This window comes from Pezoporus occidentalis, unplaced genomic scaffold, assembly GCF_034315485.1.
Source record: "Pezoporus occidentalis ecotype Australia unplaced genomic scaffold, CSIRO_AGI_Poc_V1 ctg3, whole genome shotgun sequence".
Taxonomy (NCBI): domain Eukaryota; kingdom Metazoa; phylum Chordata; class Aves; order Psittaciformes; family Psittacidae; genus Pezoporus; species Pezoporus occidentalis.
Window position 1 is genome coordinate 18,852,240 of NW_026914940.1, and position 144,179 is coordinate 18,996,418.

A 144,179-nucleotide genomic window follows, 5' to 3' on the forward strand; every position below is an offset into this window, starting at 1 on the left:
ATCATTACAGACACTAACTTACACTGCGCTTAACTAATGGCAGCTGTATTCACCAAAATCATACACTTGGTCCTGTCCTCCCACATGCTATAACAGCTAACCAACAAAAGGTCTCAGGGGTTTAAAAATAATCTTACTGAGCTGAGGGCAAAAGAGGCTTTTACAATGATTCTGTGCTACAGGCTTTTTGTAAATCAGTTTATCAAACCCAAGATAAAGCTGAAAAGGTAGAGATAATTTTTTAACTCTAATTATGCATATGGTAATTATGAACAAACTGATGGACAGCAATTGAGTGTTCATTAGGTCATAAGTATTACTTCTGCAGATATCTCATGTTGCTTTTAACATTCAGATATCAAAATAAATTATTGACCTCTGGCATTTTTAATTAGTGAGAAATCTTTATTATTTTGATGTAGCACTAATTTTCTGGAGAACTGATATTTCTCATCATCACTGATGATAACTGACTGGGACTAGTGAGAAGTTTCATTGACCACAGTTTTATTTACACAATTAAGTTTAAGTAGCCTTGTTAGAAAACAAGATGCTTAATTTAAGCACAAATTTTGACAGCGTCATGTCTAGGGCAACATACTGCTCAAAAGACAGACGTTTTAAAAAATGTTGTTAACGGTACACATGATCATAACAAAGGGAGAAGAATAAATCACCCTTTTTTCCAGAGGAAGCATTTACGTAGGAATTATATTTATCAGCAGTACTTACTATGTAAGGACATGTGTATTGGCACATGCTGCTGTACAGTCATGATACTAAAAATTCCAAGAAACTAGCTTGCAATGCAACCAGAAAAAATATGCTGATAGCTATAAAAGTAAATACCAAAGTTCATGTATTTTGCTGGATATATTTTAGGTTTTTCAAGGGTTTCCCTCCATGCTGAAGCATGGCACAGTCTGCAGCTTTGTAGCAGGCTCTTGTCTCTGTGTGACACCTCTACACGTGTAAAGGCATGATGCAGAACTAACTGCAGTTTCAAGTCGTTTTGAGCCTTACTGAGTCTGTAATTTTAACCACTGTAAATATGGGAGCTCAATTCCCTTCCCCACCTGTGTTGCCATTCTAGCATCAGGCTAATGAAATGCTGCTGAAATCAGGAGTTGCATTTAAAAATAAGAGTAGTCAGTGGTGAATCTAACATGGTTTTTAACTGCAGGCGATCACTAGAACTGAGCTGGTGAAATGGGAAGTGGGACTAAACAAGGGAACAGGGGAAAGTAAAAATAAATTAATGGCAGAAAGAGGCAGAAAGAAGATGAAAACAGAAGAATCATTGCTGGAATAGAAGGATGCATTAAAAGTGAACTCACAGACACAGCACAGTGGGAAAAAAAGAGCACTACAGAAGAGGAGGGAAATTAATAATGTACTGCTCCATTGCACTTCAGTTCTGAAGTGGATTTTGGAGTTTTTAGTGCAATCTTAAAGTTTTCAAATTGTATTAGAATCAAGCCCTCACTTCACCCTTCACACCCTATAAGGCATTTCTTAGATCATAGCTTAGTTATTAGGTGCTCATAATCTCCCTACAGACTGGTAGCCTTGCTACAGCTTGACCTTCTTGAGCCTTAAATGTCTTCCCTCTGGCACAGACTAAATGCAACCACCTCTGCATTCATCCAAAGCTGGCCTCCCTTTTAATCCTATCACTCTGAATTTCCTTTTCCCTTCAAGAGGCTGACAATTTCTCTGTTTATCTTACCTCTTTTTGCATCATCCCACTGATTGTGTTTATGAGTTAGGCTTCCATGTACAATGCCTGCCACATTGCTTCTCAATACTCTCTTCTTCTATGAAGTCAAGAAAAACACATTGAAGTGAGTCTGATGGAGCAGAAGCTATGTTTTAACAGAAGAAGAAAATTTTTCTGCCAAGTTCAGTCACCAAGTTGCAGCCTATTGTAACCTGCATCCTTTCAAGTGCTGTTTATGAATTTTATGCTCTTTGGGACAAGCTTTGCATTTTCTCCTGGAAAATATCTACTGCATGGGTATAGGAAAACCATTTTAGAAAGTACTGCAAGTCTTCATGAGTAATGGCCATGATAAAAAAGCCTTGACTTGCAACCTCGCTTGCTAAGCTTTTGCTTTAGGCTACTGGAGTTTCTGAATCTCTCCAAGAAAAGGAAATTGAAAAGTAGTACAAAGGTCATTTGACTTACAACTGAATGTGTTTTGAGACTGAGAAGAGAGAGCTTGACTGCCCATCTCTCATGCATCTCTTGCCCACCTTTTGCCTTTCCACTACTTTACCTCTCCCTTCAGCATAAAGGTTGCATAGTGAATTATTTTACAGGTTGAGGAAAAGGAAAGACTTTAATGCCTTCATCTACATGTGTTATATAATGAGGGGAATTAGCAATAGATGGTAACACTGATATCCCCTCTCTAATGCTGCAGAAAGGACCACCAGTGCAACAATTCACTGGTTTTGTAAATAGCAGATCAGTGTGTCCTAGTATCTTTGGTGAGCCAAAGCAGTCAACACCAGAAACAATTTGCCCTATCAGACCTACATTTGTTCACAGAACAAAAGGCAGGTCCTGTGCAATGCACTCCTTGCCAAGAGAGGAACAGCTGACCATGCTCAGTGAGAAATTGAATGACAGGCACAGCAGAAGCTCTGCTGTAATTTCATTTGGTTTTCATTGTTGTTTGCTTTGAAGTTGTTGTTCAGCTTCAGTGAACTAGCAGTCCAGGCACAGCTACAGGCTCAGCAAAGAAGAGATTCAGAGCAGCCCTGCAGGGAAGGACTTGGGGGTGTTGGCTGATGAGAAAATGAACATGAGCCGCCTGCAGTGTGCACTCACAGCCCAGAAAGCCAACAGCATCCTGGGCTGCATCAAAAGGAGCGTGACCAGCAGCTTGAAGGAGGTGATCCTGCCCCTCTACTCTGCTCTCGTGAGACCTCACCTGAAGTATTGTGTGCAGTTCTGGTGTCCTCAACATAAAAAGGACATGGAACTGTTGGAACAAGTCCAGAGAAGGGCCACGAAGATGATCAGGGGACAGGAGCACCTCCCATATGAAGACAGGCTGAGAAAGCTGGGGCTGTTCAGCCTGGAGAAGAGAAGGCTGCGTGGAGACCTCATAGCAGCCTTGCAGTATCTGAAGGGGGGCTACAGGGATGCTGGGGAGGGGCTCTTCATTAGGGACTGTAGTGATAGGACAAGGGGTAAGGGGTTAAAACTTAAACAGGGGAACTTCAGATTGGATATAAGGAGGAAATTCTTTCCTGTTAGGGTGGTGAGGCACTGGAATGGGTTGCCCAGGGAGGTTGTGAATGCTTCATCCCTGAGAGTGTTCAAGACCAGGTTGGATGAAGCCTTGGGTGATATGGTTTAGTGTGAGGTGTCCCTGCCCATGGCAGGGGGGTTGGAACTTGATGATTTTAAGGTCCTTTGTTGTGGTTTAGACAAGTCAGCCACAAATCAAGCAGTCGCTCTCTCCCCCCCCGCCCTATTTTTGGTCTCCCCCTGCTCCTGGAGGGATGGGAAGGAGAATCAAAAAGAATGCAACTCCCACGGGTTGAGATAAGAACAGTTTAGTAACTAAGGTATAACATAAATCACTACTGCTACCACCAATAATAGTAATGATAAAGGAAATAACAAGGGAAGAGAATACAACACCTCAGCGCCATCCAACCGATAACTCACCCCCCCAGCCCGACCAAGCACTGACCGATACCTCCTCCAACCCCAGAGTCCCAACCCTTCCAGGTAACTCTCCGTTACATCCTGGGCATGAAGTGCTGTGGTATGGAATACCTCTTTGGTCAGTTTGGGTCAGGTGTCCTGTCTCTGCTTCCTCCCGGCTTCCCCTCATCCCTGGCAGAGCATGAGGTTCACAAAGTCCTTGGCCAAACCAAAACATCAGCATTATCAGCTCTGTTCCCAGGCCGAAAGTCAAAACACTTCACTGCACCAGCTACCAAGAAGGAGAAAAATGACTGCTACTTCTGAACCCAGGACATCCTTTCCAACCCTAACTATTCTATGATTCTATGATTTTAAGTAGGTACTTTAATAATAAGATAAAGATGATAACATGGGAAATATGATTGACATATGATTTCAGACTTCAATACAGGAAAATATAGAATCAAAATATGGGCATTGACAAGATGTCTGTAAGTCATTAAATTAAGTTTCATTGTTTTAAATATAATTATTATTTTTAAGGTCACTAAAATAGTCTTGTAAACTGGTGCAGTTTGAGATTATCAGAAAATCGAAAACTTCCATTTGTGCTTTAGAAAATTGTCTTTGAACATTTTAATGACTAGCAACTCATGAAATTATTTTGCATGTCTTTATGGCATTCTGATATTAATGGAGTTGCCAGTTACAAACATTCATTAAAATAAATGTGAACAATTAAATGTTTCCTTTGCATAAGGAAAGTCTGAATCCCAGTGAAATTACCTATTGTATCTGAGGAAATGTGATGTTATAAATGAAGCTGTTAAAGCCTGCTAAGATATTTAGCCTATATTTCTTTTATGTGTAAGAGGAAGCAAATGTGTGTGTGTGTGTATTTAGATATGTTATTTATTTGTCCACGATCTAGAAGCCTTACTGAGTCTGTATGCAGGCATTACTCAAATTAAATATCCACTGGCTTTTGGAGACATTAGGACCACTGTGTATACACCGTGGAACTCAAAGAGCAAGAGTGTAGGCTATGTCTTTGGTGGTAATACTAATTTTCTAGTCTTGTCTTTCGTCTTTGTACTGCATTTAATTCTGCTACTTCAGCTTTCTATGCTGGTCACATCAATTTGGACAGACTGAGATGCTCCTGTGGGTCCCACAGACCTTGAAGCCTTGGAGGCCCACCTAGCACACAATTTCTCAGCTTTACCTGCATCCCAGTCTTATCCACAGCCCACAGGTATCACACATCACACCACCTAGCCCTTCACCATACTGTTGAGCAACTGCATGACCATGCTGCCTATGGATCCCACAGCTGACAGCAAGTTACATGAGACCTGGGACTGGAAGGCCATTTGACGTGTATTCCTAACTTACCTAGACTTACCTTTTCCTCAGTATCAAAGGGAATTAATGCAGGTTGTGCCACCTGGTAATCTGTGTCTATCTATCTCCCCTACACAGCAACTCTGGAGAGCCATCCTTCAGTGCAACTGCCACTGGGTAATGAGACACCACCAGTTGCTGATGGGACCATGTACATGACTACACACACCACTACATCAGGGACAACCATCATTATATATTATGCATATATGCTTTTGTTTCTGACTACACAGACAGCAGAACCAAATGCATTCCATTAGACTCCTAAAGAATGTTTTCCACTCTGCATATTAATGTCAGCATCTGTGTCCTTTTTTTTTTTTTTTTTTTTTGCTATTGCTACAATTTTACTGGCCAATTAACTCATGCAATGAATGGACAAGTATGTGTAGACTGACTTATTTTGGTACCTTTTATTGAAGTTATTTGACTTTGGAACAGTCCTAAGGTATTTTATAGTTCTGCAAACACAGCTCAAGAAGGAGTTGGCCAAAGTCTCAAGGATGGTCCCATCTACTCTTAGCAATTTCAGAACAGGGAAACCAAGTTGCACAAGTGAGACCACTTGTCCTGCTAAAACTTGACACAGCCCACAGCATGCAAAAAACCTCAAGAAGGGGCAAGCGTCCTCTCCTTCTGCCAGGAGCTGACTCCCATACAAAACCAAAGAGCAGACACTTTCAACAGAACAGGGCAACTCTGCCTAATTAGCACCAAAGAAAAACCTGTCTTCTACATCACAGAGATGCATCTGTCCCTCTTAGGAGAACAACCCTATTCACAGGGACGTGTGCTTTTTAACTGTTCTTTTTGAGGTACCTGTACCCAAAAAGCAAAAATCTCATTATCCTTCCCTCTCCTTCTTGCCCTGGAAATCTTTTCAAATATTCCCTCTGGAAATGAGGTCTGTGATTTCCAGAAGATTTGCTTAGTGTGTCCTGTTACTCTTTCAGGTCTTTAAAGGCCCAGATGCTCTCTTCCTCCTGAGCCTCTGGGTTTGAGTGCTCTCCCTGACAAAGGCTGCTGCAGGGGCATAGTGGCTGTGCCACTACAAAAGCCATAAACATGCTGTAATGCATCTTATCTGATTACAGGCACTTTAATAGGAATGAGCAAAAATCAGGCACAGAAACTTGGTGCTGATGTTTATATTTTTCATGTCCCACATTTCATGGCATTATCCTGCCAGTCTGAGCCTGTACTTGGACCCACAAAGAAGTCTATCAGGAGCAAATCTTCACTCTCCTCTGTCTCCCAATTTGGTGGAGAAGAAGAGAAGGCAGGTTCTGCATTAGAAGTCAGGCTCCTGCCACATCACTACTCATATTATTTTGCCAAGTCTGAGCTCGTCACTTTCCAGACTTTGTCAAAGGAGAATTGCCTGGAGATGATCTTTGGCCTCAGGTGGCAACACCTGACTGCCTGGCAGAGACAGCTGTCTCTTGATGGCACCATGCTAATGGTACTACCCTGCTGTCTGTCTTAGATGCTTGACCTACATCTATGTGGACAGAGAACCCATGGTTCCTTCATATGTCCTTGGAAAGTAAAATGGGCATTTGAGATGAGTGCAGTGATGGTGTGCTATGGTTACAGTATATCTGCTTAGTGACACACTGACCTACATTAGACCAAAACCATGGTCTAGCCTGGAATGTTATAACTACCACAGATTGTTGACCATAACCTGCAACTAACAGGGCTTGAAATATGCCTAATTACATGCCTGATAGGTGTGGACTAGATTTATAACCCCCTTACTGTGACAGATTTACTGCTGGCCAGATGAGGGGGAACAGCAAAGATGCATATGCAGAGGAAACTGGGAAATAGGGGAGTCTTTCGAAGAGCCTTCCTAGCCCCAGGCACTCAGGTCTGCCCACTGGATGCCAGTATGCTCTCCATAGACAGGGGTGGGCAGAATATGACCCTTGTCTAAAGATGACATTGTCTTTCCTTCAGCCTTGCTCCCCTCCCTGGCATCATGCATACCTGCACCAGCACACTCGCAGAGCAGAGCCACAGGGCTGGCTGCACTGGGCAGCTTAGTTTTGACTTGCCCTGGAGGTGAAAAAAGTGTTGCTGCCATGGCCACAGACAGGGCTTGCCAAGCAATAGTCTGTATCCTTTGTCTATTCTGAACCTTGTGACTCAAGAGGAGGGTCTCCCTTACCCTTTGTGCCTTTGGTCTCTGAATCAATCTGTTATAGCTCAATTTTACCTCAATTTTCCTTTGTATGTTTCATCCATGTAATAAGTAATAGCATTAACCTTGCCACTGAATTCTGTTAAGCCGTGCCTTTATAAATCATAGTAAAACTGCTCTTGCTAATACCTCTGATGGTCATTTTTTGAGCAACCCTAAACCACTCATTTCATGACAAAAGTGTTTTGTCGACCTGTGTGTACCAGGCCTGGGACAAATACACTGCAACCAAACCACTGCGGGAAACTACTGCTTGTCTTCACTACCTTTACTGCTGTTACAGCAGATGTGAGAAGGTGTGAGCTCTCCATCCAGCAGCACGTGTTACAACACTGGACAGTCACAGTGCCTATGCCTGGTGGCACAGAGTGAGAAAGGGGCAGGATACCTCAGGGGGCGACAGGCAGGCAAACTGGAATCCATGACTGTCTGCAGATGCTGAGAAATGATCTGCCTACTCCAAATTCTTCCTCAGAGACATATCGACTTGTAGGCACTAGGAGTCCTGAACTAGGACTCCTGTGAGAAATTCAGTCCAACAGTATAAACACACCCTCTCAGTACATATTGCCACTGTCAGTTTTAAAAGAACTAGTCATGATTTGTTTTGTTTTTCAAGAATCACATGACAGATATCTGCAGTTACGAACTTAGCAACAAAGCATCAGGACATCATCAAGAAGATCATGTAAGAAAGCATTCCAATACATGGAGTTTATGCCCTAAATATTGCAAGCTTTCTCCCTCTCTTGGATGCAGTTTTGTGAGCAGAATCTTTGCTGAAAGGAATTCTAACTGCTTTTCCATCAGTGATACACAGTGCCAGCACATACGTTCCTGTCTGAATTGTGAAATGGAGAAAATGGAATGTGAGACAGCTGTGATGAGGTTAATAGTAAATTAGCATTTTCCCATTGGAGTGTGAAGAGGGAGGTGAAAAGCATTGTTAATGCTCAGTCTCCCACAGGGAATGGGGGCTGTGGTCAGTTGATCACATGCTGTGTCTTCCACTCCTTCCTCAGGGGAGGACTCCTCACAGTCTTCCCCTGATCCAGAGTGAGGTCCTTCCATGGGGTACATCATTCGGGAACAGACTGCTCCAGTGCGCATCCCCCGCAGGGTCACAGTTCCTGCCAGCAGACCCGCTCCAGCCTGGGCTCCTCTCCCCATGGGGCCATAGGTCCTGCCAGGAAACCTGCTCCAGTGCAGGCTTCCCATGTGGACACAGCCTCCTTTGGGTATACCCCTGCTTTGGCTGCAGCTGTGTAGTTTTTTTCTCACTTCTTAGACACGTTATCTCAGTGGTGCTACCATCATCACTGATGGGAGCAGCCTTGGCCAGTGGTGGGTCTGTCTTGGAGCTAGCTGCCATTGGCTCTGTGGGACATGGGGGTAGCTTCTAGCAGCTTGCAACAGAAGCCACCCTTGTAGCCCCCGTGCCACCAAAGCCTTGCCACAGAAACTCAATACAAAGTCTTAAGAAAACTGCTTGATATCTTGCTACTCAACATTTTGCAATATTGCTTAACATTCAACTACTGTAAGTGAAAGCCAGCACTGGCTACTGTGCTGCACTTATTAAAGCTAACAGAGCATTACAGAAAAAGACTGCTGGTTACTAGCAGGGTGAGATGGAATGTTTCCAATGAGAGGGAAAAGAAAATAATTCACAGGACAAATGTTACTTTTATTTAGTTTCCATATACTATCTATTATTTACCTAGTGCCCCAAACTTAAAATATAAGTGTTCCTAAAGAAAAGGAACTTTTTCATTAATGAAAAGTACTTTCATGTCAGCAAATGAAAAACAGTACAAATAAATGTCTAAAGATTGAAGACACATCCACAGATTTAAACACTTAAGAATATAAACTGCCCTAAGTTCCAGGGAGTAATTTCACTACAGTTACTAAAGTTTCTTAGTGCTCACATCTGTGTGAGGAAGATATTTTGTTCCAATTAAATCCCTATGCATTCATGGGGCTATCACAGGTGATACTGTATTCTTTTGACTGTTGCATGATAATCTGTTTAATCTCAGAATAAAGCACAAGGAAATATGAGTCGCATTGAATAATTGTGTATCTTTAGTGATGTATCCTGAGTATAGGGATTTATCAGAAGGGCACATACACATATATGTATGCAGCATCTTCTAAATTGCCGATGCTAACTGTGTATTGGGGTGTTACAGAAGACAAAATATTATGATTTTGCATAATGACATTAGAAATAGAGGGACAACTTCCATGGTTTGTGAGCTGGAGGAAGCAAGCTGATAATGAGTCCAGCCACTGCTTAGATGGAATCTCTCCTGATTCTTCACCCTTCTGTGCTGAAACAGGCATTTGAATACCTCTCTTTAAAAACAGTCAGGACTGGTGTATGCCTTCCACACTGATGCAGAAATAAACTTGGTAAGAGATAAGTGTTCCTCTTATGCCTCCATCCATTTGTTTGCCACCAATTTCCTGTTTGTTAGGGGTGATTTTCCCACATCATCTGTAGTTGGACCTTGCTTTGGAACCTGAACAGGCATGAAAGAGATCCGCTGTAGGAAGACAGGCTATCTCTAGTGTTTATGCTTTTCACATACTGCCAGTAAGAAAGGAACCTCTGAGAATGGTGGCAGTGAGCATTGTGGATAAGGCTGGAGAAAAAGTAAGTTATGTAACGTTCCAGATTAGGCTTGAAAAGATTCTTTTAGCAACCTTTCTACCAGGCTCAAAGCTTTACCTTGTGGCTTTTTGACTCAAGTGCTTAGCCAGTATTCAGAGCTGCACCCAATTACTCTGCTGGTAGGGGAAATTGATTTTTACAATGTCTTTCTTTAGTGAAATTCAGTTTATTTACAAAGAAGTCTATACAGCCTTTTGCTTGTGTGGACATACTGAGACCAAATAGCAACAGCCAGTTCACCTCCTCACATTTTCCAAGCTGTCCCTTCCACTGAGTTTCACCTCAGGACCTGAGTACTCCTTCCACACACAACTGCAAACACAACTCTGCCCTCCCTTCCTTGTTCCTTTTGCCTTGGATCAACAGACACACTTATTTGCTGTCAGTACATCTCCTGATCTGTACAGCTGAGCCATGCTCTGGCCCTGTCACCCTGCCTTCTGACCCTTAGCTTCAGGTTCAACTGCTCTTTCATTTAGCAGGAAAAAAGGCTGCCCTGTCCATGGATTCCATCCGGGTGTTCTGTGCATGACAGTCACTGTCTTCTCCCAGCACACCAGAACAAATGGCTTCCCCATAAAATGCTGTAGCTTAAGTATTCAGAATATTGGTCTATGTATGTTATGGCTAGACCTGCAGAAAGAAAAGTATACTAATGCCTGTTCCAGGTTTGTGTTTGTTGGATTTCTTAATATGTATTTATATCCACATTACACAACATATGCCCTCAAAATGAAAAGGGAGACCCTTTGCAGACATGGATTATGAAAGGAATATGAACACCAAGTTGGGGAAGAAATGTGCATGCTCAAACACCTGAGCCACAGTTTTGGTATTGATCACCACTACTAACACCTCTGAATTCCAGGATGTGAAAAATAGCACAGAGAGCTATTTTAATTTATGCAAAACACTTATAGATCCAGATTTTCAAAAAGCACAATTGTATCACTTCAGAGAAAATACTGTGAAGTTTAAAGCAAGTGTGAATCTTAAGTTTCCTTAGGGAAAAAAGAGACTTCTGCTGATCAGAATATAGGAAAACTTCAACAGGATAAATTAATTAAATGTCTTACTTGGTATCAATATCCATAACCTATACTTATAAACATTTGTTTTTCAATATTATTTTTAAGTTGGTAGCATTTAACCTATTAGTGTTTACAGAAGGAAGTTAAAGAGTTAAAATCCTAGCTGTGGTGTTGATAGATTTTTCGCCTTGAAGACTGTTGCCATCATGTGTATTTATAATGAACAGAAATTTTTGTAATTGGAAGAGGTACCCAAAGAAAACCAGACTTATATTTCAGGATTAAAATATAAATATTTGGTAGTAGTCAACAGACTGAGTTACATCTCTGATACTGCAGATATTTATTAATACAGTAGGTCAGATTTCACTGTAGCTGCCAGTATGAAAGTTGTTGATTTTTAAAATACAGTGTATGAATGGAGTGGACAACCTCACCACCTCCTTTACACTGAAAATTTTCATGGTGTGACTTTCCCTAGACCTCCCACTGCTTTGCAGAGCTAGCAATATAATCTCTAAGTACACCATTTAAAGTGAATACTTCCTAGGAAGACATAGTTTCAGAGTGTTTCATTTTGATACTTTTAAAATCTACTGAAGAAACTGGCTTTTTCTTTGTTTATTTCTATCATTTTATATGACCTGATTGCTGACATTTTCTGTATTTGTATTTTTTTAAGAATTATGACAACAGATCAAATGGTAAATGGGTTATCTAACAGATTTTCTACATTTTTCAATTTACCAGTCTTTGAGGATGTCTTGTTTCAAACAGTATTTTTCTGATTAAGATACTGTGCTATCCCTTTGTATTTCTGCAACAGTTAACTTGATTTTTTAATTTGTCGGTAATTTCTCTTAAAAGTTTGTTTGCTGAGCTAAATAAATGTAGGTAGTCATTCTACCTGTGGTAAAACTCAGAGGTCCTGTAGTATAATCAGTACAAGCTATTCTTCTGAATTAATGTACAGAGGAAGATTCTTACAAGTTAAGCTACTTTGGAGAGCATGAAGTATGGTCCAGATAACCTGGCAGATGAATGACTGGCAGCATAATGATATGAAAGTGAAATGTGACTGTAAATTCCCTTCTTGCAGCTGCTCATTGCTAGCACTGCTTAGACCTTGGTATAAGTACATGTAGTCAAGAGGTATGGGTGTGGGCTCAGACCTTTGTCCTGGCAACCTCTGCACTGGCATCATTATAAAGCTCCTTACAGTGGCCAAATCTATGCTGTAGCCACCTGGCATATGTGTCTCATTCCAGATGTACTTCACCTCCTGCATCCACTTACATTTTTTTTTGTAAGGAAGCACTGGAGTTACCTGGCGGGGTCTTTCTATTTCACCTCTGAAGCAAAGCTCACCACCCAGCACACATTCACTTCTGCCCCAAGGAATATCTGAGTGACCACGTGTGACGGATGGCAGTCATCTCCATAATCACCTGCAAAATATTCAGAGATTGCAGCAATAAATGAAGTGTAAAAATGGATGTTGAACAAAATAACACAAAGCATTGTCTGCTCCCACAGGAGTTCATGGGTATTTTGTTGTTGACTTCAAATTCATGCAAAATTCCACCAGTGCTATTTCAAGGTAATTGGAAAGTTTTCTTGAAAATTTCTATCAGATTTGGAATAATTTTTTTTTCCTATGATGAAGACTTTCTCTGTATTTAACTAGGCAAGTTTGGATTTTGCTGTTTATCACTGTATTGTCTCACTAGAGAGGGATCTCAAATCCATGCTGCTACTGACTACGGAATTGCTGCTCTCTCTATGACTCCTAACGTCCTAAAAGATTTTATAGTTGCATCTAATACCTATCATCTGATCTAATTCTGAACTAAAAGATTAAGGTGTCATATGCCTTTGCATCTGCATCCTTTGACTTGCTATTATTCGTCCTTACTGGTGTAGATACATATAGATTTTCTTATTTATTACCTTAATTAAGGTTACTATAATTCAGGATATGTTTAGCAAATTGTAATTACTAGCATTTCTTTATATATAACAAAAAAAAATTAATCAATCCATCTTTTTATTTCCAATTCTTTAGCTATGATTCTGGCTCTCCCTTAGCTTACAAAATGTAATTACAAGTCATTCAGTAATTTTATTAGTGAATACCCTGAGGACTGTGGGATGTGTATCTTCTAGACTGACTCATTTTTATATATACTGTTTCTTCATGTATTCCCTTACCTGCCAAATCACCAGATATAATGACATAATCTTCATTACTTAATTATAATTATTAGTCAAGGGGCTTCTACCCCAGACATACAGATTCCATGCAGACTGTTGAACAGATTATCAACTGGTTTAAAAAATAAACCATTTGACACTGGGAGTATTATCTGCTAGTCACCTAAGAACAGTAGGAGAATAAGGACCCCTTTATTATTTGGAGAATACTATGTAATGAACAAGCACAAAGGCAAGAATGAAGGCTGTATGCACATCCATTGCTAAAATTTATTCACTTTTGAATGCACTGAAGTTTAAAGTACTTTTTCTCATTAAATTATGTATTTATATATACATACATCAAAAAAGCCTGTATGTTCTTTATGTGGGCTGGAGGCAGGAGGGAAGATCTTGAAATGAAACCTGATTTACAAGCAATTTGCTCTAGCAGGTATAAATTTCACTCAAGAGATTTCCAGGTGTTTGGTGCACACCAATACATGGGGAGCATTTCCTAAGACATGAAAGTTAACGGCTGCAGTAAAATGAATCAGAGGCCTTATCTTGATATTTGCATTTCTACTGTCTGTGAATCTTTACTTCATGGATGAGTCTTCTGCTTTTGCACTGTCCTTGTATTTTGAAAAGAAAGTAGATGAATAGGCTTTCCACTAATGAGTTACACTAACAGCCTTCTGAATTTCCAGACATAAATTTAACAAATGTACTTGTCTTTTACAGCGTCAGTTCTTTGATTCCGTTTACTATACACATAGCATACTCGAAATCAGAGTCCTTGAACTCGAATGCGCACTGCATTCATGCAATGAGATATCCACCATCAAAATCTTCCCAGTTTAAATGGAAACTGTGGGCAAAAGGGCATTGCCTCATTCTTTACCTTGGAAACAGAGATTCAGAAGGGCATTGTTTTTTCTCAAAGTCAATGAGGATAACTGTAGCAGAGCCAGAAAGTTATCTTTTGATTTTGTGCCAGTTTGTGATAGCTCCCATGGAAGTCCTGTCAGCAGCACTCCAATCTCGTATTATTCTTAACCTTCCTTTATTTTCTTTTCTGGCAAAGCCTAAATGTCACAAATTTCCACAAAGCGAAGAAGATCTTACAAGCTAGGCTTTAGTATCCTATGCAGAACTGTCAGTACTGAAAGTGAGACTTTAGTCTGGGTCTGTTTAATGGGTAGTTCAAGGAGGCAGCAAATTGAAATATATGGGATATGTTCCACCTCTCCGTGCTATTGGTTGGAAGAGCAAGAAATAAGTAACTAATGAGCAGAGCTTTAGAGTCCACAGAAAAGTTGCAGCAATATGTGGAACTTTCAGTGCCCTTTCCTTTGTCAAGGAAACTTTAATACTTAGAGCAACAAGCACCACGTCTGTACCGAGTCTACCCAGGAGAAGCCAGTGTTTTCACTGCAAACAGCAGCTGACTTGGGGTTTGTCTTGATAAGGGTTCTTGATGTCCCAGATTGCTGGAATGAAGTTAGATAGTTCTGTCCCTATTTTCACCAGGTTTTATCTCTTCCTACAAGAAGAAATTGCCAGACCGAGACAAAGATTTGGTCCTGCGTTTTATGTCCACATTCAGGCTAGGAAGTTGAAGTCTTCCAAGGAAGCAACCAAGTGAGTTTTATCTTCTGCTCAGTGTCTACAGCAGCTTTTCTAGAAAGCTTTGTCTGTTTAGGGGATTTAGAGATTAACAGCATGGCCAAAGTGTATACTGCCTCTGGACACACAGATTAAGTGCAAGGAAATATTGGCTTCCTCTCAGTTTTTATCCTTCCAGCTCTAGATCTGTGATGAATAAGGAGGGGGAAGAAGGCACACAGAGGAGTAAAATGAGCGATGGGTGCTGCAGCATCAGCTAGCTGGGTTTCAGTGATACAGACCTGTCATCAGGGACAGAATTGCAGATAGTGACACACTGTTTATTACTGACACAGCCTTTGTCTTTACCCTTTTGCTCTGGACAGTCATGAATAAACAAGTAAAATTTGAACACTGTGAAAAAGAACAAAATGCCCTTCTGAATTTTAAGAGCTTCACGTGCTAGTTCAAAAGAAAATGGTCCCAGCTGCCAGAATTTCCAGGAGTCCCAGATATCTCCTGCAATGCAATTATGCAGGCTCAACAGAAAACTATTCTGCACATTTGGAACTAAAGGACAATATAACAAATGACTGCAGTGAACGACATTGCTGTTGCATCAGATTGCATCTGAATCCACTACTTGTGGGTTTTCTGGTGCTGGAAATCTGCCCTTCAGGATCTCACTGTCCTCTTGTTTGTTTACTTACATCCTCCTTGATACCGCAATACCAGTGCAAGTCCAAGGCAGATTAGCAGCAGCTGTTTGGTAGCAAAAAAACAAAAGCCTTTGTCCATTAGCTGTTATCACTTTTTTTCCAGTGGGGAAAAAAAAACACTAGTTGTCCCTTTGCAGACAAGTGAAACTCCATCAAATGGTGGAACTTTTTACAAACGGAAAATCTGGGGCTTGATCCAAAAATATTTTCAAGAAAACCTGGTATGAGTGGACCTTTGTTTACTTTGAGATATGCTAATGCGTGTAGTTCATGGTACAGACTGTAGTTCTAAAATCTCTGAATACTGACATGAAAATATTTCAGTGTTATTGTGCTACTGCTCACCTGGAGTGCATCAAAGACGTCTACAAACCTGACAGAATATATTGAAAACATCAATAAATAAGCAGCATAATATATATCTAATATATAGGACTAAATATATATATTATATATATAATATATAGGACTAAAGCTTGAAAGGGAAAAATAAAGCGCAACTGTTGGGCACAGTGGAGAACTAAATATAAAATATAAAGCAACTAAGTCTAGTCTAGCAGTATATTTGAATGCTCCTTCAAATGATCATGCTCACTGTAATCCACTGATCTCTATGGCTACAGGGGAACAGGGAATATGTAGTGGTCTCTTCTGCTATTGATCTCCCACTCTCACTCACAGCAGATGCACTGAAAAAATGCAAATGGGATTTAGACACTCAGGTCTTAATTTACTCCTATAGCTCTAAATGACTAGATGTAAAATGTACTGTTGGCATGTTCCCTGAAGAATAGGTGACAGAACGTGAATGTCATAATCTTCCTTTCACATTGTCTTGTCTTTTAACTGAAAGATGGCAAAATGCTAAAAAAAAAAAATAATAATGTAGGACACCTTTCTATACTACAGGATATCACTGTACCGCAAGGTCCAATTAAAATATTGAATTATTAAACTGAGGGAATTTTATTTTCATTTATATTGCTGAACATTGTTCTTGAATATACATCTTGAATATGTACATCTTCAGGAATATGCATGAAGTCTTGAAATGCACTTACTCTGTCTTCTGTGCAGTTTAATATGAGTTTGCTTTTACAAATGAAAGTAAGTTTGTATACTGAATTTCACGTAAAGGCAGTTTTGTCAGAGTAGACTAGAATGGGCTATGAAATACCTTTGCAAATGGAAATAATCTAAAAAAAAAGAATTGAGTTCTGATTTACATGTTTATTTTACACACACTTCAGAACTAAAAAGTTCATGTTCATCTTGGGGACCTCCAGAGCTTTGAAAATCTGTGGCATTCTTAATGCAGCACTGCATGGTTTTTGACTTGGCTTGAATGGGTGAGCATATGATTGTATTGCCAAGTTTTATGAGTCAAGTCATATGCAAAGTCTTACTGAGAGTCTTACAATTTTCTAATAACCATGTGATTTGGAGCAAGGGAAGGCGAGACCCAGAATGACTCCTAGGCTGCTCAGAATAGGCATTATTAAGATCAAGGTACTTAAATATGAGTGGAAGGTATACAGTGTATATTAATGTAAAATATATACACACACACATATATATACACACATGTGTGTGTTTGTGTGTGCCTACTATCATTTTGACAAAATTACTGTCTTGTTCAGAAGTTTAGGAAGAAAATTGTAGCACTCTTTGGAACAATTTTCCTCAAACCAGTAATTGTCAGTTTCTGTATCTGTATTTAGCAGCCTGAGACAAGCTCTTAGAAGTTCTCTCCTCTAGCCATGGCTAACCTGTGGGTTATATGAAGGTCTTACTACAGCTAGTTGTACGATCTGACTCACAGTTCTCATGAACCTTCACCTAAGAGATACCTTTGGATTTAAGACTGGAGTTTCTCTTGCCAAATTTAGTTCAGACAGGTATTAAGAGCCAAATTATGACATAAAAGGATAATGTATACTGGATGGAACAATGGAAAGAAGGAGTAACTCTGAAGTAATGTGACCCCTTTTTGAAGATCTAGCTTCTGTAGGGGTTCTTCTTTTTCAAGCTAGCAGCTATCCAACAGAGTGCTCATGCTCACATCTACAAGTTGACACCCCAAGGTTTTCTCCAAATTGCAGCTCACATCTAGGAAATGGTACCAGGCATGGCTAAGCCAAACAAAACCTGTTGAGAATTTTAAAACAGCAACATCAAACTGCTTACTGTGTAAGAAAAACTAAGCGCTTTAGTCTTGGTCCAGGGGAATTGTAGCCATTGTTTTTAGCATGTATCAGGGAAAGAGACTGGCTTAAGTTCCTCAGTGCACTAAAGGACTGCAAAACTCCTCTGACTGAGATCCTGCCCTCCAAATCAAAGTCCTCCACTTGGATATTATAGGTACTCAGTACAAACAGATGATCTGGAACGGTGGCTAAAAATTAGCTGTGCTCAATAAGATTAAAAAAATATAACTGGGCAAAATATTAACACGCCATATTGGTTGCATTTTTTTCCAGTCATGTCAACATGCAGAACATGATTACCACTATAAAACTAGAGCTCATTCTGCTTCTTTAAACATTGGGCTTAATCTAGAAGTAGTTAGTTCACTACTTTGGACTTTATGTTCTTTCTGCCTTAATGACGAGTGGGCACATGATGTCTCACCTCTGTGCCTGACAAAATCTTGGAGGAGATTCTCCTGGAAGGCATGCTAAGGCATGTGAAAATCAACAAGGTGCTTGGTGACAGCCAGCATGGCTTCACTAAGGTGAAATCCTGCCTGACCAATCTGGTGGCCTTCTATGATGGGGCTACGGAACTGATGGACAGGGGTAGAGCAGTTGATGTCAGCTACCTGGACTTGTGCAAAGCGTTCGACACTGTCCCACACAACATCCTTGTCTCTGAATTGGAGAGACATCAATTTGAATGGATGGACCACTTGGTGGATAAAGAACTGTCTGGATGGCCGCACACAAAGAGCTGTGGCCAATGGCTCAATGTCCAGCTGGAGACCAGTAACGAGTGGTGTCCCTCAAGGATTGGTGTTGGGACCGGTCTTGTTCAACATCTTTGTCGCTGACATGGACAGTGGGATTGAGTGCGCCCTCAGCAAGTTTGCCGATGACACCAAGCTGTGTGGTTCGGTTGATACGCTGGAGGGAAGGAATGCCATCCAGAGGGACCTCGACATGCTTGTGAGGTGGGCTGATGCCAACCTCATGAAGTTTAACCATGCCAAGTGCAAGGTCCTACACCTGGGTCAGAGCAATCCCAGGCACAGCTACAGGCTCGGCAAAGAAGAGATTCAGAGCAGCCCTGCAGAGAAGGACTTGGGGGTGTTGGTCGATGAGAAAATGAACATGAGCCAGCTGTGTGTGCTCACAGCCCAGAAAGCCAACCATATCCTGGGCTGCATCAAAAGGAGGGTGGCCAACAAGTCGAAGGAGGTGATCCTGCCCCTCTACTCTGCTCTCATGAGACCTCACTTGGAGTATTGTGTGCAGTTCTGGTGTCCTCAACATAAAAAGGACATGGAACTGTTGGAACAAGTCCAGAGGAGGGCCACGAGGATGATCAGGGGACTGGAGCACCTCCTGTATGAAGACAGGCTGAGAAAGCTGGGGCTGTTCAGCCTGGAGAAGAGAAGGCTGCGTGGAGACCTCATAGCAGCCTTCCAGTATCTGAAGGGGGCCAACAAGGATGATGGGGAGGGACTTTTCATTAGGGACTGTAGTGATAGGACAAGGGGTAACGGGTTAAACTTAAACAGGGGAAGTTTAGATTGGATATAAGGAAGAAGTTCTTTACTGTGAGAGTGGTGAGGCACTGGAATGGGTTGCCCACGGAGGTTGTGAGTGCTCCATCCCTGGCAGTGTTCAAGTCCAGGCTGGACAGAGCCTTGGGTGACATGGTTTAGTGTGAGGTGTCCCTGCTCATGGCAAGGGGGTTGGAACTTTGTGATCTGAAGGTCCTTTACAACCCTAACTATTCTATGGTAGTATTCTGTGATGTGTATGCACAGCCCTGATGAAGGAGATTCTAATTTAACCTAGCTAAAAATCAAGAATATTACCAGTATCAGTATAAAGCTTGAAATGATAACTGTTTCAGAAATTGTGTATAAAAAAAATAAATTGAATTTAAAAAATGAAAAATTCCACAAAAAATTGCAGGCTTTTTAATAGTTCCTTCCACACTAGCTAATTAGCCTCTTTCTTAGGTTTTGAAAACTGCTCATGAAATGTTCTGTTAACATTTTTTTGTTTTCTTTGCAATCATGAAGTCTTTTTTTTTTTTCTTGGCTTTTTATTTCCTTTGACATATTCTGGTTTTTTGTCTTTCTTTTCCTCTTGGTGTTCGGGTTTGTCTGGTCTAAAATTTAAATAGTATTAACAGTTTAGTTCTTCATTCTATCCATAAATCAGCTGAACAGATATGCTCTTTCTCTGACTGGATAATTACTAAGTATTATTTGAAAGTTTTACAGAAATATTTTTGCCTATAAATTAGTTGTTTTGCCTAACCTTTAAACTCAGACTTTCCTTGTTGGTTTATTATGCTTTATACAGTAATGTGTATACATGTGTAAAAATCATACAGAGATAGAAGTTTCTTCCAGATTATCAATGAGCAGATCCTGTTTCTTAGTCCTGAGAAGCTAAATCCAAAGGTAAGAGAATGCCTAAGTGATTTCTAATGACTGGAATGAAACACCAGCTTTTCTTCTGAGATGTGATGTGACTATGGTCTCAGATTCTTTCTTCTGAGATGTGATGTTACTATTGTCTCAGATTCTCTCCTATCTTCTGATGCTATTCAACCATGTTAGAGAACCACTGATGCTTATCTAGTGCACTGGAAATCCTGTAGTAAAATAATGCTAATATAGTGGTTCTTAAGCCACTTCTGGGGCTCTTATTAAGGATTCAAGCAGAAGAATGAAGGTATCACCATACTTGTTGATCTCTGCCGGCCATCTAGGTCCACATCACCACAGTTAAGAGTTAAGCTGCTTTAGTTAAGAGTAAGGAAAGAATAAAAGCCATTTTAACACCAGTGGTGTTAAAGTACATGCTGTATGTACTCATCTAAGCATTATGTTACACAGTGTAATTGCAGGCTGAATTATATCACACTTTGTCACATGCCTTACTCCAAATTGAAGCTACTTCTGTTTGATTGTCCTTGCAGCAGCAGCAATGTACTTTAATAAATGAACAAGCTTGGGCAACATTTCCAGAAATGTCTAAAACTACAAAATTAGTTAATAGCAATTCATGCAGTATATGACAGAAGTGCTATTATTGTCAGGGAAACTACAGAGCCTGTGACTATAACTCACAATTTAATCTGAACAATCAGTTGAACATAAAACTTGTAATAATATTTAAAGCATAATATCCGATACATGTAAGAGAGACGGTCCAGATTCAGAAGACTAACAGGAAAAAACAACTGCTACTACATTAGGCACATGAATTGCTTTTAACTGAATTAACAAATTTTGTGGGCAGTTCTCAAATGTTGCTTATACACAAATCCTTTTCTCCTGCAGACCCAGTTACTCTGTTTAGATTCTAGGCAAAAAGCCTACAAACTGTCTACAAAGAGGTCTCCTCAGCATGGAAAAAAATAAAGCATGTAAAAAGAGCAGGGCCTGACTCTAAGTGATCTGCAGGGGTTTGAAGAAACAAATTTGAATCCCAGAAGCAGACAGTGGAGCATGGTGCTTAAACTTAACATGCCCTACAAAATTAGTTGGGGTGCAAGCTACAAGGCGGTAGCTACGCTGTGAATGGCTCCAGACATCATTTGCAGTTAACCAAGCTATATTTGGACTGTTTTCCACTGCACAACATACAGCATGTCCTATGTCTGTGCAATCTGTAGCTTAATGTGACCTTACTCGATTGGCCTCTAGACCACACAACGATACTACTCATAAATACCAGGGAAATAAATGATCACTAAACACTCTTGATATATTTGCTTAGCATGGAACAGCAATACTAATACATACAGCAGCACAATACAAGCAGATTCTGACGTACGCTATATAGTTTTAACACAACGGCCTTGATCCAGACATTTCTGGCTCCATCTTCTACTGTCTTTCTTCATTCTGCAGTTACGTTATATGGGGTACTTTAGATTTGAGGTAGCTTTGGTCTAATATTAAAATAAACTTAGAAAAAAAGTCTAGTTTATTAGCAACCTTTAGAAAACTGCTGTGTAAACAATGATTTCATTAAAAATAAATAAATCACTGAATAGATGGAACAAACCATTTTTGTTCCAGTCTTCATATTCTGTACTGCAAAACAAATACAAATCTCTGAAATTCCTCCTCGTAATTCCTCAGCTGCCTACTTTTTTATGCTTTAAGTTTATAAACAACTGATTTTGAAAAACTAGCATCACAAAATAGGAAACTTTAGAATTCTGTGGATGTCCTTCTTATGATAAAGTACTTGAGTTCTTTGGCAGAAACAGGTGAAGTAAATTCAGATGTGACAGAGGTCTCACCAAAAATTAAATGCTGGTACCGAATATAGCAACACTTCTTATGACCTCACCTGAAGGGAGGTTACAGGACAGAAAATAATGGCAAAGGAAAACTACTGTTACTTCATTTAGCTGAGATCTAGTGAACATCACAAACTGTCCCCATTCTTATTGTGTATTAGAACGGAGCTGAGAGGTTGCGACCAGGACTTGGTGTTAGAAAGACACTGTAAGATTTTCTCCCACAATTTTACAGTTAGAGTAGGAAGAGAAAAGGGAATGAACTGGGAAGAACTTTTACAATGGGTCATAAAACTGCTGTTAAATCTGTGGGTGGTATTTGTTAACAGTATAGTCTGAAGTGGCAAAAGAGAGAACTGATGAGGAAGGGGTATGAAGAGAAAAAAAAGAAGAGCAAGAATGTCAAGAAGGAAGCGCATGTGGCAGGCACTGAAGTGAAGCTGAAGGGCCTGTAAAAAACAATTCTTAAAAAGAAAACAATGTTGAAGGTAAAACTGTGAGGGGAGGAGGAGGCATCATGGGATGATATTGTCAGATAATTCTTGCTGAACTGCTTCAGTAGCTGCATGTGCCAACCTTGAACTTCAGACAGCAGAATGACTGCCTGTTAGAACAGTTTAGTTTGGTTCAAGGTGAATCCTGTGTGCATTTTCAGGATGTTTATCTTCACCTGTCTTCAAATACAAAAGAAAGGCAGTGTCAGCTTCTGTTCCAGCTTTAAAATGTTCGTTATTGATAAACTTTTGTTAGTCATCTTTGGATAAGACTAAAGAAAAAAAAACAGATAAAAGAAAAAAAATGCAGTCATTATTAGAATTTCATGTATATAAAGTTATGTCTATGATTTACTACATAATTTTCAGGAATAGGAAAAATTATATTCTTCTCCTCAAACATCAAAGAGATTAAGACACACAGCTTGCAGCAGAAGCCAACAGAAAGAGGAAAAAAAAAAAAAGGAGTAAGAGTTTATAGCTTTGCTAGGAAAGAAGTGTTTTGAAATACTTTAAAGTTCTTAGACAGTGTGAACTTGGGAAGATGTTGTTTGATATCCTGAGTGTCTTATCTGGACTAGTAACCTGTTCTCTTCCCTGGACTTACAAGACCCAGATCAGCTCAATGTGCAGGCACTGGCTCCTGCAGGGCTTTTTTCTCTAGATCATTACTCAGTATCTCACCTTTTCCTTGCCAAACTCATTTAGTACTGAGGCAGGACTCTTTTGCATATCATCCTTGGCTTTGAGTCTTTGATAACGGTGACACTTGAAATTAAGCCCATGATGCCAGGGCTTGATGCTTTGCTGTCTGCTGTCATTAATGATCAATCTGGGTACATGTTAAACAATAGCCACTGTGCAAGCGATCGAAAGCAGTTTTGCTAATGGAGATATTTTGGTTGTTTAGAATAGCATTTAATCTAAAAGATAATTACTGTTGTCTTCTTCATTATGTAACTAGAATCTATGGAAAGAGAATTGTGTCACATCTATCAGTAACATACAACTGGGTGGTAGAAACTGGGTTGACCTAGACAGACAAAAATAACTTTGGGAGGAGAGGAGGAAGGCTATGGATCATGCGCTGGTTTGTTTAATGTTGACCTAACTCTATGGCAAAGAGTTTAACAGGTTCCAGTAAGGACTTGCTCCCAGCATGTACAGCTGTAATTACTGTGGGAGGGTTAGAAGTCCCTATGTCTTCATAGGCTTTGTGCAGTGTCTGTTCATCAAAGACTTCCCGAGCATCCTTCCAGAGCCTGTTGTTAATAATTAAAAACAAAAAGAGTGATGTGTTACACTGGGTAGAAAATAGGGCATCTGAGGTTTCACTGAAGAAGCTAGTGCAGCTTGCAAGTAGAAAGAAACCAAAAACCTGTGGCCCACAATGCTCTAAATGATTTCGTTATTTGTATACTCCTATAAATGAAGGTTGTGGGATTTTCTTCTTTTACGTGCTAATTTTGTATGCTTACTCGTGGCTTTTGAGAGGTGGTCACATCCCTCAGAGGTTCAAACTGTCAGAGGACAAATTTACTGAAGACTATTCCATTGAGTATTATTAAACTCAATGATACCATCTCGAGTACAGGGTGTTCCTCGGCCACAACTTCTCAGAGAGTTACAGAGCATTCATGCTTGTCTTGTTTACCTTCCTTCTTTGGCAACTATTATTAGTGTTGCATTTTCACCCAAATGCTCACCTTTAAATAAACCTCTCCTCCCTCCCATTAGAGACATTCCCCCAACACACTTCCTTCCCAGATAGATGGGGATTGGGAAATAGATTTAGGAGTAATCAGAGAATAACGAATGAAAAGAAATGGCCTCAAGGTGCACCAGGGGAGGTTTAGGTTTGATATTAGGAAAAACTTAAGATGTGTAGATGTGGTGCTTAGGGACACTGTTTAGTAGCGGGCCTGCAGAGTTAGGTTTACAGCTGGATTTGATGATCTTAAGGGTCGTTTCCAACTTAAATGATTCTATGACAAAAGAGAGGAATGAGGACAAATAGCATAGAGCACTCCGCCTAGCAATCACCATTCGTGGAGCAAGAACCCTGTCTGATCCATCACATCTGTTCTCACGTGTACCTGCACAGCCCTACCAAGGTAAGTTAGATTTTGTTTTTCTCAGGAATGGTAATATTTTGTTTTTCCAAGCAGATCAGTTGATTTAGTAGCACAGGGGCAGTAAACGCTTCCCCCAGCCTGCAGCAGGCACTGCAAAACAGGCAAAATATGAAAGCAGCACTGTGAATCTCCATTGCTTTTGACACTCGATTAAACAGCTGAGAGCAATAGTAACTGTGCAACAGGAAAATGGTGTCATTAAAGGGTGAAAGACAAGCAATCGTAACTGCAAGCAAAGCGTCACAAGGAATCTCTCTGAAGTCCGTAATTTTGGACACTATGCATCTACAGCAGCTTGCTCCCACGGTAGTTTTGCGGTCTCGCAGGTGAATCGCAGACTTAAAGAGGTCAGAAACACAGCGGACCCAGTCTGCCGCGGGTCTCTGTGCTCTACAGATGGAGTCTGATGTCACACGCAGGTTTTTTCAGGGCAGAGCGCCAGGGCCCCATACCACCAGTCTGTTTATTGCGCGTGTAAGCCGCGAATCCAAGCTGCCCTGCCGCCGGAGTGACGGGAGAGTTCCTTCCCTCGTCCGAACCTTTCTCCTCCTGTCAGCGACACGACGGCGCGGTAAGCGGGGACCCGACGGACGCGGCCTCTGCTAAGGGGAAAGCGGCAGCGGCGGCTAACGGGACGGGGTCGGCAGAGAACTGTCAAGAGCTGCCCGAAACCTGGCGGCGGTGGCGGAGGAGGAGGAGACGGAGAGGGAGAAGAGAGGCGGAGTCGGCAGCAGCTGCATCGCTGCTCGGGACCTCCCCTGCCGTCTGGGGGCCGCTGCTCCGCCCCGTTCGCCCGCCCGGCCCGCGGCTGCCGGGAGCGGCTCCATGCGCTTGGGCTGCCAGTGCGCAGCCGCGGCAGAGCTCAGCCGGGGAGGAGGAAGCGGCGCGGAGTGAGGGGAAGGAGGCCGAGGCCGACGGAGGTGGCGGTGGCTCATGGCTACGCGAACGGGCGGACGGATGAGGCGCGGCTGTGGGGGTCGCTAGCGCTTCCCGAGGCGGCAGCTCCGGTGGGCGAGGGGACGAGGCGCAGCCGGGCCCTCTTGCGGCGGCAGCTCCGGCTCTGAGTCGGGGCCGCGGCGGTGGCAGGTCCTGCTCCTCGTCGCCTCCCTGTGGGCTGGTGTTATGGCCCCTTGGGGGAGCGCAGAAGGCTCCCCGGCTTGGAGGTCAGCGCAGCTCCTGCTCCTTGTCGTCTCTTGCTGCGGTAGGTACCGTGGGGGTGACGCCACTCGTCCGCCTCCGTCTCCTGGGCCAGAAGGTGGCCGCCCGCCGCGGGGGAGGGCGAACAAAGCGGCCTTTCTCCCTGCCGGGCTCCGCCGGCGCGGCTGTCCCGGCCGGCCGTGGGGTCCCTCATCTCGGCCCGGCGCGTCCCGGGACTGCAGCTTTCCCCGCGGCTGCCCTGACAGTGTCCCCATCGTCCCCCGTGCATGGCGGCCGCTCCGAACTCGGCGGCTCCACGTCTCGCTCCTGTTTTGTTTTTGTTTTTTTTTTTTGTTTAATATCTGTGGGGGGTGGGCGGAAATCTCAGGGAAGTCCTTAAAACTGGGGCTGGGATTTGGCCCAGCAGCCCTCGGCTTTCTTACTCGCAGATGTACGTTGCCGGGAACTCCGGACTTGGCGTGGGGCCGCGCAAACAAACCAGCCCCAAATCCTCTGAGTCACGAATAATCGCAGGCTGTGGATAATGGGGATGCCTGGGAGATGTTCCACGTCCGGCCTTGTGTCTGGGGGCAGGGCGCGCCCCTCAGGGGGCACCGGGCTGGCGCTGTGTGATGAGTTTGTGACACATCAGCACAGGCCTTGGAGCTCTTCCAGGGACCTTTGCTTCTGCTGAGCCTGCTCTCTGTTCAGACCCGAATGGCATTTCATTTATGATTATAAACCCACCTTTGCAGTGACCTGCTAACAAAAAATGTTTGTGCAGATGTGTTGGGGAATGTGCTTGCGTTGGTTTTACACTACATAAGTATATAGACACGACAGACCAAAACACAGACAATGAGAATCCTTGAGTGTTTCTCAGCGTTGTGTTTGTTTTATGAAACTATGAGTATAGGTTGTGCCCGTTGGCCCCCAGTGCCAGAAGCAGCGTTTGGCACAGAGCTGGGCATATCCCTTGCTCTGAGGAGGACAGCAACAGGGCCCTGGTTTAGCAGTTTCTGAAGTAGTTGCTTTAAAACACATTATTGAGCATATGAAATTGGAATCTCTTCTACTGTTTTGGAAAACAAACTCGAGTCTGGAACATCAAGGTATTTCTGCTTTGTGCACGCAAAGGGCTTTGTCCAGCACATGCCAGTGCTGCAAAGATCAATGCCAACTCAAAGCCAAATGTACCACGTAAATTTGTAAGAATGTTTCCTGTCTCATTTACATGAGAAGAAGTAAGGTAAGCTTCTTCAGAGCTACAGTTGCACCAGTATCTGTAACTGAATAGCTGTGCTGGTGTAGTTTAATTTTTGAGGGGACCTACTTGCATGAACAGTGGGGTACTGACCAATCTTTAAAATGCACACAAAGTCAAGGAAAAGAGTTTAAATATCTATAAAGACTGTTAAAAGTTTGGGTATGTTAAAAGCTAAGTTGAAAACACAACTGGAAAGGAGCTGGCTAGTGCAAGAACTGGTAGAGAAAATCTCAGGTCTGGATAGATTAAGTTATCCTCATGTTTGCATACTTAATGTACTTGAGAAATTTGATTTCTGTGCAGAGGTTTTTAATGAACTCCATGTATTTATCATACTCATCACAGAATTGAAGTAAAAAGACAAAATGATAATTGTGATATACCTCATCAGCCTCATTGGTAGTTGGATTCAGATCATGATGTACTTAAACAGTACTGTCAGCATTTACACTATCAAAATTAAAACCACAGCACAATCTTTAGTTAGAGAATAAAACAATCAAGTAAAATTCTTGCTGAATAACACTTTTTGTAGACTTTTAATCAAGGCTGTCCAGAGTTAAACCAAGAATGAAGTTTCCATAAGTTTCTCTGCCTTGCTGAGAAACATATCATCATCCGTTATCGCCACTGCTGGGAAGCAGAAACTGCTTCTGATTCCGATCAGTGTGCTGCCTCATCCTCATGAGGGATTACTTTCTCCTAACACTTTTTGTTGCAAACGTCTGAAGTCCTGACCAGTTGCACTGCTTGCAGGAAGGGAACTTTCTCCTGCCCAGGCTAGAGCATCCAAAATGAAAGCAAGCATTGGCTGTGTAGCATAGCCCTGTCTCTAGCTGTTATTTGGTTTGTTTGTTTCTTTTGGGAGAAGGAAGTGGGAACTATGCTATACTAAAGCATTTTATCTCCTTGTAAAACTGCTTTTAGCTCTTCTAAAATAAACTAATATGGGCATGAATTTGATCAAGGCAGTGCTGACAGCAAAGCTCTGGTCTGTGATTTTGATCCTGAGCAGAGCCTTGTATATATCATGATATTGTGTGTTAAGGCTTTGAATACAGTAGGCAGCACTCAAGGTAAATGCATAGTTGGAAAAGCAGTGGTTGCTTTCCATTATGGAAAGCATCACTGGTTGCTTTCCATTATGCAGTTGAACAGCTAAAATGTCTAGAATTTTCCGCTAATTAAAATACTAAATTCACCAAGGCTGATATGTGGGCATTGAGCTCTCAAGAGAGTGTTTCTGTTTCCCTGTACTTAGTGAATTCTTCAAACCTTCCTTCTGATGATGACTATAATTATAAAAATTTGAGAAGGAGGAATACTGATGAGTGAAATATTGGAATAGCACTGACTAAGAGAATTATAGCTCAGTAGCGTGTTGGGCAATGGGCTTTTAATATGTCTGGCCTTACTGTTGACTTGGGAGTTTCATATCCAAGAAATAATTGATTGTATGTGTCTATATAATCCTGGCATGGCTTTTACTGGGACAAATGTTAAGACATTTCTGTATATCTCAAAGGTCCTAACAGTTCTCTGATTTCAGAACAACCATGTGGTGCAAAGTTTTTTTTTTTTGGGGGGGGGGGGGGGGGATGGGATGGAAATGCCTTTTGAGAAATTGGTCCTATTCTTCGGAGCAATGTTTTTGAGCCAAAGTTTGATGACTTATCAACTGGAAATCAATCTTAGAATTAGAGTCATTCAGATTGGAAACGACCCTCAAGGTCATCAAGTTCAGCCATTAACCTAACATTGCCACTTCCACCACTGTCCCAGGTCCCTAAAATGCCACATCTACAGGTCTTTTAAATATCTCCATGGATGGTGATTTTAATTATTTTCTTGTTAAAACATGAGCTTAGATTAGAGAACTGAGTTCTTAATGTTATATTCTATTTGATTTTTATTTCACCCTTGTCACGATGGTGGTTCATATCTTGCTGGTACTGTGATAGAGCATTATCAGGAGCAGTTGGAGAGTGATTGGTGTTCCAGAGCAGAGGTTGAGTTATGAAAAGTGTCTGAGGTGTCACAGTGCAAAGCTAGGACTTGCCTGACTTTGGAATGGAATCCATAAGCATGGGTATTTGGCTTCTTCAGATTTCTGGAAAGTCTTATTTTTGTTAGTCTTAACTATACCTGTCACCCTGATACATTAATTTGAATTTCCGTCCCACTTGAATGGAGGAATACAGAAAAAATTTATAATGTTCTGTACAGTTGGTAGTAGTCAATGCAGTAGCACAGTAAGTAAAATTCTTGCGTTACCAGGTGTAGGACAGCAAGACTGAAACAGTTCAGAGACAGAAAAGGGGGCAGATAGATATCAGTCTTGATCTCCAGGGTGGTGAGTGAGTACTCACTGGCTTTAATAAGTACTTGAAGCACTAATGACTGAGAAACATTAGCAGAGCTCAAAAAATTATTATTCCACAAAACTGTAGATGAAACAATGTTTTGTGTAACTACTGAGATTACAGTGCTATTGATGTTATTCTGTCCCATTAAAGAAAGACATATTATACTTACCTAAACTTTAAAACACTTAGCTTTGGGTTAGAACCATCCCAGGTTTCTGTGGTACAAATGTTGGTTGAAATTACAATGAGACTATATATGTGTGTATGTATATAAATCCTTGTTCATTTCGTTTGAAGGCAAGTAAAATTGTTATGGAAGTTCACTGATCAGGACCTGAATTTTACTTACCTGTCACTTTGCTAATGATGGTATGAGGAAGAATAAATAATTCTTCAGGATCATTCACCTTGTTTGAAAGAATAGCCTGAATCATGTAAGCAAATAAAGTCTGTCAGCCAGTTTATTTGATTTTCTAAAGAAGTTGAACTATAAAGCCAGAACAGATTGTCCTAAAGGAATGGCTTGGCTTAATAAATTGTGGTACTTTAAACTCTTGAATGTCACTCTTCTGTGATACTTTTGTGATATACTGAATAGATATATCTTGCTAAGCCAGAAATCGTTTTATTGGCAAAACTGCTGCATTTAATTTATTAGAAGGGTTTGTAGTGCTTGAAGTGAAAATGCCCTAATTTTAATGCGATAGGAATTTGTATTGTCTAACAAGTTGATCATATGTCAAGTTGTGCAAGTCCATGCACGCTCACCTCTCTGTTCAGAGCCATAGTTAGGTCTGTAGTCAAAGTGAAGTCAAATGGACAACATTTAAAGCAGTGTTCATGTGACGGGAGAAGAAAAAAACCCACATCCTCAACAATCTCATAGCAAAAAGAGTTTAATCTAAGGTAGTTGACGTGATTGTTATTATGCACTAAATGAGAAAGTCGTCTGCCAGAGGAAGAGCAGAGAGGTACTTGTAGCCAGAATCAGGACAGAAGCCATCTGACTTCATTCCTGTCATCAGAGCAAAGAACATAATTAGCATGGCTTTTTTGGCTGTTTCTGTCATTGCTAGGAGAGAAAGCTCTGCTGGGTGAGTGTTGGAAGGGCCCTGCAGGTTTGTTTGATTCCTTTGCCTTAGTCACTCCTATTTTAGTATCAAATAGATGTAAACTGCATGGGTATTATTTCAGCTAAGCGCTAAGTATATTGATTTGTATTTGTCCTGACTAAAACTTGCACTTATGGTCAGTCTTGTGGTTCATTAACAGATCTCAAATTTTTAAACTCAGTGTCCTTGATATGTTAAGGGCATTCCTCCACAAATCACTTATCTTTTGCCATAAGCCTCGGTTTCCCAAGCTGTAGACTTAATTTTCATACTTGTTAAATAAAATCCAGTAATTTGCTTACAATTTTTTAAAAAATTCATGAGTACTGTTTGAATTGTGTAAACAGTGTGGTTTTGCTTTCCTAGATGTCTCTGCATTTTCTAGTTTCAGTGTTCCATTTATATTGTCCCAGTTAATGATTATGTTAAATATTGGAACAGCTGAGCTATTTAGCTGGGTATTAATTGAGTGTGGTTTGTCAACAACCTGGATTTTTTTTGGTTTGTATGCAGTTCAGAATTGCTAGCTGTAACATTTTGTGGTATTCATTACTACAGAGGTGTCAGTTGATCAGCAAGATTCAGCCTACTTGGTTTATATGGTTGTAAGAAAACACTGGGTACCAATGCATTTGATGCCATGGAAGTTGGTTGTAGATCCAAGTTCCTGTGTTTGTCCCCTAAGTAGAAGTAGTGGTTTATAGCAGGCTATATGAAACTGTACTCTAAAGAATTGTGCTCTTCTCATTACTTTTTTGTTTCTACACTTGATTTTTTGCTGCAGTTGTTATTTTACTAATGTTTTATTGCACAGAGGTTTACAGTTGCATTGAAATATGTAGTATTGATTTTTGTATGCATGTTTTAAACTACTAAATTTGGCATAATTGACAGATCAGTGCAAATTCTGTCAAAAGCACTATTGTAAATTGTGGTTCAGACTTGTTTCTCTGAACAGATGCTTTAAATTTGGATATACTATAACTTTTGCTACATTGTTAATGTGCTGATGTTTTTTTGTGTGTGTTTTTTGTTTTGTTTTTAGCAAGGTAGGCATATTTAGTAAGTATCTGCTAGATTTCTTTTATTCTGTTTGACAGTCTGAGTTTTAGGTTATGAGGGAATTCCTGTTTAGTTTTTAATCTGTTTTACGAGGAACACTTTTAGAATGTTCCCACCCTGACTTGTTACTGGATCAAAAGTAAGTTAGCAAGCAAGAATTAAAAAACCCCTCCCCCCAATGAAGAAAGCTTAAGTAGAGCATGTTTTAAAGGGGAGGGGAGGAAGTCATATGAAAACAGTTGGTTTAGTAGCTCAGATTGTCGTAAAATGGTCTGTCTTTTCATTTAAGCCCTTGTGACTTGCCAGTACTTTCCCAGATACCTTTAGTTGGTAGCGGAATTCTTTGACGTGCAAGAAAGCTGAACTTGCTTGCTCTTAGTGAACTATAAACTTTCCACAAAGCAGTGAAAGTGAACTGGTCATGTTTCTCTGTAAGTGGAAATACACTTGAGCTATGTATTAGAATGTGAACTGCATGTTTTCACCTGTCTGATTCTGTGTCTGTAACTCATTACTACCTTTCCCTTAACATCTAAGGAGTTTCCTTTGCTAAGTGGAAGCCCCCGGGACTGACTGAGTAACTGATTGCAGCCAGAAAACAGTAAAGTGATCCTCTAGCAAGCAGTGTAAGTACACTGGCATGTGGTGGAAATCTATAATGAAGTTGCATGTGTTTAAAAGTTAGGAAGAAGTGACTCTTCTAGAGGTTTCTGTAACTTGGTTTTATTATTCCAGCTTTGTGTGAACCTGTTGAGAGATGTAGATAGGTCTCTGAGAGTGCAGGTTGTGAGAATAGTTCTTTCATGGAACTCCTGGTCATTTAAGGAACTGCTCCTTCAGAAAGAACTTTTGAGTAACTGAAGATAAGCAGTTTAGAACAGAAAATGGAAGTTTTGCTCATGCATCTTGTAGAGGGAAGGCATGCACTTATGTTCATGTCCTCTGGATTCTGGAATTTAGCTGTATATGAATTTTTGTAAGACTTTAGTATCTTTTTTTCTCACACTTTACAAAGTATATTAGAATCCAGTAAATTGGTATACCCTGGTAGGGTGTTTTCCTTCTATGAAGTTGTATTTTGAGTAACAGACATTAAAGCTTCAATTATGGATATTGTAGTAACTGGGGCTGAGGCAGATTAAGACACGGGTCGCATGCAGTAGAAAAATCCACATATACATGTTCCTCTTATCACATAAAGTAGAGGCTTTAACCCACCCCTCCTGTTCTGTACGTCATACTCCACAGAGTCGCTTCAAACATAGAATTATTCTAGAGTCCTGATTAATGTTCTATTTTATTCATAATACTGTTGCATTTACTCCAGCCTGCTGTTCAGCGTGGGGAGGGAACACAGGTCAGCAGGAGAGCACCTGAAGAGCAGCACAAAGGAATTCCAGCCACTCCAGCCAGTAAGTTGGCTTCATCAGGAGCCCAACTCAAATGCCTGTATGCAAACATGCATAGCATGGAGAATAAGTAAGAGTTAGAGGCATGTGCATGCCTGCAGGGCTGTGATCTTACTGTCATCACATAGACCTGATGAGATGGCTCCTATGACTGCAGTGTTGGAAGGATAGAGGTTTTTTAGGAAGGTCAGGCAGGGGAGACGAGGAGGTGCTGTGGTCTTCTATGTCAGTGACCAGCTGGAGTGCATGGAGCTTTATTTGGGGGTCGATGAGGAATTGACTGAGATCTTACAAGTCAGGATTAAAGGGAGGACAGGGAATATAATGCTGAGGGTCTGCTACAGGCCATCAGACCAGGAAGACTGAGTGGATGAGGGCTTCTATAGACAGATGGGAGCAGCGTCATGTTCACAAGTCCTGGTCTTCAACCAGCCTATTATGTGTTGGAGGGACAGCACAGCAAGGTCTGAGCAATCCAAGAGATTCCTGCAATGCATTGATAGTCGTTTCTTCCTCCCAGGTGATGGAGGAGTCAGCAAGGAAAGGTGTTGTGCTGGATTGTTCTTGCCAACAAGAAAGGTCTGGTGTGGAATGTCAAACTCCAGGGCAGCCTTGGCAGCATGTGGCTGTTAAGGAGTTTGAGAACCTTAGGGCTGCAAGGACGGTAGACAGCAAGCTTGCAACCCTGGACTTCAGGAGAGCAGACTTTGTTTTCTTCAAGGATCTGTTTGGTAGAGTACCATGCAATAAAGTCCTGGAGGGCAAGAGGGGCCAAGAAAGCTGACAGAGCTGGGCTTGTTCAGCCTGGAGATGAGAGGGCTCCAGGGGGAATTTACAGCAGCCTTCCAGAAACTAAAGGGGCATATAAGAAAGTTGGGGAGATTTTTACAAGGGCATATAGTGATAAGACAAAGGGTAATGGCTTTAAACTGAAAGAGTGTAGATATAGATAAGATATAGAGAAGTTCATTACTGTGAGGCCAGTGGGGCACAGGAATGGGTTGTCCTGAAAAGTTGTGGATGCTGTGTTTAAGGCCAGGTTGGATGGGGCTTTGAGCAACCTGCTTTAGTGGAAGGTGTCCCTGCCCAGGGATTTAACTCAAAATGTGTGTCAAAACCATATGGAAATAATTTGTGACTGGTCTTAGGAGAGTACATAATTATTTTTTTCTACAGCTGATAATAAAAGTATGGAGACAGAACATTTCTTCTTTCAATAACATAAACATCAGTTTAAATTTTCTGAAAGAGGTGCCTGTTGATGATGAAGGAAGATGAATGATAAAATCATCAATCATGTTTCTTGATGACAGTGTCATGCAGCTGGAAGTACTGACTGGGATGTATTTGGGTAGTTTTGTACCTAAAGTACCTAAAGGTACTGAAAGGGCAACCAGTTCTGTGGCAGAAGTTCAGCTAGTGTTTGTGGTTAGAGATACTCGTGAAGGCTGGAGAGCTGGGATGGCAAGGGAGGGAAAGACTGGGATGTCTTGGGAAGGCATATTCACTGCAAAAGACAGCAGGAACATTCTTTGTTGTGGAAGAGCAAGCCATGCCATCTGGAAGGGCAGCTATTGTTTAAGAGGCTGTGCAAGTGAAAGGGAGGAAGGGAACCAATACTCTTATTTTAAGGGTTGTTATGGTTGCTGACTGAGCATCTAATCAATCTTAAATCTAGCTTAATCTAACTTAAAGAGTTACTCTTTAAGAGTTACCAGGAAGCAATAGAAGGGGGATGAGTGCAGTGGGAGCTCAGAAATCACAAGGTCTCTCTCAGGCTTTCTAAGTATTCTTAGGCAGGGAGATGTTACAGAAACATTAGATTCTTGCATTTTACCTGTACTTTAAAAAATAAGTGGATGAACAAACAACCATTTTTGAACATTTTGTAGCTTGGTCTATGGCTTTTGTCAGTGTTTTGAAACATCTTTTTTTGGGATGCTGTTGTGTGTTCCTCTTCCTGGCTGAGCCTGGCATTTGGCAATTGTGCACTCTCAAGCAGCTCTACTGCTGGATGTGCCTGAGGGCTGTTGGCTTCTTGAGTCCAGCTACTACTGACCTCCCTGTTGCTGCTGATCCAGCTAATGCTGTTTCTAGTGCCTGTTGCCTAGGTGTTGTCTAGCTTGTCTCATCCAGTCCCTGATTTTGGATTATCTGTTGTCTGTCATCTGTGCACACTGTAACAGAACTTCAGTGGTGTCACAGTTCTCACGTAAATAATAATCTAATGTACTAAAGCTAAGTAGTAATGTTACTAATCCCTCGTAAAGTCCACAATACTTTTTAGTTTTCTTCATCCATTGTGGAAATTTGGGACAGTACTGCCTGTGCAGTCCTTTTGCCTTTACACAGTAGATGAATAAGGCTTGGGAGAAAGACTATACCTCTGTCCTCTTGCCTCAGTGAGGAACACAGTCTGCTTTCTCCACTGTCTGTTGGAACCACACAGCTTGCGTGTGGTGCCTTTGGAGTCCATGATGGACTTCCTTGGAATAAGAGGTCCTGTGTTCTAAATGTGCAGACTAGGAGGAGCAGCAGTGCTGCAAACTGTCCTATGCAGTGACATCCCCCAGGGATGACTCCTTTGCAAGTCAGGTCTGCCCAGAATGAAAGTTAGGGTCATGGCTGGGGAGCTGAGAAACACACCCCACACCCCCCCGCATTCCTGAGAGAAAGTTCTAGGACTGCTTAATAATGACTTTTTGGAATGAGTATTATGAAATACTGAATTGTACATCTGTCTTAAAATGTTAATTAAAAGCATGGAGGGCAGGAAGGTGTATGTGGGAACTGAGTGAGTCTATATTTGAATCTCTTTCACCAGTTTTCTGGAACTGTCTGTAGTTTGTGGCTTTACAAAGGATGTGGATGTGAACTCTGAATATAGCCAGTTGAAGCATGGGACATGAAGGAATTAAACATAAAATGCAATAGCTTTCAGAAATGATTAATGACCAAAATAAAGCTGAATTTAAATTTTTAATCTGAGATCAGGCTTGCTGACCATACTGCACATTTGGGAGCCAGTAAAGTGCTCAAAGCACTTAATTTGAAATAAGTGTGCACGGTTTATCAAGTGTGTGTGTTATTCAAGTAAAATGATCACATCAAACAGTTTTTTTCAAGGCAGATGAGTTGCTGTGATGAGAAGAAGGTCTGAACTAGCTTTAAAATTGTGAGCTGTTGAACATGGTTCATAAATTATTTCTGTGAACTTAAGGATCATGCCGTCATAGTCTCACTAAGCAAATCTCTCATGCCTGTACTGAAATGCTGTGTAGTTTGATAAATTTTTGAAGTGTCTGCAGATAATTTATGTAGACATGTAAACGGAGCCTGTGTTCTGCTTATGGGGTTCTGTTGTTTTGGGTCTACTTTTCTCCCTATTTCTCCCTAGATCTGGAATATTGCTGTTAAACAGGAAGGACATGTACTTAAATGAGTGATATACTTCATTATATAAAGGCACATAAATAGAAATTTGAGTATGTAGGCATTATGTCTGACATTGATCTTGTACTTGTCACCATACTATGTCACATTTTTTGCTATTTTAGAATTCATTGCCTCCATTTAAAAAGGGTGTAGGAGCAAGCACTGAATTTTGTTAGCAGGTTGGCTTTTAATAGAGTAGAATGTCTGCCTGTAGATGTAATTTTTTACCCTGTATTTTACAGCTCAATTAGTGCATTGAAGCCTAATGTAACCATTTTTCTCTTCAAGCTACATTCCTTAAAAAGGAAACCCACAGCTATTTGAGCCTTGGAACCTTTCTGTAGCAGCACAGAGTAAAGCATTCCCTGTTCTACCATAGTCATTATTATTTAAAAAAATAAATATTATCAAGTACTATATTATTCAGTTAAACCTATCAAGAGATAGGATTTGTGTAGTTCTGTCATTAATCCACAACTTTGTTTCCTAAGCCAAGACTAACTTTCTGTGTACTTAACTAGGGTTGTCTCCTGTTAGATTTGCAGACTTGCCTTAGCCATTCCGAAGTGAAGTTAATCATTGACTTCATCCATAATTCTGTGTCAGCAGAAGTTGACAAAATCAAGGTAATCTTAGGTTTTCCAATGTGCATATGATTTAGTGTATGTACTACTAAGTTTTGTGGATGCTAGGTATGTGTATATATATATTTGAAAGGGGGAGTGTGGAATTTTAATCATGCCCAGCCTTGACTTTGCTGTGCTTTGTTGTGATTGGTTTAAATTTTACTGGTGGCATCAGTAAGATTAAAGTCAGACTTTAGTGATAGGATGAGGGGTAATGGGTTAAAACTTAATTTTACTGTTCAGCCTGGGGAAGAGAAGGCTGTGTGGAGACCATAGCAGCCTTCCAGTATCTGAAGGGGGCCTATAGGGATGCTGGGGAGGGACTATTCATTAGGGACTGTAGTGATAGGACAATAGGTAACGGGTTAAACTTAAACAGGAGAAGTTTAGATTGGATATAAGGAAGAAGTTCTTTACTGTGAGGGTGGTGAGGCACTGAATGGGCTGCCCAAGGAAGTTGTGAATGCTCCATCCCTGGTGGTATTCAAGGCCAGGTTGGACAGAGCCTTGGGTGACATAGTTTAGTATGAGGTGTCCCTGCCTATGGCAGGGGGGTTGGAAGTAGATGATTTTAAGGTTCTTTCCAACCTTAACTATTCTATGATACTATGAAAATTAATTGCTTTTAAAAATGTATAAAAATTATCTGCAGTTTGATAATCAGAATCCATGAAATTAACTTTAGACCTCAGAAACTCTCAGTGGTGTATTTAATAATTCAAAATTATCTTTATAAAAAGGTGCATTTGAAAGTTTTACCCACCCAGAATTATGGTACAGCATGTATCTCCTTTGTAGGAGGTCCACATTAGAAACCTATACAGTCTGTTTTGCTTTGAGAGGACAAAAGCCAGCAGGCATGCCATATGTACCATCACTTTTAGCTGCAGCAAGTCTAGCAGTTACCTTCCAGGGACTGAGCTGGCTAAAATACTTCTAGTGAATACACATCTCTTGAGAAATCACATTATCTTGGTGCCCCCACACTGGTAATGACAGAATCCATGTAAAAATTGTCTTGTAATGTCAATGCTATGTTTCTTAGTACTTCTGCAGATGATCCAGAAAGCAAAATCAAGTAAATAGTCAAGTGGGTAACAAATCAGTGGTGAAGTATAAACATTTGAATGAATGAATGAATAAGAATTTGCAAGTATTCTGTCTTCACAGTATCTAATTTATCACAAATGAACCTTGCTCTTCAGTTTTGCAGTCTATAGCAACTTGAAAGTACTTAATTTTAGAAGATAATATGTGTATGCCATCAATAAAAGATGAGGAATGGAAAACTCTGATACCATGAAATACTCCAGATTTGTTTTATACTTCTTTCCCAGAACTGTACCTCTTGTAATGATACCCTCTTCCTTTTTGAATAGCCAACACACAGCGAAACCAACGTCCTCAAACTGTGGCTTATTATTATTATTCATTAGGTAGAGTTGCCAGTAAGGAATAGTAAGGGATGTAATCTGCTTTCATCAATACACAAGTGTAATAATGCTTTTCATGCAAATTGAAAAGAAGCTGCATCCAGAAGAATACGACTGCCTGTCAAGTTTGGTAAATGGTATTAACATAAAAACTAGTATCTTTTTCACAAAGCTATTTTTCAAAGCATTCTTCACCCCTTTCTTCAGAAAGTCATTTTGTTTTATTTCATACGCAGGTTGAATCTAAATGTCCAAACAAACAGCTGCTGTTTGAGTTTTTTTCCCAAGTTGGCTATTACTTTGTATGTGGCATCTCTTTGTAAAAGAATACTTGCACATCAAGCAGTGACTTGCTGGTCCCGAGCTTACTTCTTAAAAATAGGCTTATACCAAAAGAATACTATAAAGCTAACTCCCACCTAAGCTTGGTGCGCTTTACTGCTATGGCATATTTGAAAAAAATGTTCAACTAATTTTTTTCTTTCTAAATAGTTATTGCGTAGTTGCCTGAAAACAGCTGTTTATCACCTGAGGTTGAAGTATTAAGGTAGACTAATAACCTCTCACACTGACAAGTGTTTCTATCAAGTATTGTTGTTTGCAGGGGAGAAACTGAAGCACAGAAAATAAACAGCTGTCCTACGGTTGTGCATGAATAGTTTGTTACTTCACATTTCTGGTCCTATGTTGGTTTTGTGTGAGTGTGAAGTGGTAGATATTGATTTGTCTTAAGGCAGAGTCAGTGTGGGAAAAGGCAGGTTTATTAGAGGGATGAGGCAACAAGAATGTGATTTAGTGATCTGTACTGCTTTTCAGGGAAGCCGTGGTTCTCGGTGCAGGCAGACTAGTCTGTCCATCAGAGGAAAGATGAAACGATGAAGAGTGGTCCTAGAGTATTTAAATGCAAACCCTTTTGGGAATGACACAGTTGCTGAGTTTTCATTGTGGAAATGGAAATATGCTACTTTGAGAGAATTGTGTCTTTTCTACTTCACTTAAAACTCCAACTCCTACCCGTGTCTGTTTGTACAAATATGGCTGCCAACTATTTCCTCTCATCTGCAAATACCAGTCCTCTTCTGCTCATAAGAAACACAGTCCATTGTATATTTCAGCTATTGTTTCTTAAGCTAATGATTTTAAAGGTTTAGTGATGATCATCTGACACTTAGAGAGCTCCTTAAAGCTGTCTTTTATTTGAAGCAGGCAGGTAAAATATTTTTTTCATCCTGGATTATTGTATTCTATGTGGAAGCTCTTACATTTAGGAACAAGAAATTTTGCAGTGAAGCCTTTATGTTGGAACACAAGTAGAAATGTATTTTTGTTTCTACATTTCTTATTAACTGGATTTTTGGGACTGTTACTCGTCTGCCAAATATGGTAGAAACAGCACAAATTATTTGGAAGTTGGGAATGTACAGATGTGTACCACTGCTGTTATGCTGTGTGATCCATGGGAAACTAGGCTCAAGTTAATATTCAGATTGCCAGATAACAGTGAATATGTGCAAACTAAACAACTGAAGCATCTTTTGGAGTGTCGGATTGTGAACTGGATGGACAAAGGGGTGAGCAATAATGATGTAACTTGACCTTCAGTCATCTGGTGTTTTACTTGAATGATTTCTCTCAGAGGAAAAGTTGAAACATGTCTTGGTATGGTGTCCCTTGTAAATAAGATTTTTTTAGGAAACTGGAGTGCAGAAAAGTAAGTTGTTGGAACTGTTCTGAAGAAGAACGTTAATAACTTGTGTAAATGTGTACCAAGAATGTTTTTTGGTCAAGGAATATATGAGATGAAGAGCTGTAAGAGCTTGTGTCAAGGCAGAAGTGGAGGTAAGGTGTACTGGGTGTAGGGATAGAATACTGGAAGGTAATTATGAATGCTGGGGTAAATGGTGATAAGATTTTGGAAATATCTGTTAGATCACATTCTCTTCTCTGATGTGTTCATTCCTCTTATTATATTTAAGCCTTTCTTCCTGTTTGTGCTTTCGTCATAGGAACTCTGTCATAGCGAGAGAGCATGCGTGTGTTTGTACACATTCACTTGTGGCTACCTGCTTTTCCCTTCCTGAGGGAGCTGGTGGTTTGGTAAGGTTTTCCAGCATACTTCAGTGTCAGGCTCTCTGTGTCTTCTTGAATATCCTAAGACCTGGTGGGGCTGGGAGCATGTGCACATGTGAATCCCCTTTCCTAGTTCTGCTGGTGGGATTGGTATGTGGGTAAGCCTGAGAACAGGGGTATTGCAAATTGGCAGCCTTGTGATGGCCGTGTTGAAACTGAGAGCAGTGATACAGTACCAAGCATGACTATGTTTTGGTGAAAGGAGGCAGCTTATTTCTTTGTCAGTCACCTCTGTAGGGCTTTTTCATTAAGATGGTGCTAGGTGAAAGTGAACGGGCCAATTCACACCTCTGTAAATTTCAGCTAACTTCTTAAAATTTGTTTGCTCTTTTGAATTACTCTGAACCATAATGTTTTAGCTGTAAATTTATAACACAATGAAACATCAAATTTGGGGTTATTTGACCCCGAGATAACCAAATAAAGCATGTATTATGAATTTTTATTGACGTTACCAATTTCTTGCAACGTAAAACATGATGATTCTGCTGTACTGGGGTGCATGCATGTGGTTGACAGGGTCTGGACAGGAATGCTTCCCGCTCAACACTTTTCAGGCCACACCTGGAATACTGTGTTCAGTTTTAGTCTCCACTCTGCAAAAAAGATGTGGACAGGCTGGAGAGGATCCAGAGAAGGGCCACAGAGATGATCAGAGGCCTGAGAACCCTGCTGTATGAGGAAAGGTTGAGAGAGCTGGGTTTGTACAGTCTAGAGAAAAGAAGGCTCAAGGGAGGCCTTATCACAGTGTTCCAGTATTTCAAAGGTGGCTACAAAGAAGACAAGAGACTCCCTTTTGGTGAGGAGTCACATGGAAAAGATAAGGAGTAATAGGGACAAGTTACTCTTGGTGAAATTCTGACTACACAAGAGGAAATTTTTCCTCAGTGAGAACAATCAACAACTGGAATAATCTCTCCAGGGAAGTGGTGGATTCTCCAACACCAGATGCTTTTAAGATTCAGCTGGACAGGGTATTGAGACATCTACTCTCGGTCATGCTTTGCCTAGAAAGGTTGGAGCAGGTGATCCTTGAGGTCCCTTCCAACCTGGTATTCTATGGTCTGTGCCTGTTTGAGAAGGAAGGCAGGATACAGTTCAAATTCCATATTACGAAAAGAGTGAGATAAATCTGAGGGATGCGGGACTTTTGTGGCATGCTTAGAGCTACTGTAATGTAATAAAACCTGGGACTTTGACCCATACAGTGTGAGACTTTTTCTTACTGACTTTATTGAGAGTAGGCACAGAAAGTGCATTTAAGGTCATACAGGCAGCCTTTATTGTATATCATGGTATCTACCAGTCATTGTCATCTTCTAATTTTTATAACAAATACTTCCCTTGCAAAAAAGCCAAAATCAGAATCCATATAGTAAATTAGCTGTATATCTACTTTAATACATTTAAAGTTTTCCAGTGATAATTTGTGTGTCAGGGATGTAGTTTGACAGCATGGAAGTGATAATGCTGAAGTGTTTTGAAACAAACTTTGTCTGCTCTCTTTGACTCACGTTACATAACTATGGCTGTCTTGAAAGCATGCTGTACTCTGCTAAACTGCCTAAACTGGCTGTCAAGTCAAATGCTTATTCAACTCTACAGAAAGGATTTCTTCGCTCCATTTTGCAATTGTAGATCATAGTACTATCCAACACTCCTGTTTCTAGTTCCTGATAGTAGACGATTGTGTTTATCTTTTCTAACAAGAGGCTGCAGTACCCTGCAGTACAGTGCAATATGAAAAGAAGTATTCTGGCTGTCAGATGTGCGCTACTTTTCATCGCATATAAAGATGGCAGTGTTAACTGTCTTTATATGGCATGTACTGTTTTACAACTGTTTTCTCAAATTCTCCTGCCTCTATAGCTACTTCTTGCACAACTAATGTAATTCAGATTTTCCCAAATGTTTCCCAAAGTTCCCACATTTGGAAAGGGACAAGCCTTCACTTTTAGCGTTCAGACTTTTGAACTTTGCTCTGAGTGACTGGGGGAGAGGGGGAAGGTGAGGCACAGTGATGAGCTGTTAGCACAGGGTAACTGCAAGTCAAAGTTCTGTTTCACTAGAGTTTACTATCCTGTTAATCTTCAGTGGTTCTTTAGTTCTGATGGTTTTACCACTTATGTTAGTAAGTTTAGTCATTCTTTCCTTTGTTCTTCCTACCACCTTGGTAGATCTGTTCATGAGAAACATAAAGCCATAATGTTTTGCTTTCTTCAAACCCTCTTGACTGTGCTCTGGTTCCTGTAAAGCATTGCCATTTGAGTATGTTTTTTGGCACCTGGTGGGCTGGGGTTTCCAGTTGTTTTATATATTGTGCTTTCTTATTGTCCTTCCCTTTACCTGATAAAAATGTAACATATACAGTTTTCACAAAGCAGTAAGGTCTGTGGAGCAAGAGCTGTTTTTCTTGTTTGTACAGTTCCTGACATAATAAAGCTATAATCACGATAAAAGCTTATTTGTGGTGTTATGAGAAAATGCAGCAGTATGCTACTGTGTTCTATGGATAGCATAAGCCAAATAAAGAAGACTCTAAAATTTTTTTTTAATGTATTTTTCAGACACTGTGTAGAGTTTGAAATAAAAGGTGTTAAACTTTTCCAGGTGTATTCATGCTAATGTGTGAGACACAGCACCAGTAGCATTCTTGCAGGGCAGGAATCAAAGGATTAATAGCAGATAATGTGGAAGGGAGAGAGAGAAAAAAAAGAAAATACCTGCTTTCCAAAGAAAGGGAAAGAAGTACCAGTTTGGGTCTTAAGAGATTTACAACTGTTTGCCTATTGCATTTTAATTCTATAGATATATACAGAGTACTTCTAGGCTTCTTAAAATATCCGTGGGGCTTCCTGAAGTTTCCTGTTTTAAAATCAACATCTTGAATCAATGCAGTAGCTGTAGCAGAGTGTTCGTGAAGTGCACACAGGTCTTGCATAAAACACTGGAGAGAAGATAAGTTTCAGTAGGTTATAAATTTTACTGGGTATTTCCCTTATCATTAGCTTGCTTTGATGAAGCTGATTTGTTTGAAGAAAAGAATGTAAAAGTAGGAAGGCTGCCACACACAGAATTTATATGGCTGCTGAGTGTACCCATGCAAGTATGTGTGCACATGTTTGTACCAGAAGTATGCTTTGGCTATTTTAAGATCTGACTCTTAATTAAAAAAATTATGATTCTATGATTAATCTCAGTAAAATCATTTCTTGCTGGCAGTCTGTCTTCTATTAATGTCTGTCTTTTTTGAATAGAAGCAATTCACAGTGCATTTTTAGGAATGCGGCTATATTACAACTGGCAAGTTAAAGCAAGTTCATCTCTTACTCTTCCTAAGTCCTGAGGATATTTAACAAACAGCATAGTTTAGGCAAGTCTAGAAAATTAGTGTAGCTAATTGATAGCCTTTGCTATCATAGTGATTGAAATTGTGAAGCTGTTAAATAAGTAGAGAAAGAGCTGTGTGGATTGAACATTTTTTTTTTAATAGTGAGAATGAAAGTGTCTACATGTTGTATTTCACTCAGTGACATCTCCAATTCTGTCTGCTGTAACTAGAGCAGATCAAATTATTCATAATAAATAATGAAATTAATTTTGCACGTAGGTGTTTGCATGAGATTAACAAAAAGCGTTGTTTTACAGATGTCGAGGGCACAGGCAATAAGGGCATTGGTTTAGGAGCTCTTCCCTCCTTTGGTTGGGCCTGTTACTGTGTTGTTGCAGTCCATATGAATGCTGGTGTACTGAGTTACTTCTACACTTTTAATTAGGTCAGCATTAATAAGGGACAGCGACTGTGTCCTGTGTTACTGGAAGATAACTGGGCGGACTCTATGACCTTTGTGTAAGTTCAGTTTTAGTCTGAATAGGTGCTAGGGGTCTAAAAACTGTGGTTGCCAGACTTTGCATAAACAAGTCTGCACAAGTATTTGCAAGGTCTGTGGTTTCTGTGAACTTTTTTTGTAAATTAAAGAAAAGAAGCTTTCTTGGAACTCTTCAGTGTGTCTTAATTCTATTAGAAACCAGAACACATTAAAGACTATAAAAGGTTGTCAGATCAAAGTTTTATTTCTAGTAATAAGTAGCAAGAAAGGAAGAAAACAGTTTTATCTTTCAAATGAGGATATTTTTCCTAGATGCAATAAACATGCTGTGCTTTTACAATTTTTATATTTGATATATGTGTGCAAAATGTGCATGTAAATATACTGCTGCTTCACCACCCTTTCCTGTAAACTGCTTGCATGCAGTTCAGTTGTCATTACAGTGAATGCAGCTGGGATGCTTTGCAGTTAATGCTAATTTATTGTTGTTACATTTATGAAGGCAGAATTGAAGCTCAGCAGGTATGAACTCTTGACTCCAGTATTCCCTGGTTTGCTCAGGCCAATGTTCCAGAAAGAATCTAGCAAATCTAGAGGGGATATTTAGATTTTTCAATCCCCTGCTTTTGCTCTGGTCAGATTATGACTTTCCTCTTTGATTTCTGCCTGAATTGTAACATCTTCACCCTTCTGTTGAATAGACTTAAATAGAAGGTTTTAATATCATCTTATGAATCCAACAAGCTTTCTGGATTTTGAAACTATTATTTTCTGGATGTATGTTAGTTGGTGATTTATTTTTTTCCTTTTTTTTTTTCTTTTTGTGTGTGTGTTTGGTTTTTGTTTTTTCTTTCGAACGTGACTACTGTTTTTTCTTTTTGTCTTCTGTTTTGACTTGTTGATCACATGAGGTGTAGGCTTCATAATAAAGAGGCAGCAGTTTAGCAGTGTTTTCCTTCTTTTCAGAAAGCCTCGTGATTCTCCTCCACACCCCAATATCAAGTACTCCTACACTATTTAAGTCTTTTCTGGAAAAATATCAGTTGTAAGTCTGAGTCATGCTGTCATCTGGAACTAGAAGCTTGGATGTTTTGAGGGTTCCTGGTAGGGATTCTTGGGGTAATAGCAAATAACATTTTAATTTCTGCAAGTTTATAATAGATTAATGATGGCTGCAATTATTAGTTTATGAATAATGGTTTTGTCTCTTCTGTTAGCACTTTTTTCAAGATGGAATGGAATCGAGCCGTTTGAAAAAAACATGATAACTAGAATATATGACCTGAAGCCCTGCTTTCACCATCTAATTTACAATAGAGGCATGAAATCTGGGTGACTGTAGATGGGGTGGTTTTGTTTGTTTGGTGGGGTGTTGTATTTTTTTTTGTTGTTGGTTGGCTGGTTGGTTTTTTGGGGGGTAAGTATAACATAACAGCTGTATACAGATTGTTGCATACTGCCTTTTGTTCCTGTAATTTTAAGGAATTAAGAAGGGAAATCAGTCTAAACCTACATGAAGCAAAACCAAAACCAGGATGTTTACTACAACAGCAATTTAAAGAAACTGTAGTAGGTAAAAGTACAAAGCATGTGAAGAGTATGAATCAAATCTGCAATGCTCTTCCCCCTCCTGTATAAGCACCATACAGCCCACACACTGAAATTTTCTACTAGTCTGGCACTTCTCAAATGTGACATACTTCTAGTATCTGAAATGGAATTTTGGAAGAAAAGAATTGTTACTGCAGTTGCACATGTACAAAGGCTCTGAACAGTCCTTTGTTAAAATTATTATTCTAAACATAGCTGTTTAATATAGCTAGCAACTGTTTCTCTCTAAGTTTGTAATTAATACAGCAGGGGAATGTTTTGAAATAGGAGGCAAATTGTTTGGTTTGCATTCATGATCGGGTCTAGTAAGTTAAGAATAGGCACCGAAGTCTTATAAAGGAGATAGTTGATTTAATTATAGGTAGGTGGTATAAGCTCTCTTATTCTCCTCTCTCTCCCCCAGTTTACTTCCTTTAACTCTGGTGTTCTTACCTTCTTTTCTTTCTTTAAGTTACTTGAGAGGTAGCTGTAATTTAGAAGACTGTATTCACTCTTTGAACTGTTTAATTGGTGTTAATAACCTGTTGGTTTTTTTCTACCCTGGCCAATCCAAAATGCTGTGCTAAAGTATCACCCAAGAATATGTACAATTTGCAGGCAATGATCAGTCAAGTAACTTCCTTTATACCTGGCTGTGCAGAAGTATAGGGTTTGACATGAATAGAACTCTTATGTGCTAAAAACAGGAATCTTGTTGAAGCTGAGCCAGTGTCTCTGCTAGATTTCTAATTTCCACTGCTTGCTGCCAAGTATATTAGAGCTGTCTATAAATAGTTTGTGGAATTTTTGAGTGAGAATAAAAAAAAAACCCTCAGGTTCTTTTCTTTCCCCACTGTTTCAAACTACAACTGAGAAGCTAACTGTTTTTTGGGTTTGTGTGTTGTTTATTTTTGTTTGGGGGTTTTTTATTTGTTTGTTTGTTTGGGGGGTGTTTGTTTGTTTTGGTTGGGTTTTTGTTGTTTTTTTTTGTTGTTGTTTTTTTTTCCCCCTGAAACTTTCACACACAAGTTGTTCTTTCAGGTTAGTTATAAATTTAAAATTTTGTATTTTAAATATATCAAGTAATTTTGTATTTTAAATATACTCAAGTGAAATTTTTCCTGTGGGATTTACAGGCGTGATCAAATGTTTGTGGGTTGTTTTTTTGTTTCCTACCTGCAGCATTAAGTCCAAGTTTCTACAGTTACTACTCTAGCTTCCTTTTGCAACCTAGGATAAAGGAGCCTCAGATTATCTTGCTATTTAGCTGTGCAAAGTTCTCCTGAAAGTGTTTTATGTTCCTCTCTTGTGAGTCTTTCCTGCTGGTACACCCTGAGAAAATGTTTGTGCGGCATTAAACACAGCCAGGTACAGAGCTGCTGGTAGCTTTGTATGTTTAATTGGCAACAAGGGAGAGCTGTCGTTCCCTGTAGAAGTGAGCAAGTAACTGAGAAGCCACTTCTATAGAGCAGGAGTGGGAGAGCTCACACTGTAGATAGCAGCATCTTCCAAATGTTGTCTTGATGATTCCCAGTGGTGCTGGGGGTTCTGTTTCAAGACTCCAGTATCATCTGGCTGGCAGTGTCTATGTCAAATTTGCATTATGCTAACATCCCATTATTACAAAATATGGAATTTTGTAAATTTTCTTTTGTGCATTGCAACAGCATTCACAATTGGTGTAATATTAGTGAATAATGTATGCAGTGCTTAATGAATCCAGAAAGAGAACTTATGTTGCTCACACTAAATGACTGCAGAGGCCCTGGAGCTTATGCCTGAAGTTGAGGTGGAGTCCCCTTCGCAGCACCAGAGCTGTGGGGATCAGAGAGCACACTTGGGATGTTGGATAGTTGCGGGTGTCTGTTGACACATCTCACAGCCTGCAGGAGCAGATTTGTGGAGCAGAGCAAGTTATGCTGAAAATGCAATGTTTGTGCTATATACAGTTCTGAAGGATGTTACTTTGACTAGCTCTAGTGTGACCCAGAGGGCTGAGTGCCCATTACCAGTAGGAGTATGTCATCTAAAAGGAATCCAGTTTGATGGTTCTAAGGCCACAGTGTAATGTGAAGCAAAGCAGAGAGTAGAGTGGAACAGGAGATTCAGATGCATGCTCCTCATCTGAAATAAAATAATGCAGATTTGTGCAAAATCTGCCAGGTTGGTGCACAGATCCCTGGATAACACCATAAAATTATCAGGAACGAAGGGTGTGTTTTGGTAGAAATGCTAATAGGTGGGTTATGACCTAATCATTGTATATTCTTCAAATTCAGAACATGCACTTATGTAGTGAACTTTTGTTTTTAGAGTACCTGTTTTAATAGTCAATTACTGAAGAATGAGCACAGACTTCTTTTTGGTGGAGGGAATAGTGTTACAATGCTAAAGAATTTAAAAGTAGTAGAATATTTTTCTTGGGTTTTTAAAGTCAGTGTTATCAAGACTATAGGAATAAAGGTATGCACTTTTGCTCACTCGAGTACTGATTAACTTTGGGTTTAGGTTCTTGTCATGGTTTAAGCCCAGCTCGCAACCCAGAACCACGCAGCCGCTTGCTCACTCCCCCCCGTTGCACCCCCTGCTCCCAAAGGAATGGAGAGGAGAATCAAAAGAATGTAACTCCCACAGGTTGCGATAAGAACAGTCCAGTAACTAAGCTATAACACAAACCGCTACTGCTACCATCAATAATAATAATGATAAGGGAAGTAACAAGGGAAGAGGATACAACCGCTCACCACCCGCCAACTGATACCCAGCCCAACCTGAGCAGTGATCTAGCCCTTCTGTGTAACTGCCCCCAGTTTACGTCTTGGGCATGATGTGCTGTGGTATGGAATACCTCTGGCTAGTCTGCTTCATCCCAGCTTCCCCTCTTCCCTGGCAGAGCATGAGACTCAGAAAGTCCTTGGTCAGAGTAAACATTACTGAGCAACAACTAAAAACGTCGGTGTTATCAGCATTGTTCCAGGCTGAAAGTCAAAAACACAGCACTGCACCAGGTACTAAGAAGGAGAAAGATGGCTGCTACTGCATCTGTATCTTCTCTGTAGCAGATGTTCTTGTGTTACAGGGATTTGGAATAAATCTTGTCACTGTTGCTCAGCTTGCCTTTAGTAGAGAATTCAGACTGATATCCGCAGAGGAGTAAGGCTTACTCTCAGTGTTTCTGTCTATTGCATGTGTAATTTTATATTAAAGTTATTTAATCCCTTCCTTACATTAAAGATAATTTACATCTTGCTGCACAGTTTAACGCTGTTTTACAATTGACCTGAAATTCGTATGACTTCAGTATTTAACCCTAAGGAAATATGGAAAAGAACTGCACCTAAGTAGTTAACACCAAACTGTAGATTTAAAAATAAATAATACAAAATTTTTCAATAAATCCTGCAAAGATTCTTCATCTAAACTGGAAATTATTGATTGGTTAATGCCTAAAAGTCAATACTACCCCTTCTCATGATGCTTTTTTTATGGACTTTTGTCATGAATTATATGAACTAATGCAAAAGTGTGTGTTGTCCTTTGTCAAGGAAACAAGCAACAGCTGGGTGTAGGATGGAAGCTTCTGGTTGAAGATGCAATGCACTATATTAAAAAACAAAACAACAGTAAAAACATGAAAATGATATGACTATGTATCCTGAGTTTTATGTCGAGTAGCTAATCCAGACACATACTGGTACACAAATGAGTTAATTTGATTGCATGCATGTCTCTAATCAGAAGGATGCGGTGATTGCAAACTAAGCCATCAGAAGACAAGAAATGATAAAATGGTGACACCTGTAAAGGCTGTGACTGGTTTCTGTAGGAATCCGGGAATGACACTGATGCTTCGCTTTGTTTCTGAACATAGAAAAATAACACATGTTGCTTGTCTTCGGTGGACTCTTGAGCTCTGCCACACCTTAATTTGAAGTATTCTTCGTAGCAATAATACTGTCTGTTTCATGAACTGTTCAGGGAGGGTAAGTTTCAAATGCTTAGACTGCTTGCTTGTGGTTTTGTTTTTTTGTTTTTTTTTTTTCTCTTTGCTACACTTTCAGTTCCTTGTCTCTTGAAATTGCATGTGTGGCTCTGTGCCTCCATTCTGAGGAAGGGAAAGTCTGAATTTCTGTAGTGCAGTTAGCAGTGGTAGGAGAACATGTTTGCGCAGGTAGAGGAAGATGCAGGAGAAACCATATACTCAGAGTCTTTCCAGGTTTATAAAAGATGAAAGACCAAGCCTAGTCCCTTTTGTACCCCTGTGTTCATTTGGGATTATAGAAAGTGGGATTTTTCTTCTCAGTTGCATAATCTCAATTTGCTGTGTACTGCTCCTTCTGCAGTACAGGAATGTTAGGCAGCAGTATGGCCATATACCTATGGATATGTAGCTCTTTGCTGTTGCTACAGCATGAAATCCCCATGGCCAGATGCATTTAATTCTAAATGCACAGTAGTTTAACAAATGTAGGTGCAAAGTGTTCAGGAGATGAGGATGTAGTAAACAATGTTCCAAAAGACTGAGGAGGATCCTACCTAAATTTTTTGGCTCATTAGCTTCATATGACCTACATGTACATAATTGAGTATAGTATTTTGAACACTGAACAAATGTTTTGGTCATAGGATGGTTTGAGTTGGAAGGGACCTTTAAAGATCATCTAGTCATCTGGAGGAGGATGGTAGTACTTGTTTTTCTTTTAGTTTCCCCCACGCCCTGCTCTGAGCTGTAACGTCCTAGCTGTAGGTTAACCATAGGCACTTTTCTCCCACGGGCTTGGCAGACAAGTGTGACTATGGTTCAGCCTGACAGGGTGTCTGTAGGTGGAGCTTGTTTGTGCTCAGTTGTGCTTAGATATTTGCCGGAAGTGGCAGGGGTGGGATGGCCACTGACTGGGACTGACACAAAATGTGCCATCAAAAGGGGTCATTTTCAAGAAGGGAGCTGGAATATAACAGGACTCGTGGATGTTTATTTCCAACTGCAATATCTAGATTAAAAAGAATATTGCTAGTTTTGGACTAGGGCATCATAGGACTGGCGTGAAGTGGGGTTTTTAGTGGGGTGATATGTAGTAAGGCAGCACCAGTTTATTAATGGAATTTTACAGTGAAATTCTTATTTTGTTGGCTTCATCCACACTTGGTCAGTTAGAAGCAAAATTTGATGAAGACTAATGCAATGTAACTTCAGCTGACAAGAGGCAGTGCAAGCAAGTCAGGTTTAGTCTTGTAAGGTGCAGGGTGAACAGGAACTTTGCGATGAAAAAAGGAAGTTTGGTCATGAAGTATGTTGTCTAAAGTAAAGCAAGTTAAACATGTTCTGTGATAAAGGGTGTTTGGAAGCACATTAAATACAGGAAGTGTTGTTGATCTCTTGTTCCTGATAATTGTGGTTCAAGAGAAATGCCCTGTCCAGTCTGCTATGCACCACAGTACCTTTTAACTCAAAGTAGTTTAGAAAAGGCTTTCTCTTCATAGCCATTCAGTTACAGCAGTTCTTCAATTTACAGAATTGCAAGGGTTTTGCTAATGGCAAAGGCTTAATCTTGATATTGAAGAATTTAGCTTCAGTTGAGATATGAGCGCATGATTTTTTTCTGTAGAGAGTGACTGGTCTAGCAGCGAAAATAAAGGTAATTTATATGTGGGGTTTATCACTAAGGCTTTTTCATTTATCATTTCAACAGTCGAGTTAATTTCTTTGTAAAACACAATCTGGATGTAACGGAGTCCCAAGATACATGGTGTTCTTCCAAAATGAAGTTACAAAATTTGATTTTAAAATCATGGTAGACAATGTCACGCATACCAATTTTTTGAGTGCATTTAACAATATTAATTGCTTCGCTGTACGTTCATATTAGTTTTGCTCAAATTGAAATTAAAGCAGGGGTTTCATTTGAGTCTTCATGCTATTTCAGATATATCAGTATTTAAATAAACTTCTTGTTCTTTGTCTGAAACCTCCAAGGTCATGTACTTGGAGTGCAAAAGCTTGTCTTTAGTCTGAATGTTTTGACTAAGAGGGACGTTAATTATTGGGGTGGAGGTGTTGGTGTCTGGCTATGCTTTTTGAAAACTGAATCTGAGTGAAAATTAAAGGAGAAGCTCATTTCAGGACTGTAGGCTTAGGTTTATGTTCTGAAGTTATATGCAGGTAATCCTTTGAGTCTGATGCTAATCTCACTTTGAGAGTGAGATGTGCTACATAGGCATGGGGGAAAGAGATGTAGGGTAACATCCTAGAATGCTGCACTGTGGTTAGCCTCCATTAGTCTGAGCATCACTGCTACTGTTTGGGTTACAAATATATAGAACTTGGCAGCTATTTTTTCCCAAACATACAATGTTTTTGAAGTGTGAAAGCATTGGGTTTTTTTTCCATACTTTCCTCTTACAGTTTTCCTCTGCATTTTTTTTTTTGCTGCAACATTTTCCTTGTAGCTAGCCCCACTCCCCTGGCTATTTTCATATCTGTGATGAAACTGAGAAGATGTTAGTGAGCCAAATACCTTCCAAGGCTATGGTTTTTTATCTTTCACATAGTTTTGTTTTCCTTTTCAGGCTTCATACAGGAGTGTAGGGCTCATGGCTCTTGGACCAGGATGTTTGGAAGTGACATTGTGAGGTTGTGGGTTTTCCAGGGTGGGGTAGGTGGTATTTAATGTATTTCTATACGGACCAATAGGGGACAAATGTCACAACTGCTGGGAAACCTGAAGGTAAACCTAGTGTCACCTTGCTTCTGTGGTCAGTCAGCTGTGAGACACAAATCAAAAGGAATGAGTTTGTTTATTTCTGCCTGCTCCTAAAATAAGACAGCATCCTAACCTGCAGGACTTGAGTTGGGATAGGTAAAAACTGACAAAGGTCAAAGGGGACTGGCTTTCTGCTGTGAAAATAAAATGAAATTTTATGGACGAGTCTCAGAATCAGGGACCAGCTTCGACCATAATCATGCTTTGAACTTTTGAGAGTTTTTTGAAGTTACTCAAAACAGAAAGACACCTCAGAAATTGAGAATTGTTCCATATTGTAAGCACACTCTATAAAGAGTCCAATTCATTTTGTAACCAGTTGGCTGATTTATTTTTTTAATTGCAGTGAAGGCATATTTGGATATATTACCAGCATGGGTGGTAACAAACCCACATGCACTTAATTAGAAAGCCATTAAAAGTACTTTTCAGGCTTTTCATACTATAGGTTACTTATAACCTAACATATAGGTGTCGTGGTTTAAACCCAGTCAGGTAACTCGTTCCCTCACTCCCCCCTTCTTGCCCTCCTCGTACTCCCGGAGGGATGGAGAGGAGTATAGAAAAGAATGCAACTCCCACGGGTTGAGATAAGAACAGTTTAGTAACTAAGGTATAACACAAATCGCTACTGCTACCACCAATGGTAATAATGATAAAGGAAATAACAAGGGAAGAGAATACAACACCTCAACACCAGCCGACCGATAACTTGCCCCCCTCAGCCCGATCAAGCACCGACCGATACCTCCTCCAACCCCGCAGTCTCCCAGCCCTTCCAGCTAACTCCCAGTTACCTCCTGGGCATGACGTGCTGTGGTATGGAATACCTCTTTGGCTAGCTTGGGTCAGGTGTCCTGTCTCTGCTTCCTCCCTTCTTCCCCTCCTCCCTGGCAGAGCATGAGGCTCACAAAGTCCTTGGCCAAACCAAAACATCGCTATCAGCTCTGTTCCCAGGCCGAAAGTCAAAAAACACTTCACTGCATCAGCTACCAAGAAGGAGAAACATGACTGCTACTGCTGAACCCAGGACAATAGGTTACCAGTAGTTTAACGTACCTCGTATCCTATTTACAAATTTATTTTTCTTTTTAAACAGAGTAAATGCTTGTGGTTTTATCTTGAGTTTTGTCCATTTGAATTTTTTAACTCGGGTGCAGTTGCTGACCGTATCTTAAGCTTCAGGACTAATGTTGACATATATTTCTCTTTAATACTTCACATTTCAAATAAGTGGTCCATTTGTCATAAGTATTTATAAGAGGATATGAAGGAGATGGGTATAGTTCTGGTACTCAAGTGATTATTTTTTTTTTTTTTTAAGAAGCTACCACAAAAAAAAAAAAGTGATGGAATGCATCAGTTTTTGAAAAACAAACCTGGTTTCTTGCAGTCAGAATGGATTTGTGCAGGAGGTTCTTAGTGTCTGTCTTCCAGCGCTGTGCTGTCACACAGAGCGGTACTAACCAGATCCTGTAACTAATGTGAGCAAGCTTTGCATCAGGTTTGGTTTGGTGGCACACGTTTCAGTTTAAAACTCCAGGTTCAAATGGGAATGAATAGTAATTATTTCTTTAAAACATCAAGAAATATGAAGGCTTCCTGGTGACCTAAGAATTTTTTTTAATATACTCTTGCTTTGCTGCATTAAATAGACTAACAGGAATTTCAAAGATAATTACGTTCCCATACCTTACTGGAAATTTCTGATGTGTTATCTGATATATTGATACCCTGGTGGGCTCAGTTTATACGGAACCATGTGACATAGTTACTGAGATCATATAAAGATCATTGCCTAAAAATTTCATAAAGATGTTGGCAGTTAGTAATGTTTAAATGGCATCTGAATACACTTATTTTATTGACAGTTCCCAATAAAAAAGGAAGAAGTAATCTGAGAGGTTTCTAAGGTTTGTCTTTCATATATTGGGAAGGAAGTAATTTAAAAAACCCACCTTATTTTGATACTAAAATACTTGGATCTGAATCAAGGTTTCATTTCCCTGCCCATGGCAAGGGGTTTGGAACTAGATGATCTTAAGGTCCTTTCCAACCCTAACTATTCTACGATGCTGTGATTTATTACACATTAATGCTTCTAACTAATCACTGAAGTCAGTTTGACAATAAATGTGACATAACTTTATGTCAACAGATTGTTATTAATTGTAAATATGCATAAAGCATATTTAGATGGAAAATACTAGTACTACATTTTTGGATAATGAGTTTAGTTTTCTTAATTTAACACATTAAAGTCAATATGTACAGGATTTGGATTCAAGTTCCTATTTTAGTATTCTTCTCATTGTTACTGATTCGTAGTATTCTCATGTTTTGTTACTGTCTTTTTATCAGAACTGATTACATTAAAATTCTGTGGGTTTTGTTTTCCTGGGTTTTATGTATAGGCAGCTTGTCTGTCATTCAGATTCTTGGGGGCATCAGTGGAGTGCCCAGATTATTGATGTCTTCAACGTAATTACTTAGGGGGCTTTCATATTTCTAAATGTTTGCGAATGCCTTTTTTTCTTTCTTTTTTTTTTCCATGCTGTTCATTTTCAGTGTTCAGTAACAACTACAGATACAGTTGTATGTGCTGATAACCCTTTTTTGAAAATAAAAAACAACCAGTGAAAAATCCCTACTGTAATTTTGAAAGATGAAATAGCAGTAAGCTATTTTTAGCTTAAAAGAAGAGGTCTTGAAATGTGTTACTCTTTTCCTTATGTTGATGGAAATAATAGGAAACAAGACAATCCAAAATGTGTTTCTGTGGAATTGGTTACAAGCAAAATCACTTTACAGCAAAGATGGTGTTTATTTTGTAAATGTAGAGCTGTTACTGAAGACACGAAATCAGAGCAGCAAACACTCCTTAGCATGCCAGTCTATATGCAAAGTGAAGAAATTAGTTGGAGAATAGCTTTTTAAAACTTAAAAGATGTTTTACTTTTTAAAATAGTTTAATTGGAAGATAGTTTGTCACTAATAGATTATTTGAAAGTTTTTGTTTTAAAGTACTTCTTTCTTTTGAATGTTGAGAGGAATAGTTACTGTGTGGATTTTTTTCTTTCTTTCAAATTGAGACAAAGCAACTAGGTATGTAAATCTGTGCAGTGAAATTAGTACATAAAAGGCAACACACATTACTTTTAAGAGTCCAAGAGTTTATTTTTCAAACAAAAACACTTTGCTGTCCTTCTACATATTCTGATAGTCAGGTTTCTAACCTTATTATGTTTTAAGGAAGTAACAAACTTAGTCTTTGTGCATTTGGTGTTAACCATGGGAACAGTTTGAGAAACATTTTATTTGTGACCACTGCAACGCACCAGCATTGAGATGCTTACTTAGGTGTATATGTACTAGGTCAACTCTGACCATGGTCTTTAACCTTGGTATGAAAGGAATATTAAGTTTTCTTCAAGTATTTAATGTTTTTGTTACCCAGACATATCACACGTACATTGTAGTGCTGGACAAACAGCTGTTTCCACCACATGTATGAAAATCTGCGTAACATGGCAAATGTTCAGTATTACAAAACTTTGAGGGATTCAGAGTTGTGATTTTAAATTTTGCTTAGTGATGTATTTCACATTTTAGATTCACTGCTTATGTTCAAAGGACCTTATTTATGAAAGTAGCTTTTCTTCCTGAAATGGCTGGAAGATTTTATTAAAAATTTGCTTTAAATATTAAAAGATGTTGAATAAAGGAGAGGAGACTGAGAGCTGTTCAGTGCTAGAAATGTGCACCAATACAACTTTTATCTGTCACATCATGTACCAGGGCTACCCCCTGTCAGCAAATGTATTCACTTTAGCTGACTTTTACTTTGGTGGAGTGCAGAGTAGTAGGACATTTGGAGGAATAACATTTTTGTCTCTAACTCTTGACCAAGTGGGTTTCACTGTTCATCTTTGCAAGTATATTTCCATTTAATGAACATTAATGGGGATTTACTCTTAAAGGTAGCTAGTTTCTGTCTATATCTGAAACATCTTTCTGGAGAAGGGGTTTAGGCTGCAGTTGGTTATGAAATAGATGTCTTTCCGTGGATGTTTCTGTTTGCATAGCATTTACTTACAAATTGTGATAGGAGAAAGTGGGGGAGATGGACTGAAATAAACCTTTCTTGAAAAGAAAACAACATTTAAATAGATGAAAAATCATGCAAAGTCCACCATCTAAAATGCCTGAAGTTTGTCAAAACTCTTTGTTACTATCAGTTTTTTGTTCCTTAACTTTATAGTACATTTAATTGTTCTGGTATACGAACGATACTTGAGTTCTTTATTTTTTTCATTGTATAGTAACTTTTCCTCTAGTTTTTCTCTTAAGTTTTGTCATAAAATGAGCGTGGGACCTTAAATGTTTAATATTAATTAAAATAACTTCAGTTTTATTCTTTCTGTTCTATAAAAGAGTATCTGAAGAATTTTTACAAATTTTATCTTGGAAATTAGCTTATTCATTATGTTTAATTTTAGGAAATGGTGCTCTTGCAGAACATTCTGAAAATGTGCATATTTCAGGAGTGTCAACGGGTAAGTCATTTTTTGTAATGTTTAAATTTCATGCATGACTTAAATAGTAAATATTGAAAGCCACCTGGTATCTTATGAAGAGATATTTGGCTATAAAAATTATTACTGCCTTTTGCAGCATGTAATAAGGAATGAAGCAACTGGAACATGGAAAAATTGTCATAAGATAAAATTGATACCTGCATGCTCATGAACAGATTATGCCTTTCTAAGTGGACTGCTTAATTATTTTTCCATACAAACACTGAACTAAGAGAAAAGTTGGTTTAAGTTGAATTGATATTTTCTTTCCATAGTAAAGTTTTCATGAAATGAAATTGCTACTATCAAATAATATAAATCCAGGAGTTATGTGTTTCACCTGATTAGATTGAAGCAGTAACTGAAATTACAGTTGACTGCACAGTTTCCTTAATACAAGAAAAAAAGAGTTTCAGAACTCGTGAATCTGAGAAACTGATGAGATGCTGAGGGTATATGGGGTATAAAAGCACCATACATTGCTCATAGATTGCTGCGTTCCCTTCCAGTAAATCAGTCTTGGGCTTCTTCTGGGTAGGAGCCGTGGCTGGGACTGTGTTACTGATGTGACTGTATGTCTGTTAAGGCATTAGGTGATACCAGTCTATAGCCTTTGTTCTTCAGATGTTAAGCAGTGTCAGCTAAGCTGCTGGTTGTGTTTTCTGATACAGATACTCAGAATGTGTGCAACTGGGAAGATAAACACTCTTCTTCAGTGGGTAGAAGAATACAAGCCAGATCCTTTTCATAGGGAAGCTTCCAGTAATCCCTGGAAATCACACAGATTTTCACAATTTTCTCCTAAAATAAGAGTCAAAATGTGAACTCATCCTTTTTAACAACAGCTTGCACATGTTGCTGTAGTTATTGCTTCAAATACTACATTGCTATTTGTGCACATGGTTAAATTTTTTGGATAAATGCGTGGACAGTGCGTGGTCTCTGTTACCCGACACTTTCTTTTTCCCTTTCACCATTTGCCACACGGACTGTCAGAAGTCTAATTATAGAAGACCTTTGCTACCCATTCTTATGCTGCATCATGGAGAAAGTTGTTCCTGTGCAACAGTAGTAATGCACCAAGTATATCATACAGTATTTTCATGGCACATTGTAATTAATAAATGACAGCACAGGTACTTGCCACTGTTGGAACAGTTGTTGCTGGAATTGCATTGTACGAGATACATGGCCTAAAATCTAGCTATGCAGCTTTCAGGATATGTTTTAACAATCCTTCACCTCATTGTTTAGTTCAACAGTCGTGTCACAGGTTGCAACACAGGCAGAAAAGCATCTGTTGGGTAAGAAGCGAATGGAATTTTTGACTCTGCTTTCAGTACTTTGGCCAGCATGCTTGAACAGGCAGTGCCAAGAAGAGAACATAATGTCCTTTCCGCACAGGATAACAGCAGCTGGTAGACAGACCTTTTAACTACTGAGAAGAAACATCCAGTGAGGACTTCATTTAAAAATATATGTTAAATAAATAAAGCTATCTAGAAAAGTATTTTGGTGGTCCTTTGTTGTATTATAACATTCCAGCTGGGGAAAATAAATGTCTTGCTCTTAAAGTTTCTGTCTTAATATAAGGTTAAAATTCTTAACTGGAGAATTTTGAGATAATGGGGATGGGGGTGGCCTGTTAATGAAAACCTGGAGAAAGCGAGAAAGCGTGTAGACAGATCTGGTGGCATTTTCCTTACAGTCTTTGTATGTACATCTTACATGCTAGATTTATGGCTCAAGTATAAAAGATGTGAATGGATTTAGATCATTTTTTGAGTTCTTTCAAAACCATCTGGGTTTCCCAAACATTTTTTATTGAACTTGCAGATTATATAGTTCATCAAGCATACCTGGACAGCTTTATATTTATCAGAACAATTTTAAGCAGAGTTATAAAATAGAACCAAAAATATCTGGCCTTTAATCTTTCTAAATCCAACTTTAACTTGGTTTTGAAAACAAGCAAGTGATTTTCTTGGACGGTGCTGTTGAGAAGGGATTTGAAATGAAAATATTGTCTTGATGGTAGATTTCCGATCATGCTGCCACTGTAAGGCTACATGACCTACCTTACTAAATTGTGTTTTAATAGCACAGACCTCCTCGGTCTTTGGTATTTATGCTTCTGCTGTATATTGTATCTGCCAAGTTACAGGTGCACCTCTAATATATATAAGCATGTTTTTTCTACCCATAGTAGTAATGGAATGTTGTCTCTTGTGTATAAGTTATCACTAGAGAACAAGCATGAAATATTTTCAGGTCTATCCTTGAGTTATGTTGCACCATAATTGTCACAACTGCCAAACTGATCTCCCCTTTTTTCCCCTCCTTTTCCCCCTGCACCCCTTCTTAAAGAACTTCTGCATTGGTGAAAACAATTGTTCCTAACAAAAAAAAATACGGTGATTCCTTTTCACCAAGTGTGTCTCTGTATTGCAGAGAAAAGGGCATTTTAAATGAAAGCTTTTCAGCTTGACCTGGAGGCAAAGATTCCTATGCCTTCTTCTCCTGTAGTTCTCCAAATAAGACTTTTAGTGGCTCCTGAGAGTTACAAATGCAATAATTATCCTCCCTATTCATGGTTTAGACTTTATCGCAACATTATTCTCTTTTTACTCTAAGCTGTTTTAAACACCTTCAGATGATTTATCCAGCTGCATTCATGTCCTTACCATGTCCAATATAATGCACACCTTATCATCTTGTGATTCACATTGAAAGCTAATTCTTTTATCTTTTCAACTAATCTCATGGCATTACTGTGAAGATAAATCCCTAATCTCCTTCTCCCTGCTTTTCTGAAGTGACTTTTTTCCTTGACATGTTGTTCACTGTTACTACAGGTACTTTACTTCTCTAGATATTGCTATACAGAATTTTTGCATAGGTTTCTTAATGATTTTCTTGTAACTTGCAAGTTGAATTTGGTAGTGTGAAGTTTTCACTGGCTGTCTCCTGTTTACCAGCCAACATCCTGTAGGTAGTTTACAGTCATGTTCCATAACGTGGGGTGGTGAACTAATTTCAGGAAGAAGGGAATAAGGAAAACTATTGTATGTGGTTTTAAAAAGTCTACAGGAAAATCCAGGCATAGCTTATCCTCTCAGCATTTTTTTTTAACTATTATTTTTTACTTTAGCCTGTGAAACACTAAATAAGAAAAATGTAGAGTGCCTTTAAAACTGTTCTACTTCAAAAGGTTATCCTTGATTTTAAAAATCTTGCTGAGAAATTATTCTCTCTGAAAATGATAGCACTTCTGAAGTGCAGCATCTACGCAGTTGATCTTGACCTTTATACACTTTTTAAGCAAGTGGGAGATTTCTGTTGTCTCCCGAGATACAAATAAGGGATTTCTGTGCATGAATGTATGCTAAGTATTCAAGTACATAATCTAGCTAACCTGAAGGAAGGTTCCCTTGTAATTCCCTTCTCAAGTCTGTTCCCTTTTATTTTTTGAACCCCCACTTTTTCATATGCACACTTTTATTTCAGTTTCGGTTGTTCCTGGCTTTTTCCTCCCTACAGTTATTGTACACTCTACCCTGTATTTTAGGCGTCGTGATCATTCTTGCTTCCTCATGCTCTTGCTAGCATCTCCCTTCCCACATTGGATCGTGCTGTAAATGGTCATACTATGCCCTCAGCTGCTTTTGTGGAAACAGAGAAAAAGCCATCTTAATTAAAGTAATATAGAAAATATAGTGATATCGCTGGTATTGCAAAGTCAAAAAATCCGAATTTGAATAAAACTGAAAGTTTTCATGGTGCTCTGAAAGTGCTACCTTGGTTTTACTGGTTTTCGATGTGGAATTTCCTCCATTCAAACTCATGCAATGAGTAAAAGTTACTGTTCATAGTACTGCAGGGTTTGGATCAAGTAGATTGTAGTTGTCAGGGTCCACTGACAACTGTGCCAGCATTGGATGTTGCAAAGCTAATTACATAGTAATTTAAAGTTGCCATAGCGGTGTTTGGAGGTTCCTATTCAGCTGATGGATGCTGTACATTTATAGCATGCTTAAGTTTTTGGAGGTGAACTTTGTAAAATTGAGTGAACATACATTGAATGGGTTATTTTTATCTTCTGGTGTAAGATTTTTCTTAGGCAGCTTTTGAAAATTCCTTGTTCTCTGTAACAAGGTCTCATATGTCAGTTTGTAAATATCTAAAATCAGGTGAATATAGTAGTAGTGTAGTTTCAGCCGAAGGCAACTTATTTTAACCTGAGCACTATTTCAGTAATAACAAAGTAGTGTGTGGAATTGCTTGATAGACAACCTTGGTACAAAATGTTGCATGCATTCTTCTAGGTTTTTTGCAAGATTTTGTTTGAACCTCTTGAAACTGATATTTTTACTTTCAACATTTAATTGTGAATAACCAGATTTTCTTCTCAGTACTTCCATTTCCTTGTACTTTACATACTGTAAAGTATATCCAGATCATTCATGCAGGAGCAGTCTTCCAAAATGTTAGTGTTAGAGCACCACCTATAGGGTTTGCTCAAAATTAAAATAATAAAGTTTCCAGAGAATAATTGATCAAATATTCAAATAAATAATATCTTTCTGTATTTCGAGACTGTTTTGTTCCTAGATGCTAGGACAGGTCTTATGTTCTATAGCTAAAGTATGTTAATACTTAACTGTGCAGCCGTGAATGAAGCTTTGATAAGAAACATGAAAAATTTATAAAGCAATGTGTTTTTTCAGCTGTACCTGAAAACAGTAAATCTACTGGTTTATTTTTGTTTCTAGATTTCTGTATGTAAGGCAATACAGAAAATTCAGATGTATGTGAGCATTTCAGTCTTACTGTAGTTTTAAACCTATTATTAGAAATGTATTTGTTATGCCATATAGAGATCTTTTAAGTGCTAATAATAATTCAGGAACATAACTTTGTGTTGTTTAAGAGCTAGATAATTTCAGGTCCTCATAATCTTGAAAAAGATATCTGAAAAGCTTGATTGTGGATAAAAATAAAAAGTAACCTATCACTATTATAAATGCAGTTCCTTCTTAATTGTGTTTGGTCATTTCATCATTTCTGATTTTATTTTAATCAAATACATATAAAGAACTTGCAAAGCTTTTGATCATCACACAATAACGAAAATATTTCCTCATTTGTAATAGTTTTTGTGTTTAAACTGTAGTGTGTAACTGATTATGCTACGGTAAACTTTGAGAGCTCACAGTAGCAGTGAGGAAGTTGTAATTATTTTTAATGTGCAGTTATTTTTAATGTGAGTTCTGACCTTTGAAACTTCATCATAATTCCAAACTCTGTAGTGAGAGTATTCTGGCCTTCCTATTTATGTGAAGGTTGAGAATATGCAATATGACAGGTGTTGGATATGAGGATGTTAAGGGTGGGGAATAGTTTTGTGGTTTTGTTTGGCTGGCAAGTACATTACTTGAAATAAAATCAGCAGAGCTGAGAACCCTCCACTAAAAGGAACAAGCAACTGAGTTAAGGCCAATGCAGAAAGTTACGTCTATAATAAAGTAAGAATACAAATGGCTGAGTCACTTCAGTTGCATAGAATTAGCCCTATAAGCTTTCTAGCCCATTATCAGAAATGTAGTTACGCAAGTCCCTTTTAAGAATAATCTCTTGTGAACCTAACTTTTAATATCTGTATATGAAAGTGTGCTGCAGTTAGTGCTCTTTGCATTCCAAGCATTTGGAATTGTATGTATGAAGATCGTTTGCATGCTAAGGGCTGAAAGGGGGTATTTAAATGATGGCCAAGCACTGGGTCTTCCTAAGACAGAAAATTTCAGCTATTTGATTATTTTATATAATTTCTTTTTCACCTTCTAATGCATTTGTTCAGCATAAGGTATAAATGCATGACTAAATTGAACTGCATCTTTGTGAAGGCTTAAAACAGGAAATAGAAAAATCTTTTCATTTTTATAATAAAGTTAAAGGCTGTATTGAATAATCTTTTTTCATCTGTACTATTAATTGACATTAGTATAATGCACGTGCAACACTGGAAAACATCTTTTGAAGTACATTCCATTATGAATTCCTTTAGACATTGTTTTTATTGCTGTGTCATTTAACTCAGTGTGCTATTTTCCCTGATTAGTGCTGGTTTACTTTTTTCTGGCCTACTAGCTTTTTAAAGACAAAATTACTCAAATCGCTTTCAATATATGTGTTGGGCTTTTATTTGTTTTTTTTGTTTGTTTGTTTGTTTTCAGCTTGTGGAGATATTCCAGAACAAATTAGATCACCAAGCGGGACAATCACAAGTCCAGGATGGCCCTCTGAGTATCCTGCCCGAATCAACTGTAGCTGGTACATCCATGCAAACCCGGGGGAGATCATTACTATAAGGTAATGGTGCTCCTGTATTAACCACACGGGTTAATGAAGTACTGACTAGACATTTTTAACTGCTAATTTTGTATGTACCGGCTCTATTTTCCCTCCTGTAAATGCAGGATTTCTGGTATGTGTGTTTTCTGCCTTTCTTTTAACAGATTTGCTCTCACGCAGCCATGTAACATTTGTTTTCAACTGGAGAACTGGCAACTTGAAAAACTGTCTATGTGCTCATTTGTTTTTAATGTCTCTGAAATCTAAGAATTCTGCTTGAAAAATGTCCAGGGAAATTCTGTAACACTTCTGCCTCAAAGTCTCATGATGTGATTAAAAATGACGGTGTCCAAACAGTAAATTAGTAGATATGATTGCAGTTTTGGAAATGCTGAATTTTGAGGCAGGGAGCTCCTCTGTTTCACGTATCTTGTAACTTTTCTAAAGAAGTAGTGTAAAAAAGTTGTGTGTAGGTTCAAATTCTCATCAGTTCATTCCCTATTACTGCCACAAGGGAAATCAAGGCTCGTTTTAGCATCAAGATACAAATTAGTACCACTTCAAAGGCTGATCATGAAACTGCATTAGCTGCAGATTTACTTCAGTTTCCAGTACAGACTTGCTGACCTAAGAAGCAGCTCTTCATTATGAAGTATTTGCTTTGACATCAGTTACACATTTAAAGTACAGCTTTTAAATTTAAACAGTTTCTGCTAAATATTAAATTGGCATAAATGCAATGTAAAGTAGACAGAACTGAATGCTTTCTCAACTTTTTCGTACTTTTTAATAAAACTTTGAGGATTTTTTTTCCTTTCAAGCTCTTTTCTTCCACTCATGCGTTTCATATTTTGTTTCTGGTTTACTGCTCTGTTGTCTGTACAGACCTGGTTTGCCCAGACGCTCTCCCCTTTTCATTTCATTACCATGACAGCGTGTCTTGATATAGTTGTAGCCATACCATGACATTCCATGACATATCTGTTGAGTAAGCAAGTAGTGCTACTGCAAGAAAATCTTACCTGAAATCATAGTTCTGAACAATTTAGCTGTATTTATGATGTCAAGTCATATTGGCTAAACGTAGCATTAACTTAAACCACTTAGTAGTATATGAAAGTCATATTCAATTGAGACTTAAAAACAATTTCATGAATGGATTTTTTTTTTTTTAATTTTTAGATGAAGGTTTAATTTTTTTGTAGCAAAACTGAACTTCAAGTACTGCAGGCAGTAGTCTGATAGAATGGATTTTTGCTGTCCTCATAATGTAAAAGTGTCACACCACAAGGTTAAATTGTATTCTTACATGGATAGAGAAACCATGCTTTATTTCAGAACAAAAAAGAACTTGGAGCTAATTTCCATTTTTATGTGTAGTAATTCATCAGTTATGTATTATGCAGTTGAGTAGCAATTTTGGCCTTTTTTGTTTGTTCCTTTCAGCTTTCAAGATTTTGATGTTCAGGGATCACGACGATGCAGCTCAGATTGGTTAACAATTGGAAGCTACAAGAATATCGAAGGCTATAGAGCGTGTGGCTCCTCCATTCCTTCACCATACATCTCTTCACAGGATCATGTTTGGATCAGGTTTCATTCAGATGATAGCATCTCCCGAAAAGGCTTCAGATTGGCCTACTTTGCTGGTATGTTTCAAATGATACCTAGTACAGTTTTATGGCTCCATTTAGTTGTGTCCTGTTTCAAGAACTACTTCCTTGTAGCAGAGTCCAGTATATGTATTTTTTGTAGTCAATTCAAGGCTTAGTGAAATCAGGGAAAAGTTCACTATTAATAGTAGGCCACTGGAAGTTTCTTTAATATAGTTTAAGATTCAAAATGTTTTCATCAGACAAAAATTAGCTTAGGATACTTGGGTAGACTTCTGAGTACCATAAATATGGCAAGAGAGGGAAAAAATGGCAGGAAATTTTTTACATGTAGTATAGAAATTGCATAATCTTCTCCCATCACCAGAAGCTGTACTGTCTTCAAATAAACTAAAACATTAAACCCCCCCAACATTATTAATATGATAGGTTACTCTGGCCAAAACAGACGTGGTTCTGTACGTGAAAATTTGTCTTGGGTAATTCAAGTATTGCTATATAAGCTAGTTGTCAGTAGTAGGTTGGGACTGTTTTCTAGGTTATTATTTCTTCAGTAGCTGTTGCCAAGAGAGAGGAGGAAGCCAGTCATGGGTAAAGACTAGTTCCAAACTTTTTCTGGCCTTATGAGGTGTTACGGTTTTATGTAATAGCATGATTATGGTGTTCTACCTACCCTAAATGCTGGATTAGATTCTTCTTTGTTTTCATAGTGGTTTCATGTCCTATTACTCCCTCCAAGTGCGTGCCTGTATCCACCCTCTGGCCTGCTCCAAATCTCTGTATACCAACTTTTGACTCCTCTTTTCCATAAAACAGTTCATACTCTTCCACCCATCAGAACTATTCCACCAAGATTCAGTAAAACTAGCCCTGATTTCCTCTAGCCTAAGCCGTATTTGTGCCTGTTGAGTATTCTGCACTCTTTCTATGTGGTGGCTTCCTCCACACTGTCAGCCTTTCACAAACCTGAAGTTTCCAGGGCTTGTCCTTCCTGCTCTATCACCTATTTCCAAGCCTACAAAAAGGTTCCCTATACCGGCTCCTTGCAGCTTAGCAAGTCTTGAGAGAAGTAATGCATGCTTTACTTTACCTTTGTTGATGGCTCAGCTTTCAGGACTGTTCTACCTGGGTTTTGCTTACTGTCTCGCCAAAAAAGATGACAGGATGGGAGGGAAAACCACTGTCTCCTCTACTACTGTTCCTGGTAACTGCCATCGTGCACACTGCTCTCCTGTGTGAAGCATCATCTTTTCCCCTGTTTATCTCTCTTTCCTTCCACAGAGGGAAGGCAGCGATCCTGCCTGAGGGGCTTTGGGAAGGAAGGACATTTTGAATATGGATGTGGAATGGGTAGGGGAGGCAAGCCACAGGCTCAGTAGAGTTTTTCTGAAAATCCTTTCTTTGCTTTTCCTTCAATCTTGAAACAGTTTCATTGGGTAACCCCTTCTGGAAGAAGCTGTAAAGTTTCCAACATTAAGCAATTTTTTTCAGTTACTTGATTTCTTTTTAGTGTTACATAGTGGTACTCAGTGCTTAAGACTTAAATCCTGTGGTTTTAAATGTCTTGTTTTAAGAAAAAAAAAAGAAAAACAGGCTTGTTTTTTGGAGAAGGGATGTTCATTTTTTAAAAAACAAACCTTACCAAAACTTTGGTTTGAGCCTGGTCTCTGTACTTTACATGATACTTAGGAAGTGTTTCATGACTGAGGTGGAAATGTAGTGTTTCAGTGATCAGAGTAGTCTTCTAATGTTGTAAGCTGACCTGCGTGTAGCAAAAGAGTTGAAAACTCTGCTTTAATCATGTCGGCTTGTGAGTGTCAAAGGAGACTCCTGAAATACTAATATTTTTGCTACACATTCAACTGTGCTCATTAGCATCACTCAGTAGCGCTCGCTTGAATGCCTCAATGGACTATTTAATTCATTGCTGTTAAGGCTACTCTCAAAGGTGACGTGGTCTGAGAAAAAGGGGAAAAATAGTAATACTTAGATGGCTGCAAGTTAGGCCGACTTGTGCTGGAATGATAAAAGTAATTAACTTATATGTGCAAAAGGGACCATCATGGAGCCCTATGTTTAGACTCTGATATGGAAGATAGACCATGTGAATTCTTTAAATTCTTGTCTAATATCTTCAAACAAAAAGAAGCATTACAGTTTAGGAACATTGGTTGACTAGAAGGTAAATTTTGTATCACTTGCCTTTCTTCCCTTTTAGTCCCATCACTTTTAAATTATCAGCTTATTTAATTGTGATTACTGGAATGGGTTGGAGTTCACTGATAGTGATGTGGAGTAGAAAATAATAACAGTACAGAGATCTGTGTTCACTGTAAGGGTGTAGAAGGATTGTGTTAATCCTATGGCTACAACTGCACTTGGATTCTGCTAATTATCTCGTACTATCCTGAAGTCTTGTGGTACGGCTTTCAAATACAGTCTTATTTGTGTACAGGATCAAGTAAGCAGCTCTTTTCTGGGATGATTAAAAGCCTGCAGAAGGAGTATCTTATGTTGAAATTACAGGGGGTTTTGTTACTACGATACTGCCATTAATATTTACAGCTCCATATTATGGCTTTCTGCTCAACTTTTTCCAGGTTCTGCAGGGTAAGAAGCATTGAACTAGAGTATCATCAGTACTTGAGCAAGTTCAATGACTTCTCTCATGCTATTCTACTGTATTGCCCTTTGCCTATGGAGCATAGCCATACAGTTTAGGCAGAACAAGTCTTAAGAGTTCAGTTTTAAAAGTTTCAAATTCAAGGCCGAGGTTCTAAGTATTTTCCGTACTAATATTATGAATGATATGTATGTGTGTATAATATATATAAATAGCACAAATACAGATACTTACGTAACAGAACAGGAAGATCATATCGTTTATACTAAAGTGATACTTTAATCACTTAAATAACTTTGCTCTCCTTTCACTCTTGTCAGAAAATCTGTTGACTTAAAAGCTCTTCAGCAGTGCTTCTGACTGCTGTCGCTCCTGTTTTTCCTGCATTCATTTTTAAAAACCTTAGCATTTGTGAATTTTTTTAAATGCTGATGTTGCACCTTTAGAAAAGTATTTCAAGTTAGAGTATTTCTTTTTAATGCTTTATAAGATACTGAAATAGCAAAAAGGAGAACTGAGGTTCAATATCACTTGGCCTATCACAGCAGATCAGCTGCAGCAAGGGAAATTCTTTATCATTTCATGTGGTTAAGCACTGGAACTTTGAAAGTACTTGATTGGACAAGGCTCTGAAGAACTGCAGTTATCCTTGCTTTGAGCAGATGCTTTGATTAGGTGACCTCCAGAGATCCATCCCAATCTGAATTGTTCTCTTGCAAAACAAAATAGAACCTGCTTCTCCTGTAGGGCAATCTGCATTGCAGAATTTTTTGAGTTTTTTTTTGAGGATTGACCTTGGCAGTTTGGTTTGTAGCAAATTTTGCAGTCTACCATGTTTTTTAGGAATTGCAGTGATTTTAAATGATACAACAGTATTTGATTCAGCTAAGTTGGTGCAAGGCTCAAATACCTTGCTTCCCAGCTGTGCTTCTGTGTTTAACGTAGCTTGAACTTTAATAAATGAAGGCCTGAAAAAAATACTCTCATCTTACAAGTGTGGTAGTAGCCAGTAGACCACATTTTCTTAAATAAAGATGTTTCTTGATTATTTGTTTTCCTTAAGAATAAATTAAAAAAATTACCAAAAAACCCCACAATTCCATGTTTTCTGGACCACTACTTGGATCATTAACTTTTAAAGTGCAATTTTGTATTCAGACAAGCATGTGTTTCTGCATTTGCTGCACTCTCCTCTTATTTATTGTAGGAGAGACAGGAGCAAAGACTGGGAAGAGGTGAGGACAGAGGTTTCCTTTTGGTTGGTGGTAATGGGTAATGTTCAACTGTTAGCTTCTCTCTTGCCGTAGATTTTTCCATACAAAGTAGGAACCTACGAAAGCAGGAGCGAGACAGGTCTGACTGCTTTTACAAGAAAGAATTCAAGGAGGTAACTGGTACTGCAGGACAAAATGTTTCTCTATTTCAGATTAGAGGGAGGAAACAATATTTTGTGACTTAGTTCTAGCATGTTAGAAGTCAGATTTTTCAATTGCTATAGAGGAGCATTGTTTTCTTCCTTAGGTTGAAGTTATTTGACTGAAAGACACTAAGGATGAGGCTCATGCTGATGTGCTGTCAGACCTTCAACTTGAAAAAACTGTTTTATCTTGGAACTTACTGAAAGTTGTAATTTACAAGAGATATTAAATAGTTGTTTTGCCATTCTGAACTACCTGGTGCAGCAAATAATATGTGACAAACCATAAAGTGCTAAATCTAAAAGAGATTTTTATCTTTTTTTGTTTGTTTGTTTTTTTCTTTCAGGGAAATCTGATGAACCAAATTGTGACTGTGACCAGTTTCATTGTGCTAATGGGAAGTGTATTCCAGAAAGCTGGAAATGCAATAACATGGATGAATGTGGAGACAACTCAGATGAAGAAATCTGTGCCAAAGCTAATCCTCCAACCGCTTCTTCCTTTCAACCTTGCACTCATAACCAGTTTCAGTGTCTTTCTCGTTTCACCAAGCTTTACACTTGCCTTCCAGAGTCTTTAAAATGTGATGGTAACATTGATTGTCTTGACCTAGGAGATGAAATAGATTGTGATGTGCCAACGTGTGGGCAGTGGTTAAAATACTTTTATGGTACTTTCAGTTCTCCCAACTATCCTGACTTCTACCCACCTGGAAGCAACTGCACCTGGCTGATAGACACTGGTGATCATCGCAAAGTCATACTGCGATTCACTGATTTTAAACTTGATGGTACAGGTTATGGAGACTATGTCAAAATATATGATGGATTAGAGGAGAATCCACGGAGGCTGTTGCGTGTGCTAACAGCGTTTGACTCTCATGCTCCCCTCACAGTTGTTTCATCCTCAGGACAGATACGAGTGCATTTTTGTGCTGACAAAGTAAATGCTGCAAGAGGATTCAATGCCACCTATCAAGTAGACGGCTTCTGTTTGCCCTGGGAAATCCCATGTGGTGGCAATTGGGGTTGCTACACAGAGCAGCAACGCTGTGATGGCTACTGGCACTGTCCAAATGGAAGAGATGAAACCAACTGCACTATGTGCCAAAGAGATGAGTTTCCCTGCTCTCGGAATGGTGTGTGCTACCCTCGCTCAGATCGCTGCAACTACCAGAACCATTGCCCTAATGGTTCAGATGAAAAAAACTGCTTCTTCTGTCAGCCAGGAAATTTTCATTGTAAAAATAACCGCTGCGTGTTTGAGAGCTGGGTTTGTGATTCTCAAGATGACTGTGGTGATGGCAGTGATGAAGAGAATTGCCCAGTCATTGTGCCCACTAGAGTAATAACTGCAGCTGTCATTGGAAGTCTTATTTGTGGATTGCTGCTTGTCATTGCACTGGGATGTACTTGTAAATTGTACTCACTCAGGATGTTTGAGCGAAGGTAAGTAGAAGAGATGGCCTTAAGAACTTAAAAAGTATTTTCGTCTTTTATTGTTACACTTGAAACATTTTTATCCTATAAAGTTATTGCATGTGCTTTGTAAAGGCATTGCTCCTTCTTCTTCTTTGACAGTAAAAATAGATTAGTTAATCATAGAATATATCAAGTTGGAAGGGACCCAGGACTACCTAAAACTAAACCATATGGCTGAGTTTCATCCAGATGCTTCCTGAACTCCGACAGGCTTAGTGCTCTGACCATTTCCCTGGGGAGCCTGTTCCAGTGATTGACCCACACACTCAGTGAAGAAAAGGGGATAGAAGTATTCTGATCACTTAACTATTGGGAGTTAAACTTTCAGATTTTTTTCTTCTTTTTTTACCAAAGAGAAAGTGTGGGAAAGCTGCATTTCTGCAACCAAGTATCTCAATTGTGTCTAACAGCGTGTTTCTTTCATTGTAGACTATGCATACCAGGATTATATGTTCGTCAATTTTTATAAAATAAGCATTTCTCATGCTGCCTTTTATATTTAGCCCGTGGATTGTGTATTTAAGATTTCATTATCGGGTTGGTTTTGTTCTTGTCTCAGCTGGACAGACCCATAGGAATGGCTACGAGGACTTGTATATTCTTTGTCAATTAAATTTTCAGTTAAACTAATTAGTCTGCTCAAATTTACTATTTCAGATTATAATAGTCTGATGTAATTTTAAATGCACACACACACACACACACACAGACACATCCTAGTCTTATATTATAAAATCTCTTTTCTCTTTGAAAGATCATTTGAAACTCATTTGTCAAGGGTTGAGGCTGAACTGTTAAGAAGAGAAGCTCCTCCATCCTATGGACAGTTAATTGCCCAGGGTTTAATTCCACCAGTTGAAGATTTTCCGGTTTGTTCACCAAATCAGGTAAGATTTCAAAATAGCAGGCAGACCATTTAATTTTGAAGAGATTGAAATAAAGGTATTTTTAACATTTAGCTGCATTTCTCTATCGCATTTCCTTTTCTTCCTTTCAGGCCAATACTATTACACTAAGGATTAGCCATTGGAGAAAATAATGATACAGTACACAGTTTTCTTAGCAGGCATTTTTTGTTGTTAATGAACGCCAGTAATGTGACAATAGAATCCCTCTTGCATGAAAAGGGATACATTAGTAAAACTAGTTGTATGCATCTGTATTGATGATGTTGTATAAGTAAAGTTTGCAAGACAGAGCTTCAGAATTTCAGAAAGAATAACTCAGACTTCAAATACAAACTGGTAGTTCATATCCACTGTGCATATACAATTAGGTACTGTCATGCCTACTGTGCATAGAAAAGATGATGGCAAAGGGAATGCTGTAATTTATAAAATTAACAGGAGTAACAAAGTAAGAGCTAGTAAATATCAGTTAATAGTGTCTAGCCATCCTGATTCTCAGATGGATCATTAGCACAATTCTTAGTTGGTTAATGAATGAATTTCTATCAAAACAACTTTTTCATTTAAAAAAATCAGTTATAATGCTCTTTGGAGAAACAAGGCAAGTCCTCAGTCTTAAGAGTCCTGCTCTGGTGCTGTATTAGAGTTGGCGTTAACTTGCATTTGTGTGTTGCAGTTAATACATCAAGGTTTACTGTTAGCTAATATTGCTAAGCATGTAAGAATAATAGTTACAAGACCATAAGAAGGGGAATAGGTTTGTTGTTTTGTTGGTGGGGTTTTGGTTGGCTTTTTTTTTTCCTAATTTTGAACAGAACTGATTTGATTTCACTTACTCCTTATTCTTTCACACGTACATGTTCACAAGTGGCAGCTGTGATCTGTCACAAAGGATTTTGCAGATGAAAAGGGGAAAATAAATTACAGTTCCCTTGAGAGACTTTGAAAATACATCAGAAAGAAAATACTGTGAAGATTTTTTTATTATTTTTTAGCTAAATTACCACTAAACTATTAATAAATGTAATTCCTCTTGTAGAGCTAACTTGGAACAAACTGTTTCCTGCACATCCCTACCATGTATGCAGTAATTCAAGTTTGGTGAATGTGAAGACATTTAGAAACCATTAACATTTTCAAACAAACATTGCTTGCTCAGACCAGGTTTTCATCATGAAATGCCACAAAGGTGGCCTAAAAATCTTGGTTTTTACTACAGTGAAATCTCCTGATAGAGAAGACAGTTCTGGAAAACCCAGACATGTAGTAGTAATACATCCATGAATATTTTCCGAATCATGGGCATCTGTCAGATCTTTCACCCTGGCATTTGAGAATTGAGAATTCAAAGGTTTAGTATGTTTGTGTTACCTTACAATTTAAAAGTTTCAAGCAAAGTTTTAAGAATCAAAAATCAGGCATACATTGTTCTATAGCTTAAGGACTAGCAAATACATACTAAATTGGGAAATGTATGGTTTAGAACACATAAAGTAATTTTAATTAAACAGAAGCATTAAAGCATTTTGAACCAAATTAACTGATTATGCCAGAATGAGAAAAAATCAAACTACAAGCCCCTGCTAGAGAGGATATTTAATTTAGTCTGTATTCTAGGCAGCCCCATGGCAGTGGATAAGGAAAGGTCACCTCTGTTAAATCTTTCTGGAAGGTTTTAATTTTTAAATTCCTGAACTTTTTGAGGCATGTTTCTGTGTACTGTAAAATCCAAAGTGACTACTTTATTTTCTTGGTAAGATTATATGAAATAGATCCTGCATACCTGTTGTGCTGGGTCTGCTGTGGGTCTGTGGATGTACTTTTCTGTAAGCAGTGTTCCATACTGTCCTGGGTTCAGCAGTAGCAGTCATTTTTCTCCTTCTTAGTAGCTGGTTCAGTGCTGTGTTTTTAACTTTCAGCCTGGGAACAGCTCTGAAAGTCAAAAACACTTAGTCTTTGGCTAGCAAAGAGGTATTCCATACCACAGCACATCATGCCCAAGACATAAACTGGGGGCAGTTACCCAAAAGGGCTACCTTGCTGCTCGGGTCGGGCTGGGTATCGGTCGGTGGGTGGTGAGCGGTTGTATTCTCTTCCCTTGTTACTTCCCTTATCATTATTATTATTGGTAGCAGTAGCAGTGATTTGTTATACCTTAGTTACTGGACTGTTCTTATCTCAGCCCGTGGGAGTTACATTCTTTCAGTTCTTCTCCCCATTCCTCCAGGAGCTGGTGGGGGGGAGGAATTGAGCAAGCGGCTGTGTGGTTCTGGGTTGCCAGCTGGGCTTAAACCACGACACATATCCAGATTACAGTGCCTTGGTTTCACTTTGCCTTTATTTAGAGGCCCTTGATTTTGGCAGAAAACCACCTTTTATCTCCATTGCTCTTTTATTCTCCTTTTTCTGCCATACATATTTTTGCTTAATTTCCCTGTTCATACTGTTTTTTCCTCAAGAGAATCTAGAATTCTTTCATTCCTGCTTTGTTTGTAATATAGCCAATTGCTACGTACATCAGATCCTTAATATTAAAAATGTGATATCTTTTTAATATGTAAGTTTCTACATTTAACTTTGTGGTTTTCCACTGTAGTTATCATACTTTTGTTAGAACAATGACAACACACTGTCAACGCTTGATTGTTGCTTGTCTTTTCATATAGGCTTCAGTTCTGGAAAACCTGAGACTGGCAGTACGATCTCAGCTTGGATTTACCTCAATCAGACTTCCTATTGCTGGCAGATCAAGTAACATTTGGAATCGAATTTTTAATTTTGCAAGGTCACGTCATTCTGGATCGCTGGCATTGGTTTCAGCAGATGGAGATGATGTTGCCAGCCAAAGTACTAGTAGAGAAGCTGAAAGAAACAATACTCACAGAAGTCTGTTTTCAGTGGAATCTGATGATACAGATACAGAAAATGAAAGAAGAGACACAGCAGGAGCAGTTGGTGGTGTTGCTGCCACCTTGCCTCAGAAAGTCCCTCCTGCAACAGCAATAGAAGCAACAGTCGGAGCATGTGGGAGTTCCCCTGCTCCGAGTGGCAGTAGCGGTAACACCGATGGTGGCAGAGAAACGACAAGTGTAGAGCCCCCAAGCACAAGTCCTGCACGTCACCAGCTCACTAGCGCACTAAGTCGTATGACTCAAGGCTTACGCTGGGTACGCTTTACTTTAGGGAGATCAAGCTCAGTGAATCAGAACCAAAGTCCTTTGAGACAGCTTGATAATGGGGTAAGTGGAAGAGAAGAGGATGATGATGTTGAAATGTTAATTCCAGTATCTGATGTAGCATCAGACTTTGACATGAATGACTGTTCAAGACCTCTACTTGATCTCGGCTCAGATCAAGGACCAGGGCTTAGACAGCCTTACAGTGCAACACATCACGGTGTAAGGTCATGCGGTCGAGATGGCCCTTGTGAGAGTTGTGGCATCGTACACACTGCCCAGATACCCGACACTTGCTTAGAAGCAACAGTGAAAAATGAAACTAGTGACGATGAGGCATTATTACTCTGCTAGGTACGGATTGTTTAGGAAAGATTGTGTACAAGTTGGAGCAATATCTGTCATTGTTTTGTACTTCACAGTTAAAACTAGTTTTTAGTTTTAAAAAATCCAGGACAACATTATGTTAAAGCTATTTTAGCCTGTGTGGTTGATTAAACTTTTCTTATACTGGATGATGTTATGAAACTATTAGAATGAACATTTTAATGGCTCTGAATACACGATGTGTGTATCCAGTATAATCTGATTACTCTTTAAACTGAAGTTATCCCAGTTAGTTTCAAATTTAGTTTATCCTGGTACTGTAGTTCAAACCAGAAACACAGCTGCTCAAGACTTATTTGGCTGCCTGTTTAACCCCATATTAACAGGTGAATTTGTACAGAATTATTTTCCTTTAGGAACTGACTCTGTTGTATTGTTGCCAACATACTTGTAACAATATACTAAATACTGGTAAGGATTGTTAATGTAAAATACGTATTTTTCTTTGAGTTTATACAACACTTCGTTTAAATATTCTTGAATTTCATCATAATGTGAACTTATTTAAAGGGAGGAGAAACTTTCTTCAGCAGCATTCTTCTTCTTCCAGAAGTACAAAATGCAATGATTTGTGAAATTTAGATATAATAGATAAACGGATGGCAAAAGCTTTTATAGCACTGACTTTCCTAAACTGCAATCTAATATGGTACAGCCAAATAGTACGTAAAATCCCCAGTCATTAGTCTTTTCCATTTTAAGTAAAAAAGGGCCGAAGATATTACAATACGTGTTAGTTCTTTAAATATCTGCTATGTACAAATACACTACAGAACAAGTTCCAACTGGTAATAGATCTTTCCCTAATACTGTAGGGTATAAAGCTTGTTTGGACTCAAGGGATTTGCACTAAAATAATATTAAGGTCTCTAATGAGCTTAGTGCACAAGCACTATCACTTTAAGTACTATTATTGTCTAATCTTGCAATGGCTATATATTTCCATGGCTCTTTTCTTGGGGTGTTGCATTTTTGTTGCAATTGAATTTGCTTTACTAATTCCCTATTTATTCGTTGTATTTAAAAACTGGTTTACTTGGTTACAGACTGGTTGTTTTAAAAAAAAAAAAAAAGGAAATCCCATTAGTGTATTTTTTTATGCTATTACATGTTGGAGCAAAACAGATCAGTGGGAAAAAAGCTCCTAACTTCCAATTCTGTGATAAGCAGGTTAATATGTGGCTACTAGTGTGACAAGAATCTAGACCTTTTAAAAACAAAAATGTCAACTACTGTTTTTATTCTTTGCCAGTCTGTTTTTAGTAGGCTTAAAGATCCAGTATGAAATGTATTTGTGTGTGATTGTATGCTATTTATTAAATTTTAAATACTTTGTTGAATGTCATTTTAAAGCATGTTTAAAGTCTTGTGCATTTCTGTCGTTGTTATGCTGTCGGGCAGAACTGACTAAAATGTTTTAATATGTATCAAAATTAAATTGCATTTTTGTTATGTTTTTGAGGTACTTTTAAAGATAAATCCAAGGTCTGTCTGGCTTTTTATTTTTCTTTTATTTTTATTTTCTTTTTAAATCCTCATCTCTGAAGTACAAATCACATGCAGAAGAAACAAACAATTGAATGGATTCCAAAGTGTATATATCTTCTCCCTCTTCTCTTCATTCACAGACACTGGGATGAGAAAAATAAACAATTTTACCACCTGGTTGATTTTATTCATGAGAGTTAGCAGGTAAATTCTGAGTTCAGGACACATTATGTAGATTTGTGCTTTTGAGGAACCTTATGTGCAATACAGTTGTAAAAGATTCTATTACAATAACCCATGTGGTTTTCAAGTTTCAGAACAGATCACATCGCACTGGTACCAGATGAGGTACAGATTGGCCCATAAGTACACATACTCGAGTAAAAGTCATCAATGGCCATTTTTATTCACATTGAATAATATCTAAATCTGTGGGTAACCTTTAGTCTGATTTCAGTGGCATTGCTTATAGAGCAGGCAACTTTGCAATATGAACATGGTAACACACCCTGAAATATATGTGAACAGTATGTCCTGGTATAAAATACTGGGTTTTTAAACCTTCTTAACTGACCGTCATTAGAAAGTGATTATGGAAATGTTTGTCCCTGAGGCAGATACTTCACAGAACACTTTCAATGTTAAACACACACGTAATGACCTAAATGTCTCCCATTAGATGCCCCAAATAGCATGTACCTATGGACTCCATCCTGCAGATGTAAAAAGAACACTTTTAATTTGTTTTATGGAGAAATGCTACACATTTAACTGAGAAGTTGGATTTGATTGAGAATTTGGAAAATTGTAAATAAAATTCATATTTGTATGAGGCTAATTTGTTGCAGTGGTTTTTGGTTGTTTTTTTCTCAGTGATTTTAAGTAAGTGCTTGATTTTTCTTTTGATTAATGTATTGGTGACTGGGGTGAGGGGAAGGGATTGGCTTGTTTTTATGGAGAGTTCCATTAAAGCATATTACTTCATTTCTTTTTATTCTGGGGAGCATGAATTAGTACCTTGTTTAAGTCATTCTTGATTTAGCTTTGCTACAATGCTGGGGCATTTTGAACAAAGGTCAGAATGACTCACTGGAATTATCTTCTGTAATAAATCACTTTCATGTGAAGGCTTTGAAGAATGTAGGTTACTGTGAGGCAACTTTTTTCCTCATGTAAAGCTTTCCAAGTATAGAAAGAGCTTGTCATTGCTCCTTTTCACATATCACACTTGTGATTTGATTTGGATTGAAACTCAGTGGGCTGACTGAGCTTCAGATGCTGCAAAGGCTTGTTTGGTTTCCAAAGTAAAGTCCATTTTCTGGACAAGTTCAGCAAGTACTGCTGGTAAATCACCTTTCAAAACAGGTTCCTGGAGAGGATGCTGGAATTAGTTACAGTATCTTGTGTTCTACTCCCTAACTAAATGCCAAAGCGGGAACTTGTGGCAAAGCTTGGATTCAGTCTAGGGAAGTCACAGACCAAGTCTGGGACACAAATACCTTTTCAGTGACTCTTTTACATTAAATACTCGCTGCAGATCAGAGTTAATCACAGCTTGTCCTGTTAGGATGAGCTTTTGCTTCCTTTCTGAAAAGTGAATGTTTACTGGCCTGTTTCACTCTCCTGCAGCAATTGTCAAATTATCAACAGCTTCAATCTTCCTGTAGCTGTGATGAGAGTTTCTGTGGGGTGTGTTCTGTTGGTTTGTGAGGTGTTTTGGTTGTATCTCTTTTATTCCCTACTTGTGGGTTTCTGAAAATAACCAGTTGGTAACTACACACCTCCAAGACACGAGCTACAATTCAGTTGCCCCAAAATATGGTAAGTACTGAAATGACAAGGAGGAACTCTGTCTTGTACTTTTGCCAAGTCACTGGAAGTATGGAGAAATAAGCAGATTGATAGCTAAAACTCTTTCCTTTCTCTCCTCTTTTAGGATTTGACTAGTGACAGGACAAGGGGTAATGGGTTAAAACTTTAACAGGGGAAGTTTAGGTTGGATATAAGAAGGAAATTCTTTCCTGTTAGGGTGGTGAGGCACTGGAATGGGTTGCCCAGGGAGGTTGTGAATGCTCCATCCCTGGCAGTGTTCAAGACCAGGCTGGATGAGGCCTTGGGTGATACGATTTAGCATAAGGTGTCCCTGCCCATGGCAGGGGGGTTGGAACTAGATGATCTTAAGGTCCTTTCCAACCCTAACTATTCTATGATTCTATGGGGGAGAGAATTAGAAGGTGAAAGTGCAAAAGCGCAAAACCTCACAGATTTGAGAAAAAGGTTAATAGACAAGTAAAAGCTGCACACAGAAGCAAGGCAAAACAAGGAATTAGTTCACTACTTCCATGGTTCAGCCATCTCCAGGAATGCAGGGTTCCATCACACCTAATGGTTACTTGGGAAGACAAACACCATCACTCCAAACACCCCCCCTTCCTTCTTATTCCCCTACATTTATATACCAAGGATGACACCATATGGTGTGAAATATCCCTTGGGTCATTTGGGGTCAGCTCTCCCACTTGTGTCCCTTCCCAACTTCTTGTGAATCCCCAGCCCAATGACTGATGGGGTGGGGCAAGAAGCAGAAAAGGCCTTGACGCTGTAAGCCCTGCTCAGCAGTGACCAAAACATCCCTGTGTTATCAACACTGTTTTCAGCACAAATCCAAAGCATGCCCCACATCAGCTACTGTGAAGAAATTTAAGCCTCTCCCAGCCCAAACCAGTACAACAGTACTGATTACAGAGCAAAGTTTTGTTTTAAACTGTGCAAAGGAAAGGACAAAAAGTAAAATGTTTTGTGGCTGAATGAAGGTTACGAAGCCAATTTGGAACCAGAAGCCTCATTGAAGCAGCAACACTTATGCAGTGGTGACTAAGAATATGGGATCAATTGTCTTCTTACAGTATGATAAGGATTATTTCTGTCCCACAGGTAGTATTTCAGGCCATTACTTCCAGGGACAGCTGAGCTGTGAAATATCGAATATTTACCAAATGTACATAAATGCAACTGATGTGAGATTATCTTGTTCGTCCAAACAGACTAAATAAAAGGACTGCTTAGACAGAATCTCATTATCTACCAATAACCTATTTAATGTGTTCAAAACCACTTCTGGGATAAATTCAGTTTTCCTAAGCACAGCATTATAAGACCTGACAATTACCTCGCTAGTTTGGGGGCCTGCAGCTCTGATGTGGACATGAAGTTACAGGTAGGAAGGTTTAGACACTTAAGAGTACAATCCACAAAGTCTAAATTAGCCAGGAGGAAATCAGAAGAGGGGCAATGCAGCTCAAGCCCAATGGCATCCAGAAACAGAGGTAAACAGGATTTTGATCAGGGTCAGCTCTTCCCTGTGCAACTCACAAAAAAAAAGGGAACGGAGTACACTGGTGTTTACCATAGTCTGCTGTGTGGTGGCAGGCCTGCCTCCAGATCTCTCTCTGCCCAATTTGGGAGAAGGATTTAAGTAGGAAAGGTTTACCGCTGCCCCTAGCACAAGAGCATGCTTGGAAGCGGTTATCTACGTCTGTCGTGTAGAAACTCGTTCCATAGAAATAACTAAACGTTCATTGAACACGAAGAAATAGTAAGAAAGTCACTGGTTTAAGTTGGCAGTTTTGGCAACAGGCTGGGGAATTCAGGGTGAATCCTCTTTGCCAATAAATACCAAATAATCTGTGGATGCTGTTCCCATCTGGGAAGGCATATGAACCTGTCTGCTGCACCCCACATGACTACATGTGACCAAAGGAACCTCTGTCTTTGCCACCCCCTCTCCTCAGTTAACTCACTTAACTTCCTTCCTGCATCTTTAATCCCTAGCTTGTCATCTGAAAAATCATATTGCTGGAACTCAGCTGTTCCTGGCTCATTGATACCATTGTAATTAGCAAGCCAGAGTTCCTGCCTGAATTCTCATCACAGTATGTCGGTCCCTTTCTTTCTACTGGCTTTAAATGTGGCAGACATGGTAGGTGGAGGTTGTTCTTTCCTGTCCATTCAGCCAGGCACAGCTGCCCCACAAGCCTTGGGCATTTCACTTTATTGCTCTCATTCTCTGCTCTGCTTTTCCAAATGAGTTGTGAGCTTTTCTGTTGCTGTGTGGAACAATGAATCCTGCTGGGTCTCTGTCCCACCACGCAGGTGAGGCACAAGACAAAATCTGGGATGCTCAGATACAAATATCTGGTACAGTTCTCCTACCCACTGGGAGAAAAGGAACATCACTTGCTGATGGGAAGGTTGTTTTCCAAATCCAGTGTCATCTAAGTGTCTTTCTGGCCATATATGTGTGCGCCCTCTCACAGCCCTCAGGGACACTATTCTGTCTTCTGAAGCATTCCTCACTGACCTAGAAGAGGTCGAGGGGATGAAGATGCTGGTGCTCAGCAGTTTCAGGGACACGCTTGAGCAGTGTCGCTGCTGAGCGTGCAAACCCAGGTTACTGGAGGCAGCAGGAAAAGTCCACATAAGCGCATTCCTCTGGCGTGGGGCAGAGCACGTCTTCCCTCTTCTTCTGCTCCAAGCTCTTAGCTCATTTTCCACTCGTAATTCCACCTTCCCCCCTGTTTTCCGTGCCTGTGTTCTGAAACCCACAGGCCGCCTCTCCCAGCGGGGCCACCCAGCCTTGTCCGAGGCCCACCGCAGCAGCCCGGCCCTTCTTTCCCAAGGTCCCGCCGCCGCGGCCCTCGGGCAGGGCCCCGCGAGGGCTGAGGGCCGGTGAAAGGGCGGCCGGAGCGGCCGTTGCTGCCTGCGCGGCCCGGGCCGGTCAGGGGCGGGCCGGTGGCAGTTGTGCGGAGGGCACCGCGCGGCACCGGGTGGGGGGGAGCAGCGGGGCGCTGGGCTGCGCACAGCGGCCAGGGCAAGGGGGCGGTGGCGCACAATGGCGCAAGGCGGCGGCTACCGCAAGATGGTTTTCACGTGGTCCTTCGACAGCGGCCACACGACTGTGCCGCTGGAACCTCCTCCTGCTGCCAGGGTGAGCAGGGGCCCTGCAGCCTCAGGGCGCTGTCCCCGCCAGCCCTTGCAGTGTCCGTGCAGTGGCACTGCGGTGTGTGTGTGTTCCCCGCCAGCCCTTGCAGTGCCCGTGCAGTGGCACTGCGGTGTGTGTGTGTTCCCCGCCTGCCCTTGCAGTGTCCGTGCAGTGGCACTGCGGTGTGTGTGTGTTCCCCGCCTGCCCTTGCAGTGTCCGTGCAGTGGCACTGCGGTGTGTGTGTGTTCCCCGCCTGCCCTTGCAGTGTCCGTGCAGTGGCACTGCGGTGTGTGTGTGTTTGGGTCCCGAGGGTTGTGTGTTCCAAGTGATCACCTGAGAATCAGCTCGGGAGTAGTTCTGATGTGCACCGGCGGTGGCTCAGTCCCGTGGCAGCAGGGTGGACCCCGCCATAGTGCTCTGTGGGGCTCGGCTGAGATGGGCGCAGTGCCTGGAGCACTGCAGTCCAGTCCTCTCCCGGCCCCACTGCACAAGCCGCAGTGAGCTAAGGTCACCCTTGGGCTCCCTGGCCACTCCTGTGGAGAGCTCAGGTCACCCTTGGTTTCCTCAAACCCCGATGCAAAGAGCTTGGGTCACCTTTGGGCATCACAAGCTGATGAATGGCCACACTCTCAGAACAGCCCAGCGTGTTTCAAACCCTGGGGTATACAGGGCAGGCTGGATGGAGCCAGTGCCGTGAGTCAGGCACTTTTGAAAGCCTAGCCTTGTTTTCTTCAAGGCAGATTCTGGAGCGCAAAGGGCCCGAAGCCAACACTCTGCCACCGTGTGGGCATTTCCCTGCATTTGCAGGGCATTGGTCCTCTATTGGAGGCCGTAGGAGGAGCTGCCAGGGGCAGAGGGGCAGTTCTGTTTAAAGAGCACTGTGTGGTATTTGTTTAGAACCATTTGGAGATAACCCCTGCTCTGGGAGAAGGGTGGTCAGTGAAATACTTCCAGGCAAGAGCAGCTTTCTGAGCCTCACTTTTGCCTTCTAGGCTCCCACGCCACCCCAAAAGCTGGCGCAGCAGAGGCTTCTGATCAAGGGGGGGAAAGTTGTGAATGATGACCTTTCTGTGGAGGCCGACGTGTATGTGGAAGATGGAGTGGTGCAGCAAGTGGGACCAAACCTAAACCCTGAGCCACTGACTGGACTCATTGTGCTGGATGCAACCAACAGGCTGGTGATCCCTGGAGGCATCGATACCCATACACACATGCAGTTCCCTTTTATGGGCAGCAGGTCAAAAGATGACTTCTATTCAGGAACCAAGGTGGGTGCATATATACGTGTCTGTGTGTGCATTTGGGCTTTTGCAGAAAGGGATGTCTGCTGGTTATTCAGTAGTACTTACAAAACAATGGATGTGAATCAAGCACTGGCAATTGTTACTGTCCCTTGGCTGGGACACTGTCATAAGCAGTTGGGATACTCGGAGGTCCACCTTCAACCGGTGTGTTATTTTGGTTCTTTCAGACATTTCTGGCTGCAGGTGACAAGTTAAGTGCAGTCATTTGCCCTGGTTGTCCTCATGCAGACTACAGCTTGCATTGGTGCATGCAACAAGCCTTATACTTTTTTTGAGCAAAGGTTATCTAAAGCAACAGTGTAATTCCTTAGTGCCCTGGAAGCACCTATGTGGTAATCTGAACTTTTAGCAAGGGGCAATGCAAGCTTTTCTTCTGTCATTCATTCACTGCAGACCTCACTGTGTCTCTCGATGATAGTCCAGTTCAAATACGCTTTCTAAAAGTGTCTTATTTCTCCCAGTTTTATATGTGGAGTGGGATTGGGGTTTTCCCCAGCTTTTTAGCTGATCTCATTGCATTCCTTGCATTGTCAGTGTATCAATTGCTACTATTAACAGTATTATGCATTATCTCCATATAGTAAAAATACAGAGCTCCCTCAAATTTGCAAGGTACTTCCCTAAGCTTTGCTGTGCATGCTGAAATCCTTTGCCTACAGAAGGGATCACACTGCCCTACTTTGCTTGTCTGCTAGACAGCATCCTCAGGCAGCCTATTATATCCTGTACTTCTCACAGCAGAACTGGGGTTTGCTAAAAAGCAGAAAGCAATAGTGTAATGCATGCCTTCAAAATAAATGGATTTCACCAGTGTGCATTTTTTGTGGTCTGCAAACTACCAGTTTTCCTCTTTGAAATAGTTGAAAAAGTTAACTCATTTTAACAAATAGTGTGATGCAGTAATCACGCAACTATTAAGAACATGTAAAGTTTGCAGTCTTGCTAAGATTGACCCTGTTCTTCAGCAGGAAATTTAATTTCTTGCATGCCGCATCATGTCATGAGAGTGCACTTTAGATTGTCTGAGTGGTCTAATCATCGAGTCATAGAATGGTTTAGGTTGGAAGAGACCTTAAAGCTTATCTAGCTCCAACCCCCTGCTATGGGCAGGGACACCTTCTACTAGACCAGTTCCTCCAAGCTCTGTGTAACCTGGCCTTGTCTTGTTTCCCCCTTATTGTACATTTTCATACTCTTAACAAGGAGCTGACTTCTTCTAATGCTGACTCCAGAGTACTGAAAGGAGCACTACAAATGACCTGTATGCTATCCTTAAATTACTGGCATATTTCTTTCAGTAACAATATTTGTTCCAGCTCAAGATAGATTTGCTGGTGTTGCTGCTGTTATTTGAATGGAAATATTTTACACTGGATAGTTTTAAGCACTAGAGTTGTTCTTTTCAATGAGCACAGAAGTTGTAGTGGCTCATGATGATAGACTGTAATTATTCTGCAAAACTTTGACAAAAAAATTAATTTGTCCATAGCAGCAGATCTTCCCAGACATACCAAAATGGCTGCTATACCAAAAATAACGTCTCCCCAAGTCAGACGTAAGATGCAGAAGAAAAGCTACAGCTTTTCTACCTTCAGAACTGATTGCTGGAAAGGTATTATAAATATGATAATGGATTTTTTTTCCCCTAGACTCTGTAGCTATCTGGTAGAAATTAAGGAATCTAGTATTATATGGGCCTATCAGTGCTGTCTTTTTAAGATGTCCATAGACAGGAAATACTTGTTGGAAAAAAAAATAAAATTATAGTTACCATAATGGCTTCCACAGCAGATTTTGGCCTTCATGCTGCTTCTTGTGATAAGTGGAGAGAAAAAAAATCAAGCCCACAATGTCTGTTCTGCTTGTCTACAGACATCACAGGGTATGTTTCCTGGATGAATGACATGCAGAATTTGATTTCTGGAATACTTACGTTATCTGATAGTACACATATATATATTAATATGTTTTCATTTTCCGCAACAATCCTTTATTTCTCTGTGAAGACCACTTTTGTAAACTGATTATCAACAGTATATCTAGCAATTTGACATTGCAAGAGAAATCAAACAAATGTGTCTTAAGCCAGAAGATGATTTTGTTTGAGAGGAAAAAATATGTAAAAGAAACTGCAGTGACTGTGGCTTTCTTTTAAGATGCCTTTGTGAGGTGTTAGTGACTGCATTCTTAGAATGTTTTCATTGTTTAAAAAAAAACAAAGATGAAGACTAACTGGAATATAGGTGCCTCCACTGTCATGTCCCAAAGTAGGGAAGATGAATTGTGTGCTAACTTTCAAAAAAGAAAGAAGTATTTTTATTTTTTAGGTTTGAAGTTTTTTGAATAACTTTTTTGAGTCACTGGTAAGGGAAGCTGCAAAACAGAGACTGCATACACAAAACAGGGTGAGCAGATAGTGCCTAAGAGAAGACTCAAGATCCCGCCAAGTGATCAGATGTCAGAAAGTTAGATATTGTGGGCCCTTTTAACCCAAGTCTAAGTGTGGAATGTGTTCAGAGCTATTTACTGAAGGTCATCATCTTGCAGATATTCTGGCAAGAGACAGAGCTGTGTTCCAAGTATTGCAAAATACACTACAATGATTAGCCAAGAGGTACCCGTTCAGCTGAATAAATAAAGGCACAGAATACCTCTCCTGACAAGAGAGAGGAAAAAAAAAGATGTTAGGTAAAAAAGAGAATTTGAGTGGAGTTTGCAACCCATGACTTTTTTTTTTCTTCAAGTCTATAAATATTCTTTAATTCTAAATCCTGTTTGAAAAATAAGAAAGCAATCTGTCTTGTTGGAAAAAAAAATTACAGTTTGATCAACTTCGCTTGGAGAAAATGTTTGCTCAATTCATCTCAGCTTCACAAATGTTTGTCACTCTCTAAACGTCTTTGCAAAATGTACTGACATATTTACAGTTATATTTCTGATTGATAAGTAAAAGAGAGGAAAGGGTTAACTGATCTAGAAAGAGGAAGAGTAGTATGAATCTTATCTGAATTGGTTGTCTCTGAGGTGCAAGGGGATGTTGTTCAGAGCAAACAGAGAGGATTTCTCTGACTAATTGCAACCATTACAGCAATCTGGAAGACTGCAACAATTACAACAAAGGAATTTCTATATTGGGTCAGTTTCTGTTAGTTGAGGATCTGGTTTCTGGAAATGACTAACAAAGATCCTTTAAAGGAAAACACACACACACAAAAAGGTAATAATTTGGTATTGGACAAGAGTTTAGGGATTTTCAAAGTGGGTTTTCAGACTGAATATGTTCTTTTTCATTTTGTATCTGCCCGTCAATACTTTCCTGACATACAGGCTTTTTTTTATTCAACTGCATAGACTCCAAGGAAGCATTTCTCAAGTTGACCATGGTCTTCTGGTGCTCTTCTTTCTCAGTGATCCCACATGTTTCAGGAAACTCAGTGATGCATCAATGTTGCACTTATCTCCAAACTTCTTGTGAGATTCTGTACCTGTGTGAAAACTTTTCCTTCAGTCTGAGAACTTCCTCATGATTCTCCTGAATGCCTGTTTGAAAACAGCCTTCTCAAAGGAAGCAAAATTAATCTCCACAATCATTTTGCAAGTACAGACTTTACTCAGGGGGACTCTTCAGTGAGTTTTCACTTTTCAGTGTATCAAGATAGTCAGAGAGGGTGGGAGGAAATCTGCATTCTCTCCAATACTAAGTATTAACTTTCTCCCTTTCAGGCTGCTGTAGCAGGAGGAACCACTATGATCATTGACTTTGCCATCCCTCACAAAGGCTGTTCTCTGATCAAAGCCTTTGACACATGGAAAAGCTGGGCAGACCCTAAAGTCTGCTGTGATTATTCCCTGCATGTGGCAGTTACGTGGTGGAGCAGTAAGGTAAACGCAATAGCTGATTTTCAATTCCATGAATCGGTGCCACACCTGCTTTGAATTAGTCCTTATGTGCTAAATATAGCTTGCGGGCAGTGTAATAGTATTTTTGTGTATAAAAACTACATTTGAAATAGTCCAAACCCTTCTGAAAGTACATGTGTTTGAAAAAAAATACCCCCCAAAAAAAGAAAGAAAGAAAGTCTGCAGATAGCCTGTGTCTTTGGATAATACTGCTCAAAGTTAAAGGATGCAGTTGTGCAAGACCAAGACCAGGCAAATTAGAGGGAGTAAGAGGTGTTTGCATAAATTTTGCCTTTTATTTCTTGAACACTTGATAACTTACGCTCCTGTTGAGTCTTGGTTGTGATGTTTTGTTTGTTTGTTTGTTGGTTTGGGGGTTGTTTTGGCGGTGGTGATGTGTTTTTGTTTTTGCTGACTGCAGTAATATCTCCATAAGGCAAAGCAGGACTGCAGCCAATAGTTACTTGACTATTAGATATCTGAAAAACCTTTCTGGAATTTACATATTGGAAAATCATCCTTGTTGTGTGAATGTTTGCTGATAGCCTGAAAGCTTTACTGAATAAATTAACTTTTCAGGTGCTATCTATCTGAACCTGACCCATATTTTACAAGACCACTTTGGATCTTCAGAGGATGTGCATCAGTACATAGATACATTAAGTAAATTCCGTTTTAAAATATGAGTACTTTCTCTAAGTTTTGGCTTTTAACATATATGAACCAAAGCCTTCACTCTGCAAACACACCATCTTTGGTATTCTGAGCACTGAGCACTAAGCACTAAATAGACTGGCTGCAACTTCTAGCTCAAAGCAAAGACATAAAATAAATTCTTCAGCGAAGTTTGAGGAATGTGTGTTTGAAACCGCCTCCGTAGAGAACAGTGGCATTGTACCGAAAAATCCAATAAAACTAGTGAGGTGTAAATCAATGAAATGTTCTGGTTTATGTTAAGAAGTTAACTTTTTTTAAAGGCCAAGAATGAAACAAATAGAAAGGTCTGATGTTTTGTAGCTGTAAAAGATCTGGGTAAAGAAAACAGGTATTTCATACCATTTTAATTAGCTGTCATCTCTTCAGGATTGATTAAAAACGTACATTCTTCATAATGCTTTTCCTTAGTCATAGTAAATAGTAAAGAACAAAATAAATGACATGCCTCTATATTTGTGCCAGAGCAGGATCTTGTGTTGGGTATTTATTCCTCCTCTGGATAAGTCCAGAAAATTTCCTTGAGTTTTATATCAAACCTTTCTTAGGCAGATGCAACCAGATAATTACAGACAAGATGAAAAACAATGTTTTACTCTCTGAAAGGAATTAATCCTGTTGAAATTGTAATAGTATCACAGATACGCATCAATTAGTGTCACCATCATTTTACTGGGAAGGGAGAGCCAAAGTTAGGTAATGCATAGTTTAGGTTAGTTCTAGCTAGCCAGCTAGAACTGGTTATAGGAGAGAGCTTTGGGCTAAAATCTGCATCTTTCTTTCTTTGGGACATAAAGTTTTGCTGGGCTTCCCAGACCCCAGCAGGAGCAGGGAATCCTATCAAGGAGTTCGTTCAAAACCAAAAACAAACAAAAAAAACACCAAACAACAAAACCAACCAGAAAAGCACACTTCCATCTAGAATTTAGAGCCATTCTGCGTGATGACAAAACATTCCAAAAGGCTGCATGGTGTTGTTCAGCGTCAGGACAAAGCTTCAGGATGTGAGATACTTTCTGTCACTGTTATTTGCCAGAAGATGAAGCCTATTATGATCCAATTTTGAAAATCAGTTTTTCTCAAAACTCCATACTGTATACATTGAATACATTGACTGTAATATTGGTTTGGGTGTTTTCAACATCAAGAGGTTTATTTGGAGTGAAATGCTGCTTTGCTTTCTTTTGTAAAAATCGTTCCCTTCCTGCGATTAGCTTGTACCTTCAATATCTACACTGCAGTGGTACTGGCTTATGTACTTGAAGGATAAATTTTCTAGAAGAAAGATAATATAAGTCAGTCTTTAAATATGTGACTTGGGCTGTTTGGACTAAACATATGTTTGATGGATCACCCTTCATAATTACAATTTCATTACATAAAATTATTAACAGGTTAAATATAATATTGCTGTTTTTTAAAAACTGCTGTCTTTCAGGTAAAGGAAGAAATGAAAACTCTTGTTCAAAACAAAGGCGTCAACTCCTTCAAGATGTTTATGGCCTATAAAGATATATATATGCTCAATGATGAGGAGTTATATGAAGCTTTTTGCTGCTGTAAGGAACTCGGAACAGTTGCTCAAGTCCATGCAGAAAATGGGGAGCTAATTGCACAGGTAGGCATTTGACATTTTGTCCATCAAAGTGAAGAATATAAATGGTCCTGTTGCCATTTATAAGCCCTTCAATAGCTGTATTAGTGCTGTCACTGTGTCTCAGGGAAAGGCTTTTCTGCCCTATTTTAATTCCAGGGAACCGAGGACAAACATTCATGTCCAAGATAGTAAAGGATGCTTGTGGTGAGATAAGAAATTGTAATCTCGAGTCTTGGATTCAGGGTAGACAGGAGGCAAATTATCCTGTTATAATGAGAGTTATACTTGCAATATAATATACTGCAAGTATAATATATATATGTATACTTGACTGACAAAGAGAACAGTCAGAGCTTGATCATAGACCAGGTCAAAGGGGGAACACTCAGCCAAGTATTTAGACATCAGGTATGCAGTGCCTAACCCTAGGTCTCTCCAAACATAGTCATCTAACAGGAACAAATCCAGAAGCATGGAGAAAGCTTCACTGACTGGGCACAAAAGTCCCACCCTTCATACTTAAAATTTCATTATACAAAATTATTAACGGGTCCCTCTGTGCCTAGTTAGAGTCTCTTCACACTTGCTATTGCCATCTTAGTGCTGTGTGGAGGTTCTGGGAGTATACACCGATGTCTTTGAGTTTCTTCAGATATTCTAGTCAATAGTGCTTCGACTCTGCCCCAGGTCCCATAACAGAAATTAATTTACTGCTACGTAATCTCAAATCAGCAAACCATAAATTCCTGGAATATAGTAGGGTCAAAATCTTAGCCTCTTAAAACTTTGGTGCCTCATTCAAAGGCTCTGGATGTGTATCTGTGCTTAGTAAAGATCTTTCTTTTTTCTTTCCAGTGAGGGGTTAGTACTGTCACCTCAGATACTGGCTGTGATCATTTAAGAGTACATATTGAGGGAGGGGCAGGGCTTTCAAAAGGGGTGATTTATCCCTGCAAGCTTATAGATTTAGATTGTGTTCTCTAAAGTCACTTAGGTATTCTGAGACCTATGATTGTTAAGAGAAGTGTTGGATTTCAGATAACAAAACAGTAAGTTCCTTTGAAAAAAAAAAATCATAACTACCTTGTTTGTTGTTTTTTGGTGTTGTTTTTTTTTTTTCTCAAGCTAGCTGTAGTGGCTCATTTAGGATCCATTTGGCCAGCAGCATGTTCATGACACCATGGTTGCACTGTATCTGACTCTTATGTTTTTGTGTGTGTTCAGGGCACAAAGAAGATGCTGGCAATGGGAATAACTGGCCCTGAGGGGCATGCACTGTCTCGTCCTGAAGAAGTGGAAGCTGAAGCTACACAAAGAGCAATTTCTATAGCAAATGCTGTAAACTGCCCCCTTTTTGTAGTCCACGTAATGAGTAAATCTGCAGGAAAATTGATAAGTAATGCACGAAGAGAAGGTAAAAGTCCTAATTCTTTTGTGTTTGAGCTATGGCATTGGAGAAAGGGTCATGGAAAACCCAACACAGCATCAGTGTTCTACTTGTCATGGGTGCCATAACCCTCAGAACATGAGTGAATATCTTGGAGTGGAGTGTCTAAACTGCGTGTGTTTTGTGGGGCCCAAAGACTGTTAAGCAATGTGGCAGAACACTAACTGGTGTTGAGACTTTCCATTCTCCCTGGAGCAAACTTTTTTTTTCCTTTGTGTTGTACCTCCAAGATGCTTTCAAAATTATGTGACCAGTCTAAGACAAAATGTGCTCTTTTATTGCTCTTCCTTGAGAGTTATAATCTGCAAGCCTTTACTAGCTATTTAGATGAGGAATTCTAGAACAGAGACCACACTGTATTTTTGCAGACAGTGCCATGACATGACAAGGATTCCTGTTTACTGGGCATTTAGAAATCATGGTGATGATGGCAACATCTGAAAGCATTGATTCTGTCAGGGAAGGGTTTCTCAGGTCATGCACTGCAAGGCTTATAAATAGTTCTGGTCAGCCAAGGGAAGCCTGACCCTCTCGACTATCTGTTGAGCAGGCTAGAAGCAGCCTGAAAAATATAGGGATTCTGCATGTTTTTACCTACTTATCTGTGGGTTCATATAACCAGAGCAGCCTGTGGAACAACAGCACTGTGAGGAGATGTTATATGGGTGGAAGAAGCAGGACAGAAGCCCATGATCTGGGGGGCCTAAAACTTTATGGAATGTATGTCCTCGTTATCTGACCTTACATGAATTGCATACAGACCTCAGTTTCCTTATTTTTTGACTTTAGATAATTCTTACACACCGGGTGAAGATTAATAGCAAAATGTGGAGTATGAGAGCTTGACCAAAGTGCATGAAAACGTTGTGCTAATTGTGTGAACCATTGTGTGGTTCAGTGGATACGCTGAGGGAAGGAATGCCATCCAGAGGGACCTTCACATGCTTCTGAGATGTGCTGATGCCAGCCTTATGAAATTTAACCATGCCAAGTGCAAAGTCCTACACCTGGGTCAGGGCAGTCCCAGGCACAGCTACAGGCTGGGCAGAGAAGAGATTCAGAGCAGCCCTGTGGAGAAGGACTTGGGGGTGTTGGTTGATGAGAAAATGAACATGAGCCGGCTGTGTGTGCTCACAGCCCAGAAAGCCAACTGTATCCAGGGCTGCATCAAAAGGAGCGTGAGCAGAAGGTTGAAGGAGGTGATCCTGCCCCTCTACTCTGCTCTCATGAGACCTCACCTGGAGTATTGTGTGCAGTTCTGGTGTCCTCAACATAAAAAGGACATGGAACTGTTGGAACAAGTCCAGAGGAGGGCCACAAGGATGATCAGGGGACAGGAGCACCTCCCGTATAAAGACAGCCTGATAAAGTTGTGGCTGTTCAGCCTGGAGAAGAGAAGGCTGTGTGGAGACCTCATAGCAGCCTTCCAGTATCTGGAGGGGGCCTATAAGGATGCTGGAGAGGGACTCTTCATTAGGGACTGTAGTGGTAGGACAAGGGGTAACAGATTCAAACTTAAACAGGGGAAGCTTAGATTGGATATAAGGAAGAAGTTCTTTACTGTGGGAGTGGTGAGGCACTGGAATGGGTTGCCCAAGGAAGCTGTTAATGCTCCATCCCTGGAGGTCTTCAAGTCCAGATTGGACAGAGCCTAGTGTGAAATGGTTTACTGCGAGGTGTTTCTGCCCACGGCAGGGGAGTTGGAACTATGTGATCTTAAGGTCCTTTCCAACCCTAACTATTCTATGATCCTATGATTCTCTAATATAGATGGATATATGTATGTAGAATATGCATTGTTTATGACTTCTAGTAAGACTTATCAGTAATTCAAGTTTATAACGGAAACTATTTTTTACTAGCACATCTTTTGGTACTGTGCTATATTAGATTCCTCCACTAGATGACAGTGCTGCTGGTGATGTGGATTGTATCTATCAGTGTATGCTTATTTATACATTCACATGTGTGATGTCAACATTAACTACAAGAGGATTAAAGATAAAACACTGGCTGTGAACACGAAAGAGCTAAGATGTGAGGTGGTGTTTTATAACACACTATTCGAGTAAAAAATTCTATGCTGATCATAAATACTGTAAAATATTGTTGGGCTTTGTTGTAAGAATAGTCTCCAGTGCCAGTTTGATAACTAACTTGATATATGTCTCTTCAATGTGCAAAATGACGAATGTAGTACAACTTAACTCGTATTGTGGTGCAAATTATATTTTCTAGTTTCCTGAGTTGATGTGGTCAGAGTCATCAATGCTTGCCTTTGTGCACAGCAATGCGTAGTATCTCTCCATAATTAATTTATATTTTCATGGATGTACACTGTTTAGGAAACAAAAATCTAGGACTGAGTAAGACATTTTTAAAGATAGCTAGTGTACCACAAAGTTAGTTACAACAATTATAGTTTTTGATGAGACCGATCTGCATAATTTCTGACAATTAGAAATTCATTGCTGTTAGTTTCAGTAAAAGTTATTTTCCATTCTTCAGTTAAAAGTAGTAATACAAAATAAGGAGTTCCAGGCAAAAAAAAAAAAAAAAAAAAAAAATTCTCAAAGTATTGTATGAATGACATAAACAAAGCCCAAATGTTTTGCTGAAAGATATTCAGCTTGGACAGGTTAAAACACCTTAATGGAAAAGCTGTGTAAACTCTTAAATATCAGAAGGCTCTCAAGCATTTGAAATATTCACTATAATGCTTTATTCATGTTTATTCATGTTTTCAAGATTATTTCTCCATCTCTTGTTGCTAGCTTCCTACTATTTACAATTGTGGAATTTTTCATGTTAGTTTCAAGCCTGAAGTACAGTGTGTGGTGCATATTCATCTCTGCCTATGTCAGAGGAAGATTGATATCCCTTCCTCTTCTATCACTGACCTCAGAAGGGGAGAGATGGCTCTTCAGTGAGCGTAATCTATTTTCTGGGTGACAGTGTGATACCAGAATTGAAGAATTACTTCTCAAATCCTGTGGGTTGGTAGTTTTCCTAGTCAAAAATACAAGTTATAATCCAATTCTTTTTTGTCCCTCATTTAGCTGGAGACCAAAGGCCTGATACAGTTTGCTGAAGACAGTAGGCATAATTCTGTTGTCTTCAGTGAGGTATGGCTCAGACCTTAAAAACTAAAATCAGTCATACAGACTGTAAAGCGATACTAGTTCTTATACTACAATAAGCAAACTTTAGGGAAATAACTTAAGTAACTGCCTTCTCTCCTCCATGACAAAGTCCCATCTATGTCTGCTCTGATCTTTAGCAACACCACTTACAGAAGGAAATCTCCAGATTGTAGCAGCATGCTTTTCCTGTACATCAGTACAGCTACAGTGTTGCTGAATATCCAACAGGAAATCCAAGATTTCCATGTTGTGACTGTGAGAGGTACAGGTTAACAGAAGTCCCCATCCTGTTCTTTTTCTGGGGCTCTTCCAATCTGTTTGCCAAAAGCAATGGGTCTACAGTTCACCACTTGAGAGGGCCAAAACGAGCACTTCTCTGTGAGAACTGTTCTTGCTTGTCTCAGTGGGCTGTTTCTTCATCCCTGTGCAAAACATGATCTTGAATCTTGCTCAAATAGGTAGAGGAACTGTCTGATTCCACAGAAGGGCCTTCTGATATCTCTGTGTGCATGACAGTCTTGTTCTCTTGAGTGGGAAGACAAAGAGTATGTATTGTGTAAAACTGTTCCTAAAATGAGAAGACAAAGCTGCAGAGTGCTGGTGTCAGTCAGTGCAGCTCTCTGTCCTTGTTAGGACTACCTGAGGTGAACTTACCAGAGAAAACTAATGTGGCCCATTCCTTTGGCCAGTAATGCCAATGGGGAAACAAGGCTAAAAAATGTGATTTAGGGATATACAATTTATACTGCCACTTAAAAATGCTTTCATTCTGGATGTACTAAAGACTAGAGATCATGTGCTGTAGCTGTAACTGTGCTGTTACAGCTAAGGAAATAAGATTTTCTAATGCAGATCATTATCTTGAAGTAAATCTAAAGGAAAGCAGTATCTTACTAAAAAGTAATTTTTTAAAACAAGGTTCCCCTTTTAAAAGAGTGCATAGAAAAATATGTACTTGATCAGATTACAAGAAGCTTGCTTAGACTTAGAAAGTTAGTACTTCCTACCATCAGTCACAGCTTAAGTCTCCTCTTAGTGAGAGGAAGGGCATGTCCATAGCTGGGGGTATACAGACTGTCAAGCTGATTCTGAGCACAGGAGTGCAGCTAAAAAATGTGGGCTGTTCAGCCAGCTCATGCAGGGCAGCTCAGGTCCAGACTGTAGATAGTGTAATTGATGCAATACTATGCCTGATTCAATAAACCCTTTCTTGCAGTTCTGTTTCTTTCAGATCATAGCTGGCCAGTATTTATGTCCTGTATGATCTTAAGTACTTCTGAAACTTTTACTAGAATAAGCACACAGGGACCAGTTTTTCAAGCCCGTGAATGTTAGTTGGTGTTTCCCAAGATTATAACTCTGAGTTCTGATAAGTGGTAAAATAAAACACAATTGCATGTTCTTCCTTCTTATAAAGTAACTCATGTGACAATAGTTTTGCTAGACAGTTTGCACATCTGATGAAGAAGTCACCAAATCCACAGCTATCTTCCAGCAGCTCAGAACGCTTTCTGCTTGCTGTTTTTATTGAATGAAGGAAAACATAATAAATGGAAAGACTTGATTTATTACAGCATTACTTCACTTTTATGCCTATAGGCAGAAGCCAATTGAGCTAGAAGAACTTAAATGCAGAATTTCCTTGCTGCCAATGGAGCTAAAAGAGCCTTAATTCAGAATTTCCTTGTTATTTGGATTAAAGTAGAATCTTGATATTATTGTACCCTTCAGGCTGGCTAGTCATGGTCCAAGTGAAATGTGAGAAATCAGCAGAATGGTCCAGATGTGGTCTGTTAAACTTTCAGTGTTCAAACTCAGAATCACTCGAGGAAATGACTTGTACTTCTTCCCAGTCATGAGAATGAAGGGAGCTGCTCAGGTTGAATTCTGACTGCAGAAATACTGTCATCAGCTGTGGTACATGAGTTAAAATCAGCTCAGCATATAAGTGAGCTTGGAGACTTTTCATTTTATGTTATAAAACAGAGATAAGAAAATTATTTATGGAAGCTAAGCATTTACTCTTTTCCTATCATTTTAACTTTTATTGTTTTTACCTATGTCCTAATGATTTATAATTCAGGTTTACTTTAGATGGAAGTTTCTTTATCTTGTTTAGATATAGTAGGAAATACCACCACAACACACTCCCCTCCCTCCCCCTCCTGCTGACTTTACTTATGAAAAATCTGTCAAAAGCCTAATAGGTTAATACAGGAGATTGTTTATATATGCAGGATGTTTCTGTGTATATCAGGGTTTGTTTCAGTCTGCTCTCCAATACTGTGTTTGGAATTCCCCTGGGAACGCCAAGATCCCCCTGACACCTGCAGCAGCTCTGAGTTGGGAAAATACTAATCTGACTCAAACGTCCTCTTTCAGAGTAGTCATATCACATGTATGGATGGCTTCATATTCAGTGCTTTAAGTTTTGTAAATAAGATGCAAAAACCAGTAAATAACTGCTTAAGTCGTGAATTCAAGTCCAAACAACAGTGGTGGTCTCACTCTTGAGTCTAAGTGTAAACCTATAATATATGTAGATAAGTGGGACTGGGAGCTTAGAATGCTCCAAATGAAACCATAAATATGAGATATGTCAGAGCATGCTGAGATGGTTATAGCAAATTAATAATGCTAAGAGGGAGTCTTTAGGTCATGGAAGAAGTTATACTATGTAGTACTTGGGGTAAATGTACAGTACAGTAATGTCAGAGCAGGTCTTTAAACCTTGTAGAAATGACGGTAGAACTATGAGGTTTAAAGTATATGAAGACTTTTTGCAAGTCTAACACAGAAGATTTAAGGAATGGTACTATTGCAGTGGGAAACATATTTTGAAAAGTACTGAGTCCCGTGGTAGTAAACTGTGCCAGTGTAGCACTTATAATTCAGTAATTCACGGAAACACCAGAGGACTGTGTTCCTTTTGAAATCTCAATCACAGGCCTAGTAAAAAATGTGTAAACCCCATTATAATATATCTGTCACCGATTTCATTAAAAAACTTGGCCAAGCAATGCTCTTATGAGGAAGTATATTGGGAGATCACCAGCAGAATATTCAGAACAGAGATGCTGTGTTATAGGTTATTTTATTATGTCCTTCCATATGTTAGTGTTTAATTTGAAACACTTATTCAAACTTAGATCCATTGCCATCAAAAAGATCCGCAACAGAGAAAACACAGGATAAGCATTTTTATGTTGTTTGATGATGATACTATTGCTTTATATTTTTTAGGAAAGGTGGTTTATGGGGAGCCTATTGCTGCTAGTCTTGGCACCGATGGCACCAACTACTGGAATGAAGACTGGGCTCATGCTGCAGCATATGTCATGGGACCTCCACTGAGACCAGATCCATCTACTCCTGGTTTCCTCATGAACTTACTGGCCAAGTAAGCAGATGAACAAACAGTGACAGTTGATGCCCAAATACATAGCAAATTCTGTCTGTAGTATATAATAACAGGTTGATGCCCTGGAGATTTTCTAAGTACAGAATGTTAACACTATCAGGAAGGAGAAATGTAAGGTGAAACCATAGATGAAAAACATTTTTTGTTGCAGGAATTAGAAAGTGTTCAGATTTTGTTCCTCTGGACTCTTGTGGCCTCTGCCCCCATTGATTTTAATCATTAGTCTTGCCTTGCTAATACTGCATCAAAAATTGAAACATAACCAGGGAAACAGTAAGGTTGTAAATCAGGGGGGAATGTGTAAAAAGTGGGGTCACAGCTAGGGGTTCTGGGTTTTGTTATCAGCTGCCTTTTTCACTTGAAATGTGGATGCTATGTAAAAACTAAGCCTGCTGACTTCTGAAGGTAGATGTAAGTTATCCACTTCTTTCAGAAGGAAGTAGGAATAGAAGTATCCTTCAGATACCTGCAGTTAACAGCAGGTGTGTTCTGCTGGTATTTCATTACCAACAAAGCTTAACTCCACAAAAGGGTTGAATTTGACCAGTGTATGCCTGAACACTGGCTGATGGTTGTGCAGATCTGTGGCAATTTCAAAGGGTATATAGAGTAACTCAATTTAAAATTGCCCTGAGGATGGAACCAAGCCCCTTACTCTGGGCAAAGTGTATTAGTCCTTGTCGTGGTTTAAACCCAGTCAGGTAACTTGTTCACTCACTCCCAGTGAGTGGTGCCGAGCTGACAACAATCGAGGTCCGTGTCCCCTCCCCGCACTGGGGCTCTCCCCTTCCCCACTCCCGGAGGAACGGGGGGGAGGATCGAGAGAGTGCAACTCCTACGGGTTGAGACAAGAACAGTCCAGCAACAAATCACCACCGCTACTATCAACTACAACAATGATAAGGGAAAATAACAAGGGAAGAGAATACGATACCACCGGCCAAGAAAACGAGTTCCACCCGGAAGCCCGTGTCCTTCCGGGTAACTCCCAGTTACCCCTCACCCCGGGCATGATGTGCTGTGGTATGGAATACCTCCCCGGCTAGCCCGGGTCAGGCGCCCCCGGTCTCTGCTTCCTCACAGCTTCCCCTCCTCCCTGGCAGAGCATGAGCCTCACAGAGTCCTTGGTCAGGGTAAACATCACTTAGCAACAACCGAAAACATCGGCTTCACCACCACTGTTCTCAGGCTGGAAGTCAAAACACAGCACTGCACCAGCTAACACAAAGGAAAAAACATGACTGCTACTGCTGAACCCAGGACAGTCCTCCATTTGTGGGACACCTTTGTTATATCCAAAGTAAAAGTGTTCTTTTTTCTGATTGGTTTCTTCTGAGGGGTTTCTGAAGAGAAAACTACTTTACAGGGGAACTGGCTGTACTGTGGAGCTACTCTTGGAGGATGGGACTGAAGACAGGAAGGCAGGACATACCAGTTTTTCCTTGCAGCATGGATTCCTGGATCTACCAAGCTTTGCAATGGTTTTTCCCATGTGGCACTGCCTGATACACGCTCTATTTCATAAAGAACTTTATCTCTCTACAGTGATGACCTATCTGTGACAGGGACTGACAACTGCACCTTTGACACATGCCAAAAAGCTCAGGGGAAGGACGACTTCACAAAAATCCCTAATGGAGTGAATGGTGTGGAAGATAGGATGTCAGTCATATGGGAAAAAGGCGTTGTAAGTATATCGATTTTTCTGGATTTGGCTGTAACAGTTAGTTTTCTCCTTCTGTTGTGGTTTAAGCCCAGCCGTAACTCAGAACACAATACTGTTAAGTTCTGGAGGCTCTAGTTCAACTTTCTAATTATTAGTAAGTTCTCTTGCAATAGTGAAGTCTCATTGATAATGCACTGCAAGGCATGTTTATTTGTCACTGTAGAATTATCTAACTTGGTAAGGATGTGGTTCAGAATCTCTCTTTTTATCTGATCTGGGATTCCATTCAAGCTGGCATGTACAAAGCAGACTTCTGCCTATATTCACCTTTGGCATAGCTCTAGTGTGATTATTTATTGTGTAAACTGGAATGTAATCTAGCTTGTGGTTAGTATGAAAGTAAGACAGGAATATATACATCAGTGTTGCTTTTGAACAGTCCATCTTGTTGGGCAAGATAGTTTTTCAGAAGGTTCTTCAATCAGGAATATCCTCTCTTTTCTTACTTGTAAAATATTACACAGCTGTGAGAATTTGTGTGGAAAGCTTTCCTCCCTTCCCATACGCCATTAGTTAGAAAAGCAGTGCTCACCACTCATGCTTTTCTTCTTAGATGCTCAAAAGCCACCATAAAACCACATTTTTTTGACATTCTGATTCCTAGACTGACCTATGCAGTATGTCTGCCACTGTATCTGCCTTTCTAAGCACAGAACAGTCACAGAGGTTGGATTAAAACTAGTTATGTAGTAGTGAACAGTCCCAAGACGCATTTATATCCCTTATTATTTGCCATTTTGCTGATGTGTCACATCAGCAAATCTGATTTTTATACTGCTTGTTCTCAAACATTTACTGAAGAGTTCTATCGTCCGTGTTATTGCTGAAAACATTTGCAAATCACCTTTCCTATGTTACACATTGTGCCTTACCTCTCCTTTATCATCTTCTAGGCTCTCCTTATACTGTCTCACCATTTCATAAAACCTAGATACTGGTTATGAGAGATGTTATGTCTCCCGAGGAGACTGCTGAGCAGGACTAAGATGCAAAGCCAGATTAAAAAAAATTATTTCAGGTGACTTGGGACTGGATCCACAAAAGTTTGGATTTAAAGTTGTCTTTTTTCCTTTTCCTGTGGGATAAAGTAAAATAAGGTTACAGTATTCAGTGAATGTACATTGCAGTTTGTGCATCTCAGACAAATAGTTATTTTTATTTCTTTTAAACTCTTCAGTATGACATTAAAAAAAAATATTGATGTGAATGCTGGCAGAGATCTGTCACTCATCCTACCTTTTTCAATAACAGGAACATTTGTTTCATTCCTCGTTTTAAAAAGTAATGAGCTTGCTTTTGTGTACTCTTGTGCAGCACAGTGGAAAAATGGATGAAAACAGATTTGTAGCTGTTACCAGCACAAATGCAGCAAAAATTTTTAACCTGTACCCAAAGAAGGGGAGAATTGCTGTGGGTTCTGATGCTGACATCGTCATTTGGGATCCCAAAGCTTCAAGGTATGTAAGGGTAGTTATTTCCTACCATCCAGCTTCTCTGCAGGAAAAAAATATCTCAAAGCCTCTGTGCAGCAATAAGCCCTTGTGTTGAAGTTATAGTGGTTTTTGATAGCACTTCACATGAATTATTTACATGTTATTTGTACCCTGCAATACTGTATGTAAGCATCTCTAGATGGATTTAAAAAAATTCTAGATTTCTGACCAACTGCAAAAATAACAAGGTCTGTACATTATGCTACCAGGACTTGGTATCCTGAGAGTAAAAATAACCATGCTGGGATCTTAGAGTAACTCTGTTAAGTGCTTCCTCCCACTGCAGAGAGCAGGGAAAGGACCCTGTGCTCCTGAAGGATGACTCATTACAAGCTTGTGTTTTGAACTTACAGCTACTTCAGACGTACTCAAAAGTGGTCAGGTCTGTGATGGGTGGTGAGAGTGTGGGATCTTGCCCTTCTGATGTATTTTCCCTAGCTGATAGAGCTAATACAGTGGCTATAGCCAGGAGTGAGCTTACTTCTGAAGCGCAAGCTGTGCATACCTATGCTATTATTTATGGAGTTTTCTGATTCTGTGCACAGTAAGTCTGTTAGAACAGAGCTTGTCACACCAACAACAGATGCACAAAAGGTGTGCTGTCTCACTCTGCAAGACTTGATGACATGGTGCATTTTTGCTACAAAGTGTCTTTCTAGGAGCCTAAACTCAGCATACTGTACATTATTGCTGATTCCTGCCTTCACACGATCATAGCTCCAAACTCAGGCCACTATATATTTGTCAGGAATTATATGTCTTGAGTCTTGCTCTGGCTCTTATGCCCATACTGGTCTTGTTTAAACTTCCTGGAAATGGTCTGGCAGCTGACTGTCACAGAGCTAGCTTGCTTGGGCTGTACAAGTGTATCTCCTGTCTTCAAATGCTGAGCAGGTTGGCTTAAATCTGCAGGCACTTTAACAGCTGAGCCTTACATCCAGCCACATCCAGCCCTGCACACAGCAGCAGCAGGAGGTCAGGAAGTGTTCTGGGCTGGTTCTCTTGTCTTGGGCTCAGCTCTAGTGAGCGTTGTGAGCATACAACTGTGCTGAAGACCCTCCTTGAAGACTCATCAGTGTCATCCAAATAGAAAATCCACATCACATAGCTATCAGAAACCTTAGATGAGTTTTGTGGGCTGTTGGGCATGATGACAGTATGGCCAGCTTTATTGAAGGTTATCACAGTGTTTGGTTTTCCTGAACAGTTGTAACCTAGATGGCATTAGATTTTCAGCCTTGGGGTGTTTTTTTGAAGCCAAATGGAGGCACAAAAAGCCTAATCCTAGATTTACCTTGCACAAACAAAATTTTCTTGACCAATCTTCTTATTTTTTAAGTTTTGACAGTGCAATACTCACTCATTTCTGTACATTAATGAGTACCAAAACCATGTGAGAGTTAGAGGAAAAACATTGTGTTTTAAATTGCAAAGCTTGAGGACATGCAGGTTGTTATCCAGAAGTCCCACAAAAAACCTGGCAGCACCAGCAAAATAAACTTCAGGAGTGTCAGCAGCCCCAATAAACATAGAGGCCTGCCTACAGCTGGGTCAGAGAGATTTTCATGTGCATTGTGCCTTCCTGCATGTTGAGCAAGCATATATTGAGATGCTAGCAATGAGTATTTCAGTACAGTGGAGCTATGAACTCTGATTATGAAATCCGGAAGGATTCATTTCCAAGCTCAATTTCTGCTCTGCCAGGGCGGGGGGAACACAACTGAATCTAGAAGAATAGCAGAATTCTGACATTGTTCTCAAGGTGCTTCATCAGCTCCTGTAATTATTCATCCTTTTGCCTCTCAAACATTCCTTCTGCCTCCTTTCACTCTTCTGAGTGCTCAAACTGCATTTTGCCTACTGCAGCTGTGAAGCTGCAGTTCTTCAAGTATTTTTTCAAACGTTAAACCACGTTTTCTTACTGAGCAACCTGAATATAAGTTCAGCCAATACTTTTTTCTTGATTTGGTACTGTTCCCACTGTTTATCCCTTTGGCTTTTCTAGAAACAAGCCTCTCTACAGCTACCATCGTGTGAACTACGTGAATAAGTATAAACAAATCTTACTAGTGCTTCATTCATTTCACTACAAATCCGGAAGAGGGCATTAACAGCCCAGCAGAAAAAAAAGATCCAGCTAATGGACCTCAGCCTTTTAAGGTATTACACAAGGTGCAGCCTCCTGCTTTGTTGACTCTAAGGAGTGATTTTCAATTTCACAAGAGGCTTATTCCTCTTTCTTGCTAAATCCTTCCTCTTTCAAGCATGACTGCTTTTCTTGTTTGTAAATCTAAATCTTGTAACAGGAAAACACAGTTTTCCAGTTCTGAGTTGATGCTGTGTTCCTGTAGTCTTAAAATACTGGCTGATACTAGCCTAAAGAGTTAGACAATTGCTGAAGTATCACTGTGAAGAACTGGTATTATAACAATCTGTGAGAGGAAGCCTATAATGATGATTCTTAAGTCCTTCTGAAAGGTAGTGAAGCTCTTAAAAAGATAAAAACTTGTATTCCTACAAAATCAGCTTCATTTTCCCTCCCACATCATTGCATAATAGCAACATGTTGGGTGCTATCTGGGCGTTCAGGATTTTCTCTTTCTAGGTTGCAAAAACCTAGTGAATTCAACATGACAGCTCTGCAAGCTGGGAGCAATTGCAATTCAAGGTTCCACTTCCAGCACTCTGCTGCTTTAGCTGAGGCTTGCCTTCTACGGGTCAGCTTCAGTGACTGGTCTGTTTCTGTAGTGTTTTATGGTAATTTCTGCAGAAAAGGTTATATGAACAGTTATCAGATTTGCTACACTGTTTAAAAGCTTCTAAATACTGGTTTAGCAGGTCTGCATGAAAGAAAGGATTAATGGGAAGAAACATTTTAAATGTATAAATTAGAAACTTGTCTAGTAAAAAAGATGGGTTGTGAGTTCTGACATTAGGTCTATTTCTTAGCTTCCATATTGCATATTCATTAAAGAATACACAAATACCAAAGTAACCTGTTGGTTTATTGCATCCATGTGCTATCAATCACCATCTTGCAGACCTCAATACCCTCAACATCCCTGTGCACAGCCTGTGCACACATTACTGTTTTGTGAGTATTGCTTGGAAAACGCGCTTAGGCAGCAAATATGTACCGTCTTATTTTAATCTGTTCTTTCATCAGGAATGTTCACGGACTTCTTTCAGCTACACACAAATAATATAACAGCCCCAGGTCTGTGAAACAAAAGCAACTGTAAAGACTGTTTCAGAAGGAGAAGGTAGAGTAAGCAAGGGAAAGGGAATGTCACCTGTCAAGCAAGTTAGTGTCCTCTATAGCTGATGCCTTTAGATATTTGAAAGCAAGCAAGAATACAGAATCTGTATGGCTTGTTTCAGAAATGCTCATCAGGGAATCTAAATACTGCAGTACCCAATTCAGACTGTGGAAAGAGCTGAGCATCCCTTGTAAAGTAGGAGCAGAAGGTGCTAAAGATCTCATAAAACAGATTAAGCTCCTGGCAGATATTAGGGCTCAATAAACTCACTGTAGCCTCTCGGACCCTTGGAAATAAGCCCTGGATCAGGCCCCAAAGGCAAGATCAAACACCCATAGGGATAAAAACACTTGCCTCAAATGGAATTTTTCTAAGTCCACCCCTTCATTATGACAACGTGCAGTCTGGGAAACCTCACCCATCAGGTTTTTACCACTCACTAAATAGACCCTAAAAGGTCTTTTGAATGCAGAAGCAGAGCTGGCTGTGCTGTAGCAGTCTCTCATGCCATGCTACTTGAACTCTGCTGGAGTGTCCCTTCATGGCAGGCCCCGAGAGTGCCCCACATGTACCAGTGGAGTTGGCATCGACCCTGATAGTTAGGCCAGTCAGTGGTGGCTGCAGCCCCAAGTTCACAGCTGATGGAACAGGGTCCATGATTAGCAGGGAATGCAGGAGTTCTCAGATGAGTAGGAGAGGGAGGGAAAGGAATGCGTTACTCTATAATCTACCTGCTATGACATGACTAGGGAAGATATGGTTAACAGCCCGTTTCCAGTGGTTTATGCATTTTAGGGGAAACAGTCACTGGATGCGAATCAGGGAGGAGTCAGAGTGTCCACGTCTGCTGGCATGTTTCCTCAGTGACTTTTTTTGTGTGTATATATGTTCACGGGGAAATCTTTTTCATTTGTTAGAAGCAAAATCTGCAGCCTGTGTCTATCTCATTTGTGTTCAAGTCTTCACCCTCAGAGTCTTAACTGGGGACAAGTTACAACATTTAAACACTCATTGCCTGTAATTTTTCATAAAATGAAAGGGGAAGAAACCAAGATTTTATCAGATGATTAGAATAAATAATGCTGCAACTGTCTTACTCTTTTGATGAATGAGCATAATTTTGAATACCGAGTATATGGATAACTTCATCTAGACACAATAAGGCAAAATGAAATAATGTGGCATACAAATAAGTATGCATAGGAGAAGTATATTCTGGCATTTTCAATAGCCCCATGTTTTTTTGCACAAGTGGAAGCATGTGCATGCATGAATGTACACTAATTCACTAGAATCAGAGTTCCTGTCAAAGGACTGTTATCTCAAATTAAGGGGACATGGAGAAAGAAACAATAGGCACAAATTAAAATACAGGAAATTCCATTTAAACATTAGAAATAACTGTGGGTTGTTTTTTGTTTGGTTTTGGTTTTGTTTTTTTCCTGTGAGGATGATCACAGGTTGCCCAAAGAGATTATGGTCTCTCCATTTTTGGAGGTACTTAAAACCTGATTGGACATGGCCCTGAGAAGCCTAGTTTAGCTGACCCTGATCAGAGCAAAGGCCTTGGAATAGATGATCTCCAGAGATGCTTTGAACCTCAGTGACTCCGTGGTTCTGTGAATTGTAACAAAATAACCCTCTCTGAGTGAGCACGGTGTACATTTCCCTAGAAACTTGCTGTCTCACCAAATGTCAGCTGCTCTCTTTAGAGAACTGAATTTTAGAGATGTTACACCCCAAAATTTAAATCTTTCTCATTTTCTGCTTATATAACCTTGCCTTTTTCTCTCTGATAATCACTTCCAGAGCCTCTTTAGACATTGAATAGACTAATTTGTATTTTCCTTTTTATGCTTTTCTGAAAGCTTAATTTCTCAGTAGTGTTTCTCTCCTGCACATTATACTGTTTGAGAATTTTCACTTCCATCCCATATCAGCTTGGAGTGATTGACAGGACCAGACTGATGGTATTGTTGAAAAATGAGTTACTATAATCAGAGAAATAATTCTGTTCTCACTTGCTACCCACTTCAAAATGATGAATTATAGGAGATATGATTGCATAAAATAAGGATCCCATCCCTCAAGTAAGTCACTTGGACTTGGAGCTCCCAAACATTAACTTCCTACGTCTTGCATCTGTTGTTTTATCCACAAATCTCCTCACTTGATATGGCTACTCATAGGCAACACATATTTAAAGATATTTTTAAGAACCTAGAAATACAGCTTTACAAAAAGTTTCCTCCATGTATTTGCATGTACAGTCATTGCAATTCCTTAAAATAAAATAGGCCATCAGGTTTTTAATCCACATTATAGGCTTATAACTAGCATTTCTGCACATAGGTTTTAAGACCTTCTCTTCCTTTTCCTCTCTTTTTTCCCCTTCTTTTCTTTTTAATAAAAATGACTCCAACATAACAAAGTTCAACTTAATTAGTATTATAAATGAGTAATGGCTCAGGACAGCAGGGAAAGGTGAACAGTCTATTTTGTCTAGATTTTAGAAAAGCGGCTTAACAATCTAGAGAGTTCAAAGGCATCTGAAAGTGACATAAAGAGGCAGCTCTCAAAGACTGATGCTATTCAGAAAACTGGCATTTCTCACCTACCCCGGCTCCAAAAAGCTTAGAGATACTGCACTGTAAGCACTGAGAGAAGTCGCTTACAGTGCAAATACTCACCCTTACATAAATTGGGTTTCTATGGCAGCTGTCAACAAAGCAGTTGTTTTCTTGTCAACAATGGACTCATTATAGCTCATTATGGCTGCCTTTATTACTATGTTTTAAATTAATGAACTAATTCTAAAAGAGGTGTCTTCCCTTTACTGAGATGTTGAGCAGCTGCTCTTGCCTAAGGGCTGTCGACTACAGAATTCCTTCATATTCCTGTACCTGGAAATTTTCAAGAAAACCGTGTGAGGTATACATCCAATTTCCATTGAAAGTAATTACATTCTTAATTTTCTTCTAACCCCCTTGGAAATTAAAGTGATAACCCTTGCAGCATACAAAATCTTGGATTTCATGGATTATAAATAGATTACAGGTGTTCTTGCCATTAGCTGAACAGTCAATAGTGTTAAGACATTTGGAGCAAACAGTGGAATTTCCCTAACATTCCCAGCAAGCTGTCTGCTACTGAAATGGCTGATACAGCAGGAAAAAGTATGTTGCATAAGGTTGCTGAGTTGTGAGCTTCAGACCCAAGCATACTGTCTAATTCTGCTTCAATTGGTTGCTTGCTTGCCACCTGAAACTTTCACTGCCATTGGTGATGTGAAACGGTTAAATCACAGATGAATTTTGGTGATCTCCATCAAGGAGAATGCTCTTCAACCTTCAGAAAGGGCAACGTGATCTAAGGCTTGTTTCAACACAGGAGTTATAAATGAGTTCTATACAAGTGTGTTGTTGAGACAAGCTCTGGGAAATGTGTTTTGTCATATTGTAAGGTTTAGCTGTACAAATGGAGCTTACTTTGAAAAGTGCTAATTTCCATTCATTTTGTATCTTTTTATGAAGGATGTACTTATCTGTGAGGCATGTTTATGTCTTCTGATCCTGCAGTAGCACAATTAAACAGCTCATGAGTTGAAGGATCTTATTTTTCTGTTTGGTCAAATTACCTTTTCCATTTTTCTTTTGTGTCCCAGTGTGATTGTGCAAATAGATATGATATATACTCAGAGAATATTAAAGATAATTATATTACAGTTGTTCTTACTTACTGCCCTAGCAATTGGTCCCATAAGGCCAGTGCAATGAGATAGAGGAATATGTTCACAAACTATTTGTAAGTCTATCATAACACTCACGAATAAAGTTGTTTCATAGTGTTCATAGGACTGGTGAATACAAGAGAGGTCTGACTTCTATTGCTCACTCTTTCCGCTGTGAATCCACAAAATGATGCTGATATTGGTTGAGCAGGAATGCGTAAGTTTTCTGTCCAGTGTGTGCTGAATAAGGAAAAGTTTTTATTCCTATGGGCAGATTGGTGATAGAGAGTATTTCTATATCCACAGCCTTTGAAAAGTCAATTGCCAGCAAGATTTAAATGCATCCCTTAGTGGAACCATTTTCTTAGTGAACCAGTTCAGCAAAATGATAGAAAAGGAAAACAAAGTATTCTTCCACAAATTCTTTTTTTCTTTTTCTCTGTATAAGTAACCATTTGAAATATTTGGTATGTGATTACTTTTGAAAATGGATATACTTCAAGAAAGATACAGATTTTGTTGTGGTTTCTACATTTTCATAAAGATGTTAACAGAAGTTTTATAAAATTCTTCTTCAAACAGATCAATACTTTACTAATATTTCATATTACTTTTGACTTTGATAATTCTTTTGCAGAAGATTTAGTCTCTGGAATAATGTTAATGCTATATATGAGTGGTAGGTTTTTGATTGTGAGAGCACCTGTTCTGGAAAATTCTGACTGCTAGACAAAAGCATGAAGCTTCCTTCCTTTCAGAAAACATAGATGACAGTAAAAATATAACTCTCCGTACTATAAAAAAATAACAGGAAGTTAGTAAAATAATTCACTAAAATTCAAAATCATATTTTAGATAGAGTAACTAGTATGTAGCTCAGTAGGGAAAATAGATAATAAAAAAAAAATGCACAGCCTGAACTTCCAGATGCTAATGTCAGCTGTAGCATTGGCTCTGCTTCTGATGTAACCAGTCAGGGCTGGAGAAATTGGCTCCAAAATGGTGATCATAAAGAGTAAGATCTATGCATAAACAAAGCAATAATACTGTAGCTCAAATGAGTACTTTTGAGGTCTAAAATTTGCTTAAAATAGTTGGAGGAAAGGTGTGTAGAAGTGTGATGTTCTCATTACTATTTAGCAGCATCGAGATATTTGGGCTGTCAGTCACTGGATCAATCCAACTCACATTAAGAGTTACCAAAATTCATTACCGTCTACTGACTTTTCAGTGAAATAGTCTTTGTGTTATTCGTGAGTCTCAATCTTTGAAACATTGCAGCCATGCTTTTAAAACTTGAAACTGCAAGTCATTCTAGTTAAAAGGTCAGAGCTTTTTCTGACTTTATCATGCACAGATATTTGCTTGACAAGGCAGAATGAAATCATGTTATCCAAATAACATATTACAGACTGATTTTTATTTCCACCAACCTCTTTCTAGTGGAAAATTTTGCGTTTCAAGGCTGCAAAGTTCTGTCCTTTTGACTCCCTCTTCATTCTTTTGAAATGCAATTACTGTTCAGTGAAATGCTATTGCTCTATCCTATTTTTACAGCTGTTCCATGATGTACTGTACAATGTTGTAGTTTAATAATGCTGCTAATTTTTCTTCCTGTATCAGCGTCTCAAAATTTTGTAATGAATTGAAATGCAAGAATCAGAGCAATTTTGGGTGTTGTTTTGTTTTGTAAACACAGGACAATATCTGCAAAGACACATCATCAGGCCAACAACTTCAATATATTTGAAGGAATGGTCTGCCATGGAGTCCCAGTTGCAACAGTTTCAAGAGGCAAAGTAGTTTATGAAGGTGGAGCTTTCAATGTCACAGCAGGAGATGGAAAATATGTCTCCCGTCCACCATTCCCTCCATATGTCTACGAGCGAATCAGGCAGCGGGAGCAGGTTAATTAAACTAATAAATCTCTGTAATGCTTTGTACAGCATGAGGATAACTAGCTCTTGGGAAGAGAAGTCTGGGGATTCAATAGTAATTTCCCTTACTAATCAAAATCTGCCAAGGTGGGAGAAAATGAAACTGAGGACTCAATTCTTATTGCTCTTTATCTTACAGAAAAATGTCATAGACTAGTTCCTGCTCTTAGGGTAGTCTGTACAGCTTGTAAACTTAGCCTGGGTGCTTGTTGAAATAGACATATCTCATTTCCAATAAAAGTGGACAAAGTTTTGCTCATGAGTAATCTGACTAACTGCTACATTTTATCACTGAATTCACTGGAAAACAAACAGGTATAACATCATCTGCAGGAAGAAGTCTTAGACTGAGGAAGAAATCAGTAATTTTCTAACTCTTTCATGGATCAGATATTTGGGGCTAAACTCTGTAAAATATTGAAGACTTAGCTCTGTTCCAGCAAGAATCTGTTTTAAGATGAACATGTGCAAAAAGTGCACTGCTGGACCAAGTAAGACAACTCTCTTGTTCTTGTTTTTTTGGGGGTTTTCTTGAGGATTTTTGGTGGTTTGGTTTTGGGTTTTTTTTTAAGAGAAATATTGCAAAATACATAAAGATTGAATTTTTAGTGCCTATTTTCCATGAAAGCATTCATGAAGAATGCTTTTGCATGCTTAGCGTAACTCAGTTGTGATCAGCACTTTCAAAAGCAGCCAAAGTATATTTTAAAATCACAACCTTAATCAGTGTGATTCACTGCAAGACCTAAAAGTTGAATCAGACTAGCATCCATGTGAGATATAGCCCATTGAAATGCTTCCAAGATAATTCTGTATATTTCTTCCTGTTGTTGTCTTGGTGGACTTAGAAAGGCATGTGAAAGTGACTGAGTGAGGCTTTCCTCCAAATCAGCCTTTCAGAGGGGTTGGTGGGCTGCCTGCACATAATGCAGTGGATAGGCAGGGAAGTCCCCTCCTGACACACAGTTTTTCCCTGGGGACTAAAAGAACAGGAAACAGATTACTGCATTTATTATTGCATTTTGGAGGTTTGGGTTTTCCAGACATTAAGGAACACTTTATTTTTTATTTTTTTTTGGTACTAGTACAAGTCAGGGTAAATTAGATAAACTACAGTTATTTTACTGTTAGCATCTAGCTGTGCTGTTTCTACTTTGCTTTTATTTTGAAACTGTATCCCTCATTTAAGTCTGTCCACAAATTTTATATATTCTATTCACCTTTTCAATGTGAATGAACATTAATGTTTCTAGGGGAAAGGAAGGGCAAAGAAAATACTCTCTGCCTCTAGGACTTTCAAGGCCTAGTAGAAAAGTGAACCAGTAGTCCTAATCTTCCCTTTCCACTGAATATGTAACTGAATTGAAACAATTGCTCCAAAGGTCACTGTTCACCTACATTAGATTCATTCTGCATTTTTAATCCAGATAGATTCTCTTTGCAGTGTTCCTCTTAGAAATCATAGTTCTATGGATCTGTCTTAATTAGGATATATATAATGCACAAAGTTGTATGTGCCTGTGAGTCTATTTAATCCACTGGACACTGAAGATATTTGGTACTTTGTTAATGAGTTTTGTTTTGCAATGTTGATCCCTTTGGCTTTTAATTCAAAATATATACCAGGTAATGGTAATGAAAACTAGCTATTGAGAGCAGATTTATACTGCCATTGCAGCAGCAAAAAAATTGGGTCATTCTTTTTGGTGTAAGAGAACATTGCAGTTATTTAAGCCTCCGAGGGGAGAGCATCAATAAAATGAGGTGTAACATGGTCAGTTGCTTTTTTAAAAAAAACATGGTTTAGAATTGCTTTGTTACAGTGCTGAAGAGATTGAGCCAACCAGCTCCTGATGAAAGCTGAGAACTGAACAGTTTGATCCCAGTGTAAGGGATCTTTTACAAGAGAGAGGTTTGATGAAAGTGTTGGGATGCATAGCATACAAAGTTGGGTTATCACAGGACTGCTATTTTCGTTGTGTCCAATTAGAAATTGCAAGAGGAAGACAAATAATAGTGAAGGATTTGTAACATATTTCTTGCAGGTCTGTCAGCCTGTTCCTGTTAAGAGAGCACCTTATACAGGCATAGTCTCAGAAACATGGGTCACACAGAACCAGTAGGCTCATTCTCCAGTTGTGGCTCTTGCAGGTAAGTGTCTCTTTTGACTGATGAAAACTTCTTTACTGTTTCTCTGAAACTTTAAGAAAATGAAAGTGTAGCAGGTCTTCCAGATTGTGACAAGCTTGTCTGAAATAAGCCCTCTCAGAAACTGAGTTATCTTGGTATCTTTAAATTTGATGAAAATGTGTGGCAGCCTAGGTGGGGAGGAACTCTTTCTGATTGGAGCCTCATTTAAAAAGCTCAATTGAGAGGTGCAAATGGAGTTTAACTGCTAGACTAAGAGATGGATATGAAGGTCCATAGAAATCCTGAGTTCAGTTAGCACCAAGAATACAGAGAGCATACTTGTTTGGCTTTCAAATTTACAGGGAAACAAACAAACAAACAAACAAAACCAGCTGGATGTAAAATATATATTCTTTAGTGTCCCTGTGTTACAGACAATAACTTTCCACCAGTTGTGCTTTTTGGTTAAGCTGATAGATCTGGTTTGCAAGAACCACAGCTGTCTTCATGCAATAGAGGTGCTGCAGTCAGTGCCAGCAGTTGTATAATAGATAATTGAGCTACTGTAAAGCTCAGTGCTGCTAACGGAGTAACACCCGGCATCTCCCCTGTTCAGTGTCCAGGGTGCCTAGCTTGGTATTGACACTCCCTGACCTTTATATGCCATAGTGCTCAGTGGATCTTTCTATGAGTTGGTTTACTTGCTAAGACAGAAGAAAACAATTAGCTTCTTTTTTCTGGGTTAGTTTTCTGTTGGCTTTGTGAGTTGAACTGTCTCTCAGAAGAAACTAGCAAGGGAACCTAGCAGTGCAATATATGGGCAAGATAAGGCAGCTGGAGGGAAGAACTAGACAACAACATCTCACTCTTAATTGTTTAACAAGCAAAAGAAATGCCCCAGGAAAAAATAGAACTAAGACCTTCAGCAATCCCAATTGAGACATGATGCTGCTGCATGCCAGCTGCAGCTGAAGTGTTGTCCACTGCAACAGGGGAGTTGATTAATACGGGCCAGGGGAACACTGAGTAGCAGTAAGCATGACAAAATCCAGGCTGAGTTTTGGGTGAAATCAGCTAGTTTGAGAAAGGATTTCCCAATATATGGATGTAAAGCCCCTCACATAAAATGGGTCAGTTCTCAGTGCTAATTAGTATGAGGATAGGGACAAACCTGCAGTGGTAGAAGAATGAAGTTAGCTTTTCCACATTCCATTGTAGCATTCCTTTAAAACTACCTCACAGTGAACCTCATCCAGGGCATCAGTGGCAGCAACAGGGTGCATCCTGTTTTTTTTCCTCTGTCATAAGGGAGAAAGCTTTTGTAATAGAGAGGACTAAAGGCTAAAGCTGCAGTAGAATGAAGGAGCAATAACATTCTAGCTCCTAGCACTCTTTCTCCATTACTACCTCTCTGAGTGACAAACTGCAAAGCAGAGAATTTCTTTTGAAAGATTATGTCATATTGTCTTCTTCTTCTCTGTAGATAAAAGCAAATGAAAATGACACTGCTGTCCCCACCAAAGAAGTGCATTTTGGTTCCAACAATCAATCTACAATCAACTTCTCAAGAGCCAATATGAAAGAACAGCAACCAATAAACATTATACTGGGCTTATTGCATGAAAGTTGTCATTGCAGTTTCCCTTTAAAAGGAAATTTGTTGTAAGAATTGGAAAATTCTTTTTAAAAAATGGAGTAATAACTACAATTATAATGTGGTAACAGTTCTGTAGGTTCTTAGAAGTAGGTAAGTTTGGGGATGATATTGCTTAATATTCATCTTTAGAAGGTATCAGCTAACCTATAAAGTGAAAGCAATGCAATGGCCTTTAAGCACATTTTCTACATTCTTGCTCTGTTAGATCACAGGAGATGAATCCTAATTCTCTAATTTCACGTGTTAGAAAGATCTCTCTTGTGCTTAGCAATGCAGAGAATTCTGATAGAGATGCTGAATTTGATTTTTTGTTTTTCCCTTCTGGAACAGGTTAGGACAGAAAAGTGCTGATTCAGAAGAGTTGCCACTATTTTAGAGCTGCCGCTACATGTCCAGATCCTTGTCTTTAAGGGAGTATATACATTTTGTCTCTGCACAGCCAAGCATTTTTTGGTTTGCTCAAGCATTTTGTTTGCTACGCCCTAGGCAAAGCTGTGCTAACCGTACTGGTGAATTCACCTACAATACTGTTTGGGGTTCTGGTGTTATGGAGAGACATAACCCACAACTTAAAAGTCTTATGAAGTGGGAACACCAGAGCACAAACATAATGTATTGATTTCAAAAACATATTTTTTTTTTTACTGAAAAATGTGAGGTTTTTCCCAATGTAGCTAATACTTTGGATTGTGTAGAATAGAATTCCTGATTAAAAAAAAATCTCAATTGCTCTATTTATTTGATTTCCCATTTGAGAGGTAATTGTATTCTTAGAAGCATGATTCTGTTACTGCTACCATGTCTAGACAGATTTTACCTTGGAAACCTATGATGTTTTTTAAAGTTGCATTGTCACATATGATAGCCCTTCTTTTTAAGCAACTGTTTAGAAATGAAGCCAACACAAAAATGCCCATTCAGTGAGTTCATAGTTCTATGTGTAGAAATAGTATAACCTGCTTTTCTGTGCAACCCCTGGGCCAAACAGGTACAGAAAGACTTTCATATTATAAGACAGATACAGAAAGCATGTAATAATTACTGTTTTCATTTGTAGTGGAAAGCAGATTTATGGTTCCTGCTATATTCATAGGCATACAGTGATGTATGAGCTTGTACGAGAAACAAGCTCCTACTAAGTCTGTAATTCTTATGTCTCTAAATCGCAGAGTAGAATTTTCTTTGTAAGATGATGGAGGGTAATAATGGGGATGTTCAGAAAGAGCTAGCACAGGCTTCCATTTCTCAGGTTGTCTTTGGGGCAGCAGGGTAGCAAAAAGAGTCATCCAGCACTATTACAATGACTATTACAAGGGAGTGGAGTTCAGTGTTGACTTCTGTAATGGTCTGCATCTGAGTTTGTTGTCTAGTGTCCCTCTGCAATCAGCAGAGAGTTCTTCTCTGCAATCAGCAGAATGTTCTTCTGGAACATTATTCATCTCTGCATCAAGATCTAAACCAAGCTAGATGAACCTGTCCACTGTTGTTCTTCAGGATGAGATGGGTAGTTTTCTTGCAATGCCAGTTTGTCTCCATTAACTACAAAGAGTGCGGCTAACTATGATGCAGATGTCTACTCTGCAGCAGTCTTCTATGTAGCTTGTCTTTGCTTCTCAGACCTGGAACTCTGTGGTATGAAGAATGCCTGTCTTATGTTTTGTCTCATCAAGAGTGTGTGACAATCATGAATCCATTCTTTTTAATTAATGTTTTGCTTTGTAGAAAAGCAGAAATTTGGGAAGAGTAGGGGAAAAGTCAGGGAGGGGAAAAAAGACCTATTTTTACTTTCAACAATATCTTATATTTGTAATCTTTCATCTGAGGCTTCAGGTTTTAGTAATTGTTAGATCCATGCAATTGCATGATGCACCTGTGAGACAAGTAAAGGTAGTTAGAATAAATTTACGGTTGTGAAAACTATGGATGGTTAAACCTCTGAAATCACTCGAGTGATGGAAAATATATGTAGTTGCCTTATGTTTAACATCCAGTGCTGGGTTAAATGAGGTGCTGAGGGCCAAAATGATTCAATTATGACAGAAATGAAACTGAGGAATAAAGACTGCCAGTCCTTTGGATACTGTGGACATGCCCAGTACTTTCAAATGTCTTTTGGGTTCTTGGGATACCTACTGAGATCAAAATCATACAAAAGACTGCAGATCATGAAAGCCCAAAGGAATCAAGTTAGTGATTTTTCTAAAAACAGATGTTTTCACGGTGTGATAACAGCAAGTAGTCTTACGAGTTCCATAAAAACCCATTTTGTAACCTGAGCTCTCCAAACCATGAAAGTGTATTATCTATGGAAAAAAAAATACTATCTTTTTAGATTTCCTATAGATTTTTATTTAATTAGAAATGAAGAAGCTTCTCCCTGTACAATTAGCAGAGTTCCTAATACTTATGTTGGTATTTACTGCCCTGTAGCATGGATTATTCTCCTCACAGGAAGTGTCCTTTGGATTTTGTTCTTAACACCTACTTTTTAATTCCAATGACTGTTTTAATTATCATGATGAAAAATTACCTACATATTGTAAGCAGGGATTTACACCAAAGTATCAGTTGTGGTTTTAAGTCCATGAAAGCAACAAGTTATTGAGCCTGTCAGATATGTAATATTTGTTTTGCCATGACACATGCTGGCCCTAGTACCTGAATCCTGCCTCTGTTTACAAGGTGCCAAGTAATAGCCCTTGAGAAACTGTGTGACATCAGAAGTATTTCAGCTGTGCTATTAAGGACTACTGCTAAAGTTGAGACTGTCAGGCTCCAAATCCCTTCAATCCTTGTTCCTTTTACACTTATGTGGGGCACACTGTAGTGGTGGGATCTTCATAGGGGTATAATTTTGGAACTGTCCAGGTCCCTGTTCCATAACACCAGTAATGAGTGACACCAGAGCCAAATTCAGTAAAATGTTTATTGTAGTAGGCGTTTAGTTAATTTGGCATACACAGGGATTATAAAACACATTTATGTCAGCACAGGTCCTGAACTCGAGCACTGGAAGGAGCACTGAGAGGTCTCTCAGTCCTGCCTGATTCTGTAGACCCTGACAAGACTTCTGTATTTGTCCTACATCTTCATCCCAGCTATCACTTGCCTATTACATTCTCACGAAGTCGTTGCTGAGCTGTGCTATAATTGTTCTAAGACAAGAGATGCCCCACATTAGGTTGGAAAGCTGGTTTAAAGATAACCTTGGCAGCCCACACAGTTTCCTTGAGCCATTCACAGGATAGAAATGCAACGCCTTTCCCAGATGTTTGAATCCTACCTTTATTTAGCTGCAATCCTCAGGCTTCTCCAGTACCAACTTGAAAAAACATTTGCTTTCTTTGATTTTTCCTTAAGTCAATTGGTCACTCAAGTAGCGTAGACTATCTGATTGCTTTGAGAAGTGCCATTGCTGCATTAAACCCTTTTTTCTCTGAAGCAGTATGTCTCAGTACAAAGGATCTGAGTATCTGTTTTGTCAAGGCTGAAACACAGAACAGGCTTTTCTTGCTTTGCACTTCTCTTTGCAATTCTGCTGGTTTCCCCTCTCTCTTCTATGGTAAGGTTGAAGACTCAAAGTGTTAAAGTAAGGAATAAAAACTCCATTAACCACGTTTTTATCAGTCTCCCCAGCAAGACAGAAATCTGGCATCTTTAGAACTTGATTCTGCCTGGTGACGTGAATTCTAGGTGCAGGAGCAGAGAAGGAATTTGGGAGTTCTGATCCTGGCATACCTAATATTGCTTTCATCCCCATGGAATCATAGAATACCATCATCTGCCAGAGAAATCCTCATAGCCAGTATGTGTTTATTGTCTGGTTGTCTGTCTGCTATAATTTCACTGCCTGTGGTGCAAGCACCTACACCTGCAGTGCTTCTCTCTTCAGCCTGAACTACTAGGGGATCTCTGCAGAGTAGCAGTACTGGGGCATGTGGCTTTCCTGGGCCACTGGAGGGCAGGGCTGGTGTTATGTATCGGGAATGAAATGAGAAGGAAGTTACTCTCATGCACAACAGCCCCCATGAAGCACGTTTGTGTATTTTGAAGTCTGTACCCATAGAGTAGGCAATAACACCCCGTTTTCAGCCTTTATTTCAGCACCAGCAGAGAGTGATCCTTTGATCCTTACTTTGCACTTTTGCGGTGTAAAACAGAACTAGAGGAAAGGCTTTGCCTGTTCATTTCTTCTTTAATTGCCAGCATCTCTGGGCTGTTTAAACTGTGATGAAAACACAGTGAGTCATCGTGACAGTATTGACAGAGCAGGGATCAGGGTGAAAGCAGTTGTAAACCCAGCATCCTCTGACTTTGCACACTCAACTGCCCACACGGAATGCTGTAGCAAAACACACAGAGAAAAAATAGAGTCTTAGTTTAGCTATCAAGCAAGCCAAGTTCAGGAGTATGGGCTGGTGATAAGGAGAGTTCCATAAAGATGGTTGTTGAAAGGAAGCATCCTTGTTTGTATTGTGCTTCAGGAGGGTCAGGAGCACTGGCATGTCCCTCTGAATTATCTTCACAAGACAATCAGGTCAGACTTTCATTAATTTTACAAACCGGATTTGATCCATTTGGGGGATTTTTCACAGTAATAAATCAAACAGCTTCTGCACTGGTGAAGGGCATTTAAAAAAAGGAAGTTGAGCTCCACTGTGAGCTGGGGGAAGGAAAGGGATGAATGAGTCAAAAACCCAATCCAGACTTCTCCTCAGACTCTTGTTCTGAATGCTGAGTACATTTCTGACAAGCCCTAGAGAAGCAGTTAGAGACAATGCGCAGGAATGTGAAAGATACTAAAAATTTCCATTAACTCAATAACTGAATAAATAAAATCCTTAATTCTAACTGTACCTGTAGTTCATTTGTGCTCAGCAGAAAAGAAATACATGCTTTTATATGTGGGGAAGAATGATCTCAGAGAAGAAGAAAACATACCAAAAGAGGAAAACACTTTGAATGACAAAGACAGGGGAAAAGAGCCAAATAAAATGTAGGAAATGTGAGGAGAGGGTAGACAAGAAGAGGAACAGAAATAATTGTGGATGGATTACTGGGGTTTTATTGTAACTTGTAGAGGTTTTTTGGGGGGTTTGTTTTGATTTTTTTTAAAGAAAAAGAACAATGTAATCCTGTGGTTGAGGGTTATGGTAAACAGAGAGGCCAAAGGAATAGCTGAACAACGTGCGGAGGAGACAGCTGAAGATAAACAAGTCCCCAGACTTCCGCAGCTCACAGGACAGAAACAAATGAGAGAAAACAGAAACCAAGTAAGTTCTGCAGAGAATGAGAGTTATATATGTGTAATGCCAGGGGAGAGGCAGACCTGTATGACTAAAGAGAACTGAAGGAATAGACCTCGTACTTGTAGATAATGGTAAGAACTGTTCTACCACTGAGATAAATTTCAGTGTCTTTGAGGTGCTGAAGGTGAATTTGTTTTAGAATTTAAAAATGTGCAGAATGTGACATTTTCCCTGGTAACCCAGGTTTAGGGATATGGGGAAGAGCAAACTTACCCCTTTGCCTGTCATTCAACTCACCTTCAGCACACGGGTATGCATGGGTATGGTCACAGAAACAAACAGTGCATTGGTCCACTCAAGTGCATGACTCCAGTATAAGCATAATGGCAACAATATTTTCAGGTGCTGGTACAGCACATTCACAAATTAACACAAGCTTTTGTTGTGCATATATAATATTTTTTCTGTACTTATGTGTGTAGAAGTCACCAAATTGGAATGGCTGAGACTGGCAGGCAGCTCTACAGATATCTGCTCCAGGCCCACTGCTCTGAGTTTCTCAGAGCCATGTCGAGTTGGGTTTTGAATATCTCCAAGGATGGAGACTCCATAACCTCTCTGGGCATCCTGTTCCAGTGTTTGACCACCCTCACAGTAAAAAAGGTGTTGTTATGTTGGAGTGATATACCAGTCAAGTCCTGGCCTTTATGTTTGGAAATGGCTTCCAGAGGGAAATTGCTCCATCAGTTCCTGACAAACCTGTAGCTTCACAGATCCTTCTTCTTGCCCTTTTTGAAGATGGGAGTGATAGTCTTTCTCTTCTAGTCCTCAGTAACCTCTCCTGATGAGCACGACCTTTCAAAGATAATCAAAAGTTTACTCACAATGACACCAGCCAGCACCCTCCGCACCCAGGGTGTCTCCCATCATGTCCTATGAACTTAAGTATGTCCAGTGCTCCCTGACCGTGCCATCCTTCATGAAGGATGTCTTCCTTGGTCCGGATTTTCCCTCTGGTCTGAGGGGCATAGTATGGCTAAAGATTGGTCTTACCTATAAAGATCAGGACAAAGAAGTACCTTTGTCACTGATAGCAAGGCCAAACATCTAGGTAAAATGTTTACCAGAGATGAACATTTCATACAGAATTACAGTTAGTTTCTCAAGGATTGCCTTTTATCACTGCCATGACTCTTGCCAGTTTGAGGGGGCAAGCCAAGCAATGCTCAGTAAGCTGCCCTTTTGGTTAGTGGTGGGAGCCCCAGCATTCAGGTACAACACTGCTCTGTAAAACATGCAAAGTCTCACCTACCTGTCGTGGTTTAAACCCATTCAGGCAACTCGTTCACTCACTCCCCCCCTTCTTTCCCTCCCCCTACTCCTGGAGGGACGGAGAGGAGAATCAAAAAGAATGCAACTCCCACGGGTTGGGATAAAAACAGTTTAGTAACTAAGGTGTAACACAAATCACTACTGCTACCACCAATGATAATAATGATAAAGGAAATAACAAGGGAAGAGAATACATCACCTCACCACCAGCCAACTGATAACTTGCCCCACCCCACCAGACCAAGCACCCACCAATACTTCCTCCAACCCCGCAGTCTCCCAGCCCTTCCGGCTAACTCCCAGTTACCTCCTGGCCATGACGTGCTGTGGTATGGAATACCTCTTTGGTCAGTTTGGGTCAGGTGTCCTGTCTCTGCTTCCTCCTGGCCTCCCTTCCTCCCTGGCAGAGCATGAGGCTCACAAAGTCCTTGGCCAAACCAAAACATCATTGTTATCAGCTCTGTTCCTGAGCTGAAAGTCAAAACACTGCACCCCACCAGCTACCAAGAAGGAGAAAAATAACTGCTACTGCTACCAAAGACTACTCTTTTTCATAATCAGTCATTCCCACTAGGCTTAATTTTCATATGTAAATGCAAAGTATAGACATGGCATTGTTCTAAGAGTGTACTCTGGAACTCAAAATCTTAACAGATTTAGGCATCTCTCCCAGCCATTCATCCCTGTCTGAGGCATTTTGATGAACCATTCCCATATGCTGCAAAGCTTTCACTTGCTTCTTGCAAAAAAACTGAGAGAAAAAGTATGCTAGGTTGCAACACACCATCAAACAAGAAAGGCAAGAAACTCCAAAGCAAATATCACCTCCTGATGCCAAGTGAAGTGAATAGCATTTTGTGGTAGTGCCATCAGCCAGAGCTGCCCACACCTCTCGTGTTGTAATCAGTAGGAGATCAGGGCCTCTCAGCAGCCTGTCCTCTGGGACTGAAAGGAGCACAGCCAGCTCCGACCAGCAATGAACTTGTCCGAACTCATCCATAAATGCTCAACTATTGCTGACATTTAACTCTTCCCCTTACATCTGCAATGATAACAAGAGTGAATAAATATATATATCCCTTTGTCAATAGTACCTGGATAGCTAGTCTGGTCTGTGAAAGCAAATCTAAAGCAAGCTTCATTTTTCTTCTTTTTCAACAGGGTGCTGCTTGCTACTGGGCCTTGACAGTAGTACTTGGGATATAAATGAAATTCTGCTACTATCCAGGGCTGACTCACTTTAGCAGACAGGATATAGTCAGGCCATCAGAGAACATTCAGCACAACTGTCAAGAATGCATAGCTTTAATCGAGCACCTCATTTTCTAGAGACAAATTGTTGGCACGTTGGCAATCTGACCCACCTGTGCCCATGAAAGAGTGATGCTTCCTTAAGGTCCTTTCCAACCCTAACTGTTCTGTGACTTTATGATTCATTTGGAAGATCAAAAAAAAAAAAACTTTGTGTTTTTGTGTTTCAGGTGGAAAATAACTTCTGACACTTGCTAGTGGAAAGCTTTAAATAAGTTTTTATTCATTCGGATAACAGAGACATAGATCAATGACTGTCCTGGGACCATGCAGGCATTAGAGCAGAATTTGCTATTATGCAACTTGAAGAAGTTGGCTGTGGCTGAAAATCAAGAGTACACTACCTGTGGTGGATTTTTAGCTCTACATAATATCTCTGGTGGTGCCACATCAGTCAAGCCATCAGAAAAGCTATGTCTTTATTCTTTTAGCGTTTGTTCTTGTGTCATATGAAGGTCACAGCACCAACATTAAATAGCTGAAGTACTCAGTATTGGCTCAGTTTTGTTTCAGTGAAGTCAGTGGTGGCTTTATCAACATAATTAAGCCCATTTTTGCCACTTCTGCAAGCTCCTTTGGACTGCAAGATTCAAGGCATTGTTAATTTCTGCTTGCATATGCCTACACCTCAAAAACCAGCTTGTTTGCACCAACAGCACCTGATTCCTATGTATTCTAGCTCTTGTGAGCACTGTCACTTCTGTACATGCCTCATTGTCTCTCCTGTGGTCATCAAAGATACAGGACAATTTGCACTAGCAATTGCAACTGCAACTAGTCTATGGATACGTGAAAGGAGGAGACTAAAACCAAGTGAGGAATTCCATGTGGGAGACTAGGATTAGAAACTTCTGAGAGATGCATAACCAAAAGTAAGTAGGGAAGCCAAAGTGTGAGGGAGAGTTCAACTGAGCTGGAAGATTGACAGAGCAAATAAAGCATTCACCCTGCAGAAGAGACTGCTGCAGAGTCAGGAGCAGGTATATGGAGCTAGAGATGGTGAAGAACCAGGCTGAAGGATTTGGGGCAGTTGAAGGTTGAAAAATAGAAAAGTCTAGAAAATTCTAAGCCCTATAGTTAGGTTCTTGGCCAGCCCAGAAGCCAATGAGCAACCTCTGATGCATCTTCTATCTTCAGTGTCTGGCAAACATGAAGACGACAAACAAGCTGTGCCATTCTGTGTGCAAAACACAGGTTCCTGTGGAGCTAGAGCATCTCTGCCTTAGCCAAAGATTCATTTGTCTCTTCTACACCCTGCTGTCCCTTGACATACTCCTTTCTTTCTTCCTCACTGATTCTCTTGCCTTCAGTATTGGAAACCAAAAGTTGACCTGAAAAGACATAAATATGATACTATGATCATAGTGTTACTGAGTTAGAGATCACCCAAGCACTTACATCCTCTATAGTTAGTATAGCTACCACCCTGACAGTGGGAGATTATTTTTTCCCTTGGAGTTGATGGCTCACCATTTTAGCAAACGTGTTCTTCCCAGTTTTCTCTTGTAGCTTTGCTCTTTTCTTCAGTAATTTTGCATGCAAGTAATGTATCCGTTTCATCTCTGTGTCAGGATAAAATGAAGTCAACACGAGTATTTTAAGTTGGGTCAGGAAGCCAGAGAATAACCCAAAAATGATTAAGAAGAAGATGATGACTCCAAGCTGGATCCATGTTGTGGAGAGTGCAAGCTCTGGCTGAGGGAGGCAGTCATGCTTAAACAAAGAGATCTTGAAAGGATCAGTCTTTGCAATATGCTCCCTCATATCAAAGATAAAGCTGTTCTCATTCCTCTGCACAAGAAAAAGGGAGAGTTTAGTATAGTACTGATTCCTTCCTTTCTTAATATTTCTCCCATTGGGCATTCAGGTTTACAAGGACCATAAATCGTCTAGTCAATCCAGTGTCAATATATTTTCTATGCTCATAACAATGCATTTATTGGTTATTTCTAATTATTTCAGACTGCATTTACACCATTTCTCTTGGGACACTGTCCCACGGTTTGGAACTTACTTACCTTCTCAGTGTCTCTGATAGGTAAGTATTTAACTAATCTGGCTATCATGGTTTAATATATTCCCAATAATCTGCTCAGATCCTCTTTTGAGGGTCCTTCCCTCAGAGTAAAACAGCAGAGCAGTGTGTATGACAGAATTTGATCAGCAGCTTGATTTTCAGCTAATTTTGTTAGTAGTTCACTTTTGTCTGAAGTGCTGCCATTCTTCAAGGGCGCTGTGTACTACACCTCCCTTCCCCTTCATGGTTCAGTCCCCACCAGATGAACATCCTGTGACACACAGGGACCACCAGTCTGCAATACACTGTCTAAGATGAACCTGTAGTGGCTCAGCAGCGTGTCATAGAAAATGTGGTCTGGCTGAAGACGCCATCTCAAAGCTTCAGTATGTCACATATGGAAAAATGATAATGGGAATGTCTCTGCCAAAGGTTGTATGTCCTCTTTTGTTTCCTTGTAATTTCAAGCAATGCACTTATTGCAGTGCTCACTTTAGTTATCTTACTCTGTGTAATTGCTTTTGGCTAGATGAATGTTTGGGGAATGGGAATAAGCGGAAATAAATTGTCATTATTATGAGCTCTAAGAGGAAGTAATAGAAAAGTGGAATAAAAAAAAATTGATAGAAGAATATATCGTATTGTACTAAAAATCATGCATCCCTTTGAAATCTTATTATCTTGAAAGTATCGAATGGTTATACGCTTTTGAGAACTGTTTTAAGCCTGATCATGCAAGCTGTCAAACTGGGCGGCTTTCTGGTGCATTTCACGGCATCACATGGGTCCTACACTCCAGTGGTGAAATCTCCAGCTTTAGAAGCATTCAGACTAGACCCTGAGCAATCTGATCCACCTCTGAAGTTGACCTTGTTTTTATCATGAGCTTGGTGTAGATGGCCTCCACGGTTCTCCATGCTGCTACTGCTCCTGCTAGAAGAACCTTGTAATTTCAGCAGTGTGTTATTTCATGTGTATGTATCCAAGCTTATTTAAATGATGAGCTCCTCATACTACTGAGCTATAAAAAGGTAGACATCTCTTACATCAGTGTCATAGTGGCATTTGACTATAAAAGTGGCAATTCACACATGTCAGCATTGTGAGTTTCCAGTTTTAAGCTTCTGGTCTTCTCCAGAAGAGTGTAAATAGAGTAATGAAAGTCCTTCTTCCTATATTTACCATTCTCTAGAAATATAATGACACTTTGGAAAGTGCAGAGAGCTGTTTCCATCCAGCACACGTATCTGTAAAGGTAGTGGTCCTTTTTGAAACAAACAAATGATAATGCTAGGAAAGAATTGATGGTTGTGTGTCTGCTCAAGCAGATGCTGAAGATGAAGAGAACTTTTTCAACTTTAAACTAAGAAATATACTAGGATAATAATAAAAAATAATAAACTAAGAAAGTACTGATAAGTGCTTACTTGCTGAAAGAGGCTGAGCTGAATCTCTATATCTGGTATTTCTTGGAGGTGTTTACTCACAGAAACAATTAACCAATAAAACAAATAATCTACTGCAGCAAACAGAAGCCAGATGCAAAGATGAATAATTACAGGAAAGAAAAAATACTGCATGTTTTTTCTGTCCTTCCTTGTGAGGCAGAAAGATGGGATTATTACATAATCTCTTCTTTCTTTTTTGTTAAGTGGCAGAAGACAGGGTCTTTGCTGTTGCTTTTGGCGCTCATCAAATATAATGAACTCTTTTGTGATGTAAGTATTCTTATATTTGGCACTGTGAGAACCCACAAATTTTTTGATAAAGAGGCTGGTTCCAAAAGAAGCTAGAAAAATCCCCACTATAGGCAGTACTTTCTGGCCTATATAGGGCAGTATAGTCAGCATAAAAGATACCTCGTTAGCAACTCTCTGGATTTCTTGCTTTGTGTCATTTAGCTCTTGTTTTAATGCATCATCTGAAATTGAATAAGATGTTGTGAATTCGTGCCTTGGAAACACTATATGTTTAAATAGATCAGAGGAAAGCTTGGTCATCTCATAAATCCATTTTACTGCCTCAATATAATATTTTATCAAGGCAAATTCTTCATACTCTAAATGACAGGTTATACTGTCTGCCAGAACCTTTAGGTTGTGAAATATATTTTGGATGTTGCCAGCCACCATGACACCTGTACCAGCCGTAATAAGTGCATTCCTGCCATTTCGCAGTCCGCAAGAAAAAAGGAACAGGACACTAAAGCAGCGCAGGTGCTTGAAACACGAGAGCATGATAGAAAGCAAAATCCAGATGAATCCAGCTATCAGTAAGGGACCCAAAGGACTGTGTGCCAGGGAAAAGCGCATGCCAAGGAACAACAGAAAGCTTGAGACAAAGCCAACTGCAGAGCAAACTGCAAAAAGCTGAATCAGGTACTTCCAGCCAGGTTTCCTTTCGGATATAAAAATTCCCCATGCTTTCTGGGCTATCGAGACAAATGTTTGCATTTTCTTCTGATGTTGACATTGTGAGGGCTCAAACTAAAAGGAAAGAAAAACAAAAATACTGTTAGTTACAGGATCACACTTCTGACAGTGATGTGCTTTTAGCAGTACTTCACATTGCAAAAGGTCTGACTCACACTGTGGCTGACCCGCCTGTGTGAGACCCAAATCCTTGTCCCTAGTATCACATATATAAACATGGAAGAGATGACTATAAAAGGTATTCTAGCTTTTTTTTTTCCAAGTATTTTTGCCTTTTTTCTTTCTGTAAACTTTGATTTCTCCTTTGCTATATAGACACAGTGGTTCCTATGTACATATATTTGTGTGTATATGCACAAGAGGGACACAAGCCTCTGGTAGCATCCAGTGCTTCCATGCAGGTGCTAGCTTTGCCTTACATGGGCACTGAGAAGGGGAAGAGGGGAGCATGAGGACTTCCCATTAGTACCCTGATGCAGGGGAGCACAGTTTGACAGACAGGGAGCAGCCAGAGTAGCTGCCAGGAAGGGAGGAACGGGCGGACAGCCTGTGCACACTTCCCAGGGATGGAGGAATGAAGATCTTTTTCAGCTGGAGGTGGGTCAGTACAGAGGGAAGGAAGTATGTTTCAAAGCCATCAGTCCTTCTTTGTGTCTCTCCTGGGATAATGCAGCTACAAATTGGTTCATATACACTTTCAACCCTGATTGCTTGTACTTGCCACAATCTCCTTTGCCTACCACCATGTCCATTCTACAAGTTACAAGGTATTTCTGTGAGATTCAATTCAGTTTGATGGGAGACAGCCCAGCTCTCACTATCTTTCCTTCTTCTTTTACAGCATAATATAGTGCAATTTGTCCAAAGATGCAAGATCAATATATATGCATATTACCCTCAGAGCAAATGAAATGCTAATTAAATAAAATAAACTGTTGCAATTTTTTCTTAAATAGGGAACAGTTTTCTTCACAAATACATCCTGAAGATACTACTTTGTCTTTTGTTTAGCTTAAACACAGCAGGTAGTCAGGAACTAAACTATTATTTTGTATACTGGCATTTGACTTTGTGAATTCTGCTAGCACTCATTGTACCACTTTCTCCTTCCTGTCACTGTAATTAGTTAATAGTTATGTCATTATTGGCTTTGCATGCAACAGAAGCTGAGGGTGATTGAAGCAGGCACCTGACCTCAGCTGGGACCTTCTTGGACTGCTGTGCTTGCTGTGCTGTTTTTCCTTGGCCTCATTTGAGTCTGATCCTTTATAGTGCTGAGGACTATCCTGAAAGATGCTGAGTTTTTTGGTGCTTAACTGCTTCAGTAGGGATTAACGGAGGTCAGCAGCTCTCAGGGTAGGCTCCATCTTTAGCACTATAACTCTGCTTGGGCAGGCTGAAGAAATTGCCTTCCTTCAGGGCCTCAGTGAATTCAGCTGTAAACTGAGTATAACATCAATTAGAAGCTCTTTCACAGAGCAAAATTAGCTAATTAATGTCCCCAAAGTGTGTAGAAGTCACCATGTGTTTGGCAAAGCAGTGCAAGTGAAATGGGAAGCAGAGGTAGCACACAAGCCACCAGGCTCCAGCTTTGCCATGAGACTTGTTCTCTGCTTTCATGGATGGTGCTTTGCCCTCTTCCTACCAAGTTAGATATTAACGAGGCATTTTTACGAAGCTTAGTTAAAAAGGAGATGTTCATACTCCTGGAGTCAAGTCGAACTAGACCTAACAGCCAGCAAACCCTGGCAGTGAATCCTAAACTTGTTAGATCAAACAGTACATGCCTTTCATCTTATTTGTAGATCTAAGAAAAATTGCCCTGTACAGTAAATAGATTTGAAGTTCTGTTCTTCATTTAAGAAGCCATAAAAAAAGAAAATGCAAAAAAAGCTACCATTACTGTAATATTATGCAAACCCATTCATCTGAGAAAATAGCACATTTTGAGTTTTCTTTTACTGCACTGATTTTACAGCTATTCTTAAGCAGAGTTTCTACATGGTTTTGTGTGTTTGTATGTATATACCACCCTGATATCTGTTGGGGCGACGGTAAGGCCTGGCACAAGCAATCCAGGAGGTTCCTCGATTGTGTAGAAGACAACTTCCTTCTGCAAGTAATAGAGGAGCCGACAAGGAGAGGTGCCATGCTTGACCTCGTGCTCACCAACAGGGAAGGGCTCGTTGGAAATGCAACGCTCCAGGGCAGCCTTGGATGCAGAGATCATGAGATGGTTGTGACTGTCAGGACAGTGAGAAGAGCGTGCAGCAAGCTCACTGCCCTGGACTTCAAAAGAGCAGACTTTGGCCTCTTCAGGAACCTGCTTAGGAAGGTTCCATGGGATATAGCCCTAGAGGGCAGGGGGGGCCCAAGAGTCTTGGTTTATATTCAAGGATCACATGCTACAAGCTCAGGAGTGTTGCATCCCAACTAGAAGGAAGTGCAGCAGGAGGCACAGGAGACCTCCTTGGATGGATAAGGAGCTGCTGAGGAAAATTCAAAGGAAAAAAGAGGCTTATATAAGGTGGAAGCAAGGACAAGTGGCCTGGGAAAAGTACAGGGATGTTGTCTGGGAAGCTAGGGACCAGGTTAGGAAAGCTGAGGCCCAGTTAGAATTAAATTTGGCTAGGGATGTTAAGGATAACAGGAAGGGATTCTATAGTTACATTGCAAATATGAGACAGACTAGGGACAAGGTGGGCCCTCCCCTGAAGAAGAGAAGTGGCTACCATGGATTTGGAGAAGGATGAGGTCCTGAATGACTTCTTTGCCTCAGTCTTCACTGGCAAAGGCTCTGACCACACCACCCAAGTCTTGGAAGGCAGACACAGGGACTGTGAGAATGAAGACCTTGGGCCCACTGTAGGAGAGGATCTGGTTCAAGACCATCTTAACCTGAACACACACAAATCCATGGAACCTGATGAAATCCATCCATGGGTCCTGAAGGAGCTGGCAAATGAAGCTGCTAAACCACTGTCCATCCTATTTGAAAAATCATGGCAGTCAGGTGAAGTTCCCAATGACTGGAAAAAGGGAAACAAAACCCCGATTTTCAAGAAGGGGAAAATGGATGACCCAGGGAATTGCAGACCAGTCAGTCTCACCTCTGTGCCTGGCAAAATCTTGGAGCAGATTCTCCTGGAAGGCATGCTAAGGCACATGAAAATCAACAAGGTGCTCGGTGACAGCCAGCATGGCTTCACTAAGGGAAATCCTGCCTGACCAATTTGGTGGCCTTCTATGATGGGGCTACAGAACTGATGGACAGGGGTAGAGCAGTTGATGTCATCTACCTGGACTTGTGCAAAGCGTTCGACACTGTCCCACACGACATCCTTGTCTCTAAATTGGAGCGACATCAATTTGATGGATGGACCACTCGGTGGATAAAGAACTGGCTGGATGGCCGCACACAAAGAGTTGTGGTCAATGGCTCAATGTCCGTCTGGAGACCAGGAACGAGTGGTGTCCCTCAGGGATCGGTGTTGGGACCGGTTTTGTTCAACATCTTTGTCGCTGACATGGACAGTGGGATTGAGTGCGCCCTCAGCAAGTTTGCCGATGACACCAAGCTGTGTGGTTCGGTTGATACCCTGGAGGGAAGGAATGCCAGGGGAAATTTAGATTGGATATAAGGAAGAAGTTCTTTACTGTGAGAGTGGTGAGGCACTGGAATGGGTTGCCCAGGCAGGTTGTGAATGCTCCATCCCTGGTGGTGTTCAAGGCCAGGCTGGACAAAGCCTTGGGTGACATGGTTTAGTGTGAGGTGTCCCTCCCCATAGCAGGGGGGTTGGAACTAGCTGATCTTAAGGTCCTTTCGAACCCTACTATTCTATGATTCTATGATTCTCTGTGTGGTTATGGTGTCTTCCTGTTAATGTTTATAAGCATTCAGTAAATGGCTGCAATATGTGATGAGGAGTTTGGCATGACTGTATCTAAGAACTGGAAAAAGAGTCAAGAACAAAGTCCTAGAATTAACAAAAGCCATGCTTGTGGACCAGGAGGCTGGAGACTTGCAAAATATAGACAGAACTTGAAAATAATCAGGAAGTCTCTTTTACAGGGCATATTCAATACTGTCACATTTGATTACTGCAACACTCAACATATATATCACAGGTTTGCCCCTAACCTACATGAACCTAAAATTCTAAGGCAGAAAAGACATCATAAAAGTCCACTGGGTTTTGGACCCTGTGGCATGGGTGCTCATGTGGCATGGGTGTTGGGAAAGGGAGCATTCCCATCCCCTAGGGAGCTCATCTCAGAGCTCAGCCACTGCTGGGGTCAGCATCAGACTCACAGCATGTATCTCTGTAGCTTGTCTGATACCTCCATTTCCTGTCATAAGACATCAGTAGCAGTCGTAGATACTCAGCACAGGAGAACTACGCAAAGGATGAAAACTGTAACCCTAAAATATGTGGAGGTTGAAAATTCTTCTATCAGCAGGCACTTAAACAGCTGTGAATGCTTGGGAAGAGAAAATAACACTCTGGCTCAGAGGTAGAAATAAATCTTTGGCCTGAATAAAAAGGCTAATTCAATGCTTAAAGAAATAGTAAACCTTGAGTGCTTTCTGGAATGACTCCTGTTGAAAACATAAATCACAGAAGCTCTCCTGAAGCTGTTAGGTGCAGGTATGAATTTTAACAGGAGGCTGAATAAAGAACAAGTATAAAACCTTCATTTCTGTTGCAGTCTGAAGCAAAGTATTTTTTCTTCTGTCCTGTAGCATTAAGTAATGTGGGGGCTGCTACCGTTATTTATGTAGCATAAGGAAAGAATTATTCTTGGAAAGCAGTTTCTTGCTCTTAAGTGCAAATTTCTTTCCACCAGAGTTTCTTGTGATATATGCCACAGAGGGGAGCTGGAAACTCTTGTGCTTTCAGCTCTGCCTTTGAACCTGATTTTTCTGTAGAGTCTAAAGAGAACCTTTCTGTGCCTTATTTTCCCTCTCTAGGAAATACTTACTCATATCTGGAAATGTGATATTCATCTACCATATGTCATGCTGGCAGAAGTAATTAGAAGAACAAACTCTGAAAAGGAGCCTCTCCAGCAAGGAGTTTGGGCCATACTTCCTTAAGGCTTGTGATGTACTGAAATTAATGTAATAAAATAAAGTCTAAGAGAGACATTAGGTTAAATGGGAAACTTATATCCTATTGATGCTAAAGCTTCAGCTACACAGTGATCTTTGCCTCATAAATGCTGTTTGGATTTTACACAGGAATTAAGGAAGAGAAAGCACACAATAAGAACACAAAACCAAGTGTTTCCTTTTTTGGCTGTTTCAGCAGCCTTCTCTCCTAGCCTGAATCAGTTACATTGAAATGTAAGAGAATGACTTCCCTTTTTTGGATACCATAAGAAAAAAAAACACTGAATTATGGTTTAGTAAGAAGGAAAATACAGGAGGGAGTCTCACATTATTTCCTTTGGTCAATGCAGGGCATTCAGCAAAGAAATAAAAGCTCAATCAAAAATCCAGCAATGCTATTTGAACTATCCCCAGGGTTTCGTTGAGACTCCTCTCATTTCTTATGTTCACATTGTTTGCTTTTAACTGCAGGGAGAAGGAGAGTAAGTGGCACTAAACACAACAAACACAGGCAAGGACTGAAATATCTAATCAAATATGTGCACATAGAAACTTGAAATGCTCAACAACATAGCAATGCAAATAAAACAGCAATTTATACACATGCAAACCAAACAAAAATAACAACTGCTCAACATCTCTTTTTCTGCATGTATTTGAAATACATGGCACAGGAAAACTCTGAACACTGCAAGATATTATGAAGTCTTTAGGATGCCACAAATTGTTTAAATGTCATCTAATATCAATAGCATTGGGTGTTGGACTAGATGATCTTTAAATGTCCCTTTGAACTCAAACCATTCTGTGATTCTGTTGTTCTGTGATTCTGTTGTGTCCACATCTGAGCTACCTGTCTTTCTGTCAGGGAGGAGAAAAGGGATATTACCCAGAGCTCTACTTCAGACCTGGTTTAGAAGTCCACCTTCACATGAGATGGATTGCATTCTATGACAGCTTTTTCTCTATCTTGACTATCAAAACAGTCTGAATTACTCAGAGTTATCCAAAGCTAGGTGAGATGAACATCTCCCTACGTTTCTGTATTGCAAGCACAGATATTTGACAGAGCTGAACACTCTGAGCAGGACACAGAAAATGTGTTGTGGGAAACCATAGAAAATGGACACATAACACTGTGGGCCATGTTACTTTTGGAAGTTCTGGTACAGCAAACCCACAGACAGATTCTTCCTTTAAAGTGCAGGCAGGAATGGAGGCACAGTTTGGGAAGCCCAAATGGTAGTTTGCTGATTGACAAAAACAACTCTACAAAACACAAAAAAATCCAGTATGAGGGATGGAAGGAAAGATGAGAGGTTACTAGTCAGCCTTCTCCAACATATAGTATCACCAGACATAGTTTTGGGACAGCTTAGGACTAAGTTGTTTCACAGACCTTCCAATCAGTAAAATGCAATTAACTTAACAATTAACTCAAAGCAAGTTGTTCTACCTTAGAACAGCTAACACAGTCCATGACTACTATCTGCAGTTCCTTTATAATAACCATAAGCATTACTTACAGACCCTCCTGTAAAGTGCAAGAAGGATCTTCACAGTGTGTGTGCTTCTTGATTTTGGTGAGGAACCAAGATGAGTACTGGTAAAAATTTTCATATGAGTTTCCCATCCCCTCCCTCAATGAGTCAGGCACACTACAATTTTGAAATTATCCTGGTTTTGACAAAGATTCATGGGGAAGTAACTTATGCACACGACAAAAATAGTATATAATTTGCAAATGCCACTTTCCACCTTTTTTTCTGCCAGAGTAATAGATATCAGCAAATGAGTTCTGGGCTGGAATTTCAAAGACTTAATTTTACATTGAGTAATGCCTTACCTCTAGAACATCTAAGCTATTTGGGTGCTTCCTGCTGAAACAAGCAGCAATTCAGTGCCTAAGTAAGTCTGAACCTTGAATCTTTTTTACCCTACAAATGTTTCTAATGAGATCTATGCAGATATTTCTGTAAGAGCCTGTTAGAATATGGTCCTTAGAATTGTACCCGCGTTAAATGTCCAACGAACACATTCAAATTATATATAAGACCTTGGTTAATAAAGGTAATTCATATATAGGAGGGTAGAACTGCCATTCAGAAGAATTTTGATAGGCTGGAGAACAGGATTGACAAGAATCTCATGAAGTTCACCAGAGGAGAATGCAAAGTCCTGCCCATGGGGAGGAATAACTCCAGGCACCAGTACAGGCTGGAGCTGACTGGATGGGAAGTGCATTGCCGAAGAAGCTTTGTGTCTTTGAAGAAAACTATGTGAACAGAGTCCAGCAATGTGCCCTCACAGCAAAGAAGGCTGACAGCATACTGAGATTATTAGCAAGAATTTTGCCCGCAAGTCAGCAGAAGTGATTCTTCTCCTTGACTCAGCACTGGTGAGGCCATATAGAATCATAGAATCATAGAATCATACAATGGTTAGGGTTGGAAAGGACCTTAAGATCATCTAGTTCCAACCCCCCTCCCATGGGCACGGACACCTCACGCTAAATCATATCACCCAAGGCCTCGTCCAACCGGATCTTGAACACTGCCAGGGATGGAGCATTCACAACCTCCCTGGACAACCCACTCCAGTGCCTCACCACCCTAACAGGAAAGAATTTCCTTCTTATTTCCAACCTAAACTTCCCCTGTTTAAGTTTTAACCCGTTACCCCTTGTCCTATCACTACAGTCCCTAATGAAGAGTCCCTCTCCAGCATCCCTATAGGCCCCCTTCAGATACTGGAAGGCTGCTATGAGGTCTCCACGCAGCCTTCTCTTCTCCAGGCTCAACAGCCCCAACTGTTCAGCCTATCTTCATATGGGAGGTGCTCCAGTCCCCTGATCATCCTCGTGGCCCTTCTCTGGACTTGTTCCAACAGTTCCATGTCCTTTTTATGTTGAGGACACCAGAACTGCACACAATACTCCAGGTGAGGTCTCACAAGAGCAGAGTAAAGGGGCAGGATCACCTCCCTCGACCTGCTGGTCATGCTGCTTTTGATGCAGCCCAGGATACGGTTGGCTTTCTGGGCTGTGAGCACACACTGAAGCCGGCTCATCATCCAACACCCCCAAGTCCTTCTCCGCAGGGCTGCTCTGACTCTCTTCTCTGCCCAACCTGTAGCTGTGCCTGGGATTGCTCTGACCCAGGTGTAGGACCTTGCACTTCGCATGGTTAAACTCCATGTGGTTGGCATCAGCCCACCTCACGAGTGTGTCAAGGACCCTCTGGATGGCATTCCTTCCCTCCAGCGTATCAACCAAATCACACAGCTTGGTGTCATCGGCAAACTTGCTGAGGGCGCACTCAATCCCACTGTCCATGTCAGCGACAAAGATGTTAAACCAGACCAGTCCCAACACCGATCCCTGAGGGACACCACTCGTTCCTGGTCTCCAGACGGACATTGAGCCATTGACCACAGCTCTTTGTGTGCGGCCATCCAGCCAGTTCTTTATCCACCGAGTGGTCCATCCATCAAATTGATGTCGCTCCAATTTAGAGACAAGGATGTTGTGTGGGACAGTGTCGAACGCTTTGCACAAGTCCAGGTAGATGACATCAACTGCTCTACCCCTGTCCATCAGTTCTGTAGCCCCATCATAGAAGGCCACCAAATTGGTCAGGCAGGATTACCCCTTAGTGAAGCCATGCTGGCTGTCACCAAGCACCTTGTTGTTTTTCATGTGCCTTAGCATGCCTTCCAGGAGAATCTGCTCCAAGATTTTGCCAGGCACAGAGGTGAGACTGACTGGTCTGTAATTCCCTGGGTCATCCATTTTCCTCTTCTTGAAAATGGGGGTTATATTTCCCTTTTTCCAGTCATTGGGAACTTCATCTAACTGCCATGATTTTTCAAATATGATGGCCAGCTGCTTCGCAACTTCATTCAGCAACTCCTTCAGGACCCGCTGAATCTCATGGATCCTGATGGATCTCATCAGGCCCCATGGACTTGTGCATGTTCAGATTTTTAAGATGGTCTCGAACCAGTTCCTCTCCTACAATGGGCCCAAGGTCTTCATTCTCACAGGCCCTGCATCTGCCTTCCAAGACTTGGGTGGTTTGGTCAGAGCCTTTGCCAGTGAAGACCGAGGCAAAGAAGACATTCAGAACCTCAGCCTTCTCCAAATCCTGTGTAGCCAGTTCTCCCAAGAGCTTCCTGAGGGGGCCTATATTTTCCCTAGTCTGTTTTTTATTTGCTATGTACCTGTGGAATCCCTGGAGTAGTAGTAGGAATGCTGTGTCCACTGAAGACATCCCAGTACAACAAAGCCATGTTATCTAGCTGTATGTGCTTTGAATGGGAAATTGAACAGTTGGCTTCAACCGTTTTCTTCCAATCTAAATTATTTTCTTCTTCACCAGGTGCCTTACCAGTGAAGGCTGAGATATCAAATCCATTTAAACTTGCTTCTGATCTCTACTGGCACAGTACCATGTGCCATGTTCATATTCTGCATTTGCTCTAGGTAAGTTTAATGAATATTATACACCTATAAAAGGTAGAGCATTATATCTCAGTAATAAAAAAAAGTCCACAGCAAAATATTATTACTTTAGTAGCTTTGAGGTTGTAAAGAAAAGGTGAAATAGGTCTGTCTTTCAGGAGGTTATCTGCATAAGAGACTTCAAAGTAACTTAGGGATTAAAGTTGGCATCTTAAATACCCTACAGCTTTTGTAACTTGGATAAGCACACATACGATCTCTTATTTTTGCAAGACAATAGCTTTCCTACAAGGAAATTAGAAGTTCATTTATTGGATGTGCCATATGGATTTGCTTCTTGCTCATGGTACTAAGGAAAAAAAAAAAAAGATGAGAAGTACTAATTTGTGTTCAAACATGAAAAGAGTTGAAAATCTGGGAGTGATTTCATTATCACAGTGATATGGGAACACAATACACAGCACAGATTTCTAATAACTTCTGATTCAGTAGCAAAACAAGATCATATTTCTTAGAACTTTCTGGAAAATACATAAGAAACCTGTTTTGCTTTAACTTTGGCAATTAAAATAAACTACTGGTTTCTGCAGACACTGCAGTTTGTATGTACATTTGTGTGTCTGGGAGAGAAGAAAATTCTGGACACACACTTGAAATGGGTCATACAGATTCTACTAATTATTAGATTGATCCATTGAACCAATTAATCCTTTTATTCAGTTGTCACCCAAGCCATCTGATGAAGAGGACTACAGATTTACTTTAGAGGAAGTCAAAGGCTGATACACCATTTTACGAGGACAACAACAACAGAAATAGTAAGAGGAGTCTTGCCCACAATCTTCTATGCACCTATGGTAAGTTTCCAACAGCATCTCCATACACTCTTACAGCCACTTACAGAGCTAACTTGCAATTATGCTTTTACTGCTTACGTTTAAAATTGCAGATCCTTTTTTTTTATTATTTTTTTTTTAATAAAATGTATCTATTGCTTTTCTCAAAAACGCCATGGGTTATGTCCACTGCAGGGATGCTACTTACACCTAAGGAATTCTGAATTGAAGACTGACTCTCACTTAGACTCTGATTTCAGAGATACACGGCTGTACTCCAAGTTCAGTTCTGTCCTTTGTTGCTTTGTAGCAACCAATCAGCAGCTACTGAAGTGCTGGCATGTACATTATTTATTTGCACTTGGTTGCAATGTCCCTGCATGTAATTTTCCAGACAGCTGGTTTTCCAGCATGTACTGCTAACACTGATGTAACACTGTCTCACTATTAGACCAGGTTTCACCTGCGCAGACCAGCCATACCCTGCTGTTTCAAAAGCAGCTACTGAACAAGTTCAGAAAGCTGTCAGGTGGCAAGATGAACATATCATAATGTTCATAGCATCTAAATTATGTATAATGTAAGGGTATAATTAGATAGAGTGCACCATTTATAACTGGAGAAAGTCTCTATTACAGGACAAATGAAATGAATTTTCAGCAGAACATATCCTTCTTAGTATTATATAGGGGAAAATTCTGTAAAGTGACCCAGGTGAGTGGGCAAGTGGATATTAAGTCAAACCAAGTTTCCACTGAGCCCAACATCTCAGCCTTGGTAGCAGCATATAGCGTATGTTTACCTAAACACAGAATGGTGGTTCTGGACCATCTGAACATGGTCTAGGTGACCTTACTTGAGTGTGTGCGCAGGGGAATGTCCAGAGGTCCTTTCCAACCTTAACCATTCTGTGATTCTGTGGCAATTGAGATTCCTGTTGGTCCATTTCTTCAGCCTTTGAGACCACTCTGAATGGCAGCACAATCATCAGACGCTCCTTCCAGTTTTGTATTATCTACAAACTTGCTGAGGGTGCACTTTTTCCAGGTTGTTAATGAATATGTTATACAGTGTTGGCCCCAGTATCAACCCTTGGGACACACCACTAGTGAACTTTGTCCAGCTGGACTTTGTATTGCTGATCAAAAACTCCTGAGCCCAGCAATTCAGGCAGTTTTCAGTCCACTTCACTGTCAATTTACTTAACCCATGCTTTGTCAGCTTGTCTATGAGGATATTATGGGAAACAGTTTTGAAAACCTTTCTGAAGTTGAGTTAAACGGCATCCACTGCTCTCACCTCATCCACCAAGCCAAGTCATTGTAGGCTGTCAGGTTTGGTAAAGATGACTTCCAGTTTGTAAATCCGTGTTGAAGACACACTGCAAATTGTTTTCTGGGTTAGCTGCTCCATCACCTTACCAGGGATCAAGGTGAGGCTGACCAGACTGTAGTTCCCTGTGTCCTCCTCCTTGCCCTTCTTTAAGATGGAAATGACAGTTGCTTCTTTCCAGCCCTTATGTACCTCTCCCAAGCACCATGACCTTTCAAAAATGAGAGTGGCCAGTGACAACTACATAAGCCATTACCCTGATCTGATTCTCCTTCACCAAGGGTAATACTTCCTTCTTCCAGACTTGCCCTAGTCTCAATGGTCTGAAGTTCCTGAAGGCTGGTCTTCCTAATAAAGGAAGAGCTGAAGGTGACATTGAATACTTTGGGCTTTTCCATGCCCTTTGTCGCAGGATCCCTACTGCACTTAGCAGTGGACCCACATTTCCCTATGTCTTTCTTTTAAGGCTTATAGACCTGTAGAAGCCCTTTCAGCTGTCCTTTGGCTGACTCATCTGATTCAGCTCTCTCTGGGCTTTGGCTTTCCTGCCCCCATCCCTATACAATCAGACAGTGTCTCTTTATTCCTCCTGGGTCCACTGTACCTGCTTCCACCTCCTATCTGCTTCTTTTTTACATTTGAGTTTTGTCAGAAGCTCTTTGCTTATCCATGCTGGCTTCCTGCTGCCTTTGCTTGATTTGATTGGGATGAATAATTCTTGAGCTTGGACCAAGGGACTTTTGAATATCAACCAACCTCCATGGACCTTCTGTCCTGTGCCGTATCCCATGAGCTCTGTGAAAGATCTCTGAAGAGACCTAAGTCTTTCTCAACCACCACTAAATGTTCACTGCTAATCACTTTCTTCAACTCTGAATCCAGCCTAGAGTTGGTACTATTTTCCTCACCTGGTATTCTGGCTGTCTCCTAGTCATTTTTATACAGTGGAATAAACCAGTCTATAGACACAGGTTTTCTCTCTTGCCTACAGGAATTTTGCAGAACTTCATAATCCCTTTGGGGCTCCAGGAAGAAAAGAGACTCACACAGCACCATTACAAACAGTGAGAGTGTGCAACAGGACTTTTCTTCCAGCCAGTTATGGCACTGAAAGTTCATTCATAATAATCAAAATGCTGGCCAGGTCAGCAGCTTTTAGACAAAGAATTGGGCCCAAAAAGCAGGGGGGGAGGAAGGAATTTTTGCATTTTCTTGGGCTAGATATGAGAAAGAAAGTAGTTTGTGGTCATCTGGATGCAGTAAATTTTTCCAGTCTTTACATTTTCAAGAGGAAGGAGTTGTGGGTGGGCTTTACCTGTACTCACCAATTTGAATCAAGCCATGGCAGTGACTGGCAGTGCTTCTAGCCTCTTACAGAGAACAAAATAAAGCCGTAAAATACATACAGACAATGCAAAAATCAGTCCTGCAGCCTGAAAAGTGTCCTGAAGTTTCAATTACCTAAGGCCATAGTGCCCTTCAGTGATACAACATGTTGATAAAGAGCCTTAGCTGGTCTTTCTCAACCCATATGCTGCAACCAGGGATGCCTCTCAGGCGTGCTGCTATCACTGGGATTTTTTTTCAGTTCTTTTAAAACAGAGTATTTTAGTGACCCACTCACAGCACACCCTCACAAACTGCTCTGTCAGTGCAACTGTCAAACACATTTTCTGGCATCAAGGTCCATCTTGCTGCTCATGGCCTGCTGGTGGGTTGGCTGAAGCCACCAGCTCACAAACAGCAGCATGAGTTCTGTTGGGGGAATATGCTCTCTAGCTAACGGCTGCTGGGGCTGCCTGGTTTCTAGACTTTCCTGCTGATGTTGTCTAGTACTGGCCACCATGAAATGGGAGAAACTGAGAGTTTACTAATTTGAACAACAGCACAGTAATGGCTGTTGGTTTTTTCTTCTGCTCTGCCTGCCAATGCAGTACAGATCCCTCTGTCTGAACTGAAAGAGAGGATGGTTTCAGAATTAGTGCATTTCTGACCTCTTTTCTTAGTTTTCTTCTCAATCCGTGCAGAATGACTAGCAAAATCTGCTTGCACATAAAAAGTATTAAAATATCACTGCTCAAGATCCTATTGTTCTGGCAGATCTTTAATGTATTTCAACTGATAACAATGCTGCGATTAACACAGTTTTGATAATGCTGTGCTTCAACTATTGTAATGTGCAAACTGGATGTATATTTCTTTGGGTTTGTCTTTAGGATGCTGAAATTTCCTTCCTTTTGTGACATACCTGTGTGATGCAAGAACAAAGCAAGTTCAGAGCTGTAAGCACTCTGTCACATTGAAATCACTCAATATTGTGCTCTGCCTGCTTCTGCCTAGGGAAGATAGTCCCTCCTTGCGGTTGGCTTCCACAGAGCCAGGAAAGAAACAAAGATCAGTGTTTGTAAATATTTGTGCTCTTGTTTTTGAGTCATGGTCTTAATTACTGCTTCTGTTTTACTGCTACAGCAGAAATTTAGATTAAAATAAGACAATTACATTTTCTTCTAAATATCTGAGGAAATGAAATAATGACAGTGGATCATTACTCACAGCAAGCAGAGCTCCACCGGATGAGCAGTATGTCTGGAGCCAGTGACAAAACATCTATGAGTAAATATTTCTCAGAGAATCAAGATTACAGATACTCACTTCTGATAGAACTCAGTTTAAAACCTAATCCAAATACAGCTGAGCTTGGGTAAAGCTTGTATCTGATGCTGGTACTGAAGCTCATCTTCATATGATGAAGCTAATCTTCATATGATATAAAGGTAGTGTTTGAGTCACTGTAAAAGCACTAACTTCCTGATTGCTAGAAAGGGCTATTCCTGTAAGTTGAGCTGGGGAAGCTTCCTAACAGTCTCCAAGTTTAGACTTTTAGCAGGGAGTTTTCAGTTGAATAATCATTACCGATGGCTACATAAATACTCCTGATTTCATCCCATGAAAATGAGATCTTGATACCTCTCCATGGAGTCTTGATTGAGTGCCCAACAGACATCATGAAGTGGCTGCCCAAGGCGCAGTTTTGTCAAATCCTTCTTCTGTAAATGAAAACTGGAATTGCCTCTTTACACTGTTTTAAGTTATTTTACTTTGTTTATGTTTTATAAACTCTTCTATGTTGGGGATGTCACTTCCAAAAATTATGCAGCCAGCTACAGCTGCTACCTCCAACTGCAGAGAGAATAGGGATTGCAAATGGAACATAAAATCAACATTTCAAAAAGCGCTTATAATGAGGAGCTGCACTTGCTTAACTAGCTCTACCGAAAAAGAGGCTGCAGCATCTGTGAGATCCTGGGTTAAGGGATCTTATTATTTGCTATTTGCAATAACAAATTTATTTGGAAATAAATGCTTGTTGGGTCATGGCTGCCTGTGGGATTCCTGACTTTCACTCCACAGTCTGAACTGTTGGGCAGATTCATGGACGCATGCTATTGGGCTGGATCTTCCCCTGGCGCAGTCACGCACCTTGTTTTGGACTCATGAATTCTTGGACTGAGCCTTCCCACTCTCCTTAGAGTCACTCACCCAACTGCTCATATATTTTTGCTTTAACTCATTTCAAAATCATGTTGCTCAGAAAAAGTATAGTATTAAATAAACCTTAAAATAATTGGTATTGCTTTGACACTATTAGACTAGCTAGAGATTGCACAAGAAATCTGAGAGTGGAAGTAATCTCTACTAAGCCATAATGATGGGGATGGGCTGAGGAGAACAAGGCAAGTTCTCAGGCTGAAGATGCTGTGCAAGCTCCTGTGTAGTTGGGAGACACCGGTGTATATTCACATTTTCAAGAAGTGTGTTCCAGATCACTTTCATCAGCTTAAAGTAAACCCAAAGCTATTCATACATTGGTAACTTAGTTTTCATTCCCTTTTTTTGTTCCATTGTGTTTTCATCCTATTGTTCACTCAATGCCCTATTATATTTTTCACCAAAGCCAAAGATAGCAAGACATAAGAACTGACACTTTTGTATGACTCTAGGGAAATGAAAAACAAGTAAGATACACCACAATAAGGTTTTACCTTCAGAGAGTTACACTGTAAGAAAATATCAAACTTTCCAATCTATTTTTTCCATAAAATATGCTATTCCAGGTAACTGAAATCAGCAATACTCCATTGAAGGCACCCAGACAGCAGAGTGCCAAAGTGATAAAGGAAGAAGGTTATACGGAAAGAAGAGAAAAATGCACAGCAATTGGACCATATATTGCCAGGAAATCTGATGCATTGCTAATAAATCCCTCACTCTATGCTATGAAAAGAATCAATGAGATAAGGAATGAAATAATGTTGCCAAGGAACAGCCCCTGGATACAATCTTTGCTTAGAATAATGTAAGCAGAATTTGTAATGGATCTATCAAATCATCTGGCAATGTTGCTATGAAGTAGGTCTGACACTTCCACCTTTATGCCCCAGTTTGAAGGTGTTTATAACTTTCCTAACTTGATTGAAACTTGTAATAAAGTATTATTTTCCAGTCTTGGGTGTTTGGGTTTTGTTAGTGACTAATAAGAAAGCTCCTTCTGAAAAAAAAAAAAAATTAAAAAATTAAAAAGTAAGGCAGCCTAAGGCTCACAAGACAATACTTGACACAGTTCTTTCCAAATCCTTCCCTTGTGTTGTCTGCTTCTGGCCAAAGACTGAATTCTGTCTCCTGTTTTCTTACTCTCACATGATTTAGCTAAAGAATGGCTTATTTAAATTAAAAGAAAGAAGGGGAGGAAGTGGTTGATACAATAAAGTTAGTTCTTGTGCATAAAACCAGTATAGAAATCGTGTTTTGAGGAAGAACTAGTAAAACAATGGGGAAGGCACAGAATGAAACCCACAGAGCATTATAAAACAAACCTCAACACATACAAGTTTGTAAAGTTATGGAAATAGTTAGAATTTCATTACACATTAATGGGTAGTGTTATGTGCTCCTGTCTGTCCTGTAACTTTACAAGACATGCTACCTTCCCAGACAGCCATGGTCTATATCAGCTACAAAAATGTTAACAGCTCTTTAGCCATTAACCACTTAACAGCATAGCTCATCTGCACAGTGGTATAAAACCAATGAAGGTTTGATCCTGAACTACTAGGAACTAAGAGTATGCGTTATCCAGCAGTTCCTACGCTAATTAGGGCAAAAAGCTGCAGTTTAAAGCTTTTGCATGGTTGTGGGAAGAGGTAGGGATGCCTTCATTTTAGTAAGAAGAAGAGAGAGAAGATAAAGGTAGAACAGGAAAGTGAGCGACCAGCATATATATGGTCCTAAAACTTAATCTTGACCCTCCCTCCCTCTGACAGTCCTCCTCTGCAGGCAGCTCTCTGGAGCCTCCACAAGAAGGGGGACTCACAAACAGCACCACCATTAAAATGATGCTCTTGTTTCTGCCTCTGCAGAGCCTTAGGTTGCAGGACATCCAAGGGCACAGAGAAGCACAGAAAGACAATTATGAGTACAGCTATGCTGGGAAAACTATAAGAATGATGACTAAGTGAGATGGGGAAGGATTCATGTCAGGCCATTATAGCTTCTGTAATGGATTATTTAAGTTTATTCGGTTTGTCTGACTGGAGTAGATTAAATTATTCTTTATGGAAACAAGCAAAGAGAGACAAGCATGCATTCTACCAAGTGGAAGTTGTAGTTCATGTCAGTTCTGGTAAGAAGGAAGAAGATACTCAAATACAGAGAAGTTAGATATGTATTTATAAATCATTTTACAAGGCTAGTAAAAAGTGAGGTCACAGTGATGAAAACTGAAAGGTGGGATATCGATTTTTGTCTGACCTACCTAAAGATTTTTGACCTCAGATTCACTGAATAAAATCAGAGGGCTAGCTGTATGACATTTTTAGAGAAATCTGATGTAGTTCAAAAGTAGAAGAAAAACTTTTTCTTATTGGTGATAGTAAACACAGGGCAATACTGCTATATGTCTGCAAAGAGAGAAGAATGGAAGACATGTTCTGTGGTTTAATATTCTTTGGGATCTTAGAATCATAGAATAGAATCATAGAATAGTTAGGGTTGGAAAGGACTTTAAGATCATCAAGTTCCAACCCCCCTGCCATGGGCACGGACACCTCACACTAAACCATATCACCAAAGGCTTCTTCCAACCTGGTCTTGAACACCACCAGGGATAGAGCATTCAAAACCTCCCTGGACAACCCACTCCAGTGCCTCACCACCCTAACAAGAAAGAATTTCCTCCTTATATCCAATCTAAACTTCCCCTGTTTAAGTTTTAACCCCTTACCCCTTGTCCTATCACTACAGTCCCTAATGAAGAGTCCCTCCCCAGCATCCCTATAGGCCCCCTTCAGACACTGGAAGGCTGCTAGGAGGTCTCCACACAGCCTTCTCTTCTCCAGGCTGAACAGCCCCAACTTCCTCAGCCCGTCTTCATACGGGAGGTGCTCCAGTCCCCTGATCATCCTCGTGGCCCTCCTCTGGTTCCAAAAGTTCCATGTCCTTTTTATGTTGAGGACACCAGAACTGCACACAATACTCCAGGTGAGGTCTCACAAGAGCAGAGTAAAGGGGCAGGATCACCTCCCTCGACCTGCTGGTCATGCTCCTTTTGATGCAGCCCAGGATACTGTTGGCTTTCTGGGCTGTGAGCGCACACTGAAGCCGGCTCATGTTCATTTTCTCATCGACCAACACCCCCAAGTCCTTCTTCGCAGGGCTGCTCTGAATCTCTTCTCTGCCCAACCTGTAGCTGTGCCTGGGATTGCTCTGACCCAGGTGTAGGATCTTGTCCTTGGCATGGTTAAACTTCATGAGGTTGGCATCAGCCCACCTCACAAGCTTGTCAAG

The 144,179-nt window shown here is 40.0% G+C and overlaps 3 protein-coding genes across 6 annotated transcripts; 2 read left to right on the forward strand and 1 right to left on the reverse strand.

Moving 5' to 3' along the window:
• The first annotated feature begins 25,482 nt into the window (after positions 1–25,482).
• On the forward strand, positions 25,483–77,650 carry LRP12 (LDL receptor related protein 12). Of its 2 annotated transcripts, XM_062627194.1 has the most exons (7): positions 25,484–25,833; positions 57,290–57,346; positions 63,601–63,736; positions 65,165–65,367; positions 69,719–70,820; positions 71,608–71,740; positions 74,428–77,650. In XM_062627194.1, exons 1-7 carry the CDS (start codon positions 25,755–25,757, stop codon positions 75,289–75,291), a joined length of 2,574 nt encoding a protein of 857 aa, XP_062483178.1. In that variant the 5' UTR covers positions 25,484–25,754; the 3' UTR covers positions 75,292–77,650. The 2 variants fall into 2 exon arrangements, with proteins under 2 accessions (XP_062483179.1, XP_062483178.1); XM_062627195.1 differs by lacking the exon at positions 57,290–57,346 and having other exon boundaries at positions 25,483–25,833.
• Positions 77,651–81,661: 4,011 nt separating this feature from the next.
• Positions 81,662–115,330, forward strand: DPYS (dihydropyrimidinase). 2 transcript variants are annotated; one of them, XM_062627197.1, is made up of 11 exons: positions 81,662–81,799; positions 82,786–83,061; positions 86,821–86,979; positions 89,150–89,329; positions 90,533–90,722; positions 97,142–97,298; positions 98,865–99,006; positions 100,360–100,502; positions 109,228–109,435; positions 111,511–111,616; positions 113,079–115,330. In XM_062627197.1, exons 1-10 carry the CDS (start codon positions 81,704–81,706, stop codon positions 111,586–111,588), a joined length of 1,629 nt encoding a protein of 542 aa, XP_062483181.1. In that variant the 5' UTR covers positions 81,662–81,703; the 3' UTR covers positions 111,589–111,616; positions 113,079–115,330. The 2 variants fall into 2 exon arrangements, 1 of the variants encoding a protein (XP_062483181.1); XR_009966346.1 differs by lacking the exon at positions 109,228–109,435.
• A 5,040-nt stretch (positions 115,331–120,370) lies between these two features.
• DCSTAMP (dendrocyte expressed seven transmembrane protein) lies at positions 120,371–132,302 on the reverse strand. 2 transcript variants are annotated; one of them, XM_062627198.1, is made up of 4 exons: positions 132,233–132,302; positions 124,589–125,647; positions 122,615–122,935; positions 120,371–122,475 (listed from the first exon to the last, which is right to left on the reverse strand). In XM_062627198.1, exons 2-4 carry the CDS (start codon positions 125,612–125,614, stop codon positions 122,392–122,394), a joined length of 1,431 nt encoding a protein of 476 aa, XP_062483182.1. In that variant the 5' UTR covers positions 125,615–125,647; positions 132,233–132,302; the 3' UTR covers positions 120,371–122,391. The 2 variants fall into 2 exon arrangements, with proteins under 2 accessions (XP_062483182.1, XP_062483183.1); XM_062627199.1 differs by having other exon boundaries at positions 132,237–132,278.
• Between the last annotated feature and the right edge of the window lie 11,877 nt (positions 132,303–144,179).

Coding starts and splice junctions, on each gene's coding strand:
- LRP12 (XM_062627194.1), top strand. CDS start 25,755: ATGGCCCCTTGGGGGAGCGCAGAAGGCTCCCCGGCTTGGAGGTCAGCG. Junction 65,368..69,718: donor CAGATTGGCCTACTTTGCTG/GTATGTTTCAAA, acceptor TTTTTCTTTCAG/GGAAATCTGATGAACCAAAT. Junction 70,821..71,607: donor CTCAGGATGTTTGAGCGAAG/GTAAGTAGAAGA, acceptor TCTCTTTGAAAG/ATCATTTGAAACTCATTTGT.
- DPYS (XM_062627197.1), top strand. CDS start 81,704: ATGGCGCAAGGCGGCGGCTACCGCAAGATGGTTTTCACGTGGTCCTTC. Junction 83,062..86,820: donor ACTTCTATTCAGGAACCAAG/GTGGGTGCATAT, acceptor TCTCCCTTTCAG/GCTGCTGTAGCAGGAGGAAC. Junction 90,723..97,141: donor AAGTAATGCACGAAGAGAAG/GTAAAAGTCCTA, acceptor TATATTTTTTAG/GAAAGGTGGTTTATGGGGAG.
- DCSTAMP (XM_062627198.1), bottom strand. CDS start 125,614: ATGCAAACATTTGTCTCGATAGCCCAGAAAGCATGGGGAATTTTTATA. Junction 122,936..124,588: donor AGCTCAGCCTCTTTCAGCAA/GTAAGCACTTAT, acceptor TTTCTTGTGCAG/AGGAATGAGAACAGCTTTAT. Junction 122,476..122,614: donor AGAACACGTTTGCTAAAATG/GTGAGCCATCAA, acceptor ATGTCTTTTCAG/GTCAACTTTTGGTTTCCAAT.